Source organism: Salarias fasciatus, chromosome 1 (assembly GCF_902148845.1).
Source record: "Salarias fasciatus chromosome 1, fSalaFa1.1, whole genome shotgun sequence".
Taxonomy (NCBI): Eukaryota; Metazoa; Chordata; class Actinopteri; order Blenniiformes; family Blenniidae; genus Salarias; species Salarias fasciatus.
This window is the reverse complement of record NC_043745.1, coordinates 17,461,924-17,602,180: the sequence shown is the minus strand read 5'-3', so window position 1 is coordinate 17,602,180 and position 140,257 is coordinate 17,461,924. Positions and strand designations below refer to the sequence as shown.

The 140,257-nt window shown below is 40.9% G+C and overlaps 12 protein-coding genes and 1 non-coding gene across 19 annotated transcripts in view; 6 read left to right on the top strand and 7 right to left on the bottom strand.

The window, feature by feature from the left end:
• The window catches only part of cgref1 (cell growth regulator with EF-hand domain 1), a 5,120-nt gene extending 2,254 nt beyond the window's left edge, over positions 1–2,866 (top strand). The window contains exons 4-7 of one of the 2 annotated variants that reach the window (XM_030091375.1): positions 263–336; positions 652–776; positions 872–973; positions 1,083–2,866. In XM_030091375.1, coding sequence (XP_029947235.1) covers positions 263–336; positions 652–776; positions 872–973; positions 1,083–1,352 — 571 coding nt within the window. In that variant the 3' untranslated portion in view covers positions 1,353–2,866. The remainder of the gene's footprint in view (positions 1–262; positions 337–651; positions 777–871; positions 974–1,082) is intronic. The other variant, XM_030091382.1, reaches the window with a different exon arrangement.
• Positions 2,867–3,770: 904 nt separating this feature from the next.
• On the top strand, positions 3,771–6,511 carry drc8 (dynein regulatory complex subunit 8). Its single transcript, XM_030091392.1, has 6 exons — positions 3,771–3,880; positions 5,301–5,373; positions 5,555–5,631; positions 5,931–5,973; positions 6,189–6,255; positions 6,388–6,511. Exons 1-6 carry the CDS (start codon positions 3,774–3,776, stop codon positions 6,504–6,506), a joined length of 486 nt encoding a protein of 161 aa, XP_029947252.1. The 5' UTR covers positions 3,771–3,773; the 3' UTR covers positions 6,507–6,511.
• A 1,165-nt stretch (positions 6,512–7,676) lies between these two features.
• adpgk2 (ADP-dependent glucokinase 2) lies at positions 7,677–16,377 on the bottom strand. Its single transcript, XM_030096756.1, has 7 exons — positions 16,149–16,377; positions 13,253–13,412; positions 12,521–12,711; positions 12,320–12,416; positions 12,029–12,165; positions 11,139–11,275; positions 7,677–10,006 (listed from the first exon to the last, which is right to left on the bottom strand). Exons 1-7 carry the CDS (start codon positions 16,342–16,344, stop codon positions 9,443–9,445), a joined length of 1,482 nt encoding a protein of 493 aa, XP_029952616.1. The 5' UTR covers positions 16,345–16,377; the 3' UTR covers positions 7,677–9,442.
• Positions 16,378–17,460: 1,083 nt separating this feature from the next.
• Positions 17,461–24,306, bottom strand: ctsba (cathepsin Ba). 2 transcript variants are annotated; one of them, XM_030089114.1, is made up of 11 exons: positions 24,149–24,306; positions 21,855–21,982; positions 21,701–21,786; positions 21,345–21,459; positions 21,077–21,192; positions 20,484–20,569; positions 20,198–20,344; positions 19,846–19,962; positions 19,606–19,734; positions 18,402–18,483; positions 17,461–18,181 (listed from the first exon to the last, which is right to left on the bottom strand). In XM_030089114.1, exons 2-10 carry the CDS (start codon positions 21,975–21,977, stop codon positions 18,410–18,412), a joined length of 993 nt encoding a protein of 330 aa, XP_029944974.1. In that variant the 5' UTR covers positions 21,978–21,982; positions 24,149–24,306; the 3' UTR covers positions 17,461–18,181; positions 18,402–18,409. The 2 variants fall into 2 exon arrangements, with proteins under 2 accessions (XP_029944974.1, XP_029944983.1); XM_030089123.1 differs by having other exon boundaries at positions 19,606–19,738; positions 19,850–19,962.
• A 4,861-nt stretch (positions 24,307–29,167) lies between these two features.
• On the bottom strand, positions 29,168–39,034 carry xkr5b (XK related 5b). Its single transcript, XM_030089101.1, has 13 exons — positions 38,801–39,034; positions 36,967–37,056; positions 36,771–36,876; positions 36,484–36,650; positions 35,390–35,523; positions 35,126–35,204; positions 34,797–34,966; positions 34,574–34,685; positions 34,295–34,462; positions 33,995–34,185; positions 33,783–33,884; positions 33,463–33,646; positions 29,168–29,910 (listed from the first exon to the last, which is right to left on the bottom strand). The coding sequence occupies exons 1-13, from the start codon at positions 38,907–38,909 to the stop codon at positions 29,270–29,272; spliced, it is 2,253 nt and encodes a 750-aa protein (XP_029944961.1). The 5' UTR covers positions 38,910–39,034; the 3' UTR covers positions 29,168–29,269.
• On the bottom strand, positions 32,223–32,295 carry trnak-cuu (transfer RNA lysine (anticodon CUU)). The gene has a single exon. It is a non-coding gene; the product is annotated as a tRNA-Lys (tRNA).
• Positions 39,035–45,536: 6,502 nt separating the features above from the next.
• On the bottom strand, positions 45,537–55,610 carry eva1ab (eva-1 homolog A, regulator of programmed cell death b). The gene is made up of 4 exons (XM_030099315.1): positions 55,086–55,610; positions 47,836–47,995; positions 46,807–47,163; positions 45,537–46,555 (listed from the first exon to the last, which is right to left on the bottom strand). The coding sequence occupies exons 2-4, from the start codon at positions 47,936–47,938 to the stop codon at positions 46,443–46,445; spliced, it is 573 nt and encodes a 190-aa protein (XP_029955175.1). The 5' UTR covers positions 47,939–47,995; positions 55,086–55,610; the 3' UTR covers positions 45,537–46,442.
• An 8,136-nt stretch (positions 55,611–63,746) lies between these two features.
• On the bottom strand, positions 63,747–94,462 carry itsn2b (intersectin 2b). 2 transcript variants are annotated; one of them, XM_030089135.1, is made up of 40 exons: positions 94,238–94,462; positions 85,119–85,177; positions 84,106–84,198; positions 83,630–83,693; positions 83,354–83,520; positions 82,864–83,124; positions 82,160–82,259; positions 81,934–82,070; positions 81,275–81,338; positions 80,644–80,781; positions 80,386–80,474; positions 79,881–80,143; positions 79,585–79,734; positions 79,311–79,451; positions 79,048–79,135; positions 78,692–78,831; positions 77,094–77,251; positions 76,165–76,988; positions 75,815–75,936; positions 75,436–75,693; positions 75,135–75,331; positions 74,087–74,142; positions 73,712–73,878; positions 73,521–73,551; positions 73,316–73,437; positions 72,842–72,938; positions 72,526–72,720; positions 69,535–69,656; positions 69,188–69,294; positions 68,894–69,077; positions 68,673–68,771; positions 68,481–68,564; positions 68,313–68,396; positions 68,159–68,221; positions 67,372–67,521; positions 67,150–67,268; positions 66,976–67,058; positions 66,771–66,857; positions 65,992–66,165; positions 63,747–65,890 (listed from the first exon to the last, which is right to left on the bottom strand). In XM_030089135.1, the coding sequence occupies exons 2-40, from the start codon at positions 85,123–85,125 to the stop codon at positions 65,742–65,744; spliced, it is 5,634 nt and encodes a 1,877-aa protein (XP_029944995.1). In that variant the 5' UTR covers positions 85,126–85,177; positions 94,238–94,462; the 3' UTR covers positions 63,747–65,741. The 2 variants fall into 2 exon arrangements, with proteins under 2 accessions (XP_029944995.1, XP_029945003.1); XM_030089143.1 differs by having other exon boundaries at positions 75,135–75,328.
• A 1,637-nt stretch (positions 94,463–96,099) lies between these two features.
• Positions 96,100–103,318, top strand: gcfc2 (GC-rich sequence DNA-binding factor 2). 2 transcript variants are annotated; one of them, XM_030097995.1, is made up of 18 exons: positions 96,100–96,490; positions 97,146–97,244; positions 97,768–97,968; positions 98,122–98,367; positions 98,751–98,851; positions 99,065–99,213; positions 99,439–99,622; positions 100,226–100,349; positions 100,434–100,485; positions 100,601–100,692; positions 101,019–101,218; positions 101,327–101,471; positions 101,584–101,705; positions 101,825–101,901; positions 102,164–102,230; positions 102,340–102,486; positions 102,610–102,746; positions 103,045–103,318. In XM_030097995.1, the coding sequence occupies exons 1-18, from the start codon at positions 96,175–96,177 to the stop codon at positions 103,175–103,177; spliced, it is 2,592 nt and encodes an 863-aa protein (XP_029953855.1). In that variant the 5' UTR covers positions 96,100–96,174; the 3' UTR covers positions 103,178–103,318. The 2 variants fall into 2 exon arrangements, with proteins under 2 accessions (XP_029953855.1, XP_029953847.1); XM_030097987.1 differs by having other exon boundaries at positions 100,598–100,692.
• A 1,032-nt stretch (positions 103,319–104,350) lies between these two features.
• Positions 104,351–113,135, bottom strand: LOC115391981 (saccharopine dehydrogenase-like oxidoreductase). Its single transcript, XM_030096431.1, has 12 exons — positions 112,832–113,135; positions 111,019–111,131; positions 109,252–109,332; positions 108,787–108,916; positions 108,608–108,657; positions 108,298–108,428; positions 107,815–107,932; positions 107,048–107,167; positions 106,749–106,805; positions 106,528–106,639; positions 105,974–106,055; positions 104,351–105,535 (listed from the first exon to the last, which is right to left on the bottom strand). The coding sequence occupies exons 1-12, from the start codon at positions 113,028–113,030 to the stop codon at positions 105,445–105,447; spliced, it is 1,284 nt and encodes a 427-aa protein (XP_029952291.1). The 5' UTR covers positions 113,031–113,135; the 3' UTR covers positions 104,351–105,444.
• A 252-nt stretch (positions 113,136–113,387) lies between these two features.
• On the top strand, positions 113,388–118,162 carry tfb2m (transcription factor B2, mitochondrial). 2 transcript variants are annotated; one of them, XM_030098730.1, is made up of 10 exons: positions 113,388–113,530; positions 114,087–114,446; positions 115,131–115,320; positions 115,444–115,535; positions 115,707–115,860; positions 116,082–116,230; positions 116,638–116,727; positions 116,906–116,965; positions 117,045–117,193; positions 117,328–118,161. In XM_030098730.1, exons 2-10 carry the CDS (start codon positions 114,159–114,161, stop codon positions 117,515–117,517), a joined length of 1,362 nt encoding a protein of 453 aa, XP_029954590.1. In that variant the 5' UTR covers positions 113,388–113,530; positions 114,087–114,158; the 3' UTR covers positions 117,518–118,161. The 2 variants fall into 2 exon arrangements, with proteins under 2 accessions (XP_029954590.1, XP_029954597.1); XM_030098737.1 differs by lacking the exon at positions 113,388–113,530 and having other exon boundaries at positions 117,328–118,162.
• A 991-nt stretch (positions 118,163–119,153) lies between these two features.
• Positions 119,154–135,693, top strand: cnsta (consortin, connexin sorting protein a). 2 transcript variants are annotated; one of them, XM_030093318.1, is made up of 13 exons: positions 119,154–119,219; positions 121,865–121,956; positions 122,190–122,588; positions 124,955–125,502; positions 127,095–127,125; positions 127,990–128,076; positions 129,099–129,180; positions 129,865–129,886; positions 130,091–130,157; positions 131,084–131,631; positions 132,087–132,275; positions 133,076–133,229; positions 133,327–135,693. In XM_030093318.1, the coding sequence occupies exons 2-13, from the start codon at positions 121,944–121,946 to the stop codon at positions 133,533–133,535; spliced, it is 2,349 nt and encodes a 782-aa protein (XP_029949178.1). In that variant the 5' UTR covers positions 119,154–119,219; positions 121,865–121,943; the 3' UTR covers positions 133,536–135,693. The 2 variants fall into 2 exon arrangements, with proteins under 2 accessions (XP_029949178.1, XP_029949188.1); XM_030093328.1 differs by having other exon boundaries at positions 119,156–119,219; positions 121,865–121,953.
• Positions 135,694–139,091: 3,398 nt separating this feature from the next.
• The window catches only part of smyd3 (SET and MYND domain containing 3), a 72,084-nt gene continuing 70,918 nt past the window's right edge, over positions 139,092–140,257 (top strand). The window contains exon 1 of the mRNA XM_030099103.1: positions 139,092–139,291. Coding sequence (XP_029954963.1) covers positions 139,131–139,291 — 161 coding nt within the window. The 5' untranslated portion in view covers positions 139,092–139,130. The remainder of the gene's footprint in view (positions 139,292–140,257) is intronic.

Sequence of the window (140,257 nt, the reverse complement as noted above, 5' to 3'; positions counted from 1 at the left end):
TGCTGTCAGTTTGAGCCATGTGTTAACAACATGTGTTACTCTGGTTGCTTCAGTTTCTGCCATCTTGTGGCTGAAGCTCGCACAGCATCAGTACAGAGCAAGTTACAGTGTATCAGCTGTTTATACACTAAAGTACACTCAAGCCTTTTTGCAGGTTGAGTGATTGTGGCAAGACAGATACGTTCTTTGGATAAATTTGTTGAATAGTATTACCAGTTCTTAACATTTCCCTAACATGCGCTCTGTGCTGTGTTTATCACAGGCTGCTGCAGAGTTACATTCAGGAGAACGTGAAGAGCAGCCCCGAGGAGCCAGAGCTCAGCACCAGGGAACAAGGTTAGAGCTCCTCTACTGCCGAATGTGTTTTCTATTATTTTGAGGTTTAAATTCTTTACATCTGATGGAAATTTATTATTTTGTGACCCCCAGGACTCCCTTGAAAAAGAGGTTTTTAATCTCAATGGGACCTCCCTGGTTAAATAAAGGTTAAATAAAATAAATAAAATTATCATCAAGTTTGTTTCTATTGTGATTAAAGTTATGGGTGTTACTTTAAATCTCTGGAACTGTGCTCAGGATGCAGGCTGGTTTTTCATACTGCTGCTGTCTGTCAGTGGATCTAACTTCTTTAACATCTCCCTCGTGCTTCAGAGGTCTTCTTCTTGTTTCGACTTTATGACTATGATCGCAGTGATTTCTTGGATGGTTTGGAGATGATGAAATTACTCTCAGACTACAACTCCCATCATACACCTGGGGCACAGGCCAGTGAGCAGGTGAGTAGCTGCTTGTGTTGCATGTTTGGACTGATGTAGTGTTCATTTCTACATGCTGTACTTAAAACATGCTGTGTGTTGTTTTCTGAGTTTAGGTGGTTTCCATGGTGGATTTCTTACTCCAGACTCAGGATTTGAACCACGATGGCCTGCTGACGCCATCTGAGCTGCTCTCTCCTCCACTCACTCACACACAGGTACTCCATGCAAACACAATTCAGATGTAATGATTAATTCCTTCATTTTACTGTTCTGAACTCTTGTTACCGATTCCATCAACATCACATCAACCTTTTTCTCTCAAAGGACTCGAGTAACGCTGCACCTCCCCGTGAGGTGAAAGTGGAGGTGGAGACGTCAAACACCAATACTGAAGAGAACGCAGAAGCGACAGAGCAGGAGGGGGGAGAGGAGGGCCATGAAGACATGAAATTTCTAGAGGAAGAGCAACCTCAACATGAAGTGGAAACAGAAGAACAGGAAGTTCAACATGAAGAACAACAAATACCAGAAGCAGCAGCGCAGGAGGAGCAAGTCCACAGAGTCCCCGTGCATCAAGGGCAGCCAGAGATATGAGTGCACGCACAAACGAGGAGCCACCACTTTATCAAACTGATGCTTTGAAGAACTATCTCTTGAGAATTGTCTTCCCCACAGATGGTCTTTTTTTCTGGGATTGCTGCTGTGGATTACAAAGTGATTTGAGCGTTGGGATACTCTCCGTGTGAATGAAATGATTCCCCGAGCTGATGAAGAAACAAAAGGCCAGAGTTCAAAATGCAATATTGACAACAAAAGTAAAACAAAAGCCATTACTGATCAAATAAAGCTGTGTTGTTGTTGTTCTTGTTTTTTTTTTTTTGTTTTTTTTACCATATTATATCAAATCTAAATTGCTGATAAAATGTATTTCACAGCACCGACGTTGTTCCATTTACTTGACACTACCTTAGCATTTATGTCTACCTTCTCAGCTGTCAAATGGATTTTAGTGTTTGATGTCCACATTTCGGGGCTTTATGATATTATGATATTAACATATGTTTAGCATTTAGCTTTTACGTGCATGGACTGCACCTGATCTGTTTTCATAAGCAGTTTTTCCTGTCATCCTTTACTCCCCCCAAAAATGTTTTCCTGAAGAGTTCACTTACCGTGTAAACAGTAATATAAAACTCTGATTTATTCATTTCTTCACAGAGTTAGAGCTTTTTGCAGTCTGATCCATTTCAAGTCATTTTTTCAGGTCAAGTTCGAACAAAATAAAAAGTGAATAGAATGATTGATTTAGGCTATGCCGGCATATAGGAAGTGTTTACAATTAAAACAATTCAACTTTTAGTTCTCCCATTAATACCAATCACACTGCTGGAAAAAAGAGTATGTATTTGTCTTGTTTGTTTGAATATGTTGAATTTGTTATAGCTGAGAGAAATAATGAAGTTACAAGGGCACAGTGTATTGTTTTTATATCAAATTAAATTGAAATTATAATTGAAAAAATTGGTCTTTTCTAAACTCGTTGACCTGACATGATTCATTCTCCTCCTAAATGGAAATGACTTAAATAGCACATATTAAAAATCATGTACCAGTGATTGAATTATCACTAATCATTCATTCTCACACAGCATCAGCCCTGATTATTCATCTTGTCTTGTGGAATTTTAACCTTTGCCGTCTGATCTTTGCACATGGGTTTCTGGTTGATTACAGCCTCACGCATAGAGTAGTGGAGGTTTAACTGATTAGCCATGGGCAGCTCACAGAGAACACAGGCTGACTCTGAATAGGAGGACTACTTGTTGATCATTTTTTCAAGCCTCAGCTTCACTGTTCAAAGCAGAGTTACTGATATTCATCCTCATTCTAACTGAGTCTAATGAAGAATAACAGTTGTTTTTCATTTAGTTACACATACATACAGTCCACTGTCCACAGATAATCCTATTTTACCCCATTATAAATATTCATTTCATGTTTTGTTTTCAGTAAGGTTTCTTTTTTATGCCTAAACGTTATGCTCTCTTTTATTTTTAGTCTAACAGTTGTATCATTTTGTAACACAGCAAATTTGTATGGATGTGAATATCAACATCAAAACATATAAAATTATGATTTCTTTGTAAGAGACACGTATCGCATTGAAAGTGCACTGGACAATAAAAACAATATTGAAAAAAATAAAAGAACATCAACATCTTCGTGAAATAAATTCATATCCAAACATTTTTTTTCACAGGATAGCTCAGAGGGAGACCTACAAAAGTGATAAAAAATGAAGTTCGCCACCAATTTGTTCATAATATCCAGAATACTAAGTCAAAATAGGTACATTTCATAAACTGTGGGTCATAAACTTTGTAGAGAGCTGATGTGATTTCGTGTTGCACTCTCAACAATATTCTGAGGTTAGAAGTGACTCCTTTGTTTAGTTTATCAGGTCAGTTATTTGAGAACTTATTCTCATGTTACATGGATCTGTCTGTACGCTGAGATATTCAACAGAATCACAAACAGCCCAAATGATGCAAACCAGGAGCAGCATTCTCTAACTGTCAATTATCACACAGAGCAAAATTTCAAAATTTAAACTAAACAAATTTAAAAAAAGACACAGAATTGTTTTATCGTTTAAATGAAGGATATGACAGGTCTACACCTTCTAACACTTTTACAGATCAACTAACATTTGTTGAAACCGAAGAAATGACTATCAGAATGCGGTGTAATTACAGTATAAATCACCATGGTAACGGCTCCAGAATGAACGGGACATCCCGGAAACACGCCACGGAACCTGCTGTTGCTTTGGAAACCAAATCAAACAACTTCTGTGATGATGGCGGCCAGCGGCCAGAAAGCGGGTTGGTACAATTTACTGCACCACATTAACAACGATCTGCTCCTGTTCACCTCTCAGATAGTGTCCATATTACCACAAAGCTGTGACTGGTCAGTTTTCTCTTGACGAGTCAGACACAGAAGCTAACTGTAATGTCTGCGGTCTGTCTGTCAGAGTCCATCGTGTCGGATATCCAGAGGAAAATCAAGGTTTCTTTCGAAGCGTTTGACTATTTGTCTAACAACACCGTGGATGTCCGGTCAGTAACATTAGGATTATTGTTATCAATTTTATTACTGAAACACACGTCTTACATGGCAGAGAAAAGTGGGAAGGGAAAAGACTATATGCACAAAAACTCCTGTTTGGAAGTTTTTTTAGACTCATTCAAAAAGTTAAATGTCTTTTTCAAATTGAAATTCTTTTATTTATTTATTTATTTATTTATTTATTTATTTATTTATTTATTTATTTATTTATTTATTTATTTATTTATTTATCAGATTAAAACCTATGTATGCACATGGAGAACATAAAACCTCGGCATAGAAAGTCCCCCAGGCCAACCCAATATCAACTTATAGCACTCTTAACTCAAAAAATGTAACTGCTGACAACTGTAGGCTATAGATAGTTTATTAATTATTTTATTTCAAATATCTCTTATGTCATTGGTTCTAATTAAAACCTCATACCATCTGCCAATTCTCTTTCTATGCTAATTGCAAAATACATCTGTACACTGACTGTGTTTATAAAATTAACTGGGTCTGGATTATTTATGAGAGGCAGATAAATTATTTTCATTTCAACAACTCCAGCCTAAAATTGGGATAAAATATAAAATTGCAACAGCATATCAGGGAATCGGTACAGGATCTTTCAGGCTGCAACATCCTCTACAATCTCATAATAGGTTTCATTCTAGGGTTTTTGTCCTAATTGCACAACAAGCTACAAAAATGAGGTGAGTTCTTTGTTACATTGCATGTGGAGCTGTCCACTTATACTTCAGTGTTGGGTAAAAGTCACAGATTCAATCAATGTAATTTTTAACAAAAATATTCAGAGAAATCCTGAGTTAATTCTTTAGAACTCATCAGCTGAGGGTTGTTTTTCAAATAGCCTACCCAGCAAAAACTTTTAAATAAACCTTCAGCAAGAAGCTGTGTTCTCTTCCTGTGGGTTAAAATCTAGGCCACCATCAGCCGACCAGCGGCATGGGGAGATTTTCAAGGTGCCAGCAGGGCATTTAGGTTCAAGACTACAAGGAAATGAGAAGCTGTGTGAAAAGTTGTTGTGACTATTTCTAAATCATCTCTCAAATGACAGAGCAGACCTGCCATGCAAAGGCTGCTTTGATGTAAAGTGACATCCCTGATATTCTGCAGGGTCTTGTAAGTGTTTTTTTCTTCCTAAACAAGGTATTTTGTCACTTTACACTCATATTCTGAGATGTTTTCTCCCTTCCTTATCTCTGTGTCTGAGGACTTATCATGCTTGTATTTGCTGTCATGTTTGTTTTGTTTTGTTGTCTGTTATAAAAGCTCAACATTAATAAAATACTGTATAAAAGTTAACTGGGCCCATTGAGTCTCTTGGAAAAGGTATTTTACTGAAGCTTTGACATCAGCCTAGTGTAATTTACCTAAAACATCACCTCTTGTGTTGTTTTTCAGGGAGATTGGCACCATCATCTTCTCACTCGGCTGCTTTCCCTCCCAGGCAGACCTGCTTGACTTCATAGCAGAGGTCAGAACAACACAAACACTTTTTGGGTGACTTTAGGTATATGTTTGAATTTTTTTGTTATACATACTTTCAAGATAAAAAAAAAAGTGGCTGTGTTTTTACCTTAAGTGACATCTGTCATGTTGAATAATTCAGAGGATAGTTCAAACATCAACCCAGGAGCATTTTCTGGTTCTCTCAGGTTGAAGAGGACCACTCCGGTTATGTCCACCTGGACAGATTCCTTCCAGCTATGACCAAGGTGCTTCTTGAAAACAAGTAAGATCACTCTTTATCATTACATGTTAATAAATACATCAAGGTAATTTAATTTAATGAGGGATTAAATTGAAAAGCTGCCTGTCAACCTGACCAGATAATATTGTGTTATACTCTATTTAAGCTTTTCCATTTTGAAAATGCTTCTTTTCTTAAGTTGCTTCCTGAAAAACTGAGGTAAATGTTTTCCTTGATGCTCTGCTGTGATATTGATGTTAAACAAATGAACAATGGTTGTGTTTTCTTGCTGTTTTAGAACTTTGAAGTCATGTTATTTACACTGAATTGTGTTTTTTTAGGTTTCCTCCGATACATGAGGATGTTTTGCTTCAGGCATTTGAGGTGAGAAGGATCACTGTTTTCCAGTTGTTACAGTTTACAAGCTTTACACAGATTAGACTGCAGACGCAGAGTCTCAGCAGTTTCATTAGTACGCCACACGCTTGCTCAAGCTTCATCTTCAGTCCAAGCAGCTGCACAGTATCTGAGATAAAAGTCCTGTTCGAGGCCGTTCAGAGAGGATAGTGATGTTTTTTTTGTAAACCTCGTGTTGCTAGGTTCTGGACAAAGAGCAGAAAGGATACCTGGAGCCTGAGGAGTTGACAATGTACATGACACAAGAAGGTAATGCAGCTGTTTTTGGCTTTGCTTTGTATTGTTAGAAAAAAAAAAAGTATTTGTACTGAAAAGCACCTTTTCTGTCTTCGAATCAGCTAAAAAGCTTTTTTTTTTTCTTAATGGTGTTCTTATGAGCAGGCGAGCCCTTCACACAGGAGGAGGTGGACGAGATGCTCACTGCACATGCTGACCGTGAAGACCACCGGATCTATTATAAGGACATTCTCAGCCAGATGACCACTGACTGTGGCCTGTAGGCAGCGTCACAGCGTCTGCACTCACTGTGGCACAAATTTTGAGAGGAGCATCTGATTTTACATTTACATACAGCAGTGCCGTGTTGACGTGTGATTTTTTTTCTGCTGTATTCTTGTTTATATATCACACCCAACTTCTGGTTCATTTTAAAGTTTGACCTAAAGATTTTCAAAACGGAATCACAAAACAGGATCTCCATGTTTTTTAAATGTGTATATCATCTAATGTCAAACATCACACTGACGACAGTTTGGCTCCAAATGATGGTTTGAGCATTCAGACCTATGCAGTAGTAAAATGACCTATTGAAGTGAGGTGTGAAAACTGGTGAGTAAATACTGTATTTCTGAGCGAGAGACATCTTCTTGTCCCAGAATGTGTTCTCAAAATAACAGCCGAGGCAACATGCAGTCTTAAAATACCACAGGCTCCTTACAATGTTGAACCAGCGCTACAGCATGCAGCACTTTATGAGCTTGTTCCTGTGTCCTTTAGACACTGTACTGATGACATTGCAGAAATGGAACTGCACATAGAAATGTGCCACAGTGAACCCTGACGGATATAATGAATAAATAATCAGTAATAATTTGGATCAGTCTCTTGTTCATTATTTAAATCTAATCCCACATGATGCATCCATTGGGAAAATAAAGCAGAAAATATTACCTGCATGCAGTGGCACCAAGTAAACCGTACTGGCATTGAGAAGAAAATCATTATAGTGAATCATGTTGTGGCAAAGAAGCTTTAATGTAAATGGTCACCTGAATTGGAAATGTAATCAAGAAAAATGAAACTGCAGCCAAAATGATCATGAATCCTTTCTATTCCCTCTGTGACAAACAATCAAGCCATGACTGATCAATAAGCATAAAAGTTTATCAGGTGATTCTGCATTGAATAGTCAACATGCGCGATACAGTTAAACGGCTTTCAGCATGGATGAAATGACTTGTCGAGAGCTTTGGGAAGTGTCGCAGTGGCAAACAAAAGCAGTTCTTGATGTGAGCATGAAGGCATGCTGTGATTTCAGTTCACAGTAAAAACTCATCAGGCCGTTTGGAATCACAAAGTCAGCAGAAGAAAGAAAAAACAAAGTGTACAGTGCTAGAAAAAAAACTCTGTATTCACCGTTTCAACAAACACCAAAGACAGAATAAGGCTGATTTATCTTCAAACCAAAGCATCAGTGAAACACAGTCCGAATATGCAGAGATTTTTTTTTTTTTTTTAAGATTATCTTCAACTTTGCCATCTTTCTATCAAGACCTCACAATTAAATGGATTGAAAAACTAATCAATACTCAAACATTTCACTCACATACTGTGGTACACTTTGTGAAAAACTTCATTGTAACGGGAATGTTTTTGTACGTGATAAAACATCAAATTCAATTGCATCAGTAAATGGAGATTTTAGTGTAATCCGAGTACCAAAGCGGTCAAGTGAAGAGCTGTAAAAAGTGTGGGCGCCAGGAGTGACGGGGCTCCAGGCACCATGTTACGTCACTCTTGTAGTGAGACAAGAAGGGCGGAGTATCTGGCTACAAATCCTACTCTGAGTGCAATGAAGACTGACTGAATGACAGATATGTCGAGACTGTCCTCTGCTCTGCAGATTAAGGGCTTTCATGGTAAATCACACCACTGGTTCAAGTAAAAATTACGTCTGGTTAAAAAAAAAAAAAAAAAACATATGAAACTGTTGTTTGTGACTGTATTGAGGGTAATGGGAGATGCACAATAACTCTTCTTTGCAGCATTGCTTTTCCGCACTGATCGCTTGGTCCTGAAAGAGCAATAAAGTGATGCACAACGATCGATCAGAGAGAAAACACGATGAATGAAAGTGATGGGGAAAGGTGAAAGACACAAAACCATCATGGAGGTAGAGAGAATACATTATTGACATCATATCCAGCTGTCAGCAGTGGTCTCGTAACTTACATTTGTTTTTGCATTATGGTACTGCAGCTGAAACACACAGGAATGACAACCCGAAGGCAAACACAACCACACCGCAATGCACACTTTTCACATATACCGGGAAGAACAGGAGCTTTCTGCTGTAGATCTCTCCTCGCCTGTGGGGATGGGACAGGAAAGAAGAGGCAGGAGAACCTCGCATTAAAAAGAAAAAGAAGAACTCGACTTGTCTCAAAGGCAGGTGAGGTCAAATGCTGGTTAAAACGCACGGAGTCTGTACATTTCAAGTAGGAGACAACCCCGATTTAACATGCTGCCGAGAAACTGAAGGTTCAGCTATTTCTGAATCTTCAGGATGTTTGCTGCATAGCAGACTCTCAGGTTCAAATGAGGCAGAGAGAGTTTATCCTTACGGCAGCCGTTGTGCAAAACACCACAGAAAAGGGCAAACTGTGCTGCTATTGAAAAAAGCCAAAGACCTGCATCTCAGTTTATCCAAACCTCATCCCGACTCCGTGTGAAACCTGGTAGAAATAGAGAAGAGGAGACCACCTGAAACACCTGAGTGGGATGATGGACTACAGCGGGATGGGGTTTGCTGCATGTTTAGGTTCTGTAGAAAAATTAACTGGATGAATAGGGACTGAACTCGAGGAACCATGAGGTTACTCATCTCATATGTAACCTCACCCTTTTGTATGTTTATAAAATGTTTTCAATAAGAAGAGTGTTTTCCACTATATCATTGAAAAGATTTTTGTTTTGATCCTTGATGTTTGTCGTATGGTGGCCTCACCTGATTAAAAACCGCTGTAGTCCATCGTCTGACTCTGAATTCTCCCCCTGGCGACTCACCCTGAGCTGCAGCGGAGCCAGAAATAACCTGATACCTGTCAGGATGTCACAGCCGGAGCGCGTCACACCTCGATCAAGCCCTGATTGAAATCGAGTCAAGAATGCTTGCTAGCCTCTAGCGAGCGCTGCACATGAGCCCATTCAGAGTCCTCTAGATCTGTAACACCAGCCCAGCAGCCGAGATGTTGTCTCCTCCGCCTGCAGTCTGGAAAACCTCCGTGCACACCAGGACGGGTGCGACGCAGATCTCGTAGTCCTCCTCATGCCAGCAGCTGACGGGCCGGGTCTCCTGCAGGGGGATCCGCTGACTGCCCTCCTGCCGGCTGATGGAGAAAGAGTCGTCCATGATGAGCCTGGCCTTGCTCGGGTCGATGTCGTTGGAGCCGCAGACGTGGCGGTTGGCTGTGAGCGAGGCCTTGGCCGTGGCTGACATGGTGTTCTTCCACTTTGACCCGCGCGTTACGATCATGGCCTGAAAGGCCAGCGTGTGGACGTGGAGCCGCGTCAGCGGCTTCGCCTGAGCCTCGGCGCCGTCGGCCTCGCTTTGTGCGGCGGCGTCCTTGTGGCGCTGGTTCAGGATGCGATAGACTTCCCTCATCTGGTCAAGGACGGTCGCCACGCGAGGGTTTGGATCGGACAAGACCGTGATGTTTGAGCCCTTCAGGAGGCTCAGCAGGTTGGGAAGTTCTTGTTCATTCATGCCCAAAGAGTCCGCCTTAACAGAAGAAAAAAGAAAAAGAATGGTTAGTGTGGAGATATAGATTTTCATTTAGATCTAAACTGGGGTTCTTCAGAATGTTCTGTATGTATAACAAAACAATTCATTATACTAAAACATCTATAGAAGCGGAGTTATTGTGACCTTGAGCTGAACTGAATATGCAATATAGAAATAGAAAGTGGATTTATGCATCATATGCATTTTTTCTTTCTTTGAATAGAAGTGGGATGAACGACCACTGAACAGAACCAGCACACACGATTCAGGAAACGCCAGTCCACCTTTCAGGGATGAGGTGGATTTAATGCGCTGCGCTCAACAACCTGTGCAGACGACACACGTTACTAAATTAGGTTCGCTATGAAGGCTCCGCTCCGACTGCAGCGATGAAACTGAAGCTGAAGGTGGTGTCAGATTTCTCCGAGGTGTCTGGTTAGGATCTTGAGCAAGAAGCCGTGCATGACGACATGTTTGTGCAGGCTCGTGTTTTGTACGGTAGATAGGAAACAATAAAACACGTTATCTCGGAACAGAAGGGTAGTAAATGAGTCACGGTGGAACCGACTGTCCTCAGTCCATCGAGAGAAGCAGAAAATGAACTCAGCAGCACGTCTTGATGGGTGACGCATTAGTAGTCCAGGCTCCACAATTATCCGCCTCTAAAGGATTACTTTCATGGTGGCTGCAGATCAATTATTGTGTTGACTGCAATAAATAAATTAAATGTAAATGAGGATTTTCAGCTGTGGCCAACAGGAAATACAACCAGCTTTTAATTATAGCAGTCACAAAACATCACAAAAAAAAAATCAAACTTGGAGCAAAACTAAAGTGACCCAATATAATTCAGCTTCAAAAGTTGGAGTGAAATTTATTCCTCATCTAAAATTATTCTGTGTTTTGACTTCAGTGGAGATATCATGTAAAGCAGAGGACAGAATTGCAAATCCATAGACACAAAGTTCCTGTTGAGTCAGTTTTTGTTAGCAAATGTATTCAACACATTTACCTAAGCAAATCCACTTCGCCTCGCCTGCCTCGACAGGTTTCTACTATTCAACGCTCAGCTAGCACTTTCACCTGTTTGTAAAACTACAGTCTCACCCACTCTGGTTTCTATACGTACGTGAGGGATGACGTAGTGTAGCAAGTCTTCCATTATACTCTCCTCAACAAAACTGGCCATCTCAAAATGGATGCCAATCGGTGGAGATGAGGAGGTCAGCAGATCAGCCAGGCGGGAGAGGAGAGCGCCTCGCTCACCTAAAGGAATAAAAGCAGCATGCGTCAGGTCAGAGAAGGCAAAAAAATAAAATAAAAAAAACACTGTGAGGAATTGAATCAAAGAGTGAAGACTTAAATAAAAATGACAACAATCAGAAAGAGAGAGATGTCAAAAGAGAAACAGACAAAGAGAGCGAGCCTGAACCAGAGAAATGAAACGAGAAAGAACAGGACACATAAAACAGGCCGTCTCAACAAACGAGGCGCAGCTGATGTGCTGTAAAAACAACCTGGTTCAAAGCGGCAACTTCACAGCCATCTGTCTGTGATAATGGATTCTACCAACTCACAGCTTCAGCTCAGACCGAATCAAACAACAACGTAACGGGATAATGGCAGGCTGGAAAAGCTGCTGCTGTCACCGTAAAAAGACGAACTTCACTAACAAAAAGAGTGACAAAGTGCTTCAACATGATTAGCCACGTTCATGTACACACAGAAACACAACAACTGGCGGCAGTTGTCAAATTAGGTGCTCGCCCAGTCTGACACACATCAGCACAATAGGATGGGGAATCGAAGCACCAAACTTGAGATTAAAAGAGTACACTTTTATCAGAATGACAGCCGTATCAGATCCACACTGTGAGGATGACTGAACACACACGCAGAAATGCTGCAGACAAAAGCCTGAAGAGAAACATGACAGCATCCAAATGCAGTTCCCCTCAGCTTCACTAGCTGCGACCAGATCAAGCGGACCACCACTGGAACTCGGTGTGTCTTCCTTACCCGACTGGAAGGGGAAGTTGTCCATCATCTGCAGCCCCCCCACCACCACCAGGTCTGGTTCAAAGTCTGTGAGTTTCTTTGCGAACTCCTCCATGGAATCCAGATAGGGGTTGTGGTCGTCGCTGTGGATGATGTACCTGCAGGACGCCGACACAAGCAGAGCCATTTCAGACACACACAAGATTCATGAGCTCTGCTGTGCACAGTGGAGAGTCTGCTCCACTGAACCCATACGACCAGTCAACCGGCTACACATCCATTATTGATCCAAAACATACGTGCAACACGCACCTGTTGGCCCTACGTGACGTGTAGCGGCCCCAGGTGGCCCCAGACGGATACTCCAGGATGAGATGAATGTCTGGTTCTTCCACTGCGTTGCCTGCCACTGCGAACGCAACGCAAACAAAACGAGGCAAATTCAAAAAAATCTGATGGACGAAGACGATTTTGCAAAATGGAGTACGGACATGAGGAAGTTAATGACTGTACCTGTAATGTGTTGGGAAAGGACATCAGTAAAATCGGGGCTGAAACTCCCCCCGAGCAGCACATCACAGCCTTCGGTTGCCATGCGACCAGCCATTACCGGCGCATTGCCGCCGACGGCCCATCTGTTTCCAGGTAAGTCCCGGGCGCCCTCCACCAGCTCACTGAAGAGTGTGTCATTCAGCATAAAGCGTCTGCGGGAGACGGAAAACCCAAATGTTAAAACACACACACACACACACGCACGCACGCATGCACGCACACGCACACCCAGAAGTGTCTTTACATGGTTTTCTTTCACATTTTCGAACGTAACTTTCATCACGTAGATTGAAGTTCTGAGGCTCGTGTCTTGATGCTTATCACTCTCTCGCCAATCTCTGTCTGCCTGAAGCTGCATTTCTAAACTTTCTAACACGAAAACAAGCCGAGATAACTTGTGACAGCAAACACAGAAGTAAGGCAAAGGTTGCAGCTAATGCGCTATTATTTACGGTAATTTACACGCTGCACTCCAGAATCTGAATAGAAGTTTTGCAAATGTAAGAATCTGTTGAATCTCAGTTCGTTTCATTGTAGTTGAACAGTTTGAATAAGTTTAATAATATAACAGAACTTAATATGATCCTTATTCTATACAAAAAAAATATATATATTGGATGACAATAGAAAGATATAAACAAGAAGCATTTGCAGAAGCACAGGTTTGTGTGAACATGTGTTGCTATGACTTACTCTGCAGCTGCTCCCGGAGCAAAGAAGTATGCAAAGCTCTGCGCCAACTGCTCTGGGTTTTCCAGGTAGTCATGATGGAGCGGCTGATCTGTGGCAGGGAGGCCGATCTTATTGAGCAGCGACACGCCATCGACGATCAGGTCGACACAACCTCCGAAACCTGTGGGTGAAGGTAGAGAAGAAATCGTCTTCCACCAAAACCTCACTCAACAGCAGAAACTAAATAAAAACAACTAATGACAGATTTTCCTCCGGACATTGCAGTGAGTTGAGCAGTAGAAAGAAATTTAAAGCAACATTTCTAATCGAAGGGCAAAGTTTTGCAAACAGGGCAGAATTTAAATTACAACATGCTGCCGCAGTGCTCGCTGCCAAAACACACAACCTCAAAGTCTCAGCAACCCACTCACTGCACTTTTTCAACAACGCTCTGAGCCAGGAGCATTCCACGTCAGGTCTGAACAAAGGTCAGCATGAAGGATCAACTACTGTTGCTTCGGCTGTTCGTTATATCGTCAATCAATTAATGATTTGATATTTGACAAAATGAAGACAAGTCTTATCCAAAACCTGATAATGCTTCAGTTTTTCACCCTGCAACTAAAAAAATTCACTTTCTCATGATGAAAGTCTAATAACAACCTGTCAAAAATTACAAAGCTTCCAGAGCAACAAACTTTTGGCACCATTAGTACGAAAAGGAAAGGATTTCAGGTTGCGTGACTCGAAAAAGAAAATTAGTCATGGCTTTTGTGAAGATTGTATTATATATAAAGGGTTTAGAAAGAGAGGAATAGGGAAGAGTTTGACCTGTTTTAGACTGAATCAGTGGAAGAAATACAAAATTTAAAAAAAAGTACTCTACAAAAAGAATTAAAATGATCAATTATAGCAACCAAAGATCATTGTGTTGATTGAGTTCAATCAGTTTTATGCTACATAGATTTAAACCTGAGAATTGATACAAAATAGCTGCAAACAGAGGAATAAACTGATCAATGGTGCACTTTTTGTGTTTTTCTGTGTGAAACATGTGCAACATGATGTGTTTCTCAAGTTGTGGATTTTCAGCAGCTGTTACAACATAACAAGTTGGAGAGGCTCGACTTGTTCAGCTGGGCAAAGGTTGCACAGATAACATTCAGTGAAACATCAGCCTAATTGTTCAAAAAGATACGATTCCAGGCTTTAATCTGAGCAGGAACGACAAACAGTTGTAAAGACAGGAGGGCATGAAAATATCACAGTACAAAGTACCAGCACACAGATTTAAATCTGACTGTACATTTGTCGTCAGAACTGAAACAGACAAACCAATTTAATCATCTCATTTTACCTTATATTCTCTATAGTAGCCTATGAGAGTGCAAATGATTGAACAATTGGTAATAGAAGGATATTTAACATACTTCAATGTTATAAAGACACACTGCAATACTTAAGTCAAAGTAAAAGGGTGATTATAAAAACAACAGAACTAGCTATTTTCTTAAATGTTCAAAATTTTACCAAAGCTGCACATTTTTTGTGTAAAACAACTATTTAACTGTGGATTTGACGAGTATTAACATAACTGTTTAATTTGTAAAAATACTGAAGAAATTGATCAAATACAGTTACTTATACAATTAAAGGTTTCGCTTTAAGCTTTCCTGTTAATGGCAATTTACAAAAAGGGTTGGTTCAGATTATGCTAGAACATCATTTCACATTCCTGGAAGACCATTATCAAAGCACTGAATTTCATTCCGTATCACATCTCAAAAACGTATGTGTCTTTTGCTTGTGTCCTTGCTCTCTTTTCGGAAAAAGGAGGTTTGTGATTTGTACCTCAAACTACTATGAAGGATTCAGATCAAGGATGGGCTTGATGTCTGATGTCAGGTGAGATTGGTGGGGAAAGAAGCACCCTCATTACCTGACCAATGTGTCTATGCTTACAATCTGTCTGGACTTAAGGATCAGCACTCAGCCGAGTTAAATAAAAAACATGATAAATGCATGTCTTCATAAAGTCCAGAGAGTGCTACTGTTCTGTAGATATTTGTCTAAACTCAGTGAAATACAGAATTTAACCAGAATACTTATTCCTGAATAATTGGGAGAGTATTTTGAAGTTCAATGTCATTAGAGGCATTATTTGTACCCCCTGTCCCTTTAAATCCACTCTGCTCTCAATGAGTGGTCACTTCATCAGCTTGAGCAGTTTCACATCCTCCTGCACCTTCCAGCTGTATTGACGTTCAGAAGACATATGAAGCCTTATATTTAATATTTAAAAGTCTGCTCCTCTTCAGGAGTACTTTAGGTATGAACTGTATCGGTTCACCTTAAATACACTCCATTTTCCATTCCACCACAGATGGCTCCATCTGCATTCATGAAAAACACACTCATTCTGGCTGCATCATGTTTTCCTGCCCTTGTGGTTTCCCCTCATCACATGAAGTCCTGCAAATCTGCATAGAGGGTCAGCACAAACTGTTCCTTAGTTGTCTGATCACTTCAGAGTCACCTCTTCTTCCACCTCCACCTCCCTCCATCTCAGCATCTCAGCATCAACACACCGAGCAGCGTCTGTGTCCACATGCCTTTTCTGGATCAACTATTTACTTACAAACTAGTTTGTAATTCAAGCAGTAATGTTACAGTGTGCACAAAATGTATTTATATGCCTGTCATTTAAACTGTCAGCTGATCTACAGCTGCAACGTTATCCTGGTGAAATGAAGTAAGGATGTAACGCTACTCTGGAGCAGCCTCCTCCCTTCAGTGCCATCATCTGGACCGCAGTTTGTTTTTAACCCGATAGATTATTAATCAGCATAAACCTCCACAGAGGCTGTAACCAGGTGAGGCTAGCTGCTGCTAGCCGGCTCTCACCACCTGCACCTACCGATGGCCACTTTCGGTCTGGCGACGTTATTCATCCCGACTTTGCGCTCCGCCCGGAGCAGGGAGGACAGGACCGCGTCCAGCCGGTCGTCCAGCCCCGCGCGCTGCGGTGAGCGGAACCAGAAGGCCAGCAGGACCACGAAGAGCGACACGGCAGAGCCATACTTCATCCAGGAGACCCTGCCTCCCCCCTCCATCGCTCTCTCGCGCGGCCGCCTGCAGAGACTCGCGGTGGAAATGAACCAGCAGTTTCCGCTGGCTGCACCAGTGAATGGCCGAGCGCCCGCTGGGCTGCTCGATTTGTTTACCGGAGTGTCCCGGCACAGGTAATGGAGCACATACGTAACATATCCGGCATAGGTGGGGGGAAATAAATAGCAGAACTACTTCAGTTTTCCTATTATTTGCGTTAACATGAACACGTCAACGTTTTAAAACTGTAATCATCTCTCCACGTTTCGTTTAGAAGTGACCCCACCAAGGTGTACCGCCGGTATACGCCGTCACTTAAAATGAACACTCTTTTTAGTCCAAGGGGAGGAGCCGTGTTTGTTTTCTCCGACAACAAGGCGGAAATGTCTTATCTCATGACCTCATATTTCTCTTGATAGTGTTTAAAAATTAACTCGATGAGGTGAGAACAGTTTCCTAAAAATATGTTATATTTTCGGCATCTAACTCGCGATCATTCTGCTTCTGGATTTCACAATGAAAACCCTCTGACTCTCCACACGCCTCATCAGGGTCCGTATCAGCAGGACGCACATGTCCCTAGTTCCGGACGTGGACCACAGTGAAGAATCACAATGTCAATAACAGTGCTCATGTTAAATGCGCAATTAAAGACTTGCTTTCTTTGCCTTGTGTTAGTTTAAATTCTGTACCATAAAGTATGCAGGCCATGTCAGCACTTTATGATGTTTGTAGATGTTTAACCATAAAATACTAGTCAATTAGTCATTCCATATATCCATCTTTTATGTTAACCTGACACGCCAGATGGACAGTTTCATGTGTCCGCCACGGAGCAGGATTTCAGGAACGGAATCAGGCAGGCCCATCTGCTGTGCAAGGTTACTTTTATATGGCTTCATCCAAAATATGGTTACAGGGGATGACTCCAGCTGTAACTCCAGGATTTCAAATTTTTAAATTGAATCAGGTTTTAGACATTATCTAGAAGTGTTTAAGTTTTTAATCAGTGCAAACTGAAGTATTCACAATAAACATCAGTGGCTTTTCATTTTGAAATCACATTATTTTCTAAATTAGGAGATGTGACTTGTACAATCAGTTAAAAGTAAACAGACAAGTTGAATGAGATCCCATAATAGGGAACAATTCATCAGTTTATTTCAAAACAGAACAGATTCTTGCCAAAAAAGGGCAAATATAGGCAGACAAAACACTCTGTTTCAAATACTGACAAATGCATCATCTGATGTTTTACTACATCTAAAATAAAAACCCTAAAAAAATCAATATGAAAGCTGAAATCACCACAAGCTGGAAACATTCACACAGACCTTACTCAGTCAGTTAGGCGGACATTTATATTTGCATTACTCTGAGATTCCACACTATTTCCACAGGGGCAAACAAAAGTGGTGTGGGGCCAAATCTGATCACTTATCTAAAAATCTGCTTAAGAACAAGTCAGGTAAAATAAAATGAAAGTGCATTTTATTACGTGTTTTCTTCCTGTACAACTCTAATAAAAACAATGTTCGAAATGAAAAAAAAAAGGAAGATCAGCAACGGTTTACATAGAATCTACCAGATTATCAGTGAGGTTTCGTTTACAGGCACGTTGTTGCTGTCGTTTCCCATCTGCAGGTGAGGCTCTACCAAGTGAAGGCTGTGTGATGTTTTCATACGAACAGAAAACCTTATGACATTTGTGCAAAGTGATCAGTGAGCTTCAACAACAAATAGAAGCAGTAAGAGTGGGATTTAAATGTTGTCAATGTTGTTCTGTTTCAAGAAAGAGGAGTGTGTCGCCCTCTACTGTCGATGTGACGCTGCAGCTCAAGCCTGCAAGAAAAAGAAAAAAAATTGGAAGTCAAAATCAATGCTTTAAATTCTTTGATGAGGTCAAGATTTGAAACAGGATGAGCACACGTATTTATCTTCAGACTGAAAAGGTGATGATAGTTCATGAGATCCCCACGAGGAAGGAGTAACACAATTCCGGAGTTGTTTATTGAAAAACACAGATTGGTTTGTTCTCCATTAGAACTCGGTTTGGTTTTACCTCAGGTTTTACTTGGGAATCCCTGCTACAATCTCAGACTCGATGCCGCAGTGATCCGATCCACGGAGGATTTTAAAGAATCCTGGTGACCACAGGCAAGAAAGCCAGTCAAACTCAGCATCAAACACCAACACATCAATAACGGTCATATATATGATCAGTAACAGGTGATGTAAATAACACTGAGGTCTTTATCATAGCTCCTATTCGTGGTTGGGATATATTAGGCAGCAAGTGAACATTTTGTGTCAAAATGGGTAAATATCGGAATGAGTGAGTATGGAACCAAAATGAGAGGTTTTGAATATTGTGTCAGAAGAATATTTTCAAAACGTGTGTTGGTCTAATAAAACAGACAAAATACTACTACTGCAAAAAAAAAAAAGCGCAAGCCCACAATGTAGATTTTTTTCTGATCTGAAGCCAGTTTTTTCACTGTTTTTACCAATCATGTCAAATGAACAAAGTTTCCAGATTAAGTTTCAAAAATAAAAATAAAATGATTAAAAATGACAACATAAATAGTTGTTCATTTGATTAAAAAAGTCGCTGTCACAATTTTGATCTGCTTTAAATGTATACCTTACTGTCAAAAAAAACCAAAAAACATCTGAGTTAATGCGAAACGTGGAGTTTAAGCATTGACTTTAATGTCTCAGTTTTTGATTCATCACTACAGTAACTGAATCTGAGGCTTCAGAAACTTGTAAAACATGAGAAACTTTTAATGTCTGAACGCAGGTGTGATATGCTCCTGGTCTGAAAAAGTCCCTGCTCACAAAATTACATCAAAACATAAAAGATTTTTCAGTTTTTAAGTGTCAGGTTTCACAAATGATGTGAGGAAAGTCATAAATCTATTCGGTGCTTGACAAACCTTATGCTATTCTGTAGTTTAAATCTCAATTGTATTGCCATTATTACTGTAAATGCTGACATTCATTTAGTGTTTTTTTACACCAAAAAATAAAAGGGTAAATAAGAATTCATATGTGACGATATATAAAAAAGGGTCTTAGATAGAAAATGTCAATAAGTAAAAGTAGTACTAAAGTGAAGCACATATAACAAGGGTACAATGTTAAGTCTGAGAAAAATGGTCCTTTGATAGCTTGAGGCTATTGTTTAGTGAAACATTACACTCAAGTTTTAATAAATCCAAATCAAAACGGGTCAAATAAATAAACTCTCCATCTCTGCTTACCATTATCACCCCAGTCAGTGTTCCAGGAGTTGGCGCAGAGCCAGTAGGGGACGCCGTCCTCCACGCCCCAGCCCATTACCTTGATGGCATGTCCACCCAGAGCGGAGCCAGAAACGTGCTGGTAAACGCCTGAAGAATTAAAAAAATTAAGTTAATGAATACACAGAGGGAAAAGACAAATAAGAACTGTTACTCTGATCGGCAGTGAGTGAAATGTTGGGTCGGCGTCGACTTGCTCACCGCTCTTATAGAGCAAAAAGTCCTCGTAGACTGTAAACGCTCCTTCTGCTGGGCCGTTCTTGTAGAGCTCAAGCTGAATTTCCCTCTCCTCGGACAGAACGTTGTAAGCTGTTTTACCTGCAACACACTGTGTGTGAGGACCTCCTGTATGCATGTTTGTTCATCAACATGAAGGTTAGAATCATATTTAACCGTAACAAAGTTGTAACTGTGTTAGAACAACCTGAATCTCTGATACAATCAGATTTTCTAAAAATCTAAGAATCAAGAGGGTCTCTTAAGCATTAAAGCTGGAAATGACAGTGAGGATGCAGCGATGTGAGGGATGATAGAAATAGAGTGAATCATTTACCGTAGTGCTTGTCGGCTGTGTAGCCTGGGGTGTAACCAGACTCGCATGAATGGACACACTCCGGTGTGTCGCCGCCTTCCCCAGTGCACGGAGGCCTGCTGCCGTTCACATGGTGCTCACAGGGGGCGATGGTGTAGGGCCGGCAGCCTGGGCGCATGGAGACACACTCAGTCGCACAAACACACAACTTTCTGCGATCCTTCTTATGGGAATATCACACTGGTTTCTGTTCGTTAAGATCAACTTAATCCTACCGATGTTAACTACGTCCAAGACACAAACTCACCAATATGGGAGTCATACAGGCCTCCAGAGACAAGGCCCTCCTTGGTCCAGAAGTCCCAGGCAGCTGTCGGGTATCCGCCATTACAGCTAAAACCCCAAACAAAAACAGGCAATACATTAAACACTCTGTGTATTCACCTTCACATATTTAGACCACACAGCGCACAAAAGTGAGCTTTCATCAATATATGATGAACGACAGTAAATAATTGCTATAATCATGTGAAATCTCCCAACTCTGAACTATGCGGGACTGAATATCAGTGCAGGTCTAAAACAAACGTTCACGCAAAAACCCACTGACTTTCTCGACTCTGCAGCTTGACGGTTTTCACAACTTTACTAACCACTTCACCACTGAGCCACTCACTGACCTCAATAATCAATGTACTGAACAAACTTGACTTTATGTGGGCCAGTCTGCGTCGGTCTGCTCTCTACAGGTTGGCCGAGTGTATCTTCGTACCCAATCAGACTTCTTTCTTTTTTCCACACAATAATTTCCAGCTCATTTGAAATTTCTCGTGGCATGACTATCCTCCACATGTAGTACGTCACGGTAAAAAGAGAAAAAAAAAGTTCTCTGCATCTCACCCCATGCCACACTCGTCACAGCAGGTCAGCAGATCCTGGGCAGAGATGTCCACACTGACCTTACCGTTACTGTGGATACATATACGGTCAGACATGGCCTCTGTGGCACCGAAAGCCTGAAGGAAACAAGCAAGACATGCAACTTTGAAACAGTTTCCCACTCTGGAGTAGCATCAAAATCAGACAACGGCAACACGACCGCCGCTTAGAGGTCTTTTTTTTTTCCTGATTCTAAAGACGGTATCTCTGAGGTTTTTGATGTTCTCACCCAGCAGGAGCCACAGGAGCCCTGATCTCTGATCTCCTTCAGTGTGGGGCAGTTGGGCCACTGGTCTCTGGGGTCAAACTCATCAGGGAGCTTAACGTTTCCAGCGTACTGAACCCTGAGGAAGAAAACTGCTGTCACTGTGTGTTCCCATATACTTTCATCGAGTTGTGTCTCATATAAGTACGGTAATCAAATATCTCCCTCAATGATACTGAAATCAGCGTCAAATTCATCCAGATCACCATGAAGATGAAGATGAAGAAGATGAAAATAAAATGTCTTATGCTAACATTCACTGTGCTGATGTATATTTGTTAAACTTTATAACGATCAGAAAAATAACGGCTGGAACTCACATGATAGGCAGTTTTGGTCCCTTCAGCCATGTCCCGCAGAGCTTTTTGACATAGCTGTAGTCAGCGTTTTTGAAATTGTGACCAGCCTGCACGGCAAAAAACAACATTTAGTCTCAGTGACTGACTTCACATCTGTGAGGAAATAAAAACTTACCTTCCAGGTTGTGTTCAGCTTGTTGATGTGGTCGATCATTTCACTGGACAGAGGCCGGAGCTGAGGCCTGGCCAGGCTCAACGCCAAGCTGGCAGCCAATAGCGAGAGCGCTGCACGCCACATTTTGGCTGAGAAATACAGAATTCTCTGTTATTCACAGTGCGTGTACTCTGAACTACAGGAACTTAAGAGTTTCTGAATCACTAAAGCTGTTCACAAGTGAGCCGATCTGAATAAACGTGGTTGTGTGTCTCTGTGATGGACTGGTCGTCCGTTCAGGGCCACGCTCTGCCTTGGACCATGATCAGCTGAGATCGGCTCAGAGGACACATCAGCATGAAGCAGAACAGTTTGTGAAAACTCTAAAGACTTCAAGCATGACATTAGGCTGAGGTATTCCAATGTTACACTTGAAAACATGTTAATTCCTACTTAGACACACTCCTCTGGGAGCTAGACCGGTGCAAAGAACATAAAGCTCACAGCTGATTAGAGACCGTCTCGTTGGCTGAAACTAGAAGTGGAGTCAAGTCAGTCAAGGACTCAAACTGCATCAGAACACCCCGAGTCAACAGACCGACAGGTACATTCTGCACATTCTGAAAAATAAATCAGGTAATTCTATGGTTCTAATGTAAAATAATGTCAATGTCAGGTGAGTTGCAGGGAGAAAGTATCATCTATGAAGCAAATGTGAAAACACGGGGGTGTTTCACAAATGGCTCCAGAGGAAAAGAACTTCTCTGTGATGGGTGAGATGCATTAGAGATCGCAACACGTGATAAAGCAGAACCAGAGAGCGCCTTTTGAATGAAAAGAAACTAAAATCAATACTAATGCAGACACCGAGGGGTGAGCGGACAACGCCCTCAGATAAAAAGAACAAAGATCATGATGGGTAATTTGGGTGTTCCCTTTAAAAAAGAAACTGGGGCAGGTCACTGTAATCTGTACAACATAAGTGACTAATTTATATGTTAAATTCCCTTCCTGCTCTAGTGGGGTAAAATACAAGTCACCCACACAGAAGCATCATCTTACATGACTTCATTATGTGAACAATGTTCACTCTGGATCACAGCCACACCGCCTACTTGTTTGTTGGGCACCTTTAAAAACACGCAGCACACCTGGTTTGGCATGTCCCGGTCTGACAAACACATCATCTGACTGCTTGAGAAACCACTTTCACATCACATGAGTGAGTCTGATTAATGTCAGCAAAAAGTACATAAGAGGAAGCAAGAACTGGAAAAAAAAAAAATCCCCTTCACAAATCATTTTCTATGTTACACATGTACTCTCAGTATGTGGCTGCTTTAGCTGTGACCACACAATTTCTGCACAACCTGCTCGGTGAGCAAAAACATCAACTCCAGAAAGGAAAAAAAAAATCACAGTTTTAGGTTTTGTTCACTTTCTATATGGCACAGCAGTTTCAATCACATCCATGACTATCAGCAGTGTCATAACAGGCTGACTCAGCAGGATTTACAGAACCACAGAACCAGTTCCTCAAATTAGTAAAGCCACTGAGTGTTATATAAAACATGCCAAGCTGAGGTGAGTTAAGGAGAAGCAGCCCTTTGCTGCAGCTCTTATCTGCTTTGGTCGTGAACAACATCTCAGCTTATCTTGGTGACACATATCAATGCTCTACTTGTGTTTTTGCCAATAACTGTACGTATATGAATAAGGTCATGGTCTAGTGAGCCTGCTTCGCTCTCTGTTGGTCTCCAGAGAGATAACATTCACTTCCTCATTTCTTAGACTGCAGGCCTGCTTGTTCTTCTCTCATGTTGACCTAAAGTGAACATTGAACCAGACTGAGCTGCAAATTGAGCTGAATCTTATCACTTTACTCAGGTTCCTGGTTGAATGACATGCGCATAACATAGTCCCAACCTTATTCTCGAGGCAGAAATCTATGAATGATCCAGTTTCACTTTCTATTTCTCTGGCAAACATCAGTGTTATGTTCCAGAGTCAGTGAAGCTTCAGAATTGTAATTTCATGAAAGTGTCTGATAGAGACATGTTTACATGGTTCACATTTACTAAACATGTATAAGCCAGTGAAAAACAACAACAAACCAAGCAGGTCAGATAACGTGACTGGTGGCGGGAACACTTTGTTTCTCTCATGGATATAAACGAAGAGAGACAATAGTATAAATATAAAGCAGCCTGTTTAAGACATAGTCAAGACAGAATGTTACCGGAATCCGCTGCTGACTATCCGTTATATAAAAAAAAAAGACCCCAAATCTTTAAATAACAATCCCAAACATGTACCTGCGGTGGGTTAGTGATCGGTCGGGTGGACTCGGCGTGTTGATCGGCAGCAGGTCCCGCAGACAGAGCCGGACTCACCCTGAGCGGCAGCCCCCTCCTTTATGGTGACTGGAAAACACGTGAACGGTCACATGAACGCGGCTCATGTGACCGGACCGTCACCGTGAACCTCCAGCTCACACTTCTGCACTTTACAGGAGCACTGATCATCTGCAACACACACGGCTACTCAGTATTATTTATAACAAAGCACGAAATCGCATTTTTAATGACGAAAGTTTGACGCAGCGTGACAAAGTCGATGTGCAGTACTGACTCACGGCCGCTAGATGGCGGTGAAGCTGAGGACAAGAATCGACAAATGTCTTCTGAAATAATCGATATTTTGACTCCCAGTAATCTGTGACTTTGAGATAACTCGTTCAACTCATGCTCATGACTGCTCATCCAGTGTTCCTGTTTTAAATGAACTTGCTCAAGTCACCCTCATTTCTGAGACTGAGCTTGTCATTATTTGTCTGAAGTGAGAAGTGAGAAAAATCTCACACATCTGTCTGAGGTTCATTTATCATTCTTCTCATTTTGACATTTAAAGACAATATAATAAAGTGGTATTAAGCTGAATCGGAGAGGTACCATTAGATTATTCTATTCATGCAAGCTTTTTAAATTAGTTTACAAATCTTTAGAGTATGCTAGTGCAGAGTAATTCTGACCTTATAACAACATCTTATAAATTGTGTAGCGGACTATTTTGAGGTTCTTTTTCGTGACTCTTACATCTATTCTTATTTTGTTGAGTGGCATCTTGTGCTATGTCGCAAACTGTCTCTTGCTATTTTTTTTTCTTTCATGGTATTTCTGTGGATCACTAACCATAGGAATTATGCTGATCGTCTCTGTCACTGCTTTCTCTTCCTTCCACCAGTCTGTCATCTGACTTTTATAATGATGAGACGGGAAAAATACAATACACATCCTACCACATTGGCCATTTCCGTAATATCAGATCCTCGTCAAAAGAAGTCAAGCACTTTCTCATTTACCCACAGACAAAGGCCTTAAGATCACACTTCTTATTTATACACTCATGGTCAATACACCGGAGCCATTGTTAGATGTCACAATGTTTTATGTTTATATTTGATAAGTTATTTAGGCATGTATGTGTTTTCATTGTATTCACAATGACAGAAAATTTTAAATTTTTACAAGGTGTTTAATCTCACCTCACAGCAACTTTCAGAGACATGAATGAAGGGGATTTTAGCTTAAGGAGAGATCACAATTTAACTAACTCCTTCTCTTTAAAAGGTTCTTCAAGGGAGTGATGATAATGTTACAATCTAAAAATAATTTTTGATTTAAGCTCAGACCTTGGTGTTCTCTCTGTGCAATTTTACACTAATCTTGATATGGTGCTCGCGAGGAGCCTCCACTGGTGTGGGATGCATGTGTGAATGGGTAAATGTGACTTACATTGCAGAGCACTTTGGGCTGTGAGATCAGTGGGAAAGTACTGTGTGAGTAATTTCATTTACTGTTGAGGCACTTCAGCACCATTTACCATAATTTAACATGAGTGAGCATGAATCTTCCAGACATAAAGAAAGAAACTACAACAGACCAGTCTGAGCTTTGACCATGTTTAATGACTCTATTGTCACATCGATAGCACACGAAATGAGCCAATACTGCTGCCCACAGCATGAGGTGATGTGTGTTGATGAAAAAAGGCTGTCCAGTGGCTATGTGAATTCACACTCAATCAGCAAAGAAATTCACATCTGTCCAAAAAACAATTCCATACGTGAGACACACAAAACTCTGTCTACACGTTTCAGGAAAGCAAATGTGACCAAATACAAAGAACACTGTAAAAAAAATAAAAAATAAAAAACAAGTCAAACTAAAGACACAAAGTATTATTGTCATAAACATCCAGGCACACTGAGCAAAGCATTTTGTTCTATTATGAAGCAATATACATACATGAGACAAGCATGTCTTCCTACAAGGCAAAGCGTTGATTTACGATCAAGCCAAGGCGTCGCTACAGTTGAAAGCTTGTGCAAACTTTTTTTAGACCAGTACACAGACACGTTTCATCTGCTGGTTTATTGCTCTTGAGTACATTCACGCAAGTGTATTTACGACTACAATGTGCATGTGCAGTTAAAGTAAGTGCTTTCTTTTACTAAAGTAGGTACATCTCTCTGGCTGTCTGTATGAAGGACTAACATGCAGTGGCGCCTTCATCCATCTAGTGTCACCATCAGTCTGACACACTTTCATGGAGCTGATCATCCTAAAGCGTATTTTTCTCTGCACTTAAACCCAGTTCACAGTTTATTCTGTCAGTGCTGTCTGCATTTGCTCACCTTTTATTAGGTGCAGGATACTCTTTCTCCTGCTCAGTATGGAAACCGAACTGTGTAACTGTGCAGTTACATTTTCACTGATGCATTTTTGTTTACCAAGTAATACAGTAAATTATTACAATATGCATGAATATAAAAGACAAAAATATGCATGGAAGACAGAACCTGTCAAAAACCACAGTCTATAATTAAACTTCATATATCTAAATAAGTAGTATTCATTTCATATACCTGGATATAATACTAATATGATTTCTACCTGCATTTTGACATTTAATGTCATCGTTCTCCTCTTTGTTCATACATTAGAAATGTTGTTTATAAAGTGACATTCGGTTGACCAAATAGTGAAATTGTGAGCAGTTACATTTTTACAAAAAGATGGGTTAAAAGAACGTAGTGTGATATTGGAAACCATCTGTACTCACGTAGATGTTCAACTCATGGAAAAGTGGAAGAAAAACAAATAAAAGTTCTATAGCAAAAACTATTCAGTAAAGTTAGATGGAAGACTCCTGTAGTTTTAAAATAGAGGTGATTGTCTGCATACAATTCTATGAATTATTTCCAATTACAGAGAGTCACATGGGATGAGTCACATGTGCAGTATGAAAAAAAGTATGACACAAGAAAAGATTTTACAACCAATCAGTGAAGCTTGTTATGCAAAAAGAAACACATGAACGTTGAAACTATACTTCAAAATTGGATGGCTTGGTGTCAGAATAAAAGGTTTTAAATAAGCTAAATTAACCCCCATGGTTCACATTTGTTACTCTGTAATTAACAGTGAAGGCATCTCATTACACTTCACTTGTCACCAGTTATTCACTTCCCTTCTTTCACCAGGTGAAAACAGAACCAAAACCTGGCTGTCACATGAGTCACTTCCTCTCTTTTATAAACGGAACATCGGTAATGTTCTGCAGAAATGATCTATTCATCTTAATTCATCTTTTCTATGTGCCCTAAATACCTTAATTCCATTTGACCATTGGAACATTTGTGGGGCCCAGTCTCTATAGAAGTACAATAAAATGTGAGCATGGAAATGTATCTCAATTCAATCACCTTTTTTTTTTTTCACAGTTTCTGATGTGGAGATTATGATTTTTATTACAGGTCAAAAGCAAGGTCATTAAAAAAACCCTAAGTGATGGATATAATTCAAAAGCCATTAAGAAATAAATAGAAAGATAAATGAATGTGTATGATGATATAAACCTTAGTTAATACATCCTTTAAACCGATATTACTTCATTTCCATTAAATTCCCATGTTACCATTAGTTTAGTTTGCTAAAAGAATGCTACAACTACTCTGTGCTGACTCCTTGAAGTTATTGCCGCTAAGGAAAATTAGCAATAAAGCATATATACAGTAAAAATGTATACAGTACATAATTTTTTTTAAACATTTGCATGTTTGATTGTTTCATGAAAACAATGAGGAACAGTTCAGCTGTCAGGTCACACGGTGTTACAGGGTGACCTCTGTTTGCTCTGGTGTGACAGTGATGAGTGTAAACACTGACCGTGTACCGCGCTGAATGAATGAGGGGGTTTCCTGAAAGCTGGACACAATGTTTGGTATCATCTAAAAATTATGAAAAAGAGAAAAAAAGAAAACATAATTATAATTTCTAAGCATCCTAACAGCAGTAACTTTGAATGCGGAGTTGAGTTTCACTTACTTCATATTTATTTTATCACAAATTGCTTTATAACAGACAGGCGCTAAGATTAAAAAAACTCATCACTGGTTAGTGAGGTATACAAAATTCTGCACAGCAGCCTTGCAGACAGCATGTTTAAGTATTGTAAACTGGTTATTTTGGTTAATGAAATCCATCTAGTGGCTCAATAACTAATCTTTTAGCCTTAACTGATACAATTGGTAATGGATTTTTTTGCACGCACTATGATTACAATGTTGTCATAAGGTTTAATATTGAAAATAGATACACCCCTTCCTCTCCAACCCCATAAATTTGAGCAAAATGTTTATGCAATAGGTTTGCTTTATAGTATTTAAAAATTAAAAATCAGGAGATAACGTCTGCCTGACTGTGTGGACGTGTTCAAATATTGCATCAGCACCTGTAAGGTCCTCCATTCTTGAGTAGACTTTATTTTACATCAACATCGAACAGTGGTAGCCCAGAGACTAGAGAAGCAGACCTGGGCTGGGATGTTCGCTGGTTTGATTCCCATAGCTAATGGGTCGTCGCTGTGGGCCCCTGAGCATCGGCCCCCATCTCAACCGCTCTCTGTCCTGGCAGCTCACCACTCCTAGTCTCTAGGATGGGTTAAATTTGGAGAAGTACATTTCCCATTAATGACGAATTTCAACATAAAAATACTTAGCTGTAATGTTTCAACTCAGTATTCCTCAAGAAGCTGGCATACCAAAAAAACACCAACAAATCAAAATGAAGAAATTGATCTCCCACCTTCCCCCATGTCTCCTGAAGTATTGGGCGAGCGCCCTGGCACTGGCCCACTGGCAGGAGTAATCGATTTGAATTTTCAGTAAGTATGTTATCTCTATCAGCACAGAACCAGACAAAACTAAAAATAAAATGTATCTGAAACCTTTCACAACTCTTAAAAAACTGAAAATGCAAATGATCCCCTACCTTCCCTCTAAAAGTTTACCTCAAGTTAGTAAATGCATGAATGTATGAGTATCCTGAAGAGCTAAACTCAAAAAGACATAACTGCTCATCCCCTCAGCCTCCTTACACTGCCCTCTCCCGGCTGTCCACAAACTGGACCATCTGTTTGCGAGCGTGAGAGATGACTGGAGTGAGGGGGACGATTGGAGTACCGGGCGTAGTTGCCCCTGGAGTTGAAGCCCCTGGAGTTGAAGCCGCGGGAGTCGAGGCACCAGGAGTTGAACCGACGGGAGTTGAAGCACTGGGGGTTCCGCTGGGGGTCGGACCTGGCGTTGTTCCAGGAGTGGCAGGAATGACAACAACAGGAGACGGACTTTCAGCCCCGGCTCGAGGCTCGAGTCGCGGGGTAGAGGTGATGAAACGGGCCTCCCTGATCCGGTAGGGACTTCGATAGCTGGAGATGGGCGACAGCTCGGAGCCCCAGCCCAGATAGCTTCCGCTGGAGGGAGACTGGGCATCTGCGCTGAAATATAGCGTGGTGTTGGACTCTCCGGGGAACGCGGGTTTCTTCTCGGGAGAGCTGATGAGCAGAGGGGAGCGCCGCTCAGGGGACCAGCCGGGTGTCTTGATGTCCAGAGAGGCCACGGAGGACGAGGGCTCGGTCAGGGTGCCAGCGTTGCTGTCGATGTGCTGCAGACTTCCTGCTCGCTGTGGGGACGAGAGTGTTGGTGATCCGTACGCAGCACTCTGAAACTCGTCGTCACCTGTGAACACAAAGTTACAACGAAATTACAACACGTTTAGGTTTAATTCAGTTTAGATTAAAAAATAAATGTTTATTTATTGGGAAAATCCTTCTGAATCAACATCCAGAGGTGATTCTGACAACAGTTATACTGTATGTGTCTGTCTGGTTCAGAAGCTACTCTTCTGGTCATCTGCAGTCGGTGAGGGTGGAGGGTATTGTAGATATTGTGCAATTGATTCTTATAACTTATTGCCATTGTGTTTATATGTCCTTTGGACACTCTGAATTTGAGTAGGCTGAAAGCTACAAGGATCTCAGTATCTAGCTTGACAGTGAACTCACATTACCTGAATGGTTAAATGCTCACAAAGGTCAAATTACTCATTGCTTTTCTTTTCTGTGATGAATCCTCCTTTACACATACCACCAAACAACTTCTGGTTAAAATGACCCCCAATCAGATTAATGCAATGAAATCTACAGGTGTAATCTGCCTCGAAACTCTCCTTCACAAGCTTTATGTTATTTACTATGCTCTTATACGCTACATGACTGGAGCTCCAATCAGCACGCACCATTGTTGCCTGTATTTCCTGTTAAACTGACCAACTTTTCATGCACAGGCAAACTCACTGCTTTCATTTCATTTACAAAACTCTTGTTGAGAGAAGTCCTCTATCTGTAACCCATCTTAAAACTTTGTATGTTTATTCTGCTCTCCTCTTTCACAAATACCACTAATGGATTTTCTTTTAGCTTTCATTGATTTGATTCTCCATATATACCACTATGAACTCTGTAAACTGATCTCATGCTGTACCGACTGAGCTAGCCGAGTCACTTGTGGAGTTTTTGAGACTGACAAGAAAAGCATGTGGTATCAGGGACTAACAGTGGAAAAGGCCAAATGTTAAGGTAAGTCGAGACGAGCAGGTTTTCATGGAAAAGCTCCTTTAGAGATATGGCTGGTGGCTGGAATGATAAAACACAGTTCCTCTCATTCGAGCACCTACCCCTCATTCCCAGCCTTTTCGGAGACACAAAACTAAAATAAAAATGACAGAATCAGACAAATCTCTATTGAGATATCTTTACTTTCTGAAGGGAGTTTATCATGTCAGTGACTAGTAAATGTCAAAGGAGCCATATCTTGCTTTTTCAAACCTGTCAAAGTCAGTTACAGGCAATTGCACGCTATTTTAGGACCCGTGGCACTCCGGAGGACTTCTGTATTGGGAAACATGAGTAATTCTATATGCTGGGTTTTGAACACGGAAGTCAAAACAACTTGACTTCACTCAACTCCTCTTCTCACTGCCATATTATCATGTTTGCCCATAACCGGCAAAACAGCATGGCCATGATGACCATAGACATAAAACACACAGACCCCACACTGGCAGTAGCAGGATGTGTCTAAGTGGTAGATCTTGTGGAAGTTGTAAGAGAAGCAGCAGTGCATGAACGTGTATGAAGGTAAAAGGTTCTCCTTTGTCCTAAGATGCTGTGCACATATATTTGGCGCTTCATGATTGGTGCCACCGATCTACATCGATCGGTTCTAAGCTATTCATGCACACTAACAAAGTCAAAAGCTCATAAATTACCGTTTTCATCATAAAACCCCTTTAAAGGTGCATTAAGGAGTTTTACAACCTTAAAAATACTTATTTTCCACCATAAATATGTTACACATTTTTAATGATGTGTACAATGCGCCCTGACATATTCATTACAAGTATCTCTAACAGCGCTAAATTGTCACTTGAAAGTTGCAGTGCCGGTCCGGCACCAGAGTTTTTTTGGAGAGAATTTGAAAGGAATGACGTAATGCACGCTCCGGCTGGTTAGGTTTCATTATGTCCGCCATTACTCCGCCAGATGCTTAGTGAGCAACAACTGAGCAGAATCTTCCAGAAAGTAAGAAAAGACTGGCTTCTTGCACTGCCACAGCTCCACACAGACTCCACCAGGTAAAAGAAACTTAAATCTTGCTTGAGCGCTTCTAAACGAGCGAAGACGGAGTTCTCCTCTTCCGTGCACGGGAGCCACAGGGACGAGTTTTTCACTAAGCTGCGTTACGCCCAAGGCCTGCAGGGGGCGCTGTTTCGCATAAAACGTGCAAACTCCTTAAGGCACCTTTAAGGCTACACAGCTACTTTTCTGAAGAAAATTTTAGGCATAATGGGCAAGCACTGACAAATCAATACCATATTGAGCCTAAGTTTAAGATTCAGGCGTCATCATGAGACGTGATTTTGACAACACATCGTATGGATAAGTAAATGATATATGAACATATATGTTGGTGCTATTTTAAAAACTTGACGCCCAACATGGGGCTCGAACCCACGACCCTGAGATTAAGAGTCTCATGCTCTACCGACTGAGCTAGCCGGGCTGAATGTACTACATTAATATCCAAATTCAGCCTCACGAGCCGGTTTGGTCTAAATCTCACCCAGGTGTAGCATGCCTGACAACAGGGTTCATTACTGGGCCTCTTTATAAGCTTGAAGAAGATATCAACATTACACCGAGGTGTGCTGAAGCATAGAGAGACCTGAAACATGGAGGACACTGGTCTTCAAGGGTCAGAAGGACTGGGTGAGTCGGCTGTTTGTCTCATGGCATGGGCCTCTCCAGGGTGGCACAACACAGGAACGTTAACGTATGTGCTGCTTTTCCATTACACAGTTGTAGCAATACTCGACTCGCCTCCACTCAGTTTCGGTTGTTTTCCAAAACAACAGACGACCAGCATGGGTCGAATCCTCGTAGCAAGACAACCTCCAAACTCCAGCAACGTCATTTGTTATGCGACAGCTTGTGTGTCGCTCCAACTCGCTCTGAATACTCGCGCCAGACAAAGAAATGCCTACAACTCATCAATGCTCCACGGGGTTGAGTTCTGTGCATCCATCTCTGAGTGTAATCATTGTTGTTGTGATTGTGTTTTAAGTTAGAAACACAAATCCAGATGATTATAAAGTTGTTCAGGGTTTGTTTGTTTGATGTATTGACAGACTATTTGTCTGTCATGAAATGTTAATAATTGGTTCCTGCTGCCCTCAAGTGGCCACAATCTTGATGTTGTCATTATGGTACCTTGGCAATACATGTGTGTGTTTGTGTTTATTTGTAAAACGTTTTCCTTCAAGAAAAGTAAAAAACGGAGAGCCTCTAAGTAATGGTATTATTGTGGTCATTTTTATTTTAGCAGTAGTTGGATCATTGTAACAGGAGCATTAAAAGGTCCTACTGTTCTGTTATCAACTCTCTGTTACTGCAATTATTTTTTTCCTGTCCAAAAAGTAGCATATGAGGTTAATTGGAGACCCGAATTTGCCAGTAGGTGTAAATATGAGGGTGTGACTGTCTGTCTCATCTCTGTGTTTACGCTGTGATGGAAGGAAGACTGTGTCTATCCATAGTAAGCTGGATTCTCTTCCAGCACTCTCCAACCTGGACCAGTATAGCAGTATAGATGAAGAAGATGAAGTGTCTCTGAGTTCAGTCAGTGTCCATCACGCCTTTAAACATCTACTGGACTGAAATACAAACTAACCTTTTCCTTCTGATGGCGGAGCACTGGAGTCTTCCTCTGCAGTCTCTTCGAAAATTACCTCCTGAACTGGGATGATCTCTGGAAACCTTCTTATATCCTGGATGGTTGTGGGCGGAGCTTTTCTAACTGGTCGAGCCACCACAGTGCTGGGTGCTGGTTTTGGTGGCTGGACCACCTCCTGCACCTGAGGAAGGATTAAATAAACTAGTACAGCTGCTTTGTGGAGTTTTTGGATAATAAACAGGAAGTGACTGTGTAAAAGGGTTCAGTATTTTGCTGACTTTTTTTTTATTATTTGGCATAACTAGAAGAGACCTGACCTGAGGAGCCTGGGTGACCTGAGGGGGAGGTGGCGTAGGAGCTGGCTGGGGAGCAGGTTTCGGGGCTGGTTGTGGAGGCAATTGCGGTTGAATAGGTGGATGCTGACAAATCAGAGCACAAATAAGAATCATAAACTCTGAAATTAAATCTCCAAAGACTTCAGATGTACACTAGAGAGGACAGACTTAAGGAGCCTGTATCGGCAACAAACCCGATGTACATAGGGCTCATCAGGCGAGTGCACTTCTTCAGAGAGGCCCATCAGTCCAGCCAGTCCACCTTCGCCGTACGCCGACCAGATTTTAGATACGTCGCCTGTTTTCAGAGCTAAACGAATCAGCAGCCAGTGATGATGTTTCCAGCCCTCCCATTGGATAGGAAGGTCCATGAGAGTCCCACCACCTGATCAGATTGTACAGTTATTTAACATAAATCAAAAAAAAAAAAAAAACCAGACAGACTGACTGACTGAATAACTGACTGATAAACAGATGTCATTTCACACACAGACCTGATAGTGTTGCATGGCGGTGGAACGTAGGAGTGACTTTCTCCTCCAGTGAAAGAGTTGATCCACGCTCCATACAGGCTCCACCAATCCCCCTATGCTGGATACTCTGAAAAATCTCAAACGACTTGGGATGGAGGAAACGATAGTAAAGAACCAACGCAATAAGCCCTGAAAAAGAAAAAAACAAAAAGAAGTGGATTTTTTTTTTATCAAAATAACTGTTCAATTAAACAGCTTGTCAGCTTGTCACAGATCCAAACATCATGCAGCATGTCGTACCAATGAGAAAGCTGCAAAACACTGCAGCAGGGATGCCCACTGTGTGCCAGGACACCATGGAAAACAACCAGGAAGAGGCCAGAAGAAGAAGAGCATTCTCTACAAACATGGCCTGAGGAAGAATTACAAAGCATTTATTCACTTCAAAGTCGACAACATATGTCTGCATGTTCTTCATATTTAGCTGGCAATTAACCCATCACAAACGTAGAAAAACACACACCGTGTAAAACCCAGCCATGCGGTATCTGGACTGTCCATACTTCACATTGAGAAAAAGGAAAACGTGAATCGCTCCCAGAACAAGGTTGAAGATTCTCCATCGGCTTGTTGAACGGATGATATCGGTTTGCTGAGAGACCATCCAGAAAGTTGCACCCAGCCAGTGCACCCCTGAGACACACATCGGAGAACAATTAAGACACAGATTTCTGTATAAACAACAGACAACGTTTAAAACGGTCAGGAAACTCCTCTATTAATGTCTACAATAAAAAGTCAACAAATATAGCAGATGTGGTCCCAGAGATAAACTCTTGTCTTCCCACTCACCAATGACTCCCAGGATCCACTGTTTGAAGACACGTGTGAAAAGCACAAGAACAGCAAATCTGGACCCCAACATACCAACCTGTCAAAAGGAAAAACACTCCAATCACACAAAAACAAAACAAAACAAAACAATAGATCTCCACTGAAGACGTTTCCCATACACCTACAGAATAGCACTGAACACTACTTATTATACTGATAGTGTTATATTTAGAGTGCATGCTGCAGTATTAGTTTGTTGTTAGGTTGTTTGAAAATGCCCACCCTCCACAGCAGTCGACAGAGAATGGCAGCAGGGGTCATGTGCAAATGCCCTGGTCTGATGAGGGAGCAGGCTCTGGCATAGAGGACCAAGGCCCAGGCCAGAGATATCAAACACACCACAAAACACACCGAGGCTGCAGGGAAGAGCGAGAGGACGGGGGAGGCAGATGGGAAAGAATGAAAGTGAGAACCCTAATACACCGAAATGCAATACACCTTCTGTACAGCAGACCTGGGAGTGTCAAAAAGAAATGTTAGGTACTTTCTTCAGGACAAAAGCTGCATTAAAAACCATAAAGTTACCAAGACACACTGGAAATGTAATAGTAATATACATTAACACATGAACTCCAATGAAATAGTTTTGCAAAATGTGATCATACAATTATAGGTAACTTTATGGCCTGTTAGCCATGTATGGACCACAACTATTGTTGTACCCTATGAGTTAATTCAAGGAAGGATAATTAATCACATTACCACTTGCAATTGCAAATATACCCTACATATTGTAAATCAAAATGCTTTTTAAAGGAAAAAAATATCCAGTGCATGCCCTCTGATTCAATCCAAACCATTCACTTAGCCCTTTAAACTGAATTAATTTCAACTCTCATATGCAATTACATTTGTTTGGCCCTCACTATGATGAAAGTTACCTAACCCTAATTACCAGTTACAAATAAGTATATACGTCAATATAAAGCATTAATAAAAGTTTGAACTTGTTTGAGCCCTCCCTTCATCAATTTTGCCTGTAATCTCCATATCTGTCTTACATGCATAAATCAAATACACGCATATTGACTTATTCATATTAACTCACATTACTCATATTTTACCATATTACTGTAGACATTTTTCACAGTGGAAACAGTTACAGCACCTGCTGTTATCAAATATATCAATATAAGGACATCTTAATATCTGCAGATGGATGACTTACCATTTACCTCAGCCTGAAGATACTTGATAGCTGTGTTGATTGTCGTTTAACAACACAAGTAGGACGCATTTGCTTTTTGCACACAAAGTGTTGTTGTTTTGAATGTCAGCTACACATACTGTACACACACAGCTCAGCCTCTCTTTACCTGGGGATTTGATGCCTATATCAGTACAGATGAGCACGTAGGTCTTGAGCAGCGTCTGAGGCAGGGTGACCACCAAGGCCTCGAACAGACGCAGGGCAGATACATCAGCCTGCTGCATGATCTCACCATACACATCCATATCCGGCAGACGCATGCACTCCCACAGCCTGGAAGGACCAAAGGCAGACACAAACTACAGTATTCATGACTCTATTTTTCTATTTTCAAAACAGTGAAGATGGAAAAAAAAACACAGAGTGAATAAACTGTACTGGCGCTGAGCCCACCTTTTAAAGATACCCAGGTGTAGTATGTGCGTCCATGTGAGGGACTTCCGACGGATTCGTCCATCCGACAGGTACCACAGATAACTGAGCCACTGGGGGCCCCAGCCTGAGGAACACGAGACAGTAGAAACTAATATGAAACTGAAAAACACTTTTATGATTCATCTTCTGATCTGCCTGTGGTCGAGGTGGTCACCTGGCAGCAGGAACAGGGCAGTGAAGCCGGCCAGGTGGGCGTAGCAGTAGTTATGACCCACCCACAGATAGTACACGAAGCAGTAGATTACTGAGGAAAGATGGAAACCACAGGTGTATTAACAGGAGTATTGACAGGAAATTCATACTTGGAGATACATACTGTATGTGATCAGGATTTAACACTGCAATGAAACATACAGTACAGAAATCTAAAACACATACAATAAATACATCACTAGGAAACTCACTTGGGGACTAAACTTAAAAAAGGTTCAGATAAAGTAGCTGTATTCCACTATATTTCATTGCTACCTTAACCTTATAACAATATACTGTACAACACATATGAATATAAATATAGGCTACTGCATAGCATAGTGTTTCTCTATTTCAACTGCACACAATTTCTTATTGCAGATCCTGAGTTGATTAGAAGGTGAAGTGCACTTATTGTCGAGAAGACATGATGAATATACTAACTAGCAAAGAGAAGTACAAAGCAATTGATATCTTAAAATAGTCTGAATATCAATGTAATATTGACCGCCATGACTTGGCTGTACTTAAAATAGAAAATAGTAAATAATTAAAGTTTGACTTTTCCTTTAAAACTGAGTATTGTAAAGTAAAATCAAGCAATCTGTAGAAAACAAATCTTTATAAAAATAATATATATACTTTACTCAAACCATGATAAACGCTGGTTTAGAGTCTAAAAAACTAAACCTATCAAAACAAACAATAAGCCTCAACAGTGGAATAATGTGGGGAAATCTCATCCGAGCATGCAATTTTTTGATTACTGTCACATAAAACAAATTATTCTCATGGATGACATGCATAATAATACAGTAATAATCGACAAGCAAATCTCTTATTGCACCGTAGTGCACTGCAGCTTTAAGCACAGCCCGGCAGTGTTTTTGTGTCATATGTCCCACAGTATTTATGTTTCAAGTGATCTGATGGATGTATGGTTGCCAGAATAAAGACATTTCAGTGTGAAGTGTCTACTCTGCATCAGTGACCTCTGTTTTGCTCTTCAGAGCATCAGAGCTTTATTGACAACAAGGCTGGAGCTGTTTCCTCTCTCCTCCCCTGCAGCTCTCTGCCTCCCTCCTCCAGCATCTCCACACTCGAAATCTGAATCTCTAAGCTGCCAAACGGGCGGGCTGTCCGGGCAGACTAGGCCCCAGCCCCAGCCCGGGGTACGCCCATCCCCTCATCCATTCATGCACCTCCCCAAAAAAAGAGCGCTGAAATATGACAACATGGCTCCGCTGTGTTTTCCTGCGGGAAACATCACCCAGGTGCAGTTTGAGGAGACAGAAAACTAACTCGTGAGTCAGCAGTTTCACGGGATTTCATAACAGGATGCGTGGATGGATGGATGGTATAAAAATAGGAGAGAGGACTGCAGACTGAGATGTGGCTCAATTATTAATGACAACACAACACAAGAGCAGCGAGGAGGAGAAAGGAAACAACTTTGTGTGTTGGATTATCGCACATATGAAGTGAGAACACGGGCAGTAGATGAGCATGTCTCACCGTCCAGCCACTGTATCACTGACTCACTGCACACCGGTCCAGACGCCACACGGCGCCGTGCACGGGCGCGCGCACGCAGCCCAATAAATAAAGTCAAACAACACATCACCTGCATCTCGTGCACATCAATAACACTGATGACACTGTCCCTGACGCAATGTTCCGTGTGTGTGTGTGTGTGTGTGTGTGTGTGTGTGTGTGTGTGTGTGTGTGTGTGTGTGTGTGTGTGTGTGTGTGTGTGTACGCGCGCGTGTGTGCGTGCACGCGCGCGCAGGACTCACTCGCCGTCCTCTCTGCAACGAGGAGAAATGCGGTAAAAGCGAAGACGCAGACTTGGCAGCACGGTATGCACGCGCCTCCGTGGCTCGGGGCGGCCGCGTAGTCCCTCATGTTTCCCGAACCAGCGGTGTCCTCACGCGGCGAGACGAGCAGCTGCGTGTCCCGGTGTGCGGGGCCGGTGCGGGTCTGGTCCCAGTCGGGAGACGGTCCAGCTGCAGCAGGCAGCCCGCTCTCCCCGTCCCAGCGTCACCGCCCGTCCCGTTAAAGCTACAGCAGCGGTGCTGCGGGGGCAGGTAGAGCACGTGACCCGAAGACCAAGTTTAACCTCGCTTTAACACCTAACCACCGTATATCTTGGACTTTACTTTCCTTTCCATTGTTGAGAGACTTTTGTAAACTTTGCTTTACCAAATTCACACAAAAGTTTATTTCTCTCTCTTTTGCTCTCCTGCTTAACACTAATAACCAGAGGTGGGACAAAGTCACTGATTTGCAAGCCACAAGTAATTCTCAAGTCTTTGCCCTCAAGTCCTGAGTCAAGACAGGCATGTCTGGAGTCAAGCAGGTTTCTGTGGCAGAGATAGGTGTTCTCTGTGAATCTGCAGGTTGCAGTCATCAGGCTGCTTGATTTCTCCTTTCAGGACGTTTTCCACAAACTTGATTACATTGTCACCCTCCTTCCCTTCTGCCACCCTAAATGTGCGGATATTGTTTCTTCTTATTCTTGATTCCAGATTGGTGAGCTTTTCTTGGAGAATTTTCTCTTTGAGGGACAGAGTGACTGCATCGTTTGCCTCCTGAGTCCAGTTTTCGAGCTTTTCCCTTCATGTTTCCATCTCACCTCACATTCTGTCTGGACTTTCAGATGAGTGTGTGCTTAAAGTCAAGTAATGCCAACAATTATGGTTATCACTACTTTAAAACAATCACAGTGACACATTTTGTCTGAGTTAGCTTTGACATAAGCTAACTAAAATTAGTAAATAAAGTAAATAAATAAAATTTGTCACCATAACAAAATCTACATTTTCTAGATTTGGCACCACTTTCTCTTACAAAAAAACCACTCTGTGACAACAGACGGCATCATTTCCTATGAACTGCAGTGAAATGCAACGATTTGTTTGGAGGATAACAGCAACATCATGCAATAAATGAGTTAGATGAGTAAATGAAAGCTCCACATTTCTGCGTGGAATACAAAGGACAGCAGATATTCCATTTGCGGCACACTATCCTGTATGTATGCTAATGAAACTGCAGCGATAAGCAACAAACAGGAAAAACCAAAATTGAAATAGAATAGATTTTATTTGCATTAATGGAATTATAAAGACATTTGTGTCATCCCACAATCGAAAAGCATGCATATCACTTCAATGATTAGGTGTGTGTGAGATACAAATGCTGTAATAGTGCATATTCTCTTAAAACCGAGCAAACCAGTTCGTCTGAACTCACTGAGCAGCCAGGAGACCTCATTTTTTCTCAAAACTACATTTGTGTTGAATTATCTGTTGGTAACAGTCAAGAGGATGGAAGAACTGTGCTTGTCCAGATGGTGTTCAAGATGGTGTTCACCAAGTTCACTCCTCACCCCAAGCCAGCTGAAGATGTTCATCCTGACATCTGCAACTCACAAGTCAGCAAAATGATACAAGAGCTTGTTGTGAGAGAAAATCATTCCCCAAATCAAAGAACATGCCTGAGGAAGGGGGACATCAGCCCGTGGTGAACACGGGGACTGGCTGTCCGGAAACCAGGACGACACCAAACTTCTTGCTTGGCTGCTTTTTTCCATTCGGTTCGTCATGCGTTCTCCTGCTATTGATGGATGAAAAAAAAAAACAAAAAACAAAAACAAACATTGTTTTCTCACTATAAGGATTTTTGTTTCCACTCATTTTCCACATTAGATGTGCACAAAAGCAGCGACGTTGAACCTATATATGAATGATTTATCTAAAGCATCGGAAGTATTACAGAGTATTTTGTTTGCTGACGACACAACACTATTTTATTCGGGAAAAAACTTAAAGGAGGTAATAGAAGTAGTTAATATAGAACTCAAGAAGATAAAACAGTGGTTTGATGGCAACAAATTAGTTTTAAATGTTAAAAAAACTAATTTTATATTGTTTAATGACAGAGGAAATAATATAGATATATCAATTAAGATAGATGGGATGGAAATTCAAAGGGTACAGGAAACAAGATTTTTAGGTGTTATTATTGATAAAGACCTTAGCTGGAAGTCACATATAAATTATATTAGAAATAAAATAGCTAAATCCATTGCAGTATTATATAGAGTAAAATCAGTTTTAAATCAGTCAGCATTAATTAACTTATATAAATCACTAATTATTCCATACCTAACTTATTGTGTGGAAATTTGGGGGACAACCTGTAAAACTTATACACAACCTCTGTTCATTTTACAAAAAAAAGCTCTGAAAATTATAAATGATAATAGAAAGACAGACCCATCAAACCCATTATTCATTGAGTATAATACTTTAAAATTTGATGATATAGTTGACTATAAAATACTACAGATATTATATAAAGCTAATAGGAACATGTTACCTGAAAAAATTCAAGAAAGATTCGAAAAAAGGGAAAGCTGTTATAATCTAAAGGGGATTGATATTTTTAAAAAATCCAGATTCAGAACAAAAATAATGGAACGCACTGTGACTGTTAAGGGAACCAATCTGTGGAATGCACTTCAGAAAGAAGTAAAAGGACTGCAAGCAATCGCAGCATTTAAAAGAAATTTCAAAACTACATTACTGAGGAGTTATGCAGTGTTGGACACATGAGATATGTGTCCAACACTGCAAAATTCTATTCTGACAGAATGGAGTTGGTCTCGGAATTTCAAAGACAGATAATGAATGAAATTGTAGACGGAGTATAAGTGGCTGGAAAATGGAGAGGTAGATAGAGGGGAAAAGGGGAAAAAAAAATAATAGGTGTGTGTAACTGAGGTAAAATCAGGTGAAAAAGATGGTGTTTGTAAAGGCTGGGAAAACATAATATGATGAAAGAAGGGGCAGACATTATAAATTATTCTTCTTTCTGCTCCTTTTTCATTCATCGTTGTATTATTTTCTCTTTTTGTATATATTTTGTATTATCTTTTGAATGAAAATAAATAAAAAAAAAAAAAAAACCTGCTCAAAAAAGATGTGACTCAATGATGCTACAGGACAGCGACAGGACCTGGAGCACATGGTTAGAACATGTTCAATAACATTTGATAAAATGTCACCAGTTGCAGTTTTCAGATTTTATGAGAGCAATATGTAAACTCCTTGAGTTACACTTACCAAAACCAACAATAGATCTGGAAAGTGTTTACAGGATCACTTGATTTATTGAGTTTTCTAATCAGAGTTGATTTTGTGTTTGATAACTTAAAATTTTTGTGTCTTTATGACAAATTATCTGTTTTGGACAACATTTGCAATAATTTGTTAAATTATGAGAGTTTGATGTGACTCCTTCTTTCTTAAACAGTTGGTAGGAACCCTGAATCTTCCATACTGGAGTCTGTTGTGCAGATGATAACATGTGTTTCTTTCTCGTGGTTTTTCTGACATCTCCCCTCTCCTGTGTGTCTGTGTTGTAGCCCTGGTCTGCATTCCCTGCTTTTTGGTGGAGATGCACACCTGAGACTCCTTTCCTCATCGTCACTAGTGTAAAGACTCTTCCTCATCAGCAGATCAGATTTAGCTTCCAGGAGATCGCAGCTTGGTCTCCCAATCCAAGCATCACAGCAGGGGTCATAACTGCAAAAGATTACAGCATTTTGGGTAATCTAAATGAATGTCAAATACTTGTCCATGTGTTTAATTTTCAATGCCTTGTCATGATTTGATCTCTTTCCTTGGCTTTTCCTATGTCATCTGAAACACGTTTTTAAAATGCTTCTACTGTGCATGTGTCCTGTAGTCATGGTAAAGACTACACCATGACTTTTTACCATGTCCTTCTGCGCATGCTCAGTAGTTGGGGGTGAACATCACTGAAAAAGGAGTTCCAAGTCCATTTTTCACCCGTTTTAATGTGGAGTATGAGCTCAGAGTTAAACTTGATCCATAAATGTTGAAGATGTTTTCACTACATAAGTAGAATTTGCATCATGAATAAAAAAATGAAAAGAAGAACTCATACTCTATTGATAACTTTTGGAGGATTACTTATCTGCATTTAACCCATCATGCAAACTTTGATCATAATAAACAGTGCTAAATTTATAATCACAGGCTTCCACAGAGGGTAACAACAAGTATCCATTGCACAACTTTTTAAAAACAATATATCGTTGTCTGATAAAAGTATTTTCAAAGGAGTAAATCTGAATCAAAGGCCTGCTGTTGAGAATGCTGGTACTTGTCTTACATTTTTTTTAACTGCTAAAATACATTGCACAGAACTTCATCCATTTCCCCAAAACTCTAAACTCAACTTTCATACCAAAAGAGTGGCTCAAATCCTGCAAAAATTGAAACACTACATGCATAATTGCACACTGGTGTTGTTATCCCCTACCATATCCAAAATGAGGGTTTCTTGCGCCGGAGTAAATATGGCTGCCGTCTCACTTCCACATGACATTGTTTTAAACAAACATGCATTATAGTTTTATAGAATAGACTTGTTTGTACTCTGCTGTAAAAATAATACATTTTATTCAATAGAAGAATTGAAAGTTATGTTTGGCAGAAGAACAAGGATACTGACGTGAAGCCGATTGTCCTGCACTATACTGTGCTTTGTCCTGTTTCAGCCGTTGTCATTACATGGACAATGACTGTTGGTCTCATCTCATCTGTAATGACAGTGCAAGTTTGTGTTCCTCTCCATCCTTGGTCTGCTCTTCTCCCTCTTTGGAGTTAATTGGAGTAGTCTTTTTTTAATGTGTCTAGAGAACTGGTCATTTGGCTTAGAGAATTGGGTTTTGTGTTTTAGCAAATGAAATGCACTGTAAAAAAATATATAATAGTATACTTTCATATCACTTAATTTGTATTAAACAATATCAGTTACAATATTACTAATTACTTGAGTTAAACTGAAGCATATTAACAGTGATTGCACTTCAGTTCGCATATTGTGGGCAGTCTTTTCATCCCATTTGAGATGTGATCCATATGAAAGGGAGAAGAAATGGAGATGTAGAAACAATTTATGGCCAGCAGATGGAGAACAAGTTCCTCTATAATAGTCGTAACAGAAGCCTTTATCAGGGAGTACAGTTCCTCATGATAATTTTAGATGTTGCTTGTGCTACTCCACTCTTTGACATATATATTTTCTTGGATCAAAGATGAATGAAAATCTGTCTCCCAAGTTGTCGGTAATTTATGATCTGCCCAGTGCCACTGGCCCTGGTGCACACTGCGAATTCTTGGTTCCTTCGTGCAGCATGATCACACAATTATCCATAATGTTCATAGTTAAGATTGTCAGGATAATAAAAATAGCACATGAAAATGAGAATCATCAACAAATAAACAAACAAAAAAACAAACAAACATAGAATGTAATTTTATTTTTTTCCACTTGTAAACACAAATTAAAATGCAGCACTATTTTTAAAAACATGATTGTCATTTGTACACCTGTGCAACAAAATCTACATATGAATCAGTATCTGTTCACTTTATTATCAAATTGGACTCTTTTTGTCCTATATATATTAGTGCGTAATCATTTTTAACAAAAGCACCATGATTTATACAGGCGTCTTTGCATGGAATTACAGTTTTTCTCATTTGGTTTGGCTCATTTCTTGAAACTGAAATTACATTTTCAAAACTCGAAGATCATTTGGCAAAATGGTCTTACAGTTCAGCTCAACACCATAGTTTACTTGCAAAAGCTCATCTCTCTCCCAAAACTGTTCACACATGTTTCAAAGCTACATTTCTTTCCCATATAAATAGTCAGAGCCTCCAAAATGTAAAGATCCTTCCCACCAATTTTGGCTCATTTCTCAAAACAGACCAGATGTTCTCAGTTCTCTTGTCAAAAACAACCTGGATGGTTCAGCAAAACACCACGGTTCACCTGTCAAAGATCATCTCTCTTCCAAACAGTTCACTCAGGTGGAAAAACTATATTTCTTTTTCAAACAAATGGTCGATGTCCTCCAAAAGCTTTGTCCTTTTGACATTGTATGAGCTCTGACAGTCAAAATGTTTAGGTGTTTTGTCATTAAGGGCAAAGGACCATTGAAATATTCCTCATCTACCTTTCTGTCTGAACCCAGTCCTTCATTCATAATGGTTACAGTGATAGTTTTTATTTTCTTCTTTGGGTTTTTTAGCTAACAGAAAATATTGTGTATAAGAAAATGAAGACAAAAAGCATTTTACAGTAAGAAGAACCTTCAAGTTCTGATTCACACATTGCTGTCATACCTCCAAGGAAACTGTTATAATTTTTATTCACACACAAATCAACTTCCATCCATCAGAGTTCAATATACTGTAAAATAAAGACAAAGGAAAAAAAACAAAAAGGAAAATTGTATGTAGCCAAAATGTAATGTAAATGAAGCTGGAGTTTCACAGCTCACTTCTTCACTGGTCCTCCTCTTCCTCACTCTCCTGACTGTCCTCCTCACCTTCATGCAAACACATCCATATCTGGTATTCATGGTATTGAAGTGTGTTTTTGACTAATTTTGACAGTTGAACAGATGATTTTGCAGGTGGTGACTGATACAATGAAATCATGCCGATATGTTTTGGAGAGAACAACCATTAGACTGAGAATCAATCAATCAGTTTAGATCGACATGTCCTATTCACTTGGGAATTGTGCTAAATCTATCCTTACTGTGGTTAATCATTTGCAAAGATTTTCTGAGACATTGAGACGTGTACTAAGACATTTCCAATGTGATGACATGAATGAGAAATGCCGTTCTGTTGTGAGCAGTTACAGGGTAGTTTGGAGATTTGTCCATGTTGTTTTGAAAATGTAATTTAGGTTTCAAGAAATGAGCCAAACCAATGGAGAAAAACTGTAAGTGGCTCCACTTTGTTCATCACTTTCCACACACTGTCCTTTCAGTTTCCCTTCTATTCTCCCCAGTTTGAATGAGTTTGTAGAACCCACCTCAAGTTTAAAGCGGGTTTGCAAACAAGTAAGGGTGAGCCGTGAAAAGTGCAAAAACGGTATATGATTTGAATTCAGCATCATATTTTGTAAACAGCTGCAGTCCTCCTGCACATCTCAGAAGCACCAGTTAAAATATCCAGAATATCCCCGTACAGGTTTGTATAACAGAATCTGCAGGAAACAACAGCGGTGTGGGTAATTAAAATCGTCTAGGTCTCCCAGTGCCTCCTGTTGTTGTATTTTTAGGACTTCCCTCCTCCAGACACACTGTTGTCGTCTCATATTAGAGGACTGAGCAGTCACAGCTTGCCTGTTGTCCTTGTGTTCACAGTGGAAGGGCTGCTCCCGGCAGTCCGTCAGTCACAGTTTGATACGAGTCTCTTTGGTGCAACGCAAACTTATGAAATGCCAGTCTTATGTTCGTTGTTTAATTCATACAGTGCTTGTTCACTCGTCCTCGTAGCTCTTCACCTTTCCTCACTCAGACGGTCTCACACTGCGGTGTCAGTAGTATCTGTTGAGGCTTTGAGTGACCGTACTGATGTCTGGCTGTCCGTTCATCCAGATCTCTCGTAGAACTCTTTCCCGCTCCTCCAGCCTCTGGGCCCGGTCCAGCTCTGAGAAAAACAAAAGGTGGTGCGCATTAATATGTTTCCTACGTATTTTCTTTTTCCATTTAACTGGAGACTAATTCAGTTCCCCACCTCTGTCATTAACCCCACTCTTTAAAAGGATCAGGCCACAAACTCACAGAAATAACTAACTTTTCCTGTCTTCTTTATGCATGTTATGAAGTCAGATGAAAATATTTTGTTTGGATTCTATGTTAGTTTTCTTTCCCAGACTGTGTGTGCAGTGTGAGAGCTACCCTCAGCTGAGGTGAACATGGTGGCGTTCAGCAGAGCCCTCTCGAAGCGTCTGCGTCTCCGAGCCGACAGGTCAGACGTTTCATCCCAGTCGTCTGACTCGCTGTCCCCCGAGCGGCCCGTCGCTCCAGCAGGGACTAAAGCGGTGTGGTCGGGGTTACTGTCCCCCGGCTGATGAAGGGGGCAGCTGTGAGCGCGGCGCTGCTGATGCCTGTTCCTGAGGCGGCGCTGAGGGTTGCCGCTGTTGCCGTAGCGGCAGTCTGCTCGACAGTGTATCTGGAAGACGATGGCACACAGTGTGACAAGAAGGCCCACGCACACACCGCCAAGGAACACCAGTGCTGTCCTCTCGGGTTGGTCTGGAAGGGACAGAAAAGGAAGTGACAGCTAATTAGGAATTTAAATATCCAAAGTCATGAAACAGGTCAGCGGCTCGTCTGTTCCTGGGTCTTTCACTTGTTTTCAACTCTTTCACTCTTTGCTGTGGAGCTTCACCTTCTGATCGTCACACCTGATCTGCTTGAAACTGTTTTTCTTGTTACTTGATTACAGTAATTTATTTAAAGAATGGCATATTTCAGTAGTTTCCCCCCCCAAAAAAATCGTTGAATGGGAACTGCTGTGTTGCTTTTGTGTCTATTATTGCTGTGTTTTATTGACACATTAACTGAGCTGTCAGCACCGACTGGGTCAGTCAGCTGATTGGTATTGTCATTAACCCTTCTTGAGTAGATTGAATTGAAGGAAGATCCTCTCTAACCTGGACATTTTAAAAGAAAATCATTCATGAACCAAGGACGAGAAGAGACAGCACCATTAAAGCTGAGATAACAGATAACAGGACTTACGCTGATAGTTGCTCTACAGTTCTATAATATTTACACTACAATAACAATAAACAAATTTTATGAAAACTTTAAGTGGTTGTAACAATTTCACAAATGTCATACTTCTTGAAGAGTTGCTTCCAACACTGAATTAACACAACAGCTTACAGTCTGATGTCTGAAATATATATGTATATTTTTTACCTGCAATGAAGGTGTAAGCTGCCAGTATGTTGCTCAGTAATGCCATCTCCTGAGAGCCCACCTTCACCTCCATATTGGGGCTTCCTGTGGTTGGAGTGGTCATGGTTTCACACTGAGATGTGATTACTGTAATCTGCAGAGGTCAGGTCAGCTGCTCATGCTGTAGATTGGATGGACACAAAAGAGAAAAGAAGACAATGCATGGCTGAACAAGAGAAAGGTGAGAGGAAGGCTGAGAACAAGAATCTGATTTATTAACCTCTCTAAACATTTTCAACATCAATTTGTAGATTAACACCAAAAACCTAAACAGTCAGTAATTATTGTAATGATGAGGTGTTGTAATTAAAGTGTGGCTTTATTTATCAACAGATGAAAAATTAAAAAAGGTGTTTTCCTCTTATCATGGCTTCATTAAATTAAAACAAAACCCATTCATCTTCATCAAGAATCATTCTCAACTGCATGTTTCCAGACTGTGGAAGGAAACTGGAGTGCTTGGAGTACACTCATACACACAGGGAGAACATGCCATCTCCACATATGAAGGCCCAGCTCGGACTTGAACCAGTGCTTTTTTCACTGTGCTAACCGCTACACCAATATGCAGCTTGGGTCTACTTTTTACGGACCAGAATATTTGGTTTATTTTTGCCAATCACAAAAATATTTATGTGAACTGTCTCATTAAAGCGATGCTCACTTTCCCCTGTGAGCTTCAAAAGACACGTATAAACTTAATAACTGTGTTTTGTGTTCGACCATAACCAAAACATCCTTTATATTCACAGGTTTACATCATTAGGCTGGCATTCAACAAATTGGATTTAATCACAGAGTAGATGGAATCTGAGGCCTCCTCCTCATTCATCTATACGTCTCACAGATTCACCCTCATCATCAACATGTCTGAACTGCTTTCCTTCAGTGGTTTAAACAGAAGAAATAACAACGGGGCACTCAGACCTCTGTTCAGCTTTAATGGTCTGATCACAGTAAACTAACTACTCACACACTTTTATTTGTTGTGAAGCCACTGATACAAATTTCTTCTGAGGTTTTTTTAACACTGAAAATTATCAACGTTATACACATAACCTTCATCTCAGTGTACGTACATACAGACCTTAAAGCATGTCTTCACATGAAAACTGTCTGTTTTTCATGTTACAGAAACATGCTTGTCGTCCTCGTAAAGAAGGCATGTCTCCACACTGCAACTGTAGAAACAGATGAAGGCCTTCGTAACGTCAGAAATATCTAGAAAACTCGGAAAGAGCTGGGCATTGTAGGAGCCAGTTACGTGCAATTGAGAATTAGCAATCAAAATAAAATAAGTTTGCATAAATTGTGCAATACAACTGCTATGCAGCTTTATTTTAGAGGAAATAAGTTTCATAAATTCTCCAGGATGTTTTCTTAACAAAGAACTATGGATTGATGTGGACAGAGTCAAACCACTAGATGGCAACAAAAAGATGTTTCTGACATGTTCTGTTGCTTTTGCTCAGGCTCTACTCAGCTGTCGGCTACTGACAACAAGCTGAAAAATTAGCAAAAGCAGATTCAATGTAAGAAGTATCATTATTCTTTAAAGATAAAAGCTCTCTTTTTCAGATCCTAAACAAACAACCCAGGATTTAGACAATATTTTTGTTTTCTGTTTCTCTTGAGACGCCAAGTAAATGTGATGATCTGTTGAAGAAACCTTCAAATTCAGTTCTTTGTGTGTAAATAGTTTTGCGTTTGTATCGTCTGCCTTTAAGTTTTGATAGATTCCTCCATATAGCCGCATCATTAAAGTCCAAAGCACATCTGACCATATCAAACCATTGTTTTAATGTCCAACTGAATGACATCATATTACAATAAGTGTGAAATAATATGCATTTGGTTCAGGGACACAGCTGCAGGATTAAAGATGATGCATTTTCATGTCAACATCATAGAATAGATGTCATATAAAACATGTTAATTTGTGCTCTACACTTGAGCTGAATCCCAGTTTCTCATTCAGTGAAATGACAGGAACAGGTCTGAGTGTTATTTTATGATTACAAATTTAGGGTTTAAGACTTCTTTACAGAAATCTGAATCATAAAATCACCTATAGAAAAAGCATTTCTGTCATTTCACATTATTTATTATATACCTATAATAAATAATAATAATATGCTATACTTATAGCAGCAGATATTGAATGTTTTTAAGTAATTTAGTGAAGTGCTAAAAAAGATTGTTCATGTTTCATTTGTGAGGGCGCAATGCAAAACAATAATAAAAAATTGATGATTTCCAATGTGATTCAAGTCAGTGAGTCACACGCCGCTAAAATTAGGTGGTAGAGCTCACATAATCCAGCCTTTCTTGGGTAGATTAGGCCAATTAGCAGTTTTTGTAGTTCCAGTGTTATGTAAAAATGTAAGATAAGATGTAACATTGTCATCATTTATTAAATTAATCAACATTAAAGCCAAAAAACATCAAGAGTTCATTTAAAGCATTATCTCGGATGAGTGAATATGCATGCACTAAGTCACTTTCATTCTCTTTATCTGTGAAACTGGCCCAGTTAAAAAAAGCAATATCCACACCCAAGTGACATTTCACTTCCAAACTGCCTGAAGCAGGAGTCTCTTATCACACAGACAAGTTTATTTGGCAAAACTTGTATTATTGAATGTCTTTCTGAATATTTCATGAAGTTGACTCCTGTTCCAAACTCTGTAGACATAAACATGAATAAATAAAGTGGAGCAGGGTTAAAAGGACACATACATTTGTTTTCTGTTAAAAAAGAAAAGAAGTCTTTAATACAGCAGGTGGAGAGGAGAAGATACAAGCAGAGAGAAGTGAAGGTGGAGGGATATTGTCGCAGCAGCGACCCTGTTATTAGGGGCAGTGTGTCAAAGACAGGAGGCTGAGCTGGAGGTGGCAGAGATGAAGATGTTGAGATTTATCGGTATCCTTGTGACTGATGTTGGAGATGGAGCTACCAAGCAGAAGGAAAAGAGAAGGAACTTAGAGGATGTACTGACTTGGTGAAGGAGGACATATATAGTTGATGTAAAAGAGAAAGGTGGCGACAGATAGTCTGCTGTGTCAACCCCTGAAGGAAGCAGACTTAAAAGTAGACAAGGAAGTCTTCAAATGTGTTTAAGTAGTAGAGATCTTTCAGCATTAAAGTTTAAACCTCTTCAAAAATACAAAACGTGAATCTGAGTATCCCTTGCTCTGGAAGCAGCGAGGACAAGGCATAGGTTAAATTTGAAAAGATGAAAATGAATACATCAATAACAAACTGGCATCAGTTCCAAGGAAGTTTTGGAAAAAGTGCAGTTCTCTTGACTTGTTGTGATCGTCTGCAAAAAAATCTCCTTTTTATCTGTCCTGTTTCTGGAAATATGTGCTCGACAAGAGATATTTGTTCCGTTCATTCTTTGTTACTAATTTGCATAAAATACACCTCAGGACTGTAAATATGTTACTAAACAATCACAAAGCAGTGTATCATCACAGCAAAGTGTAGGAAGAAACAACAAAACAGCGCACTGCATGACAATGCCGTGCAACATAACACAGCCAAACACAAAACAGCCTCCGAGCGCTTCTAAATTCACGAACTGTCAGGGTGGTTTTGTGATGCCGTGTGTGAACGCCGCAGGACACGGCTGCCCTTCTTTCTCCCTCTCTCCCACTTACCCCCGCTCTCTGCATGCTGGATATGACAGTTTGGGTCAGAAAAACACGGATGTCATTGCGCCATCATGTTTAATTTAGGCTTCAGGATAATAAGATTAATTTTTTAATATAAGGTTTCATGACTCATGCGATGTTTGATTGGAAAGGCACTCGGATTTTAGTCTCTGGGAGCATCACTGTTTGAGAGAGTCACTGCAACAGCTGGGAGGAGGTGGACGGCTCCAGAAAGGGAGAGCAGATGGACGTCAGTGTCACGGCGGGGAAACGTAGTGAAAAGTCACGACATAACTTACTGTCAGGCAGCTCAGCATCACAGTTATGTAATGACTTTAGCATGAGACACTTTGCCTGCAGCCAAGTCATTACAGCCAGTCATACTCTGTACAACTGTCTGGACCGCAGGAGCTGCTCACACAGAGCGCCTGACGGCAAATCTATCGATCTATCTGTCTACAATGGGGCAAAAAAGCATTTTTTCAGCTACTAATTGTGCAAGTTCTCCCACTTAAAAAAATGAGAGAGGCCTGTAATTGTCATCATAGGTATACCTTAACTATGAGAGACAGAATGAATGAATGAAGTTTATTGAATACATGCTTCCGTATTGGTACAGCCACTCTGTTGCACAATTGACATACATATAAAAATATATTCAAAAGGAATGGGAAGAAGTATAAACTTATAAGCCCCATCCCTTTCATATTTCATATTACATTTGTATACATCCAGTTCCGTTTTTTTTTTTTTCTTTTCCCTTCACTGCTATATATACTTACATACATGAAGATATAAATACACAAGCATATCTATTACTGTTATTAATACCATGACTACCATTATTATTATTAATATTATTATCATTATAATTATTATATTTTTCTTCTTTATTGAAGTATACTTATTAAGTAAGACATTGCATTGGTGTAGAGATACATATTGCCATCACCACTCCATTACATCCCCATCACACAGTAAGACTCTCTCTTTATAGATTAACAGTTGCTTACTTTTAACTATATATAATTTAGATATATTCATTAGACAGAATGGCATTGCTGGTAACAATTACTTGCAGTTGTGAGTGGTGCTTAAGATGGCATTTTGTAGACCTGCACAGGCCCTTGACCGTGTCCCATACTGCACCTTAAAAGAGACAAGGTTTCTGGCGGTCTGCCGCCAGCCGGTGAGATGAGAGACAGAATGAGAAAAAAACCCCAGAGAAATCCATTGTCTGATTTTTAAAGAATTTATTTGCATGTTTTTATTTTTTCAAAGATTTTAATTTGTTTGAATTAAATTTATTCAAGTTTAATGAAATATTTGCAATTAAGATATTCAAGCTGATAAGTAAAATGTTTGGACCTGAACAACGTCCAGCTCATGGAGGAAGATGACCCAGATATCCTCTGTCCAGTTACTCACTGGCTTCACCAGGACATCAGAAATATCGGTCATTGCCTCCCAGAGGCTAAATTATTGTCAGAGGAATATCAAATGAATTCTGACACACTGAATATACTGAGAATGGTTTCAAAATTCTCATCTAAAATGGATTAAGGTTTATTTTGGTACTGCTATTTACACTCACCAGCCACTTTATTAGGTACACCTTGCTAGTACAGGGTTGGACCCTCTTTTGCCTTCAGAACTGCCTTAATCCTTCGTGGCATAGATTCAACAAGGCACTGGAAACATTCCTCAGAGAGTTTGGTCCATATTGACATGATGGCATCATGCTGTTGCTGCAGATTTGTCGGCTGCACATCCATGATATGAATCTCTCGTTCCACCACATCCCAAAGGTGCTCTGTTGGATTGAGATCTGGTGACTGTGGAGGCCGTTTGAGAACAGTCAACTCATTGTCATGTTCAAGAAACCAGTCTGAGATGATTCCAGCTTTATGACATGGCGCGTTATCCTGCTGGAAGTAGCCATGAGAAGATGGGTCCACTGTGGTCATAAAGGGATGGACATGGTCAGTAACAAAACTCAGGTCGGCTGTGGCGTTGCAACGATGCTCAATTGGTACTAAAGGGCCCAAAGAGTGCCAGGAAAACGTTACACACCATTACACCACCACCACCAGCCTGATACAAGGCAGGGTGGATCCATGCGTTCATGTTGTTGATGTCAAATTCTGACCCTGCCACCCAAATGTTGCAGCAGAAATCGAGACTCATCAGACCAGGCAACGTTTTTCCAATCCTCTACTGTCCAATTTCAGTGAGCCTGTGCAAACTGTAGCCTCAGTTTCCTGTTCTTAGCTGACAGGAGAGGCACCCGCTGTAGTCTTCTGCTGCTGTAGCCCATCTGCCTCGAGGTTTGACGTGTTGTGCGTTCAGAGATGCTCTTCTGCATAGCTTGGTTGTAACGAGTGGTTATTTGAATTACTGTTGCCTTTCTATCGGCTTGAACCAGTCTGGCCATTCTCCTCTGACCTCTGGCATCAACAAGGGGCCACAGAACTGCCGCTCGCTGGATATTTTCTCTTCTTCGGACCGTTCTCTGTAAACCCTAGAGATGGTTGTGCGTGAAAATCCCAGTAGTTTCTGAAATACTCAGACCAGCCCGTCTGGCACCATCAACCATGTCACGGTCAAAGTCACCTAAATCACCTTTCTTCCCCATTCTGATGCTCGGTTTGAACTGCAGCAGATCATCTTGACCATGTCTACATGCCTAAATGCATTGAGTTGCTGCCAAGTGATTGGCTGATTTGAAATTCGCATTAACAGCAGTTGGACAGGTGTGCCTAATAAAGTGGCCAGCGAGTGTGTGTGTGTATATATGTAGATGTCAGCTTCAACATCCTGAGCTGTTCATTTGAATCAGTGCTGCTGAAGAGTGATCAAAACAAGCAGACAGGCGACTCCATTGACCAGCCGTGGTGAACACCAGGGCAACCAGGGGACCAGCCCTAGATCAATCTTACATTTTGATTTCATCTTTTCTGAACGAAGAAAGTCTAGATTCAACTTGTCAAAAATCCTCTTTGCATCCTCCTTGGTGTTTCACTGACACTGATCTTGCTCTCATGTCAGCGCAGTCTGGTCAAACTCTGATGTGGTACAATGGCTCTTTGTTTTTCTTGATGCGGTTACTAAAACAACATAGTTGTTGTGTATGTCTGGGTTTTTCCAGCAGGTACACACTGGGGCCATGCACAGGCTGTCTTCACACATCTCTCCTTCATGTCACACCCGTCACACTTAGGGCGTGAGTCTGCTCATGCTAATGGAAAGTGACACTGGCCTGTCCCTCTCCTGCCTCACCATTACTGCCCAACATGACCTGCCGAGAGACGGGAGAGCATTTGCATGCGGCATGCGGGAATATACAACAAAATGGAAGAGGACACAGAATTAGAGGAAAGAAGTCAGAACAGCTGAGAGAAGAAAGGGAAACACTGTGTGGAAGGAAACAAAGTAGCACAGGAGAGAAGGAGCAGAAAACACGCTGCACTTCACATCACAGACGTCATGCTGAGCAACAGAGACAGCAGCGGCATCGCGCACCTCTCAGCACACGCAAACATCTCTGTACTCACATTGTGTTAAAGCCAAGGTCCCATCTGCAGTGAGTTTACTTCCTCGCCTCTTCTGCCACTTGCTTGTTCTTTACTCCTGTATTTCTCTGCACGCCACTCTCTCCTCCCCTTTCTGCACTCTATTATCTCCTCTCCACTCTTTCCCTTCCCTCACAGAAAAGAAAAAAAAGAGGACTAACAGCACAATTATATGTATAAATCTCCGCTGTCCTCTCACTGTTGTCAGACAGGCCCACAAGCCTCCGGCTCCTCTTCACTTTCCTAAGTAGATGCCAGTGAAAACTGTCACTCATTCTCCTTCCCCTCCTCAGTTCTTCTGTCGGTGATGCAGGAGCAGTAGGAGGAGGTGCGTCGCCACTCTTCCCCCCAATGCAGTTTTAAAATATTCCATTTTAGTTTTTCCAGGTTATTTTCCAGACAGGGAGACGGAGGTCAATTCCCGAGGGCACGAAAAGTGACATGAAAGACCCAGACAGGTCCGGCTGAATCTCCCTCCTCCTCCTCCCTCTCGCTCTGCCTGCCCAACGTCTGCATCCCCTTCTCTCTCTTCCTCTCTCTCTCTCTCTCTCTCTCTCTCTCTCTGACTCTGTTGCTTTTTTTGTCCGCCCGCCCTCTCACACTAACACGCCATCACACACACATGCACAGATGTAAATGCAGAGCTGCTGCCTCTTCCCTCTCGTCTGCTTTGTGCCTTTTATGAGGAGCGATTAGCAGAGGGAGGAGGAACACTGAAGGAGGAGCAGAGGGAGGGACAGTGTGACAGCAGCTCAGAATGGGCAAGGTTAAAACAACAACAAGTGCAGACATGTGCACTCACCATATATGAAACATCGTTGGAAACATTCTTGCCTCACAGTGAGAATATCCCTGGTTTAAATCCAGGCTTGGGGGATTTTCTGTGTGGAGTTTGCATGTTGATGTGCTGCCTCTGAACTGTTCACCTCCATCTTCTCTGCTACCTCCGCAACTTTCCAACCGACCAGCCGTGATAATGCCGAGAATACAGAGAAAGCAGAGACACATCGACCAGCTCGTCTGTCCCGGACTGGTCCTGTGCACTTCTACACTTTTCATGTGTTTTCTTCAGTGTTTCAGAGCATTTCAACCTGCAGTACTGTGCATCACTTTTTAGGAGATTAACATTATTTAATACTTTTTTGCTTTTATTTTAGTGCTTTCTCAATTAAATCTCATTGACTCCAGAAAAAAAAAAAACTGAATTCATGATGCTGGAGTTCAAGACTGAAGCACAAGGTAGAAAGAACAACACCTTCCTCTGATAAGAGGTTTAGAAATAAAAATCCCCGTCTCTCTCCATCTCTCTCCATGGTCTGTTCCATACGGAGGATTATACTGTGTGACAGCCAGTTTGTGTGAGGAGCCTTGATTGGATTTTATGACTGATGTTAAAAAACTAAATTAACGGGATTCTAAAAATAACTTCATATTAGATGCCGTTTATGAAAATTTTATCAGCCAACCTGTCATCCTCGCAGGTTATTTTTGTGCCGATGTTATGCAAGAGGAAATGCCTGAAAAACCTTGCAGTGGTGGTCGGAGGCAGACGCAGTTATTCAGGACACGGCCTCTCAACAGGTAAAAATGAAAGGCAGAAAAAAAAAACTCTTGCAAAGGTGTTCTGTAAACTGTGCAGTAAAGCTTTGCTTTAAGGAAGAGTATGTGGCACAGCCTTTAGTCCTGTATGCTACTAGATACGTTATGTTAAAAACATTAAAACAGGCCTAAAGAATATAAAAACACAATATGAAAATCGACATCTTTCACCAGTATGAAAGCTTTACAAGGCTGAACTCATCATGGATTAAAACCTGAATTATACCTTTTTCATAAGCAGACATCCAACAAACACATCAATGGAGAAGGTTCCTCTTTAAAAGGAAAGAAGCAGAGAATTATGATTAAATGAATTAAGCCTGTGCGTGTCAAAGAGCTCACCTTCAATCCTCTGTGTTTATGTGAACGGCCCTCCCACTTCAGCACTTCTCCAACACGCCCTTTTAATCACTCTGCTGCCAGTATTTTCGCTTAATCTTTTGCTGCATGCCTGCACACACCTAACCTGAGCGCTGTGCTGCAGTCCGCTGGAGCTTGTGTCCCTGTGAACCTCCTCGTGAGGATATGGGTGATTTCAATGAAATGAAAACACTTTTAGTTCGGCATGTTAGCCAAACATGGGCCGCAGCTCAGACGATGCGGGTTAGGTAAAGGTTAGCGTCGGTGGAGGCTGCTGCCATGCAAGACGCTCAGTCCACCGACTGGGAGCAGTTTGGGTTTCAGTGTCTTGCTCAAGGACACTTTGCTCTGGGTACTCTGGTTTCCTCCCACAGTCTGAACAAACACACAAGCATGTGAGGCTAATTTGTGATGCTAACATGCTGTGGATGTGAGCATTTGTGCTGTAATGAGCTGGTGATCCGTCCAGGTTGTGTTCCTGCTCTCGCCCACTGTCAGCTGGGACTGACTGCAGCAGTACAGAAGATTAATGTGTGTGTGTGTGTGTGTGTGTGTGTGTGTGTGTGTATATATACCCCTCACTTTCACCTTTGTACCTCCACAGGGAGACTTTCCCCACTTATTCAATTTGTAAAGATGCTCAAATAGATGAGGCAGTTAATGATACTCAACAGAATTGTGATATTAGATGTGGTTTGCGATGCACATTCTGAAATCTCAGCACATTTTTTTTGTTGCTCGATTGCTGGAGAGAGCATTACAGTAACTCCTCGACGGTTGTAAGGTTTTTATTAGCCTCCGGACTTTGGGCGAGGTTGGAAAAAAAGACATTTATATCTTCAAGCTTTGGTCTTTAAAGGTGCATTAAGGAGTTTTTCAACTTTAAAAATACTTAATTTCCACCATAAATATGTTACACATTTTTAATGATGTGTACAATGTGCCCTGACATATTCATTACAAGTACCTCTAAAAGCGCTAAATTGTCACTTGAAAGTTGCAGTGCCGGTCCGGCACCAGCATTTTTTTGGGGAGAATTTGAGAGGAATGATGTAATGCGCGTTCTGGCTGTCCTGATTTAGTTAGGTTTCGTTTTGTCCGCCAGATGCTTAGTGAGCAACAACTGAGCAGGATCTTCCAGAAAGTAAGAAAAGACTGGCTTCTAGCACTGCCACAGCTCCACACAGACTCCACCAGGTAAAAGAAACTTAAATTTTACTCGAGCGCTTCTAAAAGAGAAAGGAAGGAGTTCCCCTCTTCCGTGCACGAGAGCCACAGGAACGAGTGTTTCACTAAGCTGCATTACGCCCAAGGCCTGCAGGGGCCGCTGTTTCGCATAAAACGTGCAAACTCCTTAAGGCACCTTTAAAAAGGTTACAAAGAGATTGATATATCACTTCATATTGATAAATCAAACCATACGACCACAAAACAGATTAATCTTATTTAAATTTGCAACAGCATAAAAGAAACAATGTGTTAAATGAAGCAAGAGCCAACGGTGATTAAAAAATCAGATCACAGACATCTCCACCACCCACCATTCTCACCTTGTTAACCTCATTAGTGGAATAATACAGTGCATGTTTTTGTATATATAAATGATCTACATCCAGAATACACGACACACTTAGCATCCATAATGCATCCAGCTCTGCACCTCTTGCTGGAGTGATAAAATATTAACTCCCTTGACTCTGTGCAGCATGTTCTGTGAGGAATTGTTGTCAGTCATCTCTGAAATAGTGGGGGACAGGACCAATGGATTCCCGGTGCTGAGTGGGAGTGCTGGACCTGCACAACAAGCTTTTTACTCCACTGGTATTTCAATTCATTATTTATAGCCCGTGGTGAAGCCTCAGGTCAGAGCAGGTGATTCCCTCAAAGGACAGGTCCATCAGCAAAAAATAAAACAGGCTCGGCTTCATTATGGATGAAAGTATTCAATATTTACACTCCAACAAAGTTATTTAATTTGAGCCGTGGATGTCCCATGGTGCTCTGCTTCTCATGTTCAGTGGACTGCGGGATTTAACCAACACATGCAGCAGCACCTAGAGGATCCACTTCTTTTAAGAAAGGTCCCTAAGATCTAATTTGTTTAAAAAAAACTGCTTGTTTTTATATATTTCTTCTTAACTAACAGCAAGTAGTAGACTTGTTGGGAACTGTTTCCAGCTGTGGATTAAAGCATGTTTCGTACACCTCCATGCTGCTTTTGAAGTAGTATGGATGTATGCTTATCGGGAAAAAAGTTTTGTTCTGATGACAAATGTGACATTCAGCAAGTTTCTAAATGGTGTTTTGACCGGTGAAGATAAGTTTGGTATGGATTTATTTTTAAGTGCTGAATCTCGCAAAAGGTCTACAGATTTCCTCCACATGTAAAACAAATGCACATAAAATTTTTGTTCATATCCTTCATGCATGTCCATTTGGAGCCCAGAAATGTGAAAGAACAGGTGCTTTTACTGAAATATCCTGAATAACTGTGAAGACAAAAGGAAACTGGCTGCACCAGAGAGAAGGAGGAAGGTGAAAAAGGAAGTTTGGTGCTATTGATTGTTTCCTCTTTTCAGTCACTGAATCAAAAGGAATGTGTAACTTTCAATACTACCTTGAGCAGAACTTTTAACTGAGCAGGCTCCGGAGCAGTCAGTGGTGATCAGGACTGATTGATTCATGAAACTCTGCTGAAGTTACGTCAGATAGTAAATGAGATGTTATTTTGGTCGGTCGTTAGTAAGTTCTCTGTTTTCAAATGTTTCTCAGCAACACTCCAGGAATGCGGATCAACTTTTTGACTGAGATGTCCTGGTGTGACCAGTATGTGAAGTGATTTGCACTTCAGGTGTCGGTCGATCACGTTCCGCGTGTTCCTCTTGTTTCTGAGGTCCACGTTCTGCTGCTGCAGGCGTCAGTGAGGATGACAGTGAGGCTGATTATATTCAGCCAGCTGGTCGCTGAATATATAAAGACACCCTCACCTTTTCAGAGCATTTTCCAGGAGAAAAGGACGCTTGTCAGACATTCAGAACAAAACAGTGTGAAAAGCATGTTCCTGCGAGAAGTAGTGCATATACAGCAATTATTTTATCGCACTTTATTCCAAACAATTGCTCTAACTTTGAAAATGTTCCATTAAAATGTCGAAGCCATTGTTCTCCCGATGAGTGTGTACTTGCCGTAAAGTATTTTCCTGTCGTCTGCGTCGTGTTCACTGTGTTTTGTGTTTTGTTCAGTCTGCGTGTTGTTTCTGTCTCCAAACACTGATCCAAACCTACAGTGAAAACCACTGAACTGCAACAAACAGCAAGCCGGAAAATCAAAACAACGAACCGAAAGACGCTGCGAAGGTTCACAGAGCAAATGGGAACTGCAGAGTTAAAAGATAATTCATTTGTGTTTTCTCCATGCAGCGACAGGTAAAGAATCTGACTCCTTTCAGCAAATTACTGTTTTCACGCTGCAATAAAAGCGTCCTGAACTGGATACAGAGGTGTTTTTTTTTTTTTTTTTTTTGCTCGGATGTGTAACAGGCACAGACCTGGCTGCCTCTGTGTGTTTTCTTTGATGTGGACTTTATCTGTTACTCTCCCTGTCGCTACAGGCCACCTTTACTCTAAGTAGGTTTTTGGCCAGCGCTCAGCCCCCTCATTATTTTTCTGTTTTTTTTTCCCTTGTATGTGTTACATAAGACAACTGCTCATGTGGTGATAATCAAATCATTCCCATGACTAAGTCAAGTGGAGCTGAGGGCCTCTCAGACTCATCCTCCATGCACATGTCACTCTCACTCCATACTTTCTTTCTGTCTCCATATGTGTTTATTCCCTCTGTCTGTTTCTCTCCTGCTGTCTTCTTCTTCATGCTTTATCTCACGCTCACTCCGCCTCCACCTGCTTCCCTCTCTCCCTTCTCCTCGTTTCATGTCTCTACCTGTTGTCTGACCCCAGATTGCCTGAATCTGTGCATGTAAGATTATCTAATGAGGACACAGTTTCACTATTCTTTTTCTTCTCCTGATGAGGTCTGGGGTACCCCAGGGCTCCATCCTGGGCCCTTTTATATATATATATATATATATATATATATATATATATATATATATATATATATGCTTCTTTTGGGGTCTCTTTTAGGAAGCTCAGTATCACCTTTCACTGTTTTGCAGACCGCCTTCTGATACATCTCCCCATACGACCCAGTGATTCTGCCTCTGTTCTGGGTTTGAACTGGACAGGAGTTTGCATTTCACAATTTTTAACATTTACTGATTAACAATTAACACATTAGCATTTTTTTGTTATTCATGTCATCTTTCTTTTATCTGTTCTGGGGTTGTTTTTTTTTTTTTTTTTTTTTTTAAGGAATCCCTGATTGAAAACCAAAATTTTAAGTAGTTAACACAACATAAAGCTCACTAGATTCTGTTTGTTTTTATTGTAACATCTCTCAGGTCATTGCTTCCAACTCTCTGTTGTGCTCATGATCTCTGTTCATTCCAGTTAAGTCGTTTTCAGTCAAAAAAAAAAAAAAAGGGTGGTGGTGGGATGGGGTGGGGGGCATAGGTGAACAACAAAACATGTTCAGTAAAAATGAATTAGCAAAACAGAGGAACAGTGTCAGACTGTGATCATTAGTTAAAACACAAGAAGTCGTCAACCCTTTCAGTGCTGCAGGAGAAACAGCAACAGGTACAAACAGATCTGAGGTAATGACAGACTGACAGACTTCAGACATTTTTTTGCAATATTTGTTCACAAACAGTATTTCTGTTGTTTACATTTCAAGTTTTTTTTTTCTTTTAAATGTAAGGAAATGTCAACAAGTGACGTTTCGATGTGACTTTCAAAAGAGTCTTCAGGAGTTTTTATTGGTTTTCAACCAAAGAAGAGGATGGCCTTTCAAAATGTATAAAGATTCAAAGAAACCTTTAGAAATAAAAGAAATTGAGTTTTGATTAAAATAACAGTAATGTATTCATTGGGGATCATGTGGATTTTATTGAGTGTTGGACAGGAGAAGAGTGAAATCTGCACTGAGAGATTGACCAAACAGCTGCTGGCGAAGCAGCATTAGTATCAAATCCATACTGTCAATTTGTGCAAAAAATATGCATGCTGAAGGCAGCAGGATTAATGTGGTATGGAAGTGGCAGTCCAACATTAGCCTCAGGAAAATCACTGTGGCAGATATGATTCCATATCTTTCTGCAGTTTTATGGAGTCAAGCAGACCCAAAAGTCAAACATTTGGTTGCATTTTAAAGATGCAAGAATATCTGAAGTGAAAATATAGTCTCACGAGGAAACTTTTATTTCCAACTGTATATTTCACTAGGTAGTAGTAATTTTTTTTAAAGGCTTTAGTTTGAAACTGCATTATTTTGTACGTCTTTGCTCTGAAACATAGGAAACATTTGCAGGTGTTGTTTAAAACAGGTTTATGCTTTCAATTTACTTCCCGCTTCAGATCAAATTAAACTAATTATAGCTCTTGAACTGATGTTGTTTAAAATGCTGAACTTACACTCTAAACTTCAAACATAAACTACAGAAAGTGTCTTGAAGTCTGGCTTTGTAAAGAGATTGTGTCCCACATTGTAATCATGTCACTGGGTGAAAACCTTCAGCGAGAAGACACCCTCAAAGAATTAAGTGAGATTTTCTCCTGGTCAGGAGCTGTGGTTCTGCTCCATCTGCGACGCTTTTGTTTTAAATCAAGTGTAAAAGAAACAAGTTGCATCAGTTAGCCTCACATCAGCAGCACCCGGCCGCATTAAATCCATTACTACCACTGCAGCACTCAGCCACAGAAGGCCGAGCTCAGCCGACTCCAGCGACTCGGTAACGCAGCTGTGTGTGTTTCTGTCAGACATCGCCGAGCCACTCAGCGCGGTTACATAACGACTGCTGCTCCCGTGGCCTCGCAGCCAGTGGAGAGTGAAGAAGGACTTAATGAGAGCTATTGGTGCGCACCGACAACTCCACACTGAACGCCACTTAATCTGCGGCTGGACGTCCAGAAAAACCAGTCAAACCTTCAGAAAATCTTCCAAGAAAAGGATATTCCAGAAGATTTTCCCAAGTTTGATTTTAAACTGTGTTTTTTCTATAACTACATATCAAAAATTAACAGAAGTGGATCTCAATAGAAATGTTCAAACAGCAATTCCTCCAAGTATTTTGTAATGATCAGATGTTCACTGAAACATCTTTTGTTTACTACTTAAAACATTTTTCTTTTATGATTGTGAAAACCAAACATATCCTATCTTAAAAAAAAGAAAAAAAAAAAAGATGCCCCCCCCCCCTTTTTTTTTCCATTCAAGGCTACTTAGAATTTATATTTTTTTTCCTCACAATGTTCGAAGATGGTCAGTTGGAGGGGGCTGTGTAAGAAAATTGATTTAAATATTGCTTAAACTGCTTTATTATTGTTATATTCGAAACTTTTTAGGTTATATTTGTACAAATTCCTCACAAAGTAACTTTTATAAATTTGCTGAAAAGTGGCAAGTTCCAATGGTTAATAAAGAAAAATAATACCTCCTTCCCAAAACTCTATTTCATTTCTGATTATATATAAATCAGAAAATGTAGCGCAGCGTGTCTGACCACATCACCGCAGCATGAGGATGTACAGCAGTTTCAGTGGCAGTGATTAAAATTAAAAGGCAAAGTGACAGTTTGCTCACTTTTAATTAGTCTTTAATTAGCTTTAAAAACCCTGATTCAGAGAACGCCACACAGAAGCAAAAAGTGAGTACAGACAGCAGGTTACAGACTCGGTTTCTGATCAGCTGTGAAAAAAACAGTCCAGGTTAGCGAGGACAAGGCGGCGCAGCATCATTAGATACAGGAGGAGGCGGAAAATAAAACAAAAACAAAAGAATCTTAACACATTCAGACAGACAAAGAACGGCAGTCCAGTCTCTTTGCCCCCACAAATTCAAAAATCAAATGAATACAAGGCTTAAAAACAAACCGCTAAATGAAAGAAATGAGAGCGAGCATAAGTAAATGACTAGTGACCTATGAACTTACAGTAAAAAGTAACCGCAACCAGAGGATCAGCTGGGGGACTGAACCAGCGGTGGAAATGGCGTCAACATGTTGAAAGCGAACCCAGTGAAAACAGATTCTCCATGAAGACACAGCAAAGGCTCACAGACCTCCGGGATAGTCGCACGCATAAATTAAGAAATAAATACAACACTTGCTCGTTTGGATAGATCCAGAGCTCCAGCAGGTTCCGAGAGTTAGGGAAGACACTGGAGAGAGAGTCAACACAAGACACTGAAAAGTCAAATTCTAATATAAATATACAGTTTGAAGAACCATAATCCCGAACCGTTAATGGTGGATGAGCGAGGCAACAGAACAATGCCGTCAACCAGAAAAGCACTGAAGCAGCACAAATCATTCATGACTGACAGAGAAACGTATGAAGAACAAAAATACATTTGAGAGAAACACTGATGTTGTTGCTGGAAAGTCAGAGACGGATCCAAAAGTTGACGCCATAGAATTTGTGCCAAAAAGGCAAAGCAGGAACCGTCGCCTCAGCGAGTGAGAAAGACAGAGGTGTGGAAGGAGTTCAGGAACGCAGCTTCGTCTCACCTTCTTTATTCTGCACTTGAATTACTGAGCTGCTTTTGCACTCCCAAAATGAAGCAAAGAAGGTTATAACCAAACAGTTTTATCCCAAAGGAGTTTTTAGAAAAGGACATCAGAGAAGAGACGCGTTAAGGCCGAAGGTTGAGTTAGCTCCACATGTTGCAGCATCAAAGCCCCTCAGGTGAGCGTATCTCCATATCCCAACTGTTTCAGTGAGTTTACACCCTGAAGATATGTCGTCACAAACACCCAGAAGGAAAACAACCCCTGCAGTTACAGTGACACAGACTGAACCCAGAACAACGTGTCCTGAGATCTCCCGTCTACAGTAGTAAACCAGCTACAGACTGAAACTCCTCCTCCGGGCCGTCTCAGGCATTTAACGCAGCCGTCAATCATCCATCGCCCCTCGTTTCCGAAGCTCTTAAAGTCACTGAGCGAAGCCGACGCCGAGGCCACGCAGCTTATGATAGCAGGTCAACCCCTCTCAGAACCCATCAGTCCTGATCTCCTCACATATTTAAAAAAAAAAAAAATCAAATCACACAGATGAATCCTGACAGTTCAGATGAAGCAAAAGCAACTTGAATTTCAATGCTTTAAATGGCCTTAGTTGTGCAGATTTGGCAAAGTGAGAATACCTAAAAAAGACAGGATGATAAAACCCTTTAGAAGATTTAATAGCTTTATTAGCTCCTGTTACTATGTACTTGTTAGCTTCCTTTGTCCAGTTTTAACTTGGTCTTGAGGTTGTGATTTACTACAGCTGTGTCTCCGCTGCTCGAGGAGACAGACCTTCAAAGTACTGTGGAGAAACTATAATATTGCACCAGTCGGCTTTTCCGGCCCTAACTGTACTGAGGTATTATTAACGCCGGCTAATATTAACTCTGAAGTCTTGATGTATGTAACAGTTTGAGGGTTTCTTATTGATAGAGTCCATTTTGGAGCACGTGGTAACAAGTCTTCGTTCTTGATTGTAGAGGAGGATTCAAGCAGCTCGTCTTGTTTGGTTAGTTGGTATTTGGAGGTGTTTCCCATCGGTTGGTCTGACGCGGCTATCTGCTGCCGAAGAGCTGCAGGTCGAGGCGGACCCACACCTCTCCGGTGGGGACCTCGTGCAGGAGGAGACGGCGCGTCACCGGGCCCTTGTTCTCCAGCTCTTTCTTTATAGTCGCCACGGGGACCTCTGTCCGACCCAGGAAGTCTGAGGTGAGAAGAGTTCAACCAGAGAGAGGGGAGGTACTGATGAGAACATTTCTACAAACGACAGATGAGAAGAGAGGAGTGAAGCAGCACGCTGCTCACCGTCGGGTCCGAACTGGTCTCGTTCGAAGATGGTGATGCAGAGGACGTCCTGGTAAAGGTCTTTGATGTGGAACTGACAGTTGAAGTTCCACTTTGGGTTCAGAGTGTCATTCAGCGTCCTGGAGGTGAAGATCTGCGTCCCCATCGTCACCTCGCAGTACGGGTTGCTTTTACCTGCAGAACAGGAAAAAAAAACAGGATCAGAATGAAGAGGGGGGGACGAGAAAGTGATGCATGAGGATGTAAGGAAACAGTGGACAGATTAAAAAAGGTTAAATAATTAAAAAGGGGAGATGAGGAAGGAAGAGAAACAGGATCCGGGCAGCAGAGAGGAGTTAAGACAAAGAAAAAAGTCCAGGGAAAAATCAGAACGAGCAAAGAAAAGGCAACAAAGCATCAAATAAAAGGAGACGGCATAAACTGAAGCAGCCAGAGAGTGAAGATGAACCAATTTATTTCATAAGTCTAAAACTATTACGAAACGGTCTCCTTGTGGCTCACTGCACCCAACAGCTGCCGCTGAGTTTCTCATATTTCTTCATTTCCTCTCGATGATGCTGACTTCTGTTTCTGCAGCAGCTGTAGATCTTCCATCAACATAACGTTTCATTCTTGTGATTGCATCAGTGTTTTTGGTGTACAAATAATAAGACATGTTGTTCTCTCCTACTGCGTCTGGTTCTTACTCCAGTGCTTCGCTCTCTACCTCGCTGACGCCGTGGCTTCAGACCACTGAGCTGTGAAGCACACAGTTGGAATGGGAGTGAATTCATGCTCACCGTTGGGTTTTCCCGCCTTCAGTTCAGTGGCTTCCAAGACGGTGACAAGCAGCCTGCCGATCCCGCTGGCCTTCACAGATCGGGCCGCTAGCACACAAACACACACACACACACACACACACACACACACACACACGGAAGGATCATCAGACTGAGACGAGCACACTTGAGACAGGAATGTGGCTGTTGGTTCAAAGACACAAACCTTGATAGACCTTCTCTCTTTTCCTCTTCTCGGTCTCAATAAACTCCTCTGATGCAGCTTTAATCTTCTGAACCCACGCCGTCCTGCAAGACACACAAACGCACACAGTGCTCGTCAAAAACACCCCAAACAACACACCGAGCCACCTGCGTATCTGCTGGGATGTCAAACTACCGTTCGTTGATGTTTTCGGTCCTCAGGATGTAGACTCTGTCGATGTGTGAGATGTGGAAGGTGGGCTCATCACTGGAAGGATCCGCGAGCTTCACCAGGACTTCATTCAGCAGGACAGGCTGCAGGAAGCAAAACACGACACACAGTCATGCATACAAATACACAACACCATATCCTCCAGCCGCTTTAGAGACACACGCTGCCCTCCTGTCTGCTCCTTACTGGTTTGTACATCTTGAGCTGTGTGTTGCTTTTGTTGCTGAATAGTTTATCGGGACCAGACGAGGAGAACGGTTTAGCCGAGTGAGTGAGAAGCAGGAAGTCGTTGAAGAGGAAAGCCCAGAGTTCCTTGTTGCTTTTAGCCTTGTACATCTGAAAAGAAAGAAAGAGGGAGACTGAATCCTATAAATTTGTTATCAACAATTCCCATATTTTTTCTTTAATTTTTTTTTTTAAATCATGGCACAGGATAGCATACAGTGAAGAAAATACATCTGAATATATGAAAAATATGCAAGATTTTCAAAGTGTTATATTTTTGATTTTCATTAAAAAAATGTATCAAATATTTCAGTTTTGTATCATAAATTTCAGTGTTCCAATTAAAATATGGTGCAAAACAACTGTTACAGTATTGTGGTATTTTTGAGATGTGCCCACTTCCACATGCCTCCGGTTGAGATTGAAAAAACAAAAAAACAAAAAAAACAAAAAGAAGGATGAGTTTGTGAATCTCTGAGGCCAGTCTGTTGCATCCTGCTGACATGAATCAGCTCCCTGATCTCTGAGTTTCTCTCTGCGATCTGAGGCCCACAACTCTTAACCACACGACTTCCAGGGATCTGACACAGTCATGCTTTGGGTTTCATCCTTCTCTGTGCTACACTCTGATCTCTTCAGCTTTCTGAGATTTTGAAACATTAATGCAGGCAAATAAAAACAATCCTCCTCCTTCAGGCTGCTCTGGAGCTCAGCTGGATATCGGAGTCCAACACTCAGTGTTTCTCACCTTGCCGCTGTGCAGCAGTTTCCTGGGACCCAAGCAGTTTGTGAGCGAGTTGAAGACCAAATGCTGAGAGAAGAATACACGCTTAGGTTTTTAAATCACATCCCCACTGGCTCTAGTAAATATGGAAACCGTTTATGAGGAGTGTGATAAATACCTCTGCAGCACCGTCGCACTGTACGTGGTTCTGAATCCATTCCAGTCGTTCAGAGTTTTCCTTTTCTCTCACGCCCTCATTTACCTGCACAAGACGATCAATTGTCAGGAAATAAAATGCTGAACTGAAATAACAATTTCTATCAAAAAGCAGATAACTGAAAAGAACCTGCTGGCAGAGCTCCTCCGCCCTCTCCAGAGCCTCTTTCAGGTGACCTCGGTCGGCGTGACCCTCAGCTGTGCACTCCAGGATCTGCAAGAACACACAGCAATGTCACTCACCACCATGAACAGAATATAAGCTTTCACATTTTTCTCATGACACACTGTAAAAGTCACGATTTGAGCCACAACAACTTACATTTTTGATGTGCAGAGGATACCGTGTGATGCGCTGCATCGGCTTCAGCAGGAAGCTGGACAGCGGCATCCCTTTACACCTGTAGTCTGTGGCAATTTTCTGATGAACATTGAAACAACTCGTTTTAGTTTTCGTCAGAAAGTGCAGCTCGGTCTCAGAAGATTAAACGAATGATGTTTTAGTTCCACCTCCTGTAGCTCATTCCTTTCTCTCGCTCTTACCTTAAGAAAGTCCTTGAAGTCTGGCTCGTTGTCGGTGCGAGTCTGGAGCAGCGCGGCTCCGTTGAACTGACTGGAGCAGAAGCGGATGTAAGGCTGCATGTGGGACAGCTCGGCGGCCAGGATGTCTCCGATCATCTGCACCGGCATGTTCTGCCCTTCCATCTTTTTCCGATCGCCCAGAGCTCTGCGTGTGAACACAAACTCAAATCAACCATTGTACCTTTATGACACTAAATATTTCATCACTTCCTTGGTTATTGATAGATTCAGTCACTCCATCTTTGCGATATTTACTTGACCAGTTTGGCGTTGCAGGCCAGCAGCTCCTTCCAGTTGACGAAGATCATGGACATCTCTGCTTCGGTCAGTCGGCCCGACTGGGACATGGGCCTGTGAAACACCTACACGCACACACAAACACAAACACACACACACATTAAGACAGAGACAAAGCGATATATTTACACACTACTGGGCACAGTATGTGGCCAGAAGAACATTCAAACCCCATGAGTCACATTTCTCTCTCACAAAAGAGAAACTGTTCTCAATCAGCCTCTCGCTGCTCTTTGGTCATTTACTGCAAATGCAATTAAATGAAGTGAGTTTCCAGTTCAAACTCAAAGGTTTGTGTGCATTACATCCAGCACGATCTGCAGGTCCTCCACGTATCTCTCCTCGGTCTGGATCAGCTCGTGGATGTAACCCTGTCGCTTCTTCTCCTGGGGGCTCAGGGCGTCCAGGCTGTTCAGGTCTGCACACCCTGCACGACACAAAAAGGGGGAAAACATTGCACTAATGCGGCCACAACAACTAAATCGCAGGCAAAAGAATGAGGGCAACACATCGGTACAGCGTTTACTGCCTCCTGCTGGATGTTCTAATGTTAGAAGGGAAAGTTATTCAGAAAGGAAGCAAGAGGAAAAGGAAATACAATGGAAGACAGCAAAGAGAAGACAAACACTTACCTGGTGAACGTTTTCCATTTTCTACTTGTGACGTTCCAACGCCATCTGACTGCCTCTCTCTCACTGACCCTTTACTTTCTTTACCATCTCGTCCTTCGCCTTCATCCTCTCTCCCATTCCAAAGATTTAGAAAATGAAAAACTCTTTGTGAGGCCATTGCTCGAACTGATCTAGTTTCTCCTTTCTCCTTTTGATCCGACTACCGTCGCTCCGGTCTGCTCTGCCTTCGCTCTTCTTATGTGCCGTTATCGTCTCATTGCTGGTAAATCTGTTTGTACCAAAACAGGAAGAGAGCTTCTCACCCTTTTTTTCACACCCTGAGCTGCATATTTTGAGAAGAAGCTAGACGTTTGTCTAGTTTCTCTTTGACTTCTGCCACTGAAAACAAGCTTCAAATGTGAAGGAAATGCTCTTCGCTTTCGGTTCTGAGAATCCCCGAACAGCACAAGAACAGATTCCGGCGAAATACAGGGTTAACTTTATTATAAATGTATTGAAAGGAAAACGAAAAGAAATTAAATACATTTTTTTTAACTCCAAACCTAAGTTATAAAGGAGAACTGTTGCTAAACGAGGTAAGGAAGATTTGAATTAATGAAAAAGAAAAACAGTTTCAGTGACAAAATGTTGCCGTCACGTATCTGCCCATCTTGATCACATGTACTGTGTTGACAACTTAAACACTGAAGGCAGCACACAAGAGCTTATAGAAGGCATTTCAGGAACCAATAACAAAGTTTCCAGATCAAAGCAAAAATTTGCATTTATTTCTTGTTGCAGAGTCGTAAAACTGAGATACATTTCAGTTCAGTTGTGATAAGATGCTGTGCAGCGGTCAGAGGGGCTCAACTCATCCATTTCACCTGTAAACCTGATTCTTTGATAAACTTTACACCCTCAGATACTTTAGTTTGATCCGATTTCAAACTGGACAGAGGGACGTTTTCCGTTTCCGTTTTCTGACCTGACATTCATTCTCAACCCTGACTTCTTACCAATACATGAGTTTTCTCTTTGCGCTGAACCAGGATCAAATACTGTAGAAGGAAATCAGAGCAGCTAGAAAACCCATGAATGCACAGGGAGAATGTGCAAACACCACACAGAAAATCCCCCCAAGCTCAACAACCCAGTCAACAATTTACATACAACAAGCAACAGATTAACAGATTTATGACATTAACCAATGTAGTTGATGCATTATTTATCGCTATTTCCATAACCTTAGCTCCACCAAACAAACCCTGCAAAAAACTTCAGGCCAAAAACCCAAATCTCTCACTTCTTCATCTCGCACTTCTTTCAACAGTAATGATGAGTTCTATATTCATTTTGGGTTCATGGTCAATAAGGCTCTTTTCATGACTGCATGTGCTTGTGTGCTGTCTGTTAGTAATATCTTCAGCTATGACTTCTGATTTACAACTCAAAACAGCTGAACAGCTTAAACCCTGAGAATCTCACGCTGGCAGCCAGTTTCCTCTTTTAGATCAATTCTTAAAAGCCACTTGTACCAGAGGTTTTTTCATATTTCACTGTATTTGTAAATGCATTTCCTGTTGTGTCGTTCTTTTTGTGGCGTAAAGCACTTTGTTGTAGCCGCAGCTTTTTAAAGTGCTCTATATAAAAAGCAACTTCAGGCAGACAAGTTTCTCAAAGGTGTGAAACCAAAGGCCCTGTACAAAAGGTTTCTGTGCAAAAAAAAAAAAAAAAAAAAAAAAAATCCATATTTTCAATTTACTAAAGTTCAGCTGCCAAATTGTACCAAGTTCTTCATATCAGTGTCTAACCTTTAACAGTCTGTAGAAACTATACTGAAGATATAATTTTTAAAGTAGAACCACAAACAAGCAAGAGCCAAATCCTCAATTGGAACCGTCACAAAACATCTACGAGATGATTGCTGGCATTAGTTTATCCTCACGAAAAGGAACAAATCTTAAAAGTTAAGAACAAACAATAAAACCCAACCATCGGGCCTGAATGCGGAGATATCTTTGTGGACAAGCAAGTGCAAACTGCTAGAAAAAAGGAAAGTGCTGCAATAAAGGTGTGATACAAATGAACAAAGGACTGCAAGATAAAGTAGAATAACGTTCTTGTGAGGTGAAATAAAAAGAAAGAAAAACAAGCAATAGGGAAACCCACTATCACTCTACTTCACACACTTCCTCTAGTCAAACATAATGCATGATTAGAGAAAAAGAATTTAACAAGGCACTGTGGCTTCCACGTTTCACAGAATGAGTCAAAGAAACTTCTTTCTTGTCATATTTCAATGTTCACTGTTTGTCTCCTCAGAAATACACAAGGAGGAGAAGTTAGTGGAGAGAGTCCAGACACTCCGCCTGGTCAGAGGTAGAGTGTGATAGTGGGTCTCTCTGAAGTCAGGAGGAGGAGGAGGAGGAGAGGAGGAAGAGGAGGAGATGAAGGAGGAAGAGTCTCTCTACGGCCCTGAAAGGAGAAGGAAACAGAAACTGAGGAATGAGGGAGAGATAAAGAGGAAGTGAGGGGAAAACAGTCACACTGGCAGAAGATGAGATGAGCAGGAGGAGTGATGGAGGATGAGCGTTTAGCAAATGAAGAGCAGGTGAGGGTTCAACTAAAGTCTCTCAAACACACATTTCTTTTTGAATTTCAATGATGCTTAACATGTTTTCTTACACTGCTGGCTGGGGTCGCAGTCCGCCGTGGTCACCTTCACGTAGTTGGTGGGGAAGAGGCCGGTGGTGCCGCTGAGCTCTCCTTTCCACCAGTCAGGGTTGGTCTTGTCCAGAACGTTGATCAGCTGCCCTTTAGAGAAGCTCATCTCGTCGTCGTTGGCAGCCTTGTAGTCGTAAATGGCAATGACCTGACAGACTGAAGCAGGAGGGGAGCCAGTGGGTTTGTGTTTCAGCCATTCTCACATACTTAGTGTTACTCCACATCCTCACCCTCACATATGCTTATAAAAGTGTGTGTGTGTGTGTGTGTGTGTTACCTGGTTGATGAGCTGGTGTGGATTTGCCACTGTTGGAACCCAATAATTTAATATTGCTGGAAGGGAACCAGCCCTTCTGACGCTTTTTACCACGTGCCTAGAGTTCAAGAAACGGAAATAAAAAAATAAAGAAAAAGAAAAAGAAAATTCAAAATTTTATTTTTATTTTTTATGTGCTGGAAAGTAACAAGAAATACTGGAACAATATTTCTGTGAAGTAAGAGTTGAATTTCCAGCTCCAGCATTTGCTAAATTAAACAAACAAAAGCACTGTAGTAAAAGTAAAGAATGATTCGTTTTGCTTTGCAGAAAAATCCCAGAGGTCAAAAGAAGTCAAAAGCCTGAGGGGATTCCGTTTTTTTTTTCTTTCATGAACAATGCAAAGAACTTAATCTGCTAATCCAGTGCCAAAGGGCAACAGACGTCAGGAGTAACGCGCTATAGTTGGTCTATGAGCAGCGACGGACCGCTGACCTGCAGCTCCCCGAGCCACCAGCCGGAGGCGTTCTTGCCCAGGATGAGGACGAGCTGGCCATTCTCCAGGTTGAGCTGCTCTGGGCCCGAGGAGGAGTGAGCCTTGATCACCTGGCCGATCTCTGAGCACAAAGAGAGAAATTCAAGTTCCAACTGCAGAAACTGTAACAACAGCAGGATTTATAATCCTTTTCCTGACTCTCACCTGGCTTCTTCTTTGCGGATGTGCTAGTTGTCTGAAAAGAGTAAGTAGAATTTATTATGTCTTCATTGAAAAGAAATACAGAATATTAAAACATTTACAACAGCTGCACACGGTGCAGTGTCACTAAATTAGCATTAACTGCATCATATTTCAGTTCACCGGCTACGTGCACATGTGCTCTGTGTCCTTACATCGGCCTCTTTAGGTTTGACGTAGTTGCTGGGGAAGACGCCTGTGCGGTCGCCTATCGAGCCGTTCCACCACTCGCCGTCTCTCTTGCTCACCAGGATCACGTCCCCCTCTGTGAAGGTCAGATCGCCGACCTCTGGCGACTCGTAGGTGTACAACGCTACGTACTCTATAAATGAAAAGCAGAAACAAAAACCAGATCAGCAAAGCAGCGGCAGGTCTGATCACGCAGCTGTGATCAGCTGAGTCACTGAAGTCAAAGCAGCTCGACCGGTAAGACGGAACATTTCCGTTGAAAAGTGAAGATCTCAGAAAGACTTGCATGTTAAGACAGTTACTGAAAATGAATGAATGCCTTATGTAAGGTTTTAGTTTACCTTCAAGCTGCAAGCTGTCACTCGAGTCTGCCACATCGAGTCCGGAAGTTTTTGTGCTGCAAACACAGGAAAAACCATATTACAACACCGACCAGCTAATGAGACTTCGGCGTGATCAGATCTCTCTCCAAGTGTCAAAGTGTCCTCAGAGAAGACAAAGACCATCCAACTTAAAAACATTCTACACAATGAAGTTTGCATTCATGCCATTCTAAATCTATTTAGCTTTCGATCAGGATGTGGAGCGTCAAAGCACTGAGCACACATCTGAGGGAAAAGGCCTCAAGGAAACCAAAACCTCTAAACCTAGAGATCAAATTTTAAGATATTTAAACAGCTTCAGTAACTTCGCACTACAATGACCAGAGGTTGTGTTTCTTTTTTAAGCTTCATTGTGTAATCGCCATTCATAGAAATGAAGACTGATCAGCCCAGACTCGATCGACAGGTAAATCTGAATCTTCGCCTTCAGGCTCAGTTTTCTTACACGTAGTGGTTGCAACTGAATCATCTGCATAAATGCAAAGGTTAATGCTACAGTCTGATATGCAAGAACTACAACAACAACACATTGATCATCACAATAGAGGGGATTACATAATCTCTGTGGGCTGAATGCTTCTCATTCTGGAACTGTTGCATCACCTGAACATACAGGTAAGGCCACACGATCATGTGACTTGATTTGTTGAGATAAAAACATCCGTGTTGTGCGTAAAAGTGTTTGCTTGGAGGACAGACAGGTTTGGGCTTCTTTCTAGGACACCTCTGAGAGTTAAAAATATAGAAGAAAGGAAAATGGATCCCCACTGATTACTGAGGAATTACAGAAACCAGCTTCTGTCTTTTGGCAGATTTTATGTTTGAGGTGGTTTTTACATTATGGAAATGTGTTGAAACTGACAGGTTTTGAATCAGGACCAGTTTCCTTTTCCAGTTAGAACTGGTACTAATGATTGGTCCTGATCATTGATGTAAAAAATGCTTCCTGGACTAAAATGCAGCCATTAACATTGTCATTATGGAAATAATGTGAATGAGCACTCACTCTACAGCTTCTTCTTCTCCCAGCAGGGTCACATAAGTTTTCGGGAACCAACCCTGTTCGCCATTGAGCTCTCCGAGCCACCAGTTCTCTTGTTGCTCCAGCACCTGAATCACGTCGTCCTTGTTGAAGTTCAGATGGTTATCCGTCTTTGCAGTCCAGGAGCAAAGCGCTTGAGCCAACACGTTCCCCACCACCTGCTTCAGTCAGGACAAACAGCAGAGCACGTGAGCGTCCGTCTGGACGACATCTGGCTAATTAAAGGGGGAGAAGCCGGTCCGCAGCTGCTCCGTAAAGCCCTCACCTGTCCTTGAGTGTCAGACGGCGCAGGGTTTGGAGAGTGCGTTGGCGTGAAGGCGGACTTTGCCCCTGCTACCTTGGCAGCCTCGAGGGCGTTGGAGAGCTGAGACTGAAGGGCCAGTTTAGCAGGAGCAGAGGCTGCGGCGGTATTAGCGGAGCCTGACGAGGCCACACGCTCAACATAGCTCTCAGGGAACCAGCCCATCTTCCCCTGCTTGCTGCCATAGAGCCAGCCCTCCTCGCGCTCCGTCGTCTCATCCACCTGAGGAGAGCAGATGGAGCAACACACGGTTTGCATGAGTTAGAAAGATGGGTAAAAAAAAAAATTATAATAAGAGAGTTTGGCGTAACAAAATGAAGAGGACTATCTGATTTCTCATCACCTCCAGGATGTCGTCTGCGTTGAAGCTGAGCTCCTCGTTGTTTCGTGCAGTGAACGGGTAGAGCGCTTTGAAAGACGTGAGGGATGCTGACTTCCGGTGCTGCTTGTTTCTCGGATGCCCGCCTGAAGTCGATCAAAGAGCAATAAGTAAACAAGTAATATAAATCACAAACAAACAACTAGAGGTGGAAAATAAAGTAAATATACTAGAAGTGGTCACAGAACGCCTACAAAACATCTGCAATTACATCTTAACCGATTTATTTGTTATACTACATAGAAAACGGAGTACACTGTGTGAGCACAGAGAGGAAGAATGTGTGAGAAGTGTGAAGTTGTGCGTCTCCTCACCCTTCCTCTCCTCCAGTCCTCTCAGCAGAGCCTGGATATCCAGCTTCCCTCCCACACTCGGAGGCAGCTGCTGACGAGGAGCCTCCTCTTTCTTCTTTCTCTCCTCCTCCTTCCTCCTCCTGTCCTCCTCAGCTTTCCTCCGCTCCTCTTCCTCCTCCTTTCTCTTCCTTGCATCTTCGGCCCGTTTTCTCTCGTCCTCGCGTCTCCTCCTCTCCTCCTCCTGCTGCTGATGAAGCCGTCTCTTCTCCTCATCTCGTCTTCTTCTGTCCTCCTCCTCTCTCCTCTTTTTCTCCTCTTCCTCTCGCTTCCTCCTCTCCTCGGAATCTCGGACTGCCGCCTCAGCCGCCCTCTGCCTCCTCCTGTCCTCCTCCTCTCTCTCTCGCCGGCGCTGCTCCTCTCTCCTTTCCTCCTCTAACCTCCGTCTCTCCTCCTCCCTTTTGCGTTGCTCCTCCTCTTCTTTTCTCCTCCTCTCCTCTTGCCTCCTCTCCTCTTCCAGTTTTCGCCGCTCTTCCTCAAGCTGCTTCCGCTCCTCTTCCAGTCTCCTTCTCTCCTCTTCCTGCCTCCGTCTTTCTACTTGCCTCCGCCGCTCCTCCTCTTCCCTCTTCTTCCTCTCCTCCTCCTCCCTTCTTTTGCGCTCAGCCTCCTCCTTTGCCCTCATCTCTCGTTCGGCCTCCTCCTTGGCGGCCTGGATGAGTGCCTGCCTCTCTTTCTCCTCCTCCGCCCTCTGTTTGGCCTCCCTCTCCTCCTGAAGCTTCCTCTGACGCTCATCTTCTTCTCTCTTCAACTTTTCCTGCCACTGACGTTCCTTTTCCATCTTTATACGCCTGCGAAGCGATATTTGTTTCAAAAATATTTCTTCTTTCCTTGTGGAAATGCCAGTAAACAAAAAAAGTTGTTGAAGTAAACTTTAAAAGGATATTGCACTCTACCTCTGTTCCTCTTCCTCCCTCCGCCTCCTTTCCTCCTCCTGCCTCTTCCTTTCCTCTTCCTGTTCCTTCTTTCGGATCAGCTCACGCCGTTTCTCCTCTTTGATGCTTCGCAGCTTTTCCAGCGCCGCCTGCTGCTTCTTCTGGCTTTCTCTCAGTTCCTGGCATGAAAACAAATACACAAACTTAACAGGATAGTAGAGAAAGAGAGTGAACTGAAGCAAGAAAATGATAGAGTGAAGCATCAGGCTAAAGACTGTAGGCAAACAGCATGCACAAACAAACTGCATGAAATACTTGCTGGGTAACTATCAGGCGGTTTATAGAAGATTCATGACACAGAGACAGAAGAACAGAAAGAAAAGATCTTCTAAAAAGATCACAAGGTTTAACAACAGAAAAGACTAATGAGGAAAAGACAAAATGACAACAGCAAAGAGACCTAAAGTGAAAACCTTAATTAGGTAGAAGAGGTTACGCAGGCAAGTCAGCAGACAGAAGACAGCCTGAAGCATTGAATCCTCAGAACTCACAGACTGTAAATATGGAGGGAAAGAAACATGGGATGGGTGGTAAGACAGGGACAATGAAGAGAGGAAAGGAGCGAGTGGAATGGTTCACAAGGAAACAAAAGGGAAAAGACATTCAGGTGACAAAAAGTGAACGCAAAAGTGAAATTTGGGGGAAAGAAAATATGAAAAAGGAGGAAGAGAACAAAACAGCCTCAAAGGGCAGAAAGAGGTAGTGATTATTAGTTTGATTACACAAAATCCAAGATAACGTCACAGGCACAGAGTGCTGATTTAGCAAAGACTGAATGTGAACATGTGACTTCTGATCACATATTGTAACGAAACAGCAGAAACATCTGAACATTATTACATGTAGACACTCATTTGTTGTCCTGATTTATTTGAACTCTTTAAAGACCAGCAGATGAGTAGAGGAGGGAGCTCCACATATGTACAGAGAAATGTGTGCCAACAGAAACAGTCACAAATACTATTTTAAGTTCACCTGAAATCCCTCCCTTCACTCGTCCTGTAAATTGGTGTCAAATTTCGATGACTCATCCTGTATTCATCTTATGAACAGCTCTGACAGAGGCTCAAACCAATAAAGTGTGGAATACACATACAATACAATGGCTGACTGAAAATGTCAATAAAACCTTGGACATGCTTCCACTACATTGAACAATTTCTACCTTAAATAAGGAAGAAAAAAAACCACCTTGCTCTCTGACGGTGTTTCAGTGAGATTAAAAATGAACACGAGGGCCCATGTGTGTGTTTTTAGCTTGGCATTTAAAAATAAAAACCATCAGGGAGATGTTCAAAATATCTGCCTCGTGAGGCAAAATGCTAACCACACCTGGGAGAGTATTCATACATGAAGAACATCATCCACTACATCAACACTTCAGCCGATTTCACACTATTTTCAGTGCGTCGTCTTTTCACCAGCTATCAAAGCTTTTTAAGTAAAAATTAATCAAGACAAATAAGATCCCTGTGTCATCGAGTTTGGCAAATTTACTGCATTCATTAAACATACAAGGATGAACCTAATCAACAATGCCACAGTCATTGAACTCCTACCTGTATGTCCAGGTTGTACCGATCCATCTCAGCCAGTTTAGCGGCAGTCTCCTTCTCCAGAGCCTCCAGCTGGTCTCGCAGCTTTATGCAACTCCCTTTTTTCTCTGTGACACCCACTTTCAGGGTGGTTATGGTTGTTGCTAGAAACAGAATAAATATCATTAAAGCCTCACGTATTTACCAGGGAAAAGATTTTTTTCCATTAAATTTGCATCACAATTTCACATAATCTTTTCTTAATTTCATGCACACTACATACATAATTTGTAAAAACCTGTCACACTTCAACTGTGTTCCTGTTTTCAATTTTTACGTTTTTATTCCACTCATTCATTCATTCATTCATCAGTACTGACCTGGCATGTTGTTCAGAGACATGTTTGCAAGTTTCTCTGTCAGCCTCTTTTGCTCCGGAGTCATTTGAGATAACTTCCTCTGAAACTCCTGATCAAGAGACGATTCAGAAAAAAAAAAAAAAAAAAAAAAAAAAAAAAAAACATTGGAGAAAACAAGTCACAAGTAACACAATATTAGATTGGCCATCAAGACTTGTTATTGTCTCAAACATGTGGACAGTGTCAGAAAGGTAGACTGAGGAATGCAGGTGAAGCACACAGACCTCCAGCTGTTTCTGCAGGCTGTAAAGGTCTTGTTGACGTGTCTCTTTCCTCTGTGTGTTCAGATCCAGCTCCGTTTTGTGAAGCTTCTTCTTGTTCTGAATGTCACTGAGTCGATCTGAGATCTGGCGATGCTTGTTACCCTGAAGCAGAGAGAGCAATAGCTGTGAGACAGAGAGGTAAAGTAAAACTAACTCATGTGTGAAGAGTGAAAGACAGAAACGGAGTGTCCACTCTGTGCGGGCTGGAGTGATATCAGATTTCTTTGTCACTCACCACTGCTTCCAGCTCCATCTCCAGACTCCTCTTTTTCGCCTTCAGTTTGATTATTTCATCCTGCTCCTGCTCCTTCTTGATCTGGAGCTCACCTTTCTTCCTCCTCTCCCACTCCTCCTTCCTCTGACGCTCCAGCTCCCGCTGTGCAGCCTGGGAAAAGCAGAGAGGCAACAAAGACATTAATATACAGATGTCAATATGAAGGAACATCTCTGAGCTGCACCTCAAGCTTCATACTTCACTGATGCAGTTCACATACGCTGCTCATTTACAGAACTGTGAACACCTTCACTCACCTCTTTCCTCTCCAGCTCCCTCTGTCGCTCCTCCTCTTTTTGCCTCTCCAGCTCTCTCTGTCGCTCCAGCCTCTTCTCTTCCTCCTTTTTCCTCCTCTCTTCGGCCTCCCTGGCCTCCCGTTCTCTCCTCTCCCGCTCCTCTCTCTCCTTCTGAGCGCGCCGCTCCTGCTCCCTTTTCTCTGCCTCCAGCAGCGCCAGTCGTCTTTTCTCCAACTCTGCATTCCCTCTCTCCAGGTTGGCTTTGAATTTATCCTCAAATGACACTGAACATAGAGAGGGGAGAGTGAAGATGTCTCCTGAAAGGGTTTTTACACTGAAACCACAACTGGGTACTAATGATAGACTGATTCATTAGGTGGCTTTTCTATATGTCACAGAAGAATCTGAGTACTTATGCTTTTAAATCACTGCTTGTCAGCTGCACAGCAAGTCACTGCAGACACTGTACATAAAGTGGCAGCTGAACAAGGCTGCACTCTGTGTCTTTGGTAGTGTGAGTACTGACTGTTGGGTCTGGATTTCTGTGGGGGCTCTATGTCCAAGTCATCAATCAGAGCCGAGTAGACAGAGGGGCTGGATCCATTCACTGCATTCCTGCGTTACAAATGCAAAGTACCTTGTCTGAATACACGATTGACAACAAACACTATTAAGAATAACTCAGAGTCATACAGTGTTAAAATCTGTCTAAATGCATGGTGTTATTCAAATAAGTATGAGTCATTAACATGCATTTCCAGGAGATTTTGCGGAGTCCACAGACCTTTGAGAGGGTGGTACCAGCTCATTTGGCAGTGTCAGTGGCAGTACTTGTCCGCTCTTTGCCATGTCAACAAGATGCATTGCCAGAATAAACTCTTCAGCCGTTAGCTTGCCGTCCTTATCCACATCCGATAAAGTCCTGCAAGTGTCACAAAATGAAATTTTGTTGCAAAAGAAATGGAAGATTTTCTAATTAAAGTTCCTCCAAAATAAGCTTTAGTTGCAGTTTCAGGAAGATAAAATCCTGTTGAACAGCACAACAGAAGTTATTCTTCGACTACTGTTATGTTCTAATCAGGAAATAAAGCAAGAGGCAAGAGTCTTTATAATGTTCATTCAAATTTTTCAAAGGAACAACAAAAGTTTAAAATCGCAGGGTAGTCCCTATGTGAACCTATAATTTATGCAAAGTTTCAAAGTGAAAAACTTTCATTTCCAAACAAGGAGCAAATGTGTTGGCTTGCTTTTTTGCACTAAACTGGCTTCTGAGTAAATAGCTTTTGTCATTTTGCTCTAATAAAATGGGGTGTAATTTTGAATGACAAACCCAACTTTGCCTCATCAACCCAATAGTGTAGTAATCAGAGGACATGTTGAAACACACACACACACAGACACGGAGATGTTCTCACCAGATGGAGGCCAGCTGTGCCTGTGTTAACATCGTAGTTGCCATGGCACCTCTCACCTGCTGACCTGGTAACACAACCAAAAACGGTGTCACAACACTTGATTAGGACGAGTGACTGTAGAGGAAGTGAGACGTAAAATGTGTATAAATCTATGTGTGTGCGTGCGTGCGCGCATGTACATCCACAGATTTGTGTCACTGTACTACAAATCTGAGTATATGAAAGTGATAACATGACACCCATTTACAAAACGCTCCTATAAAGTTCCTATACAAGGCTGTCCATTACAGGCAATATCTATATGACAGGACAGCATGAACTCTGGTCTGTATTTCACGGCTGTGTGTCATTGTGATTTCCATAAATCAATAGAGTTATCAAGAGAACAGGTCCAGCAAGGCCTGTGCAACATAAGTACACACTTGGGTGTTTGCCTGTTGTGAAACTGCGCCACATCTGCCCACACCCACAATTACAGCCTTCATTTCTGTTGAGCTAACTAAGACAAAACACACTGTGGGGGGAAAAAAAGGAGGGAGGCAACCGAATGAAATCACCAGTGACTACTGTTCATGAACATCCACGCCTGAATTCCACACATAGATCGGTTTTGTTCGGCCGATGCATTGTGCATACAATCAGACAGAAGCACGTGGTACCTGTGAGGTATCCTGTCATCTGTTTATCCAGGATGTTGAAGTGCTGCCTGTGCTTGAGTCTGGAGGCGTGTGGCACAGCCCAGTCACTGGGACCGGCAGCCATGGCTTTCATGAAGGACGGGGAGGACGACGCAGGGCTGGAAGCCAAGTGACAAACGATCAGACTCAAAGACACGGTGAGTTCACTTCTATTTTAAAACAATTTCCTAATAAATATGTGTCCAACCTGCTAGATCCCAGGTCCAGCAGTGATTGAGCTTTGTTCATTCCACCTGAAGGTGAGAGGCCAAGTGGGGAGGCGTAGGAGGTCGCAGACAGAGGCAGGCCTGAAACACACACATACACACACAAACACCTGTGCTTAGAAGGAGGTAGAAGCTGTTAAAGCTCAGTAAAGCCTTTAATGTTTGATGTTCATTTAAAAAAACATGCACAAATTGAACAATGGAACCCTAAGATGCTGTTAAAGGGATATTACTCTTCATCTGGACTTAAAAAGACACTCAAAGGTCAATTATAAAACCAAACCACTAGAGTGGTGTGAAACTGACAAAAATCACACATATTTCACATATTCCACCATTACTAATGAAAACACAAATCTATAAATGGACTTCATTCCCCAACACTAACCTTAACATTGCAATACTACCATCTTCCAAAAGACATGCCATTTAAAAAGTACAGCAAATATAACTTATTCAGTCCATGTTAAAACATAAATACCATCACTTGCAATAATTTTCTGTGTACATTTTTTATGTCCAAGCAGTTTTCTTCCTCGCAGTTCTTTCAAATGAATGAATTTATTAAGTGATATGAGATTCTTCTCATGAAACAAGGTGCTCTTTTTTTTGTCCAGAACAATGATAGAGCAGCAGAAAATAGGAGGGCAAAAAGACTTCAGTTAGAAATGACGAAGACGCGCACCTGCAGTCATCGTTCCAGCAGGGATTGGTTGAAGGAGTCCCATGGTGCCGTTTGGCAGCGTGCTGCTCCCCATGGTGGGCATCATGGGCCTCGAGGGGGCAGAAGCAATTAGCGGGCTCAGGCCTGTTGCCGTGGGAACCAGAGGGGTGAGGCCCGTCATAGGTGTCAGTGTAGAGAGTCCGGGGTTTGCCATGGAAATGGGAGTCAACAAGGAAAGGTTCGCTCCAGGCATCATGGGTAAGGAGGACATCGAGCCAATACCTTCAAAACACATGCAGACAACGCAATTTATATGACGGAGTTGAGAAATGAATGAATAAAACAAAGGAGAAACTCAAGTTTTTAATGCCTGATTAATCTGAACTGTGTGTGTTTACATCTATATCAATAATTTTCAGATTTTTTTTTCTTTTTTGTTTAGCTGAAGAAAACGGGTTATTGACATGATGAATGAACACAGTGTATTAAAAAAACAATGATGACTCTGTACCATATGCAGGGTTATTAAGGCTGGGAGCAGACACCGGAGGCTGTTTCATGATGATTGGCAGTGCTGAGGGAAGAGCTGTATCCTGCAGTTTGAGCTTTATGAGCTTCATCGCAATAGAAAACTCCAACCGGTCCATCTTTCCATCTTTATTCATGTCAGCCAGAGCCCTGAGAGACCAGACAGAAAACCATGACTAGATGGACTTTCATATGCGAGTTTCGGGGAGGTTTTTGTTTGAAATTTGTAACAAACAACGTGTGAGCGTGTTTTTGTCACCATATCTCAGCCAACACTGAGGGCGGCAGCCCCGACTGGAGGAAGAACTTTCTTGCCTGCTCCCCTACAGGAAAAGACAGAACCGGAGAAAATCAATAGATGAAATAAAAGTAGTGCATACATAAACATGTAACTCTTAACAAATGCATGTTTATCCTTTGACACTACACATAAATACAAATATTTTAAGCCACTTGTTTTAACCTTTATATATTTAGCTTATGAGTCATGAAAATCTATATTTAATATCTCAAAATATCAGAACATTTGACAAGCTCGCATCGTTTTTTTCTTTTCTTTAGATATTCAAAATTGATTAGATGCACCGCCCAAGCCGTGCAAATCTGCATGTTATTGCAGGGGCCTCCCATGTGATGGTTGAATTACATTGAAACTACATGATGATTTGTAGAAGTGGAGAAACTGTAAGATTCAACCGTGTGTGTGTGTGTGTGTGTGTGTGTGTGTGTGTGTACCTGAGACGTATCCCATTGAAGGGGAGAGGGTGTCAAACTTCTGGTCATGTTTGTCCCTCTCCTCTGGAGAGATGGCCCAAATACTAGTACTACCTAAAGAAGGGAAGGAAAAAGATGAGCCTTCAGGAACAAAATTTAAAATCACACCAATATCCCGTTAATCAGATCTGAAGAGGTGGCTTAACTTATTCAACTTTCTGGAGTTTGTTTCATATTGAACTCAAGAGGAATTAGAATCTGTTCAGAAAACAAAGCTGTCCAAAATTCTCTGAAATCTGTGTAAATTAACCTCTGACACACAAATCTGAACACTGCAAACAAACATTGATCTCCTGAGACAATAAAAGACAAAGTGTGTGTGTGTGTGTGTGTGTGTATGTATGTGTGTGTACACAAAGATCAGCCTTGGGGGCATGCAGGAGCCAGAAATGCACGAATATATTGACAGGGCGATAATGAAGCTCAGTGTTGTTGTTGATACTGTGTCACTTTGTACAGACAGGGAGGAGGGAAGAACACACTCACACATTTTGACTAGTATTTACACAACCATGACTCACTAATGTGTAGTGAGCCTCGGGTGTGTGGAGACAGTGGAAGGAAGGACAGACAGCTTCATTTAAACAATCATGTTTCCAGGTTTTGCTACTTGTGTCTTCAAACTAAAACTATCAAGACAAATGCCGTTTAACGCAAAGAAAAAGTATATTTTAGCTTCTAAATATTTACAGAGGACAAGAGATATTAAGAAGTGCTGAAAATGAGAAACATTTGGCTGAAAACTCCCCACACGTGACACAAACAAGAAACCTACAGGGACCAGATACTGAAACTGCTCAAACACAGGAAATTACAGCTGAAACTAGCACTATTTTAAAACTAGCACTACATCGAGCCAAATAAACAGAGCTCTGCACACAGATGTGCCCCTGTTCGATTCTCTCTCTCACACACACACACACGCACGCACGCACGCACGCACGCACGCACGCACAGAGTCCAGTGGTCTTTACCATTCATGTCTGCAAGTGGAGAACTCCCAGTGGCGTCCTCAGCTCCGGCTCACGGCCATCTGCAAAACACACAGTCACAGTCCAGTCATCGGTCAATACTGCAGCTAAGGAAGGACAGCAATGTCACTGAGAGGAGGGAGAGCGAAAAAACAGCCGGAGGAACAGAGACACAGATTCTGGTCAGTCAGCAGAGTCAAACAGGGCTTCTCCTGTTCTCCCCAGTCAGGAGCGCCCTGGCCCCCTCCCAGATCTTTTTAAACCACTGGAACGTGATTTAACACTCTTCACGCCGACTGTGTAGTGGTCAGGGAGCGGTGTGATACATGCACCACACACACACACACACACACACACACACACACACACACACACACTACACTGACAGACACTCATAGAAAGCTTTACACATTTACTGTCCCCTGCAATGCAGGCCTCCGGTCAGCTGGATCAGCTCAGCCGAGCTGTACGGAGGATGTGTCGAGCGGCGGCCTTATAGACACATTGCCGTCATGGTCATTCACACACACCCTGAAAACACAGTTAAACTGTTCTGACAGAAAAGAGCAGGAGCTCTAAGCTGAACTTTACTTTGCAAGAAGCAGTGATGAGGTGAAAACTGTTCATGGTAGCTTTACGATGATACATTTTCTGTTATATCGAAACTTTTCTTCAAGCTTCTGACAAGAGTTTAAGGCCTCATTAAGCCTCGCTGAGGCTGTGCTTCGACACATCTATGCTTGGAGTTAAATGCTAAGAGGATAATACTAATCCCATAACTGTATGACTCGTGCAGAGTTTTTCAGTTTAGTGTTCTAGCATGTTGACATTTGTGGCCCACACGAGTATGTAATTAGTTTAACATAGATTAGGTCATGAGTTGGCCAAAGTGAAGAAGTCACAAGATTCTCAAACTCTTGAAGGGACCACTGAAGATCAGTGAATGTCAAACATTTCTTGACATATTTCTGTCTGTACAATAACAGAACTACCACTGCAAATAGATTTTGTCTTTCCTTTAAATTAACAAACTTTCTGAGATTTTCAGCGGTCTTAAAAACACTGAGTTGTTCAGAGGAGAGGAAGGTGGAAACGGGATATATTCAACAAAGAACAAACATTGTGAAATTAACAGGAAGTTTGAGTCTTACATCAACACATTCATATGTACTTCAGCAAATCCAATGTTGATGGCAAGTCAGTTTGGTAACAGCGTGAGATCTTATTATTACAAACACCTGATTACACCCACTGATCAGATTCTTATGGTTATGTAAATGAAAAATAGCTAATTTAATACTAACAAAATAGCAAAAAGAGTTAGGTGTGAATGTACACTGACTACATGTTTGATAAAAGATATAAATGTTCCCAAGCTGCATGTCCTACTATTTCCTGACGTTTGCTTCTGTAATCAACAGTTTTCTTAAGATACCACAGACCACTGACACATTAAGCTGAGAACTTTTGGTGCCAACTCAAAACCGTCATAACACTAAAACAAAATAGGCAAGACAAACATTTCTGTATCCTTTCACTGCTGCTCGGATGTGGCTTGCTTCTTTCTCAGTGCAACAACTTCTACATTATTCATAAAAAATCACAACTATGAGAATACAGAGAAATAGTACTTTGGATCATTATGATGCCCCCCCCAGGACTTCCACAGCAGGTCAATCCAATCAAAAATCACACAGTAATATTGAATAACTGCCAGATAGCAAAAGATAAAGTTATTTTGGAGCAGAGCAGAATCACATGGTAACTGCACATCAGACACAGCCATAAAACCAATAGATTTCCAGTTGCCCTGAATATCATTCCAGTCATAAGAGGGTTAATATTACTTCGGACAGCTGGGAGGAAGTTTGTGGTTGGTCAAAACACAACACATGTGCTAGACTTCGTGTCTACACACCAAATGGACCATACATGATCCGGTTGTTGACTAAAGACTGGTATGTTGTATTGTGCTGGGTATGCATGTATATTTAAAAGACTGACGTGCGACTGCAGCACTCTTAAAATGCACTTGTTTAAATTAAAAACAGTGTTGAATATTGTGAAACTTTACTTCAGGAGGTTGAAGCAGATGAACAATAAATGTAAACCATCTGCACTTGGAGAACAGAACTTTTAAAAATAGCATCAATGTAAAACTAATCATACAGATTCATTCATCTTTAATCGTCCTGCAGGCGAGTTCATTTCTTGTCAAAAACATACAGACACTGCTCTTCTCAACATACTGGAGAGCGTTCATACTGTGTTTGCTTCATTTATTTTTACTTCATTATAGCCAGGCTGAACACCTTCCTATGAAATGATTCCTCCATCAGCCCGTCAGCCTCACATGATGGAGGAGGAGGAGGAAGAGGATGAGAGAAATTCCAATGTCTCTGCGCAGCACTTCCCGCCCGGTAACCTACAAACACAAGCATTTCCTAGCCCAACATGAGTTGACAGGAAGCAATCATGGATTTTGGCTGAAGGGCAGCTTTGATGTCCCAGTAAATATATTGGCGTCACAGCGATGGAGTTTTAATCGAGGGAGTGCTACAGAACCACGAGTGATTTCCAGGAAGAAACAATGCCAAACTCAGACTTGTCAGATAATAAGAACTTTGTGTGAAACAAAATTAAAAGAGATTTTAAAAAAAAGGGGGGGATAGAATAAGAGAGATAACATGCAACTTCTGAGTAAATCCTACTTAGCCTTCTCATGAAGGCTGAAATCACTAAGAGACCTGGGAACATCCACTCCATATTCAGTTTCTTCCTTTTTTCACTTGTGTATTTCTTCTTACTTGAAACACATTTAAGTTACATTAAAATTAAGGTTTAATGTCATTGATATGCAATACTGCGCCAACGTTTAAGGCAAAAGTGAAGGGACAAAGCTCCCAAAAGTCAAGGTGTTTCTAGTTAATCTATCACTTTACACAACTCATAGACAACAGATAGAAGAATAATCAGGAGTTAAGTGTGAAAACACTTTGAAAAAGCTTGCAGGCAGTTTTTAATAAATTCTTCTGGAAGACTGTCAGAGAACACTTTTCAGAAGGAACTGAGCAATCTTTTTCTTAATTAAAAAATTGAGTTTGTAACAGAGCAGAAAATGGAATCTAATGCAACTAAAACCAAAGTTACAAGTTTTTCTAAACATTGTCAAAACACAGTAAATCATTTGATCCAGTTCCCTGTGGAGCAAACACAGAGGCAGCAGTGGCCTCGGAGATCGAACATGGAGCTTGTGGGCAGGATGTCTGGATACCAATCTCACTGAGGGTAGTTTCTCCAAAGTCATCAGTTACATCAAACTTTTGATCACACAATCTGCTGTGACAACCAAAAAGATGATCTACATCCTTTAAAGCAATTAAACCTACATTCAACTTTTCTTTTCACAGGTGCAGTAACATCCACGAAGAACTCCAAACATGATTATTCAGCTCAGAGAAGAAAAACTTCTCTTCTTTGTTTTATCATGAAGCACAGCATTATTGTAATCAATGACATTCAAAAAAAAAAAAAACTTGCTGCATACATTCTTAGTGCATTAAGAACATTTTCTGCCCGCTATACTTCCATGAACACAACATTATTGAATAGAGCTACAAAGTACTCAACATTAGCATCAAGGTATCTGATCATGTTGAGGTGTGGAATGTAACCTTTTGTAATGTAACACTGGAGGAATTTCAATGAATAAGTGAAAGATCAGGGGACAGACAGCTTTACGGTTTACCGTTTCCAGAGAGAGAGGGGATTCTAACTCTTCCTGGTGGGACGGATGCCCTACAAGCTGACCAATGGAGCAACGGATGCTTAGCCAGCTCTGCAGACCGACTTCAGAGGAAAACTCAGCTTTGCAAACCTCATGCAAATCACTTTTTTTTTTTTAACTGCTGTCAGCATATACACAAAGAAAAACATATACTCTCAGCAGAAGCCTGGGGCTGCAAAATGAATACAGCAGAATCACTATTTACACAATGATGAATCCTCTCAGGTACAGTTGGGCAATATGGCCCAAAATTCATATCTTACTTTTTTTCTCTAAAGTTTTATCTTAAAGTTTGATCAAAATATATAATTTTGGATTGAAGTCAAACAAACTACAACACAGACACTTTAATGAATGACCAGCAGCACAAAATGAACCTGGGAATTCTCAAACTCATTTCAGTTCAGGGAGAAACTACAGGGTTGTCAGTCCACTGAAATGACAGCACAATAATTCACAAACAGAGACATCAAAGTGTTTTAGAACAAATTAACAGATTGTGTGCATGAAAATGTTATAGCTTCAAAATAAGTACAATTTCAACATCATGTTAATTTAAAAACTTTGTATCCTGGTGCAAAATACAATGAGCTGTCTCTTTCAATCCTGCTGCAACTAAAAATGCAACCATGACTCAACTGTATGTGAATGTCATCTCACAGGCCGGACTGGACCCTCTAGTGTCCAAAGATTTACCCACGGACCATATGTTTGACAGAGCTGACCACAATGACAGAAAACATGAAGGAACTGCTCCCTCCCATCAGAGGCACACAGCTCCAGAGGGGGTGGAGGTTTTGGGCAAAACATGTTCTTTGCAGTGTTTTTTTTTTTTATACTGAACGTCAGACGCTGGTTTCAGAATGAGAGACGCTGCAGGCAGGCGAGAAATGTGGAAATGAAGCAACTCTTAAAACTAATATTTTTTACGCACAAACTCAAAAATAGATATATTGTATTTTTCAATATCAAATTTTTAGGAAAATGTCAATATATCCTAAATTTAGATATATCACTCAGCCCCGTGTCAAATATTCTAAAACTGTCAAACTCTTCTAAAACTATCTAGTCTAGAGGAGGTGGTCCACCGGTAAGGCTCCACCTAAACTGAAAACTAGCTTCATCTGTACTCAGTGATGCAAGAAAAAAAGAAAAAAAGAAGAAAAAAAAAACCCTACAGGGAAGCAGCAATGAGTGAGATTTCATGCACTGCTTTGAAAGCATTACAGTTATAAAAAACTAGCGGATACAAGTCATGCATGTACAGTCAATACAAAGTATATCCTTTTTTTATAGGGCTTCATGGCCATTAAAAGATGCTGATGCAGTTGTCACAACATTTGGAGTAACCCTAAGCAGACTGCAAAGACTGCTGCTTCTTCCTGAGGAGAAGTCCAGCAAAGCCGTTTCCAGTTGTCTCTTTATACATGATATCATGTACTGTGGAATACCATGTCGCAGCATTTTCATGTATCATAATGCTGCATCATCCTTTCAAACCACAGGCAGCACTATAGCAGCACTGAATATAACAGTCATGAAATTAAATAGTTGAAACAATAAATAATTCTATAATAAGTCCTACTCAAAAACCTGAACTGAAAGGATGCGTCTTTTAGAACAACTCAAAACAATGTATTTATCTATCTTCTGTACCATTCACAGAGCCAATCCCAAATAACTACGGTCAAGGCCAGCAGGGTATGGCCTGGACAGGTTCATCACACAGCAAGCACAGAGAAACAAACACTTTCCATAGGAAACTATTCAATGTCAGCTGAAAGGCACATTTCACTATCAATTTGAAAAAATTGGCACACTGTAGCAAAATATGATATTACAATTTAGAAGTGGAAAATAGTTTTAGCAGCTCCTCCTACAAAAACATACATTGTGTTAATATTTTTTGTTGATATAAGAATTTTAAGAGGTCAAGTACTGTCTGACCGTCAGTGGACTGAGTTCCATTTAAAGTGTTTTCAAAAGTTTGAACCAATACTGGTTATACTGAAAGTAATTTGTATCCACATATCGATGCAGCAGTACTCTTACTGTTGTCAAGGTTCTTTATAAAATACACATGACTCACACCGGTTCCAAACCTGTAGTTTAAACAGCTCTTGCACAGTCATGCAGAGGTGTTAAAAATCTTATAACATCCAAGTATACACATTATTTACATAGAAGCAGCTGTCCAGGCTTAAAAACTTGAAACATTAATGTCCCTCCTAATAATTAATCACTATGCACTCAAATAAAAATCACAATGTTAGCAATGCATACATTATTTCTCCTCCACTGCAACACAATGAAGTCCAATTTAAAAGTTGCATGCTAATATCACTTTAAAAAAAATAAAGAGATTCATTGAGCAGACAAGTTCAAAGGTGTTTAACAACAAGTGGGACTTATCAACATCCATGACTTACTGTTGTGCACATGACCCAAGTACACATGCTTGATGAATAAAGATTTTTTGTACTTATGCACATTCAAAATTTTATTTGCAAGACAGAATTTAGAACCTTTTCTCAGCACTGATGATAAATGAGGCTCTGGACACTGGTGCCTCTCTCAGTTAGTATACGCAACACAGCAAACTGTTGGATAAATAGTATGACTGTCCCTGACCTTATCAGTCCCCACAGCACTTTAGGACGCCATGTGCCTCACTCTAAATGCATCTGCATGTGCCCATTTGTCCGTACATTCAGTTTAGCATGCACCTTACTGTCATAAACGAAGACTGTTAAAGATCCGGACTGATGGACATTATTTCTCTTCCTACATTCCCACATTCGTAGAGGATCTTTTTGGAAAGTTCGATTTGCTCTCTTTTCTTCTTAAACTGCGCTTTCCCAGTTATGCGGCCCTGGCCCGTCCTCGGCACAGCTGTCTCCTGCAGAGCCTGTCTGTGAGGATGCTGGCTGGCTACTGTTGTTCTGAGAAACGATTGATTTTCAGCCGCCTCGCTCGCTGACCTCACACCAATGACATCAACTTTATTCACAGTTCACTTTCGGCCCAGTGGCTCTTGTCTTCCCTATGTGAGGTGATCATTTAAAAAAACTGATTGTTTTACACCACTCAATCTCATCTTTTTTTGTATTATTTTGTTCGACCTTACCCCTTTTGGCCAATGAGCTAACTTCAAGTGGCTTTATTGTTGAGATATTTATATAAATACAACCAATGTGCAATAAGCAACCGATCCATCTGTAGGGTTTGTTCAGAACCTGTTGCCAGTGTTTGAAATTGAATTTGATTAGTTTTATTTGCAGTGCCAGGTTTTGTTTTCTTAACACACAAGGCATGCCTCTCCCTTTCTCCCTTAGTCTGTTTTGACTCTCCCTGACTTCACATTTATTTGGTTATGACAAGACTGGAGAAAGTACTCTGAAAAAATGGGTTTTTGCATTAAAATGTGCATAGATGGCGAATATAAACAGAATAGTAAAGAGGCAAATTAAATGTTATATCTAACAAAAAAAAAAAAGGATACCAAAGACTCAGCAAAGATTCCTTCAAAATTCTTCAAAGCCCAAGTCTGATTAAATGAACTGGGGGTTGTCAAGCTTTTCATCACTGTGGTGAATGAAATCATGGGTGTGCTGCTGGGCATACATGCAAACATAAACACACTGGCTACTCATGAAATCCTGATGCCTTTAAAATGTAACATCTCAATTTTCTTAAAAGAAACAGAGGTGCTTCTTTGGCCAACTGCAATGAAACACCATTATTTAGTGCATTTCTGATTCATTCTTTTTTAAGAGTTTTCTGTGGAAATACTAATAAAATACTCTCAGCTCCTGATCTTGACCTCTGATCGCCGATTATGCATTGCATTTTTTAATCACTGTCTGGGAACAAATGCTTAACCACAGAATCTGTATCTGAGCTGAGTCCCTCAACTAAAACTGATAATTCTGATAGTCCTGTTTATTTTGTGCTGGAGCACTTGACTCAATGTTTTTTTTAGGCAACAGTGTACCATGTAGAATAAAATACAGACAGGCAAAGAGATGCACTTAAATATACTGAAAAACTGTACCGTGTTAAAATAATGTGGAAATAGAATGAGTTGAATAACAAATAAGACACATGCTGATACACTTGTGGCTAAGAGCAGTAACCCCTCACACTGAAGTAAAAAAAAAAAAAAAAAATTAAAGGACCCCATCCTTTGATCCACCTCATCCAGACCAGATTCATAAGAGGATAGATCAAGCAAATAACTGTAAACACCCCTAGATAGGTCGCCAGTGCACTGCAATACTACACAAGGAGGCATGCAATTACCAAAACACACCAAGGGCTCTGACCAATTTGTAATCACCAATTAATCAATCAGGGGTCTGACTGCCTGGAAAGCAAAGCAAGGGTGCAGAGGCAGTGAGACAACAGTGCCAACCACTGGTTAAAAATACTGGCAGGAAAAAAATAAACAAGTCCATACTTCATTAATTCACCTCTAATGTTTTTGATGATACCATTCTTTGACTCCAGCTTCAAAATGTGTATTTTGTAGTATTTTGGATCAACTTGACACTAAATTAATTGATTTGGTTGTTACAGAACAGGACAAACAAGGCATTTTACTATGCACGTCTGACTTTTGAAAACATGAGACGCCTTTAAAATTCCACCAATGTTAATCCTGTTAATTGTGATATTAGGTGAAATCTTTGATGTAAATAGTAATTTCAGAGGTTCAGGAGATGATGCTCTTGAACTACCCTCTGACTGGTAGTTTAGGCTGCTGAGACCCGCTATGGGGCATCCCACAAACAAAGGGTCAATACATCAGAGCAAAGGCATAACTGTGCCTCTCTTTACTTCAGTATTCAGTCTCAGTTGGACGTGTGTGTGTGTGTGTGTGTGTGTGTGTAGATAAACTGATAGAGTTACATTCCCTGATCACTTGTCACCAGTCACTGAGACCTGCTTGCAACCTGCTCGACGAGTTTGAACCGAGAGGAATTTCTGAGACTTTTCCTGCAAATCTTCTTTTTACACGCCTCTCAGTTTCACACTGGCCTCGCAGAAGAGGTCAGTCTAAGTATCCTGAAACTTAACATCGACTGAAAACAGGACTTTAAATTGCGGCGGACGTAACTCAGAATCCAACTTGTTTTGAGGTCAGATGAAAAGCATCACCCAAAACAAATATAGTTTTGATTCTATCCACACTCTAATGAATGCAGCTATGCAAACCTTTAAATAAAATACACCCAATAAACCCAAATTAAGCATAAAAATGACTTTGTATTAGCTTTAATAGAACAATATCAAAGTTACGCTCGTGCTTAGACAAGCAGTTTCATGTTCGTACCTCTCTCCGCCGACAGGAATTACACACACTTCCGAGCTTTCCAGCGGTTCAAAACTATCCTCCACCGCTTTTCGGGCGGTCCCGCAGATATGTAGAGCTTAATATCCACCGAGAAATCCAATGAGACGGAGAAAAGTGAAGTTTTGTTGGCTTTACAGCCCCGAGGACCTGTTGCTGACAGCTCGGTGTGTCACACCAACAACATGGCTGACAACGAGTGATCGGAGCCTGTTAACCCTCTGAGAGAGAGAGAGAGAGCGCGTCCGCAGACAGGGAGAGAGAGAGAGCGAGAGAGGGAGGGAGAGAGAGAGAGAGAGAGAGAGAGAGAGAGAGAGAGAGAGAGAGAGAGAGAGAGAGAGAGGATACAGGCTGAACAGATGGAGAATTGATGAGACAAAGATAAAGAGAAAGTCGACACGATGGCTGCAGTCCTTTCTTGAAGGTGCTCCAGCACAGTCCCAGTCCCACTACAGTTTAATGATAGTTATGAACTTTTCTGAAGCAATTCTTATACTGTATATCTGGTGAAGGCAGACATCCACTAATAATTGTTCATGAATGTTTTATCTACTTGGCAAAGTATGTGTCAATTTTTTTTTAATTGTTCAAATTTACAGTGAAGGTGTGAGAACGACAATTTTAAAAATCAGAAAATGTCAAATTTGGACTATCCCCAGCTCACGGGTATTCTTAGTGGAGATTTGGAGAACTGCAAGAGGTGTAATTTTATTGAAAGCAGGGATTTCGATCTCATTTTACTGGATCTCATGGTCCACAGGCCAATTTAATCTTGAGAGGCGGGCTGGCAAAATAGAGACATAATAACCTTCAAATTTAACCCTCAAAGTTTAATTTCCTCTGATGTGGTGGAGAGTGAGAGAGCGAGCTGAAAGCCACCACCTCTGAGCCAGGTTTTGCAAGGTTTATTCCTTTTCAGGCTTTTTTTATTTCGTCACTTACGGTATGATTGCTCATGTGGAATTGCAAAATTGTTTGGGGTTTCTTTGTAAAAGAGCCTTGAAATGACTGTCGTATATGGCACTATATAAATAAAGCTGAATTGAATTCAGTTGTTTCTATTTGTGCCTTTAGAGTCAAATTAAAAATTTTGTAATTTCTCTCATTCTTTTTTATTTCCCAGTTTTTCCAATGAAAAACCTTTTTTATTTCATTTTCCCCTGACAACATGAATAAATCTTCAATCCTATTCAAATGAATAGAGAGTTTTTATCTATTTTTTTTAAATAAGGATCATGAACATTTATTTCAAATTGATCTTTCAAAACAATGGTTTATTACATATTTGGGCTTATGAGAAAAGTGTATTTCATTTAAGACAAGACAATAACTACACTAACAACATCTAAAAAAAATACTATTTATGCCTTTGGACAAAAAGAAAATCTCCTTTGTTCTTAATCATTTTGCTTATTTCATTACAAGCTAAACTCCAATTATTATTACCAAGTGAATATTCTCAAGATTACCTCGGGAAAAGTTGTTTTTTTTTTTTTTTTTTAAAGGCTTCCAGACAAAATGAACTAGAATGTCATAAAGAAAAAGACACTTTCCCTAAATGAGATTTTGAGGACGAAATAATAAAATAAATACTGTAAATATCGATGCAAAGTTATTAAATGGCAAAGAAGAGGATGCCAAGCAGTCATGTGATGGTTTGAAATTTATTGTTAAATCAGTGCTACAGTGATTCTTCCATATTTGTGTGGCTACATCTTCAACTACAAGTATATCGTTGGTCAGTGAGTAATAAAAATACTTCATAGTTTCTATGGCTTTGATGTTTGTGGGTTATCACGTATGTCTATGGGTTAAAGTTTACTCCACACATAACCCATAGTGCCTTGCGGCTGCTTTGCGACACTACACACGCCACGGTTTACGGCACGGGGCCATCCATGGACGACTAGCAGCGCAAAATGTTCAACAAGAAGCCCAGGAGAAACTTTCGGCAGAGAAAGGACAGTTCCGGTGACGACGAGGACCACCAAAAGAACACCGGGGAGGGAGAGGACAATGGGCCGGTTCCCGTGTCGGCTGTGAACAAACCTCTGAAGGCGGTTCAGGGCCGCGGCATCTCCTGCAACTCCAAGCGGGAAGCAACGCGTCCGAAGTCAGATAGCAGTGATGAAGAAGACGGGGACACACTGGAAGTTACAAAGGAGATAAAGAAAGAAAATGAAGACGTTTCCAAGAAAGCAAGCTCAATTCTTAGTTTCTCTGACGATCGAGAAGGTAACTAGCTTAACTACATGTCAGTTGTAACCAATGACAGATAAACGTTGTAGCAACGACGAGATGAGATGACAGTAATGTACATTAATCTGTCAACAAAACAACCCTGATAACGATTCACTGAATGAATATAACCTTGTCGTTGTTGGCATATTCGCTACAGCAACTCCAATTTTTAGACACCTTGGTCCTCAGTACAGCATTTGACCGGGGAAACATTATGTAGAATAGAACTGAAATATAAAGCGCTTTCGGGCGATTTGTGCTTATATTATTATTATAATAATAAAAATAATAATAATTATTATTATGGATTCATTGACATACAAATTCACATGCAGTGGTCACCATCTATCAAAACTACGGATTTATTCTTGGTAGTTTACCAATCTTGTGCATATTCTCTCGCTCTCTCTATCTTTTTTTTTTTTTTTTTTTGTACAGATGTAGTGTCCCCTAACCCTTTTAAGGATCCATTATTTGTGCAACTCAATCAATATCGTCCATCACCCTAAAGCGTTGTTCAGAAATACCGGTACTTTATATTTCCCAGAGGGAAATTCATCTATCTCACGCACGCACTACTCTGGAGTATGGGGTTGGTGGGAGTTTATTGTGACCACAATAATAATTGATTTCATCTCTATGTCTCCAGTTGGTGAGTCAACCTTTAAGTTGAAGAAGTCAACAGATAAAGCGGTGCTGTTCCAAGTGAGGAAGAAGAAGGACGCTCCATCAGCCAAGATGACCCATGGTACAACAACTGAAACATATCAGAAATGCTAAATTTAGTTACTGCTGAAAGTATATAAGCACCTCTGAACAAGTCAAAGGTTAAAAAAGACACTTAAACTCTGAAATAGTTTTTATTGTGCCCAGTGAATGAATAACTGAAACAAACAATGCACAAGGAAAATGTACATAGGAAAATGTAATATTATTATACATTTAATGAGTACATAGCAAGATACAGTTTGTGTGTTTTGCTGACAGCTTCAAAGTGTCTTGGTTACTGTTAATATTAAAAGATTTTCACTTTTTTCACGCACTGCTGGTTCAACTGTGGCTCCGATTTGTTAGTTTAATCCTCCATGTTGTTCTCTGTGTCCTCTCAAACCACTGAACCAGAGTATGGCCTCCTTAAGAGATCGAGCACTTTGCGTGGCAGCCTTTTGTCTGTCTGGATGAATGTGGTTTAATGATGTTCAACACTTTGAAATTACTGAAGCAATGGAACCATGCCATGTGCTAAGTGAAGTCATTTTACTCTTCTTCAGCTTCAGGTGGTGGAGGTATTCCAGCGTCAAATTCTCCAAAACAAGATGATGGTAGCATGTCTTCCCCTCACTCTGTGGACCATGGTGATGATAGTGACAGCGAAGGTTCCAAAAGTGAGGATAACGCCAGTGATGAAGATGGTTTCAAGTCTCCCTCGGATAGCTCAGCCTCAGACTCCAGCGGTTCTGCTGTTAACCCAGGTCTGTATTAATATATGAATATCTATTTACATGCACTTATGAAAGAATAGTTAATTGATAATGGTTACACGAGAATACTTGCTGCAAGTTCAAAACATACTTTTCTGATAATCTGTGTTTGATTTCATGTGTCTGTGCTTTTGCGGATTGCAGCAATTCCCAATGCCGAACAGATTGAGGCTGCCAGGAGGCACCGAAGTGCCGCTCGAGCCCAGAAAGAGTACATTCCCCTGGGTAGAGATGGCCACAGCTCGGCTGGCAGCACTCCGGATCGCTACAGCAAGGATGATGAAGAAGAGCGAACTGATGAGGAAGATGATGAAGCAGACGATCACGAGAAAAGAATTGAATTTGCACCTCGGTTGAAGAGCATCAGGGAGAGGATCGCTGAGAAGCTTGGTATGAGGAGGAGGGAGAAAGTACAAAGTGTGTGGAGGATAAGAAAAGATCATGGTAACTGAGATATATTGAAGAATGAGGAGAGAGAACTTTATTGGAGTGACTCATTGTTTCCAAATGCACATACCAGTAGTGTGTAGTAAAGTTTGTATCAAAACACAGAGACATAGGAGACTTCCTGCTTTTATGGGCAGAAATAATTATTCATATTTGATTAGTATGATAAAGGATTGGATCATATGAATAATGGCTACATAAACTGAAATCAAACTGTGAAAGTCAACGTTTAGGTGCTGTATCTTATATGCGATGGCCTGCCTGAGAAGTTTAGATTATTTAAAACCAGATTGTGGAAAACCAACAGTTTTTTGTGCACACTTTAGGAGGAAGTGATTGTAGCCTCTCAGGGACTGACGGGGAGGAGCAGGAACTTTGGGAAGAGACCCAAATTGGAAAAGGCGTGAAGAGACGGCCAGGGGAACAGGTAGGAATGATCTTTTAAAGGTTGCACTTTTTTCTTTTTCTCTTTTTCCCTATTTTTGTTATTAAAATTGAATTCTCATTATGTCTTTTTCAGTATGTTTTCCCTGTGCCTCCTATTTTCATTCCAGTATATCTCATTCTTTGTGTGCCTATCTTGTTGCCAGTGCATTTAAGTCTTCTGATGCGTTATGATTTCATCCTCTTCTCTCCTTAGAGTCCGTCTGGCAGCGAGTCAAGCAGCTTCAGCAGCAGCAGTAACAGACGAAACGCAGGAAGACAAAAGAAAAGACCAACAGGAGTCAAATTCCCCAAGACTCTACCTCCTGTCACTGTGTCAATGGTCAAGAAGAGAATCACTGGAAAGTAAGATTTTTTTTTTTTCTGTATTTGAAGCATTGTGCAAACCCATTTGAAATGTAATTGTTATATAACAGGTAAATTCAAATTGATCAGAAAATATTTGACTTGAAAGTACAGGCAACATTCACTGTCTTTATAGAGCAAAACTTAATCTGCTTTGCTTATTACCATTTAACTTATTCCCTATTTGTGTTCTGTCACCTCTTGCTTCTTTGTTTTAATTCTTAGATTAGATTCCCTGAAGGAGGTGCACAGAGCCCGGCAGGCGGAGTTGAGGAGGATGGAGAGCGATGTTGAAAATGCCAAAGCCTCTTTGGAAATCCTGGAGGAGAGTTCCTCTGAGAAGCAGCTGAAGTTTTATAGAACCATGACGCTTTACATCCACAACCTGGTGGAGTGTCTACAAGAGAAGGTCTGAATATTATACACACATTCTGTACACCACCTGTTAATGGTCTCATAAACAATGATGGGAAATGATCTCTACAAGTATTACAATACACAATGTATTCACAGGAACTTACTCTCCATGTAATAGATATAGTTATACATGATGTGAAAAGATTGCTGAGCTTAAGAGTGTTGACTGGAATGTCATATTTTATCTTTTCATTGATTTCAGTCCTGCATTTATAAGGTTATAACTGATGCAGTTGACTACATTTAATTCTTATTTTACTTGGCACGTTACGAAATGTTTATGGAACATAGATAATTCTCAATGACCTTGAGGGTTGAAAAATAATATTTCACATATTTTTTGCTGTTTGTTGATTTTGAATCACTAAAAATCTTTGCTCAGTATTCCTGAATTAGATTAGATTGAATTTAGACACCTCTGTAGATCTTTGTCATATTCTTAAAAAAAAAAAGAAAAGAAAAGATCTTTATCAAGATTTTTTTTTAAAATTCAGAATCTATCACCAGTTAATGTAAGTCATGCAGCCATGCATTTCACTACCAGCCTTAAAAAGGCCCAGTTTGATTTGGATCACTGACGACCTGCCCCTTGCAGGTTGTAGAGATCAACTCGTTAGAAGTGGAGTTGCACACACTCCTGTCTGACCACATGGAGGCGCTGTTGACTCAGAGGAGAGAGCAGGTGAAGAAGCAGGCAGAGCACCTGCAGCAGCTCAGCTGTGAGTAAAGTCTCCATCTTAACTGGTGATAGAGTAAGATTGTCTCTGGATTGAACATTTGTGTAAACTGGATTTCATTTGTAGACAACTCAAGTGAGCAGAGTGGAACTTCAGCCAATGGAGCAGAAACTAAGGGGTAAATAAAAAAAAAAAAATCAATTATTACTGTTATTACAACGCGTGCATACATGAGGCTTATGAAACAGGAGTACCACCTTCCTCTTACATATGTTTGATGTTTAATTTAGCAGCGATACAACTGTGACAACTGAGGTGGAATCTGGTGTTCCTGAAGACACGCAGCCTTCACCAGAAGAGGAGGAGCAGCTTCAAAAGACAATATGTGAGATGATAGAAAATCTGCACACCTTGACTTTCTTTTAAGTGTAATATATATATATATATATATATATATATATATATATATATATATATGTATATATATATGTATATATATGTATATATATATGTATATATATATATATATATATATATATATATATGTATATATATTAGAGAGTGTTTTGAGATTACTTCAACTCTCCTATTAACCTGATAATCAATTTGATAATATACATAAAATTCTGTATAGGAGAACACAGAACTTGTATTCTGACAGGAATGATCGTGCCTCACACTCCTTTCCATGACTTTCTGTTTCCACTCCAGCTGAGATCTTGCTGAGGTCACAGGCAGTATTTTCTGATGTCCAAGAAGACTTTTGTAGCGTCAAAAAGATTTTGTCTCGCTTCGAAGAATGGCGAGAGTCCCACTCGGAGTCCTACCACAATGCATACATTTCCTTGTGTCTCCCAAAACTGCTGAACCCCATCATCAGGCATCAGCTGCTGGCATGGAACCCTTTAAAGGTACTCATGGCTACTAAGAAACACAAAGATCCTGTCATGTGTTTTCGTAATACAAGACACGATATCTTTTTAATGGTCACCATGATTTTATGTGTGTGTGTGTTTTAGGATTCCAGTGGAGATTTTGAAAACCAGCCGTGGTTCACAGCAGTGGAGACATTTTGTCACGGACACGGACACGAGGAGCTGGAGAACACAGACCGACAGACCCTGTCGAATATCACAGAGAGGACTGTCCTGCCAAAAATCACAGGTACCATTTCATCTCTTTCTGTCAGCCACTGTTAAATGAAGTAAGCTGAACGATGATCTGCTATCTGAACCATGACACCATGCCTGTCTGTCTTTTCTTTTCCTCTGTGCAGCCTATGCAGAGCTGGTGTGGGATCCTCTGTCTCATCAGCAGTCCGTCTGTCTGTCCGACGTTTGCCACAGACTGAAGGAAGATTTCTCCATCTTTGAAGGGGAGCAGAGTAAACCAGTCAAGGTGACGCTTGAGCAGAAAACTTTCAGTTTGAGTTTTCTTCCTGTTAAGACTTCTGCCACAGTCTTAAGCAACAGTCAGTGTGTTGTTTTAACATATTTTATTTATCTTGTGTGATCCAGGGATTCATAGAGGCTGTGGTCCGCAGGCTTAGGGACTGCGTGGATGAAGATATCTTCATTCCTCTGTACCCCAAAAAGTAAGGTTTTTTTTTTTTTTTTTTTTGTAGTATGTTTAGTTCTAATATGTAATAAATTTATGAAATTCTAACAGGGAAGCACTATTTGATTTTCCTGTTCTTTTTGAAGCCAGTATAACATATTGGCTTTCTGCTTTTGTACTTACTGTACAACCAGGTCGTCTTGTTGAGAAACCCGTTTAGATTTATTTGAATCGCAGCTCCGTCATGTATGAAGCTGCTTGTCAGATACGTTGAGATGTATGTATGCGTGTTCATGCAGGTTTTTAGAGGACGGGATGTCTCCTCAGAGCCGCTTCAGGGATCAGCAGTTCTGGACAGCCATAAAAGTACTCTTTAATTACTTACATAAATTCTATCATGCCAGTGTGAACCTGCTGGCTGAGTAACATTTTTAAAAGCTGCTGTTTAATTACTGATTGTGCTCTGATTTCTCAGCTACTCGCCAACATGGGCAGGTGGGATTTGCTGCTTCCTGACTCTGTACTGAAGGAGCTGATGTTGGACAAACTGCTGAACCGATACCTGATGATCACGCTGTGCAGTCAGACACCGCCCAGCTGTGCTGGCGAAGCCTGCAAAAAGGTGTTTAGATTGGATATTTTTGATGTGGAATGTCTTTCTTCATTAGTTTTATTGATAATCTCTCTCACTTTAATAATAAGTATTTTCATTTTGAACTTCACGCAGCTTTCTCCTTCTCTTCAGATTGCAGATAGTCTGCCGCCCTCTTGGTTCAGAGGCCAGAGCGTCTGTTTGCCTCAGCTCCAAAACTTCAGGAACCACATTGTTCAGAAAGTTCACAGCATCTGCAAAGAGCAGCGCCCTGAAGATCCGAGCACCAGGTAGGAAAGCTGCGTGTGTATTTGCGTCAACAAGTCTACAGCTATAGTAACAGCCAAAAATCAGACATTGAGCAGGTTTCAATTGTTGCATCAGAAACTGGAGTTTTCTTCATTTTTACTTATGAAACTTGGTCACTCATGATATTCCAGCTAATTGTTGGAACTGCAGTTTCTAAGTAGCACTGAAGAAATCAGCATTTTTTTATCGACTTCATTATTTCATGCTTTATTTGTGCAGACATAGTACATTTATAACAGTGGAACCGTATCATTGTACTCCAAACCCTGTGTGCTGCAGGTCTGCAGTGGTGGAGCAGCTGAAGCTTCTCAGTAAAATTCGGTGCCACGACTCCATCATGACGATAACGCAGAAGTATCACTATGAAGATGCTATTTACACCCATCAGCTGCTGAACCAGGACACGCTGTGATCAGCTCATCTCCAAGAGAGGATGGATCACACTACACCAACATATGAGGTGCAGCAAGAATCGTAATGTCAGAACCGATTCCACAGTTTTTAGCCGTCAATATTTTTCTGTCTGGGAAGAGAAACCTGTATATTTTTAATAATAAATATTTGGATTTTTGAAATGTGTGTTTTATGTGGATTCTTTTGTCTGTCATGTTTAAGGGCCGAGTGACATGAAAATAATAATCTTTAATATCACATTAGTGTAACTTTGCAACATTTAAGATACATTCCTGCTTTGGAATCGGCTTCATTAGGTCAGCACTATGTGGTAAAATCTATTTCAAACAGCAGGTAATGGGGACGTCACAAGTGACTGCAGGCAAGTGAACATTTGAAATTTAAAGGGTGAAATAAAACAAGTCTTTCCCTCTCCCTAATCATCTTGTCACGTCACTTCTCTCAAAGCCCAGTAGTTCTTCTCACAAGTCAGTTCAATATGAACGGATGGTTTTGATCATTGGTCTCTTTAAATCAAGTAGTGTTCATTTTTTTAAATTGTACCATCATGAGTCCTTTGTATATAATTGGAAGAACTACAAGAGGATCTAATGATGGCTACATTTTAACTGTTGAACAGCTGCATCTGAAGTTTTGAGGAAACAGATACATTGAAATTTTCAGCCCAGTCAACTCGAAGCAGGAAGTAAGGTTTGATTCAAATGAAGAGTCTGGGATATAACCACGTACACCGGCTCAATTTCCATAACCACACATGCATCGGCAGGTGTGAGTGTGTCCGTTCGTCTCTGGTAGCTCTAAGACGCTTTCAACTTGATTAGAGAGTATTTTACTTTTTACTCAGACTCCGGTGTTTGGGATTGTTCATAACACAGCTGGAGTTCTTTTGGAGTACGTCAGTGTAAATGTCTGACTTTGACTGCAGCCATCCCACAAACCTGATTAAAATAATGTCTCAAAAGATCAATGTGAAGGTTGGAGATTAAGAACAAAAAAAAAACTCACTGCAATTACACCTGGTATATATTTTTAGGACAACCTCATACTCTTAATCAAAAATTAAGTCTTAATTAAAAATGACAGATTTTTACACTTTTCCCCTAAAAAATTGTGTACAACCGAGTTTTTGATTCCTGACAGTTTTGTGTGAGAAATAGAAAACGCCAGTAAATATTGTCAGATCGGTTTTTATTCATGAGGCCCACCTGAAGCAAATCACCAGGAGAAAATCCCCAAACACATCTTATCACGTGCAGAAAAACAGTCAAACATGGAAAAAAAACCCCTCCGAAGTCAGCATTTTTACTTTGTGGATAAACTGTTTCATGGCCTTGAGAATGTCAAAAGCTTTTTGCTGATCCAAAAAGTTGCATGTTTCACCCGCTGTGTGGAGCAGCAGAGAGGACCTGTTCGGTTTCACACAGGAACACACGCCGGCATGGGACACAAGCAATCGGATGCATTTTCCACGGAGGTGTTGAAGCAAAAATTTCTAAGGACTGGCCATCAAAACATTCAACTAAAGCTGCACATGTTTGATGACATGAGATGCTTTAGTGTTGACGATATCCTTGTACCTACAATGCTATGGTCTTTATAAAAAAAAAGAAAAAAAAAAGTTTGGTCTCCCTACAGTTCACCACATCCACAGTACCCTCTTCCTCTGACATTGTTTTCTTTGCAATCACACAAATCACAGCAAGAAGAACCATGAAAATGTTCTCTTCTACAGCGGACAGCAATGGAAGGTAGAGTCTGAAATGAACCACACGACTGATTTAGTGTTGCAGTTGCAGATACAGCAGGATTAGAAATGACTAAATGCAAAAACCTTTGTCTTGTTTACGTTAAAGCTCAGCTGCCACACGGCGAATATTAATCAACAATTTCCAATTTGATTTCACACAAGTTGCCATTTATTGCAGTGTTAAGCAGCAGGAGGTAAGCCAGAGAGTGCTGATAGTAAACATTAATATGATGTTATTGGCAGACCATGCACAAACTTTGTTACCACAGACCAGTTATTTTGCCGTCTTTAAATGTACCGTGTGTTTTACAGGCAGAATGTTAACGATACATTCAGGGCGACGGAAGAGGTTGGGAAATTTCTGACTACATGAAAAGGAAGAAAAGCTCAAAATACCATCAATAGGATCTGGTCTTATCCTTGCTTTTTTCTGAAGTTGGAAACTTCCCAGCTGTTATTCTGCAAACTGATGAGAGCTCACAAACACTTGGAGTACGGCGTCAGGGAAGGTACGACCTTTATACGACAGAGAACTGGACGCCGTGCTTGTTGAGGCGGTCGATTAATGTGGTTTTGGCAAACGCCGCTCCTGGAGAGTAAACTCCTCCCCTGGAAAACAGATAAAATGTATAACAATCAAAATATTGCTTTATCTCCAGGGTAAGATTCATCCAGTGACTTTTGGGACAACTCCACAAACTCTTTTCACTTTTATTTACATTATGTGGTGTCGAATGCAGTACGATGCTGTAACAATATTTGCTGCAGTCCATGAGGATTTTTGATCAGGTTTCTGCATCCTATGTGTTTTAAAGGAACATGCGCCAGAAAAAAAAAAAAAAAATACTAGACTGCCGTCTATTCTCACACTTTGAAGGACAGATATGATCATGTGAAAATGTTTGACGGCCAACATTACTATTAATTAAAAAAAAAAAAAAAAGTCTCATCTGTTGATAACACGCCGTGCTCGTGTGGAATTGTTGGGTTTTTTGCTCTGGATCATGTGGATAGTTGGCAAAAGGAACGGAAGTTGTTATAACTCACTTCTGGGGTAAAGCAGGGGATTCGTTGAGGATGGTCAGAGCAGACTGCACCATTGTGATGGGCGTGGCCACATATCCAGCCTCTGAGGAGCAACGGATACACAGAAACACACGTTAGCCAAGCAGAAAACAGTCGACAAGAACACAGCAGCAGCAACACCTTCACAGCTTGAGATTGTGCCGCATGTGCAGTCTTGTACAAATTGATTATTTTATAAATCATTTCTACACTTTAAACACAAAGTTTAAAACATTTGAAGTTTTATTGAAACAACTATGGTCTGGTTAAAAAGAAAAAAAAAATTCAGATTTGATGTACCAGTTTCTTTTCTTTTTAGTCCCTGAAAATGTGACCTGCACTGTGGTGTAGTGATGAGCACTCAGGCTGGACCGTGACCATTTCTTCATTTAATCTTTTTATATGTATAATGATAAAGATATTATTATTATTATTATTTTTTTTTAAATGTTTCTCTGTTTGAATGGAATTATATATCGTAATGCAATTTTTTGATATGTACTGTGATTACAGTCGGGTATTTCACTTCCAGTTACCTGGTCCCTGAACCAGCGTGCGGATCTTGGCGTTGGGTTTTCCCTTGGAGGGGTCCTGGTCCTCTGTGTAGCCCTCTCCATATAAGGCGAGCTGGAACGATGAGGCCTCCATCTGATACACAATTACAAACAACAAGGCAACACAAAGTCAGCGCATTCACAAGAAGAATATTTCAAGAAGTATTTTTTTTTAATAGATGGCTGGCCTGTCGGTACTATACCTGCTTTCTTGTTGGTCCTGCTTTTGAGACGGCTCCAAAGGAGAAGAATTCGGGGTACTGTGGAGGAAGGTGCAAAAATCAGCCGTGTACAGGAAAATATAGACAAACAAAAAACACTCATATTGCTAGTAAAGAATAATCATGTATAATCAGAGTTGACTTAAAAAGACAAACAGTGTTTAAGGCAGGAAAACAGTTTTCACTCGTCTCATAATGTGCCTGGTTTGAACCCAAGTTCCCAACCATGTATAAAAGATGAATGGCTGAGAAACGGGTTTATGCAGGTTGGGTTTGCTTACCTTAGTGAGCAGGCTACGTCCAAAACTGAACTTGACCAAGAGCCAGAACATCATGCCGGCAAATATCAGCTTGATCACACTCCCGAGGCCTCCGACCCCGACGTAAGCACCATACTGGACCTGAGGTGGACAACAGTGAGTCACACAAACGCTTGTAGGTCCAGAGCAAGGAAACGTCTGCATCAGTTTTATATGAGGAGATGATTAAGTGACGACACTTAAAGCCACGGAGCGTTATTGACAACATGTCAGTTCTTACTGTATTTTTTTTTAGTGATCATATATTTTATAATTCATATTCATCTATATTTTGCATTTTAAAGAATTTCTCTCTGGGATTAATGAAGTATTTCAGGTTTTTTTCCATTTACTGTTCCACCTCCCATTATTAATGTCCATTTCTAATTCAATGCAATTTTTAACCTTGCATTGAGAAAAGATTGAAAGGTAAACTTCTTCTTGTGGAGGATAATGGAAATACAGCATGATAAGTGATAAACACCCTGCATTCATGTAAAAACGCAAGAATGGAGAATTTGTGCCAAATCACCAGTAAGTCTGTTTCAGTCACTCGCAAGTAAACATGCCACAAAGTGCATGGGTTTCTTTTTTTTACATCAAAAAAAAAAAAAAAAAAATCTCTTTTTGAACATAAAAAGTTCCCGCTCACTTTTGAAGTATTCAAAGTAAGTAAATATAAGTACAGTGTGGACATAAAGAACACTGATTGTTTGTGCAGAAACACAAAAATGTGAAAAGCTCCTGACCGGCGTTGATTGATATTCCTCTGCCAGGAAGCGCTGACTTCTCTTCACAACAGAAGGATCAGATCCCATGAAGGGCACAGAGTACTGCTGGATCTCATTACTGAAGAACAACGCTCCTCTAGAGAGAGAGAAACGGGAAAAAAAACAAAAAAAAAACAAAAAACAAATATAAGACATGTTATCGAAAATAATGTCACATTTTTCCAAATGACTACATGGACATTTTCTTTTTCTAACCGTGAAATTTACACCTTATGCATCTTATGCTGTGACAACAAAATACAAAAAGGTTGCATTATAAAACGGGTGTGGTTTTAACAGGATGTTTTGAAATCTGCTGATGTTTTCCACCTATTTCGTCTTATTTTCTAACTCAAAGTAAACACAGCAATAATTATCCTCTGGAATGCTCTAATTGCAAAAAAAGCAATGGTATTTGATGGGTTTTGGGAAGAAATCCCTTTAAAGGACTTTACTGTGTACCTGCGTTTCAGCTTGGAGCCAGCAGTGGGAAGAGGCTTGTGATTAAACTTCCTCCTCAGACTCTGGAGCTTCTGGCTGTCTGCAAAACCGTAGACGGCCGACTGCCAAGTGCCATCATGGATACTGGCGCCCTGACAGAAAGAGTACAGATGCACACAGTCATCAGTATCAGTGGATACACTTCTGACCGCAACAGGAGAAACAGAAGATTGATCAAATACTACAAGTAAAAAAATGAGGAAGAAAAGGCGTGGGAGGAAAGTGGATTAAGAAAAACACAGCCCAGTTTGTGGACTCCATCGTTACATACTTCAGATCCTGCATTGAAATTCAGGAAGCTCTCCACTGCAGTCAGTGTGCCTGTGAATAAACATCCAACTGTTAAATAAACACCAGAAGACAAATGAAGCTTTACCTGTAAATCACGGTCGATGTGGGCTTCAGTGTGAATTCCACTGCGTGCGTGCGTGTGTGCATGCGTGGGAATACCTTTAAACTGGTCTCTGGTGTAGATGACTCCCAGGTCAGCAGGGATGGAGTCAAACCCACAGCTCCCGATGACATACACCCCTTTGTCAGCTGCCTGGTTGTTGTAGTTTAACTGCATGCTCTCCAGAAACTGTACAGAGACAGAAACAAACAGAGCAGACGCATTAGTTTAGACTGTCTTCACTCAAATGATTATTTATTTGCTCTCACATTTGATGTCAATATTAAGCCGAGGATCTTGGTGATTTTATGGAGTAAATGATAATCTATTGAAAATTCAGATTAAGCAATTCCAAATATGAAAGTGTGGGGTTTTTCCCCAATAAAAACAAAAGATATTCTCACAATATTACAAACTTTAAGTTTTGATATCTTTAACACAACCATATTGACAAAATGAACCACAATGTCACATGTCAAACCAAAGTCAGGATGAATTCGCCTGCGTGCAGCACATGAACATACCTGTGGCTCTCCACTGATGTCGATGCAGTGGGCTCCGTTTTCCACACAAGCTTTGACCACCGGCTCGCCGTAGAATCTGTACTGGAGACACAAAGACGCACACATATCATTTCAGATCTGCTTGAACTTATACTCGTCTGGCTTCCAGCCAGTTCTCAGTGTTTTATGGCGTTGGAAAAACTTTTCAGTCGCAGTGCTGTCATTCGATGCTGAGAGAACACACATTTTCAAAGCCACAAGATCAGTCAGAAGATAAAAAAACAAACTGTGCAGCTCCAGGTTCCAGCTCTCAAGGCAAACCCTGAAAAACTGGTTCACTGTGCTCACACGTTGTACACTCCACTTCAATGACTCCATCAAATATAAAGAACATTTCAGTTTGTTTTTTCATTATTGCCCATTAATTTGTCCTTTTAAACTATTTTTTTCCAGTTAATTTTATCTGGTGTTTAACACCAGTTTTACATTGCTTTTGTATTTTTCTAAATGTGTTTATTTCAATTTTTGAAGATATTTTCAGCATAAGTTTTGAACTAATCTTGCTCATTCTTAGTACACATTTAAATTTTTCTGTTATCCTTGCACTTTCTTCTTCTTCTTTTTTTTTTTTTTCTTTTTTGGCCTGGAAAGGAAAGGTGCTGTATGAATAAGGCCGTATGGGTTTACGTTATATTTACCCAAACATCCCAACTAATAGTCTTTTGAACTTTTGAATGTAGTTTGCATATTTTGGAGATTTTTTTTTTTTCATCCTGAGGTTCTTCTGGGTGCTGGGAGTTACCAGACTGTCTGAGGACATGTAGATGTTCTCCAAGATGCATTTACTGCATATAGTATATCAACAAACATGTGGATGCATTAAAGTCCTGTTCACAAGCGTGACCAATATATTAAAATTCTCCCTCCATGTGCAAAGTGCTGTTTTACTGTTTGGGTTTTTTTGTTTTCTTGTCTCTTTTCAGATTCTGCTACTTGAAGTTCCTCCGTGCTTCACTGTAAGTCGATGTAATGCAAGACATGGAAACGTGAAGCCCAGTTGATAAGAACAGTGTTTTAGGGAAGTACAAAAAATTACAATCTCACTTACTTGCATCACCAATGACTAGTCTTTTTAAAACACAACCACACAAGATACAAATAACGTCCAAAGCCTTTTGAGTGGATTTTTATACATTTTCAACTGAAGCTATTCGTATGGGTCAATCTCACTGCAGTCATGTTATTCTAACTTGCAGGATGAGAGAGACTATTACTAGCACTCATTCTACAGACTGTATGATTGAGATATTACTTCCTCATACTTGTTAAGCCAGTTTTATTTCATTTAAGCAAATGTCTTTAATAGAAATCTGGAAAAACAGAATGTTGGTGCACCTCAACTTGAACCAGTCCGGTAAAGTGCTGCTGTGCGACAGATGTGTTCATCAATGTGGAGGAAGAATTTCATCTGAAACCTGATGCTGAATGTTGCCACGCTGCAGTGCTGGACACCAACTCTCCATTCTGACCTCAACACAATGTAACTTATTGTATGCAAGTCAGTAGCTCTCATTGTGCAAATCCAGGCTTGTGTGTTAGCGAGGACCAGGAATAACGCAGAGCGAGAGAGAAACGCAGACAGAAGAAGACTGAGATGATCTGATACAGTAATGCCAACGTGGCAGTATTGCAAGGATAAAACAGGACTGCTGATGATATCTCACATATGTACACACACACACACAAGAACAGAAAAAGACAAATGTTTCTGTGGCATCTTATACTTACAGGCCCCACACAGCTCAGAACAATCACAGCCTGTTTGCACATGGCTGCCAGAGAGTCTGGCTCTTGCACATCTGCCACAATGATGTCCACCTCTGTCCTCAGCTCAGGCTTGCCTGGACACAAACACACAGACACACACAATGAGATGTGACGTTCAGCTCACACACTTTCCATCCAACTCTGAGACATCAAAGCACATGCCAAAACACAATTGTAATGATTCATTATGTCAAAGAATTAATTGGAAATCGGTCGATTAATTTATTTTCACTATGCCACTCCTACACCAGTCATTTTGACAACTAAAATTGCCAGTTGAAGATGCAAAGCATATATATTGTTTTGTTTTAATGAAAATAACTTTTCCAACATTTTTTTCCACACATAAACACTGAAGACATTACAGATGGATTAATTAGTGCTGTGTTTAAAGTCTGTGGTTCAGCTTGAATTCAGATTATTAGTCCACTTTTCATAGAGACAAATGTTTATTAACAAAACTAAAAAATACATCAATAATGACATCTTAGATTTTGTATAACATACTGACACACAGGTGGAAAGATGTCAAATGCTGACAAAGTGTCTTTTCTCATGGAGATAGTCTGTAATTAAAAAATGTACAATGAAGCACAGTAGAAAACACATGGTTGTGCTCACTGCACTTTCCACCACTACGTCTATGGGCTGTAGCCATCGGAAAATTAATAGATTGTAAATTCTGGACCAAAAACAAAACAAGATGAGACAGCTGAGATGTTTCAGATTACATGTGGACCTTGTATGAGACCTTGCACAAATAATCCAAGTTGTAAGCTTTTACATCTGTCAGAAACAGAAACAAAACCCATGTAATCTTCAAAGTTCACTCATCACAGCTCATCCAAACAGGGACTGCACAGGCAGCTGGTATGTTCCATCAGCTGTTGCACACTCCCTGATGAGAGAGGACAATGGGAGGGGAAAAACAGAGTAACTCTTTAATCCTCTGGAAACTTGCATAACTTTCGTGAGGCGGTCACAATCCAACTTTCCATGTTTTCAATGTCGCATGATAGAATTACTGTGGAAATGTTTGTTTGGTACCGTGTGTTTATGTGGTTATAGTTTGTATGGTGGCAGTACAATGAACAAAATTACTACATATACTTAAAAAATATAAATCACGGTGATCCAGCTGAACATATAGTGTGGAATATTGCAATGGCTATGTTGGGTTTTCCCCCCCAAGTAGTGCAGCTTTTTTGCCAAATTAATCTGAACAAAGAGCTCAGGTATATTAAAATATTCTTTAAATATCATTTAATTATACGTGTGTCTGTATGCTTCAAATCAGGACAGGGGAAAAAAGTTAGATTTGGAACAAATTCATAAGTGCAGCTGTATTATTGTTGTGTACTGAATATGTGACACCAATAACATTGAAATAATAATAAAAAAAAAAAGCTATTTCAAGGTGTGACTTTTTCACTGATCAAATGTAGGCATAAAACAATGAACAAATCAGGCACAGTGTTTAACAGTAAAACAATTTTTAAATTGATAGGGTCCAAGTAGATGTAATGTATTAAATAGATCTAATCAACTTTGGTTGCACCATTTCCTGCACTTTGAGTTCAACGTTATCGGTCAAAGTCGTGCCATCGCCACAGATTTATCAAGTGGAGTCAAAGTTAAGCAATGTCCCTTGTCAGTGAAGTAATACAAAGTTTTCTTTGTGCCATTGAGTTAAAGTGTGAAGCATGATTGCAGTGAATGCAAATGCATTCAATATTTCAGAAATACTGAAAGAAGACATAGCTGAGATACATACTGAGGGCTCCAGCGGCCTGCTCCAGAACTTTTTCCAGCTTCTGCTTGCTCCTGCCTGCCACGGCCCACTTCAAGTTGCCCCCCGGACCCTCGGACACGGTCCGAGCCACCTCCTCCACAACGTACTGCCCCGTGAAGCCGGAGGCTCCGAAGATGACCAGGTGGTAGGGTCTGCTGGAGGAGGTTTGAACAGATGCCATAGTGTCGGACTGGAGGAGCTCCCTGATACCCTGCCGTCACCTCTCACTGGGACAGACTGACAGCAGCGAGCACACTGCGGCGCTTTTCACTGCCTCCACTTCCCTAGCATCACTGTGCTAATAGTTACCGTTGTTTTAATTACCCAGACATTACTTGGCGTGTTGCATTAAAGTTACTGATTGCAAAAAAATAAATATAGAAATTTGGGAAATATGGGTGACTCGTCTCAACTGTTTAAAATCTCAACTGATTTTAAACATTTTTTGTTGTTTACATGCTAGCCCATGATTTATCACGGCACTTCCTCAACATTGTGATTGGCCCTCGTTGGTCGTCTGTCTATGACGACATCAGTGTGCGGCAGAGTGGTGAAAACATGGTGCGGAGGGTAAGCAGGATGCTCAATGTCACCGACCCTTAGAGGCCATCGCACAAGCTTCAGGAAGCGGGAATACACCCATGTCTTCCCATTCGGAATCCTTACATATTCTGCTTTGAGGTATGTATGCTGTTTTCTGGAATACAGTCGTGTTGAACGTATTAGTTTTGCGGGGCATTAGCACACGGTTAGCTGGTCGGCTAACTATTCGGATGCTATCCTGCGATCCTGCAGCCACGCTCGTTTGAAATCCTGCAACCCCCGTACGCCTGTTAAACATGTTTAATCCGAAAGTCTGTGAGCTTTCACGCTAAAGTATGCAGTGAAATTATTGAGATAAAGTAATGTAACTTTGATGTCACCTCCCACCTACCCACGTGCTGATAGAACGGGCTGTTCTTACTACATTTGCATGTGAGGAGATCGTACCAACTTTAGTCACCACACATATTTTCCCTCAATCAGACGTGAGTAATACATCATACTCGCTTCAGTCTAAATTCTCCACGTGGCACATTTTATCAGAAGACCGAGGCGCCACTAGGGATAATGTGCAAACACAAGTTTGTTTACAAATTTGATGCATTTGTAAATCATTAAATTGGTGATCGATCGTCTCTGTTATTGTAGTGAATCTTATTCAATGTTTTTCTTCTTTTTCGTGTTTCCTTCAGAGTTTGACCTCTCAAGGAGAGCCCAGTCTCCCTCCCCTCTCCTCATCCTGTGCTACTACATCTACTGGTTCACCATGTCGACTCAGATTTGCAGAGCAATGGAGCTCCTTCTTCGCTCTGGTTGCTGTCAGACGATCAGAAGCCCATCTTGTTTGCATAAGGCAGCGCTGGCCCCCGTCTGTCCCTCTGGGCTCTGTGTTCCAGGGGTTACAGTTTTTCACAGAAGGGCTTACAGCCTGGACTCCCTCTCTATGGGTCCTGGTCGGCCCTCACTGGGTCCAAACACCCAGCAGCCTCGAACAGAGCGGACTTCCCCCTCTTCTGCATTCACTCACAGAAACCTGTCTGCTGTAGCTGTACAGGTATCAAGCTTTTGTTCATTTAAATTCTAATCTTCACCTGCAGCAGGTCTCAAGCCTTGTTTTTTACTTTGAGCCTCTCTAGTTTGCCTATCAGAGAGGTTGCCAACCCCCGTCTTATTTCATACTTTCCCAAACAGAGAAAAGTCAAATACTAGGGAACACTATCAAAATAAAAGTGATTGGCAGTTTTATAAAGTCTGCCTTGCATTAGAGAGGATTTTATGGTTTGCTTTTAGGCTTTGTCTGCTTTCAGTTTCTCAAAACTGTATTGATCCCAGACACTATATTGGTAACAGCACTACTACAGTATAGAAGCTGCAGGAGTTTTTGCTTTTACGCTGTCATTGTATAAGAATATTTATTGACACCTTTTTGCAGCTCCTCCTAGCTCATTACTATTACTGTCAGGCTGGCTGGGAAATTGCATTGATTTATTACTATAGTTGTGTCTTGGACATAATGAAATTCCATGACTTATCCAGCATGTCCCTTCATTGTGAAGCAGTTCAGCCAAGTTGAAATTTGTGTTTTCATTTTGCTCTCTGTTCCCTGTTGGCAGACCAATGTAGGCAAATTAATAGCTACCATTTTATGTAATGGTTAAATCACAGATATATGTAGAAAGTTTGACAGTGGTTTTGAATGTGTTACAAACTCTTTTGACTCATTATTTTCTTTCTATAGGGTCAGTGTCGTCCTCTGTGTCGATTTGATTTCCTGGATCTTGGTGAGATCGAAGAAAATATACGTCGTGCTCAGTCCTGCAAAAGAATGAGACACTTCATAGTGTCTCCCGGCTTGGCTGATCTGGTAACACAGCATCTCGGGCCTGATCTACATGATGCCAAAACTGTTATCTTTGACTGTAACCCAGGTATGTATTTATTCATTGGCATGTTTTCTATCCAACCCTGCATTGCGTGATCAAAACAAATAGGTTTTGGGCTGAAGTTTATAACAGAAAACATGGATATTTGGTTGCATTTGTCCTTTTCAGGCCCTGGAGTGTTGACCAGAACATTGCTGAATGCTGGAGCTCAGAGAGTTGTGGCTCTTGAAGGTGATAGAGCCTTCCTACATGATCTACAGGTAATCAAAATATCTCCAAGCATGAGATGAGTTTTTTTTTTTTTTTTACCCAACCAAGAAGTTGTCAGTCTCTTAGTCTTACTTGTAAAGTGGTCATAAGTTATGTTACCAACTAGAACATGGCCTTTTGTTGCGACTGTACTGATACATGATTTTTGTTTCCTGCTGCAGGAGCTGGAAGGTCTCCTTGATGGTCAACTAGAAGTTGTGCACTGCAACTATTTTAAATTAGATCCCATTGGCAGTGGTAACCTGAAACCTCCGGTCATGTTCAGTGACAAATTGTTCACTGACCTTGGAATATCTGAAGCAAGTTGGACTGATGGTGAGAAAAAAAAACTGTAGCATGCATACATGAGAACAAAGCATGCATACATGAGAAATTTCCATTACAATATAAATATAAACACAACATCAGATTCAAAAACATTACCCTCATGCACACATGCACTCTAAGGATTGTTTTGCTTTTTGGTTGAATCTCTGCCTACGGATGCCTACTTTAATGTGTGTTTTAATTATGTCTGTCTGTTTTCATCTTTGTAGACGTTCCTGTGAAAGTGGTTGGAATCCTACCCCAGCGTAATGAGCGTGGCATGCTGCTGAAGATGGTTTATGCTTTGTTTGAGCGTTTGTCTGTCTACAGATATGGAAGAGTAGAGCTCAACCTCTTCATCAGCGAGAAGGAGTACCTGGTAAATTAACCCCTTATTAATGTCAATGTTTGCGAATAAAGATAGACTCCTAGGGTGCGCTGCATGTTTTAGATTTTCGCTGCACCTGAATGTAATGATGAAATCATCATTGGGCATATAAAAACTCCGATAAGGAGCCCGTCATTGCAAGTAATGCAACTGGGAGAAACCTAAAACATGCAGGATATTGGCCCAACAGGACCAGGATTGGAAACTGCTGCATTTAGCAAACACAATCTGACTTTATTTGTTGCAGCTGTTCATATCCAATCCATCCAGTGTGGTTATCTGCTCTGAGTTGCTGTGCTCATTCTTAAACGCTCAGCCACAGACTTATTTTTGTCAGCTCATGCATTTCTAATCTTGCTGAAATAATAAAATGCTAAACACAGTTATTGCTTTTTCAGAAACTGACGGCCCGACCTGGCGACATGATGCACTATCGAGCGTTCAGTGTCCTCTGGCAGATGGCCTGTGAAATTAAACTCCTGCATAAGGTACAGTATGGAGACGGGAGCATGCTGCAGTGTTAAAACAATGAAGGCTGATATTTTAGGCAGCCTTTTACAGAAAATAAAATAAATTAAAAATAAAATAAAAATAAATTTACAAATAAATAAAATGATTAGACAGTGAAATATTTTACAATCAGTCTCCTATTTGACTTTTATGCAGGAGCCCTGGGAATCATTTGTGGCTTCTTCAAGACAGAGTGCGCCTGGCTCCAAGGGCAGGGTAAGGAAAAGAGCTGCTTTAAAAACATTCAATCCAATATGAACACTCGATTCTTAGTTTTATTTTGGTTTCTCCTCAGCTTCCGAATGACCACCTGTGCCTGGTACGCCTTCGTCCACGAGCTGATCTGTTCTCTGCAGGCCTCACTCCCTCCAACGCTTCAACTCTGCTGATGATGGTGAAACAGTGTTTGGCAAAGAGGAAGGTCAAGCTCATCGATAGGCTGAAGTACGTAGTGTGCACATTGTAAAGACGCTATCAAACAGGTCATATTAAAGACATAGCATGCTCAGTAATGTAATTGTAATTTTCTGATCATTTTTCTCTCATTCATTTCACATCTCCTGTGTTTTTCTTTTTAGCCTTTGGTCTCCTGATAGTGGGAGTAAGCTGTTGTCACAGATGGGCTTGGCGGAGGACATACTGACGGGTCACGTATATCCGGAGGAGTATCTACAGCTCTTCCAACTGATGGACAAGAGCCAGGAGTTCACACAGAGCTGGCTTTATGAGGAGATCCTGGAGAATACACAGAGGGAGGGTTGGGGATAAAAGGTCAAATGTATAGATTTACTGAACTCTGCTTCACAATGTGCACATAAACAAATGTATCATACACTTATGCTGTAAGATATTAAATTATTTAACATGCAATGAAACAATGACAAATTAATATGAACCATGGTCTGTGTATTATAAATGAAATTATAATAAATCATTTTGTTAAAGTAATTTGTAAGTTTGTCACAACTTTTTGACCTTTGAGTTTGTTGTAGGCCTATTTTTTGTTAACTGGAGTTTGCATCACTTACTGACAAACAGTTGGGCAATGCAATATTTTGTTGATGTGGTTTGAAGAAAAAAAAAAAGGTCATGTCATTCAGTCAAACTGATTCCACCAACGGGTCGGGTCATCGGTCCAGAGGACTTCAGAGTGGCACTAAATGTCTGCAGAGCAAGTACATGGAGAAGATAAGGAAACACAAAGTGTTCCTTGAGACATACAATTTCTATCAACTTTATAGTGAATTGTGTGCCTTTTTGTAATTTTTTTTTCCCACTTTGACAACTTATCACTTGTGATCATTGTATGTAGGTTAGGGTTGAAGGTGCTGTATCTCTTTGTGGTCACTCCATGCACTCCTGCACTTGACTCTTAAAAATCCTTTTCATTTTCTTCAGTGCCAAGCAGCCAAGAGCACGGCCTACACGATCTAGCTTTTCATCTGGAGAATCTCAATAAAAATTGGTATGAAGTTAACTTATTCCAGTCTCAGCAGAGCCTTTCCCTGTGACGTTTTCATGTTTTCCCATGCACAAGTAGATTTTCCTGTTATTCAGTCCCCCCCATTCAGTCAGTCCACAAAACGTGATTACACAGACAGAATTTCCCATAGATGTCAATGTCAGCGTGTTTGTCTGCCTCTGTTTGGTGGATTGGTGCTGGCCCAAGTTCATTCTCTCATTTCACCCACAGTTAGCTGGGATTGACTCGAGTGCCTAGCCACACTGAAAATATGTCAACAAACTCATTTTTTTTTACGCTGTCTGCCACAACAATACATTAGAAACACCCTAATGGGACACTGAGTTCTCACTGTGTGGTGGCTAGAATTGGGACTTAGAGAGTCAGACAGCATTTAGTCCATAAATCATCAATATAAACAAGAACACAAAAAACTAATAACATAGAGAAAGGTGAAATTATGAGGTAGTAGTAATAGAATTAATTTAATCAAATAGTAGTTATGTTAGCCCTAGACATGACATCTGAAATAAAACTTTGAATTGCGCCCATAAAGTCATATTTTGTGGCTTCAAACCAATAATTGGTATAAAAACCAATTTAAGGTCATCTATTGTGCCAGGAGGGTACACAGAATTCACCGAACAATTGAAATGGCATTTGCATAAGACAAATACAGAAAAGTGTGTAAAAAAATTAATTTTGTAAAAAGTATTCACTCTGGATTTTTTTCTGTTTTGGCATTGCGAATGAGAACTTTAATGGTCATTTAGTGCCTTCTGTATCGTCTTTCTGTGCCTCACGTACTACCTATGAAGAGACACTAGATGGCGCCAGAGGTCATTGCTGCAGCCACAGACCCTTCTCGGCCAGGCCGGTGACAGCGGCGCAGCAGCGACCCCTGGCGGTCTGCGGGTTAAACACTCAACAACATCTCCAGCCATCGATACATAGGTGACGGACGGATGCCCCAGTCTTTACCGCTCAACGATCCATTTCCAGCCGGAGGTACAGTTTGACTCTTTCTGTCCTTCTTTAATTACAGTTCGATTTAAAGGTTGCTGCTTAGTGGCTCAACCCAAGACGGATATTTTAGAGGTTATAGGCGGTTTGGTGGCCAGATGTGTTTACTGTACTCAGCGTGTGTTAGCTATGTTAGCCTCATAGCAACATACACGAAACCGTAACCGACTAGTTACCTAGGCTTTAGGTATCCACATTCAACTAGTTAGCAGTCGTGTTTGGTGTTTAGCTCTGTAGTTTGTCGTGAGAGTTGGTAAAGAACGATCGTTTACTTCTGTAAGGATAACGTTAAATCAACACCATTGAGGCACAGCGATTGTGATCGGCCCAATTTAGCTTAATAATGCAAATTTACCTGGACTAAAATCCGGCTCGGGTCATATAAATGATCAAACTGAGCAGGCAAGGTTAACCAAGTCGGTGTTAGCACGGGGTGCATACAGTCAGTGTACTCATGTTGTGCTGTCACTACATGTGTTTTCTGTCAGTCAGTCGCCAGACAGTGTTTTGACTTACTAGTTAACATTAGGTCATGTTAACAAATCTGGTAAATACAAACTCTTATGTTTTTGATCAGGCAGCACCTGTGCCTGCCTCACTGCATGCAGTTTACAGAAGTTACATCATGTCATTTCCTAATTCTTTAGATATATGGCTTCTGGATGTGAAGTAGCTCATAGGCTGCTCCTTATGTATCTGCTTGTGTCACTTTATGTGGGTTGTTTTTTTTTGTACACTGGCCTGTTTCAGTTTGCCTCCTCCAGCGGAACAGGGTCTGTTTGTTCTTCCACCTTTGAGTTAGGCTGAAATCCTTTCTCCTTTTGTCCATTCTCACATCTTCTATTATTCATGGTCCCCTGTGGAGCAGGGCACACACAAAAAAGGAGAGGATGGATGGTCACTGGTTGCTGTGGCACAAGCTGTACAGTCGCATTCCATGGTCTGGGACTGTTTATCTTCATGATATATTAAATAGTAATTGCACAAAAAGACTCCTTTTGTATAGTATTGTCCCATTTTTAAACAAATCAAACATATGCCCTCAGTGTTTAGGAAAAATATATGAAACAATAATTCAAAGTTATGCATTAGGGTTTTCTTTGTAATGATTCAATGTTCTTTCAGGGCATTACAGGGTTACAGGATGAACAATTAGCTGAAGGAAACCGGGGCGGCCTTATTCCTGTGAGATAGGCTGTCATTAGCCTGAATGAGTGTTTGGACTCAGGATTTTATCATCATGTGAGATCCAATACCTGCAAATTTTTGAAGACTTGTTTTGTACGTTAAATGACTGTTGTGTAGACGGCACCATTGTACTGGAAAAATATTGATCTTTGTAAAGACTTATTATTTTGACTTTGTTTGTTATCAGTAGTGTCTAAAGATTGTTTGAGAGGAACTTGCATGTGATTCCTGAAGCATTGGCTGTTCTCGTCTTTGTTACATGTAGATACATGAGTGACATAAAGGAGTAAAACCATTGAAAGTGCTGTTGTGCAACTCTGGTTTGCAGCATATGATTTTCCAAATCCAGTGAACCAGCGCTGATTGTTCTGCAGTGAATTTTATCTCTGGGAAGCTAGTATTGCTCACTCTGTCAGAAAAATGTCATTGATCAATATATATACTTTGCTGTGTTATTGCTTTTGCATTATACTGTAAATGTGATTGATTTCATGATGCTTGTCTTTTGAATATTAATAGATGTGATAAATATGGAAAATGCATCTTTCATACTCATTGTTCTCAGTGGGGTTTGTTTGTCTGTTCGTCTGTTTAGCAACATAACTCAAAAAGTTATGGATGGATTATGTTGAAATTTTCAGGAAAACTCCTAAATGGTGCCAGGGGCAAGTGGTTAGATTTTGGGAGTGAAAAGGAATGTGGGGGTGGGTGGGTAGGGGGTGGGGTGGGGGGTGAGGAGGGTGCTGTTTGGCAGAGGTCTGTGCTCTCCAAGTGTTTTCCTAGTATTGTAAATGTTACTGCTGCTGCTCTTCCCAGATCATAAATACTAAAACAATAAAGTAATATAATCTTTGATAACTTCTAAAAGCTGTAATATCTTTTAGATATTTATCTTGTCCTTCATTTAACATCTCAGACTCAGACTTTTAAATCTTAATCCTCTCCAACTCAAACCTTCAATAATGACTTTTAAAGCACGTCTTCACTTGTTTACAACAAGAAATTTTAACGGCTGCTCATACACATCTGCTCACCCTACCCTTTGCAGTGAGGTGTTTTCGGTTAGGTTTGGCAAGTTTAGGACTTGTACAGAGGCTTTAGTGTCTTTTAGTGAAACTCTGTGTCATCCAGGTTCAGGTCTATGTCTCAGATCTGGTCTTAATCCCTCAGTTATTTAATCACTGCATTCATGACCGCATTGGCTTTGTGTTTTTGCAGATGTTCAGTTGCTGTTGATACACATGCTGCATCCTATACAAGAAAGTTTTTTTATTATCTCTGTTACCTCGAGGGTTTGTTTGACAGGTTGGGAATGATGCTAAACTCGTTTTTCTTACCCTTTCCTTTGACACTCTCACTCCAGACTGAGCTGCCTCGATGTTTGTCATACTCTCGTCTTTCATACCAGCCTGTTCTCTGTCCTGTTCTCCTTATCTCTGCAGGAGGCTGCTGAAGAGGGCTCCACTAACCAGCCGCACCGACCCTCGAGCTGAAAGTTCAGCGGTGATAGAGGGGCGCCCAATGGATCATGGTGGTAAATTCAAACATTTTCCCAAGTCAAATACCGTGGTGTTTTTTTTTTTTTTTTTTTCCTCTGCATGTGAGACGTTGTCTCAAGTTTCAGCTGAGAGTTTAATCTGTAAATATTGCGTCAACGACTGACCTTCATAGAATGACCTTTATACTTTGCATTAGTTATTTGATGTACTAACTTTGATAATTCTATTATACTTTCAATTCTTGATTGATTTTGTCTTTCACCTTCAGGCCAGCTTGAAACGGGGGCCAGAGAGATGTCACAGGGTCGCGTTGCTCCGGATGAACTTTGTGATAACTCGCCCGCCCCTGAAACTCCCGCCGCCCAAACTCGAAACCTGAACGAAGCGAACGCTCTCGCACAGACGCTCTCTCCTTTGCAATATGAAGAGGGAGAAAGGTGTGGCCTGATCCAAAAATCCAGCCTCAACAACAATGGCAAGGAGGAGGAGGAGGAGGAGGAGGTCAAACAGTTAGACAAGACAGACAAAGGACAAAGCAGAGATGAAGATGAGGAGGAAGACACTGACGAAGTGATGAAAGAGGAGGACGAATCAGAAGAGTCGGGTTCTCTGATTCGATGCCATTCTCCAGACACTCCCATGACCGACTCCTCATATTCAGAAACTGGTAAGAGGCGCATTCACTCGACTGGCGAAAGAAACTTGTTTCACTGCTTTAACAGTCAAGAAAATTTATTTTTACCTGATTTTTCCACTTACTTTTTGGTTTAATAATTGTTTTTTGACTCTGTGTAAATGGGGGAAAACTCGTTTCTAAAATGTTGAGATCTTCAAATTCAAACCGCACTCGGAGTTGATAGTTTTTCACATGTTTGAGTTGATCCACAATAATGGTGGAGTAATTCGGAGTGTTTGTGCTGCTCTCTTGTTTGAATTTAGCAGCATTAAGCATACACATTCACTCCATCATAATCTGGGTCACATACAGAGACACTGTAGCACCAATTTATGTATATATATTGTTGTGAATCGATTTCCTTTTTTTTTTTACTAATTAGTTTTAACTCATCGCATCATTTTTGAACTTGAAATCAACACACAAAATCACCCATTTTATGCACAAAAATGGCTTTATCTGAATCTTATAGCTTCACTAGAGCAGTCTCACAACAGAAAACACTCATAAATGTGGAATTTGAACCATCCAACATTTTTAAAGTTGAGACGCTCAAAGGAAGGTCAATCCCATTTTCTGTTTTGGTGTTGAAACCACAGTAGTTTTTTTTTTTTTTTTTTTTTTTCCCAAGCTCAAATGAAGAATCTAATCCTCATAATTCACCTGTACTGCACAGGGATGAAGAAAATAATGTCTCCATGAAAGTAAAATTAGTTTTCCTAACCCTAATTGCAATTTAAAAAAGTTTATCACTGTCAGCCCTCCATTAATTTATTGCAATTAATGTGATTAAATTTGACAGCACAAATATATATATGTATGTGTGTGCGTGTGTGTGTGTGTGTGTATATATATGTATATATATATATATATATATATATATATATATATATATATATATATATATATATATATATATATATATATATATATATATATATATGTGTGTGTGTGTGTGTGTGTATATCAACAATAAAAAGCAGATATTGAGGTCCAGGTGGTGCACGGTAAATAAAACAAAACACACTCATAATTGAAGAGTAATGACAACAAAAAAGCAAAATGAAGAGTTAAAAGAGCTCAGTTTATTTACAGAAAATCTTCAAGACAGTATTTGCCAGCCTCACATGCAGATACCAGGTTCGATAGTTAATGTATAAGTTGACTGTTTGGAAAGTAGACCGCTCAAACGACACTTGGACTTTCTGTTTAAAATAATTTTCCAATGATGTAACTTTCCCCAAACAACCGTTTCATTCCAAAATGTGCCATCGCCTCAAGGGCCACGGTCTGGCTCGGTCACCACTGCGATGCTGTTAGTGCATTTTGAATGGTCAGCATGTTGGAGGTCATTCTGGTGAGGGTAATGCTGTTATTTTTGATCACATGCCTGAAACTCCAGAAAGACAGAGAAGAGGAGGCTCGGTCGGGTGAAGTGTAGCTGCGTTGAGTAGAATATTTATTCGATAAAGGGAAGGAAAATGTAACTAGAAAAGAAAACCAAAGAAACTAAAAACTCATAGTGACAACATTATTGGACTATAAGTCCAGGTGTAATGCCAGTGCACGGCTTATGTTTGTTTTAAATACGAGATTGCTTTGGGTTTGCGATGTATGCTGTAATCTCTGGATTTATAAAACCACACAATCTGTCGCATTGTGGTTTCAAAACAAAAATAAAACCAGACTAGAGCTTAATGATTAACTTTTGAATTCAAGTCAAATAGGAGCTCCATTTAAAATGTTGGCTTGGCACCGTTCAAATATTTACATTTAGGATGTGTAATCAGTTCAAAGGCTGGACAGTGATCATACATTGACGTCACAGGCAGGGAAATACTGTATATTATCATCTTGTAAAACATGTAATTATTGTGTGTGTGTGATGCGTGCTCCCATCTCTCACTTGTGGATGAGAAAGGTTTTGCTTGAGGACGTCCATCGTCTGCCTCTTCATCAGCTCAGTCACTGGGCGTTAAAGCCGATCCCAGCTGTACGAGAGGAAGTCAGAGTACACACACACTCGCATCGCAGGGCAAATACAGTAAAACGAACTAACAGCACTGCCACACAGATGAGCAATGGAAAATCAATAATTAAACTCCCTTACATATCTTTGAGTTGCAGCCCAGGATACCCAGAGAACCCCTGCCACCAAGTCAGAAGTGTTTGTGACCAATGCCGTTCATTACTGGATAGAATAGAATAGAAATGCTTGTTGATCCCAGAGTGGAATTCTTTTAAAAAGTAATAATGTGGAAAGCGTGGTTTGTACATACTTCGTACATCTGTGTATTCATCATGCCTACGCCTTTGCACATATATTAATTTCATTCTGTCTTTGTTAATCTCCTCAGGCAGCCTTTTGGAGACTTCCTGTGCTTGCAGCCCTGGAACCAGCCCAGAGCCCACATCCCCCGTGACTCCAGTGGTCTCCCCAGTGGAGCACAGCCAGCGTGATGCTGAAGCGCACACCTCCAGCACGAGACCAGGTGCCTCTCCCACAGAGCCCGGTCCCTGCACACGGGGGCCTGCCGTCACCACGGGGCCTGCAGAGTCTGCTTCTCAAACTGGAACATTGGCGTCTTGTGTCCCAGAGGCCACTGACAGGAAAGCAAAAACAACAGACTCCACAACCACACAGCTTACCTCATCCGCAGAGCCTTGCAGTCAAGGGTCTGCCAGTTCTTATGCAGGACCTGTGGCCTCGGCAGCAGAAGAGCCCACCTCCACCACCGGAGCTCCTCCTGTCACGACAGGACCTGCATCCTCAAATTGGGAAAATACTTGCCCCTCAGTTTCCCCCTGCACCACAGAGCCCCTGTCAAGCCCGGCTCTGCTGGAGTCTCTGGAGCAGCTGACCCAGAGAGGAGACGACTCCCACCTCCCACAGCACCTCCACCAGGTAATCTGTCAGGAATTCATTTCAACACATGCTCTTATTTTAGTGGTTACCTGGATTTTGTCTTTTTTCTTCTCTAACAGTTTCTCTCACACTAGTTATTAGAGCCCAGTTGCCCCCTCAACCTTATAATCAGAACAGCTCACTGTCCCTTCAGGCATGGGTGTTTTCAGCATCTGCACACACACACACACACACACACACACACACACACACACACACACACACACACACACACACACACACACACACACACACACACACACACACCAGTCGTTTTGTGCTCGATGTTCTCCCACATCCAGACCTGCATGACTGAACACGTCAGTTTTGGGGTGTGTGAATACTTGTGTCACGTTGATTTATCAAGCACACCTGACTGATGCTGACTCGCAGGCAAACAGGTGAGAATGAGTGAAGACGGCAGCTCCTCACAACGGTCCTGCTTTAAAACTGCACTGATGTGATCAGATAGAAGCTGTTTGACTCCTCACGAGTTAAAGATAAGTGCTTGGCGTTGACAGTATACGGACGAAAAGCATTAGAGTTTTTTTTAAATCTTTGTTTGTATTCAGCTTTGTTGACTTCAGGAAATATTTGTGACACTTTCTGACCGTGACTGTGCACTTACTGTATCTATTTATAGCTGAACTAAAGACAGGAGAGGAAGAACAATGTGTGTGATCAAGAAAAAGTGACTTTACTGAAGTCTGGTGAGGCGGCAGTCTGCAGCAAAGAGACAGACGCACCATGTCTCAAATGTCTTACCAAGAAAATGTGTCTCCAGCTTTAATTTCAATGGTCAGAAATGAGAAACAGATTAGGAACTAATGCATCAATTTCAGGTTTCATGATGGTGAGATATTTTGGAAAGAAAATAACTGAAAAAAAAAATAGTTAGACAGTCATTTTAGCGCATGTGAGAATTTCTCTGCTATAAATGATGTGTGAGCAAAAAAAGTTTGCGACTTTGCACCTGCACCACGTTGGCACAGTTCCCCAGAAAGGTCAGTCAGTCGTCACCACTCTTCATCTGATTAGAAATGCGAGAACCTTACCCTCCACTTTCCTCCTCCCCTCTCTCTCTCTCGCCCGCCCCCTCCCTCTCTCTCTCACACACTCCTCTCTTGTTCTGCGATCAGCTGAACAACGTGAAAGCGACACTTGCTGAAAAGAGGTAGAGTGTCCACCGCGGTCTCTCGTCTTCCCTCCCCGTGGTCTTTCTTTTCACTCTCGCTGTCCTTTCCCCCGTGTCCGTCCTGAATGCTCCTGATGGAGCAGTTTGCGGCCTGCGTCGTGTCCGTGGATCAGATTGTGTTTTTCCTCCGTCTGGTTAATGGTTACAGGAGCTGCTGAAGCAGCAGTACAGTTACTCACTGTCAGCTTTGTGCAGTCGGGTGTTCCGTACCTCTTCTTTTGAAGTTTTGCATATGGACAGACCTCGTGTCGTGTTGAGGAACTGCCACGCATGAGGATTAGTCTCGGTTTGATTTTAAACCCCTCCAGAGGAAGTTTCCCTGATCCCCTCTGTGACAGCTGAAGAGGCAAACGCACTCGTGCATTTTCCAAGTTGTAATCACTCTTTTTCTCCGCAGATCGCTGAGGCCTTTGTCCACCACCAAGACTGTATCCTTGCTCCTGTTTTTATTTTAACTTATTTTGCCAAGCTTGTTCTTCCTCCGAGGCTCACTAAAAGAAAAGAAGAGGAAAGAGTTGTACCTGGATTAAAACTTCAGTCTGCTTTGACGGCAAGCTGCAGGTATCGCCACAACAGTTCAGTCTTATCAGGACAGATCATGGGATCGGCAGAGTTTGAATTAACAGCAGGGAGTCAACATATCCCTGCTGTGCTGAACTTTATTTTGAATATAAAATGTTTTTTTCTGTAAATATGATTTTGCAGAATGCATTAAACCATTTTCACAAAGAAATAATTCTGTACAGATCATAGCAATGCAAACATTCCTGGCATACCTATAGAAATTCACTTAAATATGTGAACTTCAGAAAGATAAAACGTATGTGGTGAAGCATTAGAAATGCCTGACGATGAAGAGAAGACAGTGAAAGAATCAGAAGGTTGATAAAAGAAAAACAGAGCGAGCGAGAGTAAGTGAAACAGTTAAATGAAAGGAAAACTTCAGCTCTGTGATGCATATACAGAGTGTTGGACAGAGAAGGAGAATGCATTGAGCCATGTCAAAGAGGGATTGTGTTTTTGCTGCTCATATCCATAAACATGAGTCTCCATCCTGGAGTGCTTCTCCCCCTCTATCTCCACTGGCCTTGTGCTCTGTCCTCTTCCCTGACTTCCTCCCTTTCTTCTCAAATTCCATTTTTCTCAGCTTTTACTCTTGTCAGCTATAGTTGTTAGTGAATGGAAACTCAGAGCTTTGTTTAGTTTTTCTTTTTAGCTTCAGAACATTTCTGTATGTGTTCTTGTGCAGTGTGTGTTTTTTACTTGAGTATTTCTTAACCTGTGACATCCAGACCAGCGGGCATTATGGTGCATCCAGCTAGAGAAACTCTATCACCAGAGAGTTCTGGACAACCTGAAGGCTCTTCAGGAGCAGTGGGGTAAGGCACGGCACAGAAAAACACAACAAGTCAGTGTTGTTGTCGGTGCATGTTAAATGTACGTAAAGGAGTAAACATTTATCAACAGTGGTTTTAACAATGCAATGCATCAGAAAATTAAACAACTAGAATATACACTATTGTTCAAAGTGTACGTACGCAGGTTCAGTAGTCTTTAATATGTTAATCACTGCCAAAGAGCATAACTTTCCAGCATAACATGACTCCAGATTGTCACAGCAGAAGCCGAACCTAACACAGTGTTCACATCCGTCACATGTCTCTTGTTGTAGATTAACTTTTAATTGTGGAAGTTTCCCTGAGTGTTAACGTCCTTATTTCTCCCAAACTTAATTGTTTTTTAAGGTTATTTATAGTGACAAAATAAATTGTGTTCCTCAGAGCTGAGATACGCTCCTTGTGTAAGAAATCGAGATTTGTTAAAATGATGGTGAAGTATTCTGACTGCTTTAAACTTCCCATGATAATATGCTTATATGATTTGTCCTTTTACTTTGGCCAAACAGCTCTGGACCTAATTATTACTTTATTTTAAAATTTTGAAAACAAAAAAAAAAAATTGGTGATTGTGATCATTTGCATGGAGCACATGAACTGTAGTAGAACTGTATTAGAGTGTTTTGAAACCTTCTGTGTGTCAGATATACTACAAATATATAAGTCACATGTTTGAATATTGTATAACCTAAAATATTAATTTAAGTAAAACATTTTCAGCCATAAATTATAAAATATGCCTCATTATGGTTAGCGATTTTTTTGCCCGTTGATTTTCATAACTGCAAAATTTCCAACATCTTCTGGTTATCAGACATTTATATTTCCAGCTAGTTTAACGTGAGTATTGTAGGATTTTATTGAGACTGGAGCAGTTTTATTTACCAAATAATAACAGTTAATCTTTAGGTTTACGGGTCTGCCAGGAGTTGTTTCCTAGAGGTGAGCTTTCCCACAGATGAAGTATGCTTTTAAAACTTATCTCTGTTTTGTATCTTTTTCAGAGAGTCGGTGTGAAAAGACATCCTTTGGCTTGGAAACCAAACAACTGGATTCTCTCAAACACATTTGCCAGACACACACACGGTCAGTCTGTATTTTTGAGAGCAAGTACGTACATGTGCATGAACTCTGATGATACATCATGCTTATTTCTTTTGCCTTGTTGCGCTTATTGAGAGTTATATTTTTAGCTTTTCTGAAAGATGGAAGGTTGTTTTGAGACATTCTATGTGATTTATAATGTCCTCCAGAGTAGATCTGTCATTACTGGCCTGGAGTCACGTCTCAAGCTCAGTATTCATTTCCTTCTGCAAAGATTCTGGCACAGGCTGATAAGGAGTCCTCCACCTGCCTGTCTCCCACTGTAGGACACCGTGCACACCTGCACATTCTGTAACATTCCACTCAGCTGACACACACACACACACACACACACACACACACACACACACACACACACACACACACACACACACACACACATGTGCAGCGGTTTGTAGAACTTTTAGCATGTGTACTTTGTGTGTGGAGCAGTGATGGTGGGAGCATATGGACCCTGCCTGCTGTGGCTGCATTTTCAGACATTTGAGCCTTCACACTGCTAAGGTTTCACTTTGCTCAACACACACACACACACACACACACACACACACACACACACACACACAGAGGCTAATATTAGATTGGTGAGTAGAAAAGAGTCAGTCATCTTTTGCTTCTTCATTTGCTGAAACTGTTAAAACTCCTGTTCCTTCCTTCTTTTTTTAGACCGAGGACAGAAGATGCTGAGGTAATGTATTTCTAATTTGTGTGTGTAAATGTCAGAAAAACAATGTGCTTAATGTGTGATAAAGCAGACTCACTGTGGTCTGTATTTAAGTGACTTACTCTCATATTTGTATTTTTTGGTTTAAAGTATTTATTGAATTTGGAACTTTGCTTATTCTGTGCGACAGTGTTGATGTATTGTAATACTTTATTTATGTGTGCACAGTGTACATCTTGGGACCTTTTGAGAGATACGTTTGAAGAAGGTAGTGCAGTGCCTTCATGTTCCTCAGGTGAGTGAATCAAAGCTGTTTGGTTATAAAATAGTGTAAATATTCTTTGTAAGTCACCATGCTCAGGAACAGAAATAAACTACCCTGTTACTGTCGGCCTTTATTGACAGTCATGAGAAGAATTCAGAGCAAAGTTTAAGATTATTCCATGATTGTCTGCAAGTTTGAACTTTTGCTGAAATAATATTTCAGCACACGCCAGACACACACATCCACTACTTTGTCAAGCATTACTTTTGGAATCCTCCTATTCACATAGTGCAATCCCAACCCCCCCTTATATATAAATGCTACCATCGAGACAGCAGGTCATATGTTCATGCAAGCAGAAGCACTGTCATTATGCATTTTATGGATGGTTAACCAAGACAACATTACCTGATAATTGAAATATTAGAATACATTTTTTGCATACTTGTAGAAATGGCTAATATAGTTGAGTTATAGAGGCATGAGCAGTAAACGGATTGTGCATATAATTTTTTCCTGCTGTCAGAAATATGAAGAACTGTGAGGATAAGGAATAGTTGGCAGATAAAAGAAAAGCTGTTCCAGTCCAAATTGTTTGTAGCGTAACTCCTCCATCCTCACTGAAGGTTCTGAAGGATTTTCAGTCTCATTTAAAAGTAGAATATGATACTCTTCCATCGACCATATACATTAAACTGTTTTCATGTTTCTGATTCTTCTTATTGTAGTTTTCTTCCTTTACTCTCCTGTGGTGGTCTGCAGTTTGTCTTGATACTTTTATTATTTTAGGTATTAAATACAGAAGACTGAAGAGACTCCAGTCACATTTTGTAAATAGAAAAGCAGTCAAAAAGCCTGATTAGTGCAGAATGTGAACCTGACAAAATGTTTTCTCCTTTCTCCTGAGCAATCTGTCCTTTATGTCCTGCTTTATAATGTTTAATGTCTCTGTCCAGCCAATCAGATGGAAGGAGTGATGAAGCAGAGAGTGGAAGATGCATCTTGTCCAGTCACGCCCTCCGCTGATTTTCCGGAAAATCTAAATGCTCTAGAAACTGAGAGGAACGACCCAGACGGTGTTGATGAGTCTCCACAGGCCAACAAGCAGCCCACCGACCAGGAGGGAGACGAGGCAGAAGGAGGGGTGGGACACACTACTGCAGTCGTAGGAAATGGGCTGCACCCCCGTACAACTGGAGAAATGGATCAGTCCGTGCCTGCAGAGCAGCAGGGACAAGATTTAGATCCGGCACAAGAAAAGGAGGTAAAGTCGGAGGAAGAGAGGGACGTGGAGGAGGCAGAAGAGGCTTTGGAGATGGAAGATGAGGGCGAGGAGGAAGGGGAAGAGGAGAACCAGGAGGACGGAGAGTGTTTAGTTGTGCAGGAAGCTTTACCGGTGGAGACTTTGGGCAGTAGTACAGCGGTCAGAGTCCAACCACTGCACCAGGATACCTTAACTCAGGAGAATCTATACAAGGAGACCCAGCTCTGCCAAGAGACACAGGTAGATATCCTACTTTATCACGCTATGTAAGATGCTGTGTGTTTAGCTTGAAGGATGTTTTTTATAGAATATGTTTCAAAAACAGGCCCAAGCAAATTAACATAATTTGTGGGTTGTCTGCTGCAATTATCTTCTAAAAGCTGTTTTCTCTTACACTGTCACTCAGTACACAGCCATATATTTGTTTTTCTCTCCAGTTTAGGTTAGCATTATGCCTTTCGCTCAGTCTCGATTTTTTTTTAACCTTTTTTTTAACTCTGGCTTCTCGAAACACAAAATGTTTTTTAAATTTCATTTGATTACATTTGATTGTGTTTTTAATGAAAGAAAAACAGCCAAAAATACCAACAGCAGTCTTAGCTTGAGAGGTGTTTACAACAGTCCAGCAGAGTGAAAGAAAAGGATTGATATGGTATTGATAAGCAGCTGATAACTACATTACATCATCACTGTAGGAAAGCAGTAAACCCGGCCTGGTCCAGGAAGTGCATCTCCCTCAGGAGGCTGATATGAAGCAGCAGGAACCAGAGGCAGAGGAGAAGGAGGACGAAGAGGAATATGAGGATTATGAAGAAGACCAAGCTCGCATCATCAGAGAAGCTCCCACGCTGGACGAAATGGCCAAGCTCATCACTGTAGAGGAGGTGTGCACGTCATCTGACTCTTCACGAACATTTTTTTAAATAAATAGGGCTAATTTTGCTTTTCCCACATATATTGAATAGAAATCACCTCAAAAGAGCTTCACTTGTTCTTTGTAACTTCACTTGGCAGTTAGATGTCATTGTCCTTTTGGTATCTGCTGATGTGGTGCGTCTGACAGACAGCAGGTCGCCATGCCGAATCAACTCTAATGGGATTATCCAACCATTACTGTTATAGCCGCTATGGATCCGTAGATGTGAAAGCTACTTTCGTATTCACTCTTCAATTTTAAAAGAACACAGTATGGAGCAACCAGAGACGTACTGCTTTGGAGATGTTGAGGGAATTTGTTTTCACCGCTTGGTTTGGTTCTCTGTGATTCAGATCAACAATGTAAGCCGTTTGACTCACGGTGTTTTTGAATTTTAATGATGTGATCATTTGTACAAATATTACTGAATGTGATAGTTCACCAAAATCTCATTAATTACTAATCTGTCCTGTAATTATTAATACATATAACCATTTGTACTTCATAGCTCAATAGGTATGGGGTGACAGTTTGTTAAAGGGGGCATAGATCCAGAGTTTCCTGGTGCTGACAGTGTGCCACCTGCTGGACAGAGCCACCAAGGGTTCGCTCTGTAAAGGATCATTTGTTCTATATTCTCTGCCTGCAAAATTCCATCTTAGTTTGATGAAGAAGTGATTCAAATGAAACCTATTTATGGAAAAAAAGACTTCTAATTAGACTTATGTGTGTTGAATGGTGTAAAGTGCTTTTTGTATTCCTCCACAGGTATCTCCTGCCTCTGGCCTGACCTCCATATTGAAGAAGCGAAGCATTTGTACAGAGAACTTAAGCATATCTGCCAGGTCAGAATCCCGACCCGAAAAACCCACTGCCAAGAGACGCGTCCGCTTCAAAGTTCCCGACGAAGGCTACGAGCACGGTATGGTTGTGTTTTCAGTCCTCTGTGACGACACTCATCTGAAGCCAGTCCCGTGTTCCCTGCCTCTATCTGACCCCCTCTGTGTTTCTCTTCCTAGACGTTGGCAGTGGAGACTCCTGTCTGCTTCTTGTCCTCCTCTGTCTGGTTACCGTAGTGATCAGCGTCGGCGGCACTGCCCTTTACTGCGCGTTGGGCAACGCTCAGTCCTCCGTCTGTCAGGACTTCTCCAAAAATGCAGACTTTTACTTTGACCAGATACAACGCGGGATCGCTCAAGTCCAGCACTGGTTTGCTCTGGGATCGTAGCAGAAAACAGTTTGTCGTCAATATAAAACCTCTGGCATCGTCTGTGCAGATATCTTTACTTCCTACTTCTTCCTGGGACATTATTTTCTTAGGTAGTGGTGCCAGGCAGTGGCGAAAGTCCCCACTGCAGCGTGGAGTATTCTTAACTGAGCATCTACAGTTTATCACACACAGCTGGCCTTTTTCAAGCCTATTTTTGATTCTCTGCAAATGAAACTGCAAGATTCACTGGGAGACCCGGCATCACATTACAGTACTTCTTTTGAAGGGAAACTGGCACAAAGCGACGAGACTGTAAAATGAACCGAAGACAAAGGACTGTCCTGCCGCTTTCTCAGAAATGTCCACAATCAATAGGTCACAGATCTTCACGGGTCAGAGGTACGGGCTTGTGAGAGCTGTGATTCGGAGAATTCAGTCGTTAGTTTGAGAAATGAACCATGACTTCACACAGGACAACAGAATTTAAAAAAAAGAAAAGAAAAGCAGCAGCATCAACAACAGCAGCTGCTACTGTGAGGCATAAAAACTAAAAAACAAAAGAAAAAATCAAATTCATGTAAAGTTTTTAACTCTGAAACACATGAATGCTCTCACCATACACGATGCACAAATGAGCAGAGATCCTGTGGGAATGTTTTACAAACTGCTGCAACCACGATGTTGTCTTCTCACTGTTTTTTTTTTTTTTTAATTAATTTTGTCTTTTTAATGCAAGTGGAAATTGAAAAAAAATGAACAAATCATTGATTCTCAACTTTGAATGAAATCATCATGTCTTAATTCTTTTGATTGAATGTTTGGACTATATATTGTAAAGCATCAGTCTGTGTGAATTGGGCTATGTTCCTTGGGGTATGTTCCTCATGAATAGTGCTGAAAAGGTCCTTTCTGCTATCATCTTAACTCAGCTGCTAATGGAAAACATGAGTATCAGAACTGTTCTATAGAGAAAAACATTTTGACCTGTATTTGATATCTGTGATTTGAGCTGAAGTGTTTGCAGTGAGCGGTTACAGGAGAACTTTTTATCATTTGTGATACGGTCTTTAGTTCCTCTTTCTGTACGATTAGCAGCATTGGGTTTACATTGAGGTGCTTGGCCGGGGAGACTAAGGGCCCTGTTTTACACCCAGGAAATCACCAGTGTCTTTTCCAGTTTTAAAGCCCGGGTGGTTCAAATGGCAAATATGTTGGCATTTTAAAAGAGCAGAATTATTATATGCCTCTATAAAACGGTACAGTGATTTCATTTACTTAACAAGTGACTCCCATCATGTCGGATAGAAAAAACCTCACCTCAGACAGGTGAACTTCACAGCAGGTGTCTTTGCTCCTGATCTCTGCCAGTCGTAACTTTACTTGTGTGTGTTAGTGGATCTGTTTCACTTCCAGGTGATCTGTCACCCTGTGCGGGTTGTATCCTGCCTCTCTCCCATTGACAGCTGGGAGTGGCTCTTAAATTTCATAAAACCTGTAAAGTAAATGGAGTTGTTTCCTGAAGGCATTGTCAGTACTGTCATCTTAAAAGCAATGCACCAAAGTGCCAGCATCCCTGCCCCTAAAGGGAACGCTATAGATGGCATTCTGATTGGTTCATTTGATCTCACGGTTATGAATATGACTATATTTAATTTGAGCTCAGCTGTATGTTGCACAGGGATTATCCATGGTTTGGGAAGCATAATTGGACTAGGATACACACACGTTGTTAAATCAGAGCCCTGACTGTACTAGCTCCCGATTGTTTCCCCCCCCTTCTCTTTTTCTTTCTGTCAGAGCCAGCTCTAGCCCTGTGTAGCATATGCAACATGCACAGTTACACAATGCATCTCTGTATATACCGTCAAAAAAATGCTGAACATGTTGCACAAATGACTGGTACATTTTATTTTCAAGATATTGCAATATTTCTACAGACATTGTGTTGCTGCTCATAGACAGGCTTGATAAATTCGCCACTAACAGATTATTCAAATCCAACCCTGTACCCTCCACTGGAACAGGAGAGGCTATGGATAAGCTGCTGTGGCTCTGTAAGGAATATTTTAATCATAAGATATTGGAAACAATATTGACGTTGTGTGTATATAATCACTACAGGCCCTAATGTGGATGGGATCATTTGAAGCACTTGCTGCCTGTGTGTTTGCTGTTTTTTATAGATTCTGGGCATCATCCTCTCTCTGCGATGGTCAGTGTTTTCTATTTGATCTTTCCAAATCAATTTTTATCAGCTGGGAAAGGTTTTGGTCTTCCGTATTATTCTACTTTGTAACATTTGCCAGTTTCTCATTCAGCGATGTGTCTGCATCTGTTAAAGGTTGAGTTTTGGTTGGATGGAGGAGGAGGAGGACTTTCTTTCAAGGGACTGATGATTATGGAAAAATGTTGACAAAACAATGAAACCTATGAACTCAGTTCTTCCTCTCGCTTTAAAAGCTACTTTTATTTTAACAACTTAACCTGGCTTTTATTTCACATTTGTGCTTTTTTTCCTGCTACTTCAACACTCTGTAATGTTTGATGTCCCGGTCATGGTTTTCCCTTCATTTGCTGTTGTAGTGGAGCCATGAGAGTGTCTCAGGAAATCCACATATCTCACAAAAAACTCTTGAATTGGAAGCAAAAGACTCCAGAACACACAAACCTTGTTTAAAGAGGGACTCTTGGAGTGTCCTTCCTCACCTATGCATCATTAATGGGGTAAGATAAACTGTTGTGTTTTTGTCTTGTTGCATCATTCACAGAAACCCAATCATGTTTGAGATGTGAGGATTTCCCGGGATGTGAGGAGTTGGACATTCATTGGTGTTTATTTGCACATGCCATCCGGCTGGATCAGATGGCAATCACTCAGAGAATCTCTTATTTAATCTTTTAGATATTTTAATTATTTATAATGCTCGGGATGTTAAGTGTAAACTGCTTGATTTCTTCACTCGATTGTCGTCACGTTACGTCAGACGGGCTGCTCAGCTCCTGGATCACCGTTGCTCTTAAGGAAGCTTCAATGTATGTATTTCTCACTTTTTAAACCCAACTCATTTCAACACTCTTGGCCATCCTGACATGTTAGTTTGACTCATTTCTCCTGGTCAGCTCCTTAAGACTTTAAATTACTTGAGTTTGTGTTACTACTGTCAGTGTCATTGTACTCACAGTAAGGATTTCAGAGGTTTCTTTTGTACTTCATCCTGTTATATCGTTTTCAGTCTAACTTAGCAGAGCATTCAAGGTGAATGACAGGTCATGATTTTTATGTGTACTGTAAATCAGGCATAATGAAAAATGTTTTTGTGGGTTATTTGATGAACTCTGTCACTTTGTTCTTCTGATTGTAACAAAGAAATAAGGTTTTATTTTGTTGTTGTAAAACACATTTTTTTTCTCTGTTACCTCTTCTTAAAATCATTTTGAAAGAGTTATTTATGAGCCTAAATTCTGTCATTTTTGAGTTTGTCAGTTCTTTGTCAGACACTTGACTCTTCCTCGAGGTACTGCAGTGAGACTTGAGTTTTCCTAAAAATGTCTAGTAAGGTAAACATTTAAGAAATTTAAAGTATGTTTCTTCTTTATATAAGAACACAAAATCCGATAGAATTCTCAGATTATTCAACAGGCTTCATAATGGTTTAAATAATATCTTTTTGACAAATGACACAATAAAAGAACATTTCTGGGACGAAATGATGATAGAAACAATTTTTCTTCTGTTTAGAGATTTTAAATATAACAAAATAACAGCTGTCTTTTCAATTTTCAGTGTCGGTTTTGTACACAAGAATTTGTTCTTTCCAAAATGAGTTTTTTTTTTTTTTTGTTTTCCTTTTTCTGAAAAGCACTTTTTGGAAAGATGAGAAGCAATGCTGCTCTGACATCCACGCCCCCTCATTATGAGCATAATAGAGAATCCCACAAAGCAGCCTGTTTGGGTATTGTGTCACACACAATAAAGTGCTGTGCGCTACAGATTATCAGTTTAAACACATTCTCAATCATGACTTGAAACACAATCAAACGCAGATGTTTAGTCTTCAAACCTGAGATTGAAGTAGGGCTGGACTGTCTATAGTATCAGGGTGAGTGACACTAATTTTACTTCTATGCAGGGCAACTATTAAGAGTGTGATTATCAGATATCAAATGTCGAAGGTGGAAAACGTATCAGGGCTGTTTTGAATGATTTTGTAATCTGTATTTTGGAATGTATTATTTCATGAGAAGATCTCTTTGGCAGATAAATTTAGAATAAGGTCTGCAAATACACTAATACAAAAATGCATGTGAAGTTTTGTTATGAAACTAAGATGAGCGTAAATTCGACTGTCACTTTGAGCTTGAGAGAAGACATACTCATGGCAGAATATAAAGAAAAGCATTACCCACTTTTCAAATTGCTCCTTCTTTTCAAATACTTGTCGAGAAAAAATTAACTAGCCATCTGTCAAATTCAACAGGGAAATTACCAGTGCACCAAAAATGCTTTTGAAGAAAAGACCACAAATTTTCAAAATTAAGTGCAAGAGGCAAACAACAAAAAATGCAGTGGCTACAGGGATAAACTTGACCGTGACCAGGTCACACAAAATATTTTCAGAGATGAATAAATGATGAGTAAAATGAACCACTCCGTAATGCCGTCAAAGGTCTCAGAAGCGGTTAAGTGCAGATAACTAACAGGTTGAACATCCAGAGGAGGACTGCAGGATTTACAGTAATAATGGGAAATTTCGGTCATTGTGACCACATCAAAATGTGACTTGGCCCTGTTCCGACTGCCTGTGTGTCGGAGTTTGACCTGTAATGGACTGGTGACCTGCTGAGGTTGTCCTCTGCCTCTAATCCTTGGGATTGGCACCAGCGTTCAACAGGATGAACTGGTAAAAAGAATGCATATATAGGTAATATAGTTACTTTTTTTGTTTAAATGAAGTAACAGTTTCCCAAATTAAGTTTTCCCACTGAAAGTATTGGATGTGTTTCACTTTGAAATGCATTCTTGCAACACTGCAGTCACATGGTAATGGCAACTGATTTACTTAGTTTTAAATGTGTTTGAACTTATCTTTCACTCTATTCATAGACATGACTATGCCTAATATGCATGTTTTTGAATTAAGGATGAAAAATTATGCAGGCACATGAAGAACATGCAAACTCCACAGTCCTTGTCCTTGGGCCAGATTACTTTGTCTGAGTCACCTTGGAGTAGAATTAAGACTCTGTAAATCAAATACATCAAATATATGCATATACATTTTCCCCTACAGAGGCAAGGCTCTTTAGACTTACTGAAGGCTAAATTAAAAGACCCTCCAATTGTATTTGGAGGGTAAATACCTTTCAAAACTGAATCCGTACAATTTTGTGTGGAAAAGAAATACACCATTAAAAGTCAGAAATGGAATTTAAATTTTTTTCAAAAAAATCTGCAACAAAAACAGACATTCCTTTTAAATCTAACCGCTTGTACTTAACATAAATTCCTCGAAAATGTTCTTTTACGTGTGTGCGTATGTTTATGACGTCATGACGCATAGCTGAATGCGGATGTAAACAGTGCTCGCAGTTCACGTGGAAGTAAAAGCGGTCATGGCGCTGAAATTTGAGCGCTTCGTCAGCCCCGGGAAAGGTAACGGAGTGCGGGCGACTGCCGGGATCAGGAGAGGAGAGCTGGTGACCTCCGTGGAGCCGCTGGCGTCCTGCGTGTCCCTCAAACGGTCCAGGGAAGTCTGCCAGCAGTGCTTCGCACGGTGAGACACCTCTGTGTGTGCGTGTGTGTGGCTGCAACAGAGGACATGAGATGAATCAGCGGACTGAAGATCCATCGATTACTACTTCAATTATATTTATTTGAAATGTTCGTCATAAACAGCAGCGACTGATTTGTGCAACAGACCAGCAGATGGCATCAGAGCTCTGTCACGAAGAAGGCAGAAAAACTGCTGCAGTGCTGCAAAAGCCTGAGTGAAGTATTGATTGGGTCTTTAATTAGTACGGATTATTTGCACCAATCGTAACCTGCACGATCCAAAGATTGGGGCATTGCATTTTAATTTGCATTGGTGAAATGCGCGATACGGTTTGTCGCGCAAATAATGGATCCATTATTTGCGCAGTGCAAGAGTTCTCATTAGAGCCTATGATTTTTTAACCTAGTCAATTCATGCTGCTTATTTTAAAAGTTCAATTGTCATACAACAAACAGAATATAAGGTAGCTCACAAACAGAATAAGTATAGGCCTTTTAGCACATTTTAGTTTCCCATTTTCATATTGGCATTTCTTGGTCTTCTTGCTTGCTTCTCTTTCACCTGTAAACTTGATTCGTTGTTAGTGTTCTGTCTTAATATTCATGTGGAAAGAGACAGAGGTAGTGGTGTTAGTTTTTATTGATTGTCTGTGAGACATAAAGAGTAGTTATTATTCACACAAATGTAATTATCCCCCCTCTGATTTGCATTTGCTGGTGAAATTTGTCCAACTGAATGTTTAATGGGAGCACTGCTGCTTTCCCTGCAGCAGCAACACACACTTCATCAATCTAAATAGGTGTATGTGAATTTAATGACTCTGGTCAGGAGAGGAAAAAAGCAAGAGATTTCTGGTACAGGGGCTGCAAAGTGAATGAAGGTAACTAGCTGAGAACTGTGATCCTGAGTGAATATTGCTTAACGCGATTACAAGAAGAGTTGATGCAGACATCTTGTAGGACAACA

Coding starts and splice junctions, on each gene's coding strand:
- eva1ab (XM_030099315.1), bottom strand. CDS start 47,938: ATGACCACTCCAACCACAGGAAGCCCCAATATGGAGGTGAAGGTGGGC. Junction 47,164..47,835: donor AGCTTACACCTTCATTGCAG/GTAAAAAATATA, acceptor TGTCCCTTCCAG/ACCAACCCGAGAGGACAGCA. Junction 46,556..46,806: donor CATGTTCACCTCAGCTGAGG/GTAGCTCTCACA, acceptor TGTTTTTCTCAG/AGCTGGACCGGGCCCAGAGG.
- itsn2b (XM_030089135.1), bottom strand. Junction 73,438..73,520: donor ATCCGCAAAGAAGAAGCCAG/GTGAGAGTCAGG, acceptor CTTTGTGCTCAG/AGATCGGCCAGGTGATCAAG. Junction 72,939..73,315: donor GGTGGCTCGGGGAGCTGCAG/GTCAGCGGTCCG, acceptor CTTGAACTCTAG/GCACGTGGTAAAAAGCGTCA.
- drc8 (XM_030091392.1), top strand. CDS start 3,774: ATGTCTGCGGTCTGTCTGTCAGAGTCCATCGTGTCGGATATCCAGAGG. Junction 3,881..5,300: donor AACAACACCGTGGATGTCCG/GTCAGTAACATT, acceptor GTTGTTTTTCAG/GGAGATTGGCACCATCATCT. Junction 5,974..6,188: donor TTTTGCTTCAGGCATTTGAG/GTGAGAAGGATC, acceptor TCGTGTTGCTAG/GTTCTGGACAAAGAGCAGAA.
- adpgk2 (XM_030096756.1), bottom strand. CDS start 16,344: ATGGAGGGGGGAGGCAGGGTCTCCTGGATGAAGTATGGCTCTGCCGTG. Junction 13,413..16,148: donor CAGACCGAAAGTGGCCATCG/GTAGGTGCAGGT, acceptor CTTCACCCACAG/GTTTCGGAGGTTGTGTCGAC. Junction 12,712..13,252: donor GCTCCGGGAGCAGCTGCAGA/GTAAGTCATAGC, acceptor CGTCTCCCGCAG/ACGCTTTATGCTGAATGACA.
- cnsta (XM_030093318.1), top strand. Junction 127,126..127,989: donor CTTTGTCCACCACCAAGACT/GTATCCTTGCTC, acceptor TGTGACATCCAG/ACCAGCGGGCATTATGGTGC. Junction 130,158..131,083: donor AGTGCCTTCATGTTCCTCAG/GTGAGTGAATCA, acceptor GTCTCTGTCCAG/CCAATCAGATGGAAGGAGTG.
- ctsba (XM_030089114.1), bottom strand. CDS start 21,977: ATGTGGCGTGCAGCGCTCTCGCTATTGGCTGCCAGCTTGGCGTTGAGC. Junction 20,570..21,076: donor TGTGACGAGTGTGGCATGGG/GTGAGATGCAGA, acceptor TTGGGGTTTTAG/CTGTAATGGCGGATACCCGA. Junction 19,735..19,845: donor CTTTTTGCTCTATAAGAGCG/GTGAGCAAGTCG, acceptor TTAATTCTTCAG/GCGTTTACCAGCACGTTTCT.
- xkr5b (XM_030089101.1), bottom strand. CDS start 38,909: ATGAGGGACTACGCGGCCGCCCCGAGCCACGGAGGCGCGTGCATACCG. Junction 35,205..35,389: donor TCTGTCGACTGCTGTGGAGG/GTGGGCATTTTC, acceptor TCCTTTTGACAG/GTTGGTATGTTGGGGTCCAG. Junction 34,186..34,294: donor CCGCCATGCAACACTATCAG/GTCTGTGTGTGA, acceptor CAATCTGATCAG/GTGGTGGGACTCTCATGGAC.
- gcfc2 (XM_030097987.1), top strand. CDS start 96,175: ATGTTCAACAAGAAGCCCAGGAGAAACTTTCGGCAGAGAAAGGACAGT. Junction 98,852..99,064: donor AGAGACGGCCAGGGGAACAG/GTAGGAATGATC, acceptor TTCTCTCCTTAG/AGTCCGTCTGGCAGCGAGTC. Junction 100,486..100,597: donor AATGGAGCAGAAACTAAGGG/GTAAATAAAAAA, acceptor TGTTTAATTTAG/CAGCGATACAACTGTGACAA.
- LOC115391981 (XM_030096431.1), bottom strand. CDS start 113,030: ATGGCATCTGTTCAAACCTCCTCCAGCAGACCCTACCACCTGGTCATC. Junction 108,917..109,251: donor ACATCAGTGGAGAGCCACAG/GTATGTTCATGT, acceptor GTCTCTGTACAG/TTTCTGGAGAGCATGCAGTT. Junction 105,536..105,973: donor TCCCCTGCTTTACCCCAGAA/GTGAGTTATAAC, acceptor TCTGTTTTCCAG/GGGAGGAGTTTACTCTCCAG.
- tfb2m (XM_030098737.1), top strand. CDS start 114,159: ATGTCGACTCAGATTTGCAGAGCAATGGAGCTCCTTCTTCGCTCTGGT. Junction 115,321..115,443: donor TATCTTTGACTGTAACCCAG/GTATGTATTTAT, acceptor TGTCCTTTTCAG/GCCCTGGAGTGTTGACCAGA. Junction 117,194..117,327: donor AAGCTCATCGATAGGCTGAA/GTACGTAGTGTG, acceptor TTTTCTTTTTAG/CCTTTGGTCTCCTGATAGTG.